The sequence below is a fragment of the Rhopilema esculentum genome, chromosome 14, assembly GCF_057945365.1.
Source record: "Rhopilema esculentum isolate cy_ngs chromosome 14, ASM5794536v1, whole genome shotgun sequence".
Taxonomy (NCBI): domain Eukaryota; kingdom Metazoa; phylum Cnidaria; class Scyphozoa; order Rhizostomeae; family Rhizostomatidae; genus Rhopilema; species Rhopilema esculentum.
In genome coordinates this window covers 389,289-521,444 of record NC_142828.1, presented here as the reverse complement: position 1 = coordinate 521,444, position 132,156 = coordinate 389,289, and the positions used below count along the sequence as shown (strand labels likewise).

Here is a 132,156-nt window from a genome sequence, read left to right as displayed (position 1 = left end):
TTGTGTAAGTATTGAAACTTTAAAATTAAAGTGCATTGCTAACGTCACTTTCTCAGTTATAACATCAAATGTAGAGCAACTCACCTTGTGTAAGTATTGAAACTTTAAAATTAAAGTGCATTGCTAACGTCACTTTCTCAGTTATAACATCAAATGTAGAGCAACTCACCTTGTGTAAGTATTGAAACTTTAAAATTAAAGTGCATTGCTAACGTCACTTTCTCAGTTATAACATCAAATGTAGAGCAACTCACCTTGTGTAAGTATTGAAACTTTAAAATTAAAGTGCATTGCTAACGTCACTTTCTCAGTTATAACATCAAATGTAGAGCAACTCACCTTGTGTAAGTATTGAAACTTTAAAATTAAAGTGCATTGCTAACGTCACTTTCTCAGTTATAACATCAAATGTAGAGCAACTCACCTTGTGTAAGTATTCAAACTTTAAAATTAAAGTGCACTGCTAACGTCACTTTCTCAGTTATAATTTTTTCATGAAAAAGAAGCTTTTAGCAGTTGCTTCGAATTTCAACATTTTTCGTTCTTCTTTCTTCAATAAAGTGACACTTTGTGGTCATCTTTCATGAATACCCAAAGAATCCTTTACAAAATTGCTTTGAAGCAATGCTTCAAAATTTTGCTGAATATTTGTCCTCAAAACAGGAAAACCATTCATTAAATATTCTTTTAACCAAAAGTCGAGGGAATGGCCAATGCATTTTCCCGCCATAACCTATCGTTTTCAAGTCCCTCCACTCGGCTTAGACCCGTGGTCACTGTGGGCCACCATCTTGATCTACCGTTTCCTTACTTTTGCGACCCCAGTTTACAAGTTCCAATGCAAAATACATCAAATTCAATAATACAGATATAAAACAAACGATAAGCACCAAAATTAAACCAAGAAAGAGAACATATGATACCTGTATGCGGGGCATTCCTAAAAGGAGGAGATCTCTCAGTAGATAGACTAATCGATGAGAGAGAACCCCTTATGTAAAAAAATCCATATTTCAACTTATCTATAATTCGAAAGGACGGGTTATGTGCAAGAGACCTAGAATGACCACAGTGACCCTAAGCCCACTCCAGGCAAAAAACGGTTTTGTACCCAGAACAGGCCCTAAAAGCAAGAGCCTACCAAAGCTACTCCAAAGTCAGCATGCTTTAAAGAGCTATGAGAATTACAGCCTTGGCTGAAAAATGCAACCAGAATTGTGAATTTAACTACAAATATTTAGTATTTACTTCAGAACAAATGGATTTTCGATAGCTGGCGAAAACTCAACTTTGAGGGGCATTGCTTGATGATGATAAAAATTTCGTTCCAGGACATTTGCACCTGTGTATCTGAAATTATACATTCATTCATTCATTCCAATGACCTTTTCAAAAAATATGGCCAGAGAAAACAATATAAACCTAAGTCAAAGTCCCGGAATAAAATTGAACCTTGCAGTGAAAAGCTTCTTAGTAAAATTACTTCCACTGATCATTTGGTGTCAAATGCTCTGAAATATATATATGAAACTTATTTGAAGCTTTGGCGTGGACGATTAATGTTGGGAGAAGCTGTTAATGAGAACTTCAAGAATGACCCTGAAATACGCCCTTTAAAAATTTTTAAAAAGAAGATAAGTTACGGTCTACTTTTAAAACGATTGTACCAGAAGTTTTGATATGTTCAACTTAAAAAAACAAACCATTAAGGCTTTAAACCAATTATTTACAAAATGTATATTTTAGTTTCAATAGAGATTCAATATATTTTTAAGAATATTAATTTTTCATTGATGACCAAATACCATAGTTAGATTATACTATTTACCTAACCAGGGAGACTAATGATTTACTGAGGTATTCATATTTTGGTGTTTGCTAATATATATCTGTTGTTTATAATTGGTTGTTGATGTGCTACCAAAAGTTGTTTTATGTTTTTAGCAAAACAAATTCAAGTTTTCCTTTCACTAAATGAACTGTATTGGGAGTGAGGGTAACGTGTAAAAAACCTTCAAATTACAAAAAAGGGCTTGAAAGCTCCTCATGCAAGCCATTCATTCCCCTTAACCTACATCGATTGGTTGTATGCAAGTGTAGTATCTATTCTTATTTCTTCGAGTATTTCATTTGTTTTCTTCTAACATTCTCAATTTATACTTTGCCTTTTTTTATACATGCATCATCAATAATTGCTGATGCGACCCGCAGTTACGATCAGATTTTACGATGAATGGTATTTCCAAACTCTTACTGTAGTCGTCCGTGTACCAGTAAGCAAAACCCTTACAATGAACTGGCATGAGAAGGCCAGTTTGCCGACAATTTCAAAATTTGCCGACTAGGCACCCCCCCCCCCCTTCCCTCCCCCTCAAGATGGCAAAATCTCTTGGTTTACGCAACATAATTTTCCTCACGGGAATTTTTTCTACAATGCATTGTGGGAAGTGCGGCAAAGAACGTAAATAATGTCTTTTTCTTAAAAAAAAGAAACTTCTATTTAAATCAAGTTTAAATTAAGTTTGTCGAATTATTTTTGTGGCATTTGAATCTTGCTTTATATGCTACAGTAATGGGCAGTGTAGCTAAAATTTGAAAGATTAAAAAGTAAATAATGCAAGGTGGTAGGATATCGACGAGAAACAGTTGAACCATAATCATCAATCATTTCTCTACATTTAAGGGCAAACAACTAAGGTATTTCAACATCAGGTATTTTACATGGATGTCAGCGGTTGCGATTCTCTGCCCGCAGAGGCAAAGATTCACTGGAAATAAAAAAGCATTCATAAGGCTAGCTACGGTCTGTTCGCTTCTAAAACAATACGCTGTACATACGAACAGATAATTACTTCGTCCATAAACTACTATGAACGGTTGTCATTTTGGAAGAACAGCGTCATTGTCAAGTTGAAGTTATATTTTTGGAAGCCCCCCTGTACTTGCAGATTTGACTCGATCTTCTCGCGGTACGTAACGCATTTCAAGGCCTTCGAATTCAGGGCCCGCCTTGCTGCAACCTGAAATTGTGTGTGAACGCGGCCTTCTTTCAATAGGAGCTGCGCTATCTAGGCAGGCGAGATCCTGGTGCGACTTAGCTGGACGTAGCCTTCCATTCAGGCACAAACTACTTTCACTGGTTGAATGCGTTAAACCATCTCTTGGGTTTATTCTTGTCGTGTGAATTGGAGAGAGAGCTTGCTTTTGCAAGGAAGCCTTTGAGCTAGGTTTACCTTGGTCATTCTGTTCGCTATTTCGGTCGCGACACTTTTCACGAAGACTTGAGGACGGATTAACTGACGCAGGTTCTGCAATCTCCGTCACAAAAACGACGGGGACAGAGTTTGTTTTCGAGTTTTTAAAACCTCCAGTGTTGGAGAGGCGAAACCCGTCACTTTGAGACGATGAAGGTCGTCCATCACCATAATTGATGATACTGCCTTCACTTTTATTCAGACTTTTTCCCACTTGTCTAGCCGAGCTAGACCTTAAAGATCCACTTTGAATGGCGTTTAGCCCTCTGTTCGAGCTGTCTGATAAAGTCCGGCTACAACGCCTTTCACCACGCTTGGGGTTTCTCCCTTTCCCGCCAATCACTGGAAATGACAATATTTCACCGTGACAGTCATCTAAACCATTCATCTTTATATTTCTGACGCAATCAAAGGAAAATTGTCTTTGCCCTAAAATTCTATTGCTTGATGATTTCATTTTTAAATCGAACATTTTCTTCTGAACCTTTTTCATTTCCCTGTCAATCTCGGCGGCCTGAACACTTCTCTCTCTGTTAATATGCTTCAAAGTTTTTTGGAAACACTGCCCTTGGTAAACATTTGATGCGTACAGATTGCCAACGTCCGAATGTTTTTTCAACAAATAAGACTCGTAAAAGGACTCTTCAGCAGGCGTTCTTTCGTGCTCTGTTACGTCGATGTGGACTGACTTCTTGAACTCCATCTTCTTCAGACAGTCGCCGGAATCTTTAATATCTAAAATCAAACGAAAACCTTAATGTTATTCTTTGACGGAATAATAACGCTCTACACAGTGAGAAAAGAGTTACTGTTTGCGAAAATCGGGAAATAGAATGCAAGGATTATGCAAAAAAGAAAATGCGGTTAAAACTTTCGCATCAAATTGGCTTCTGAGTATGAAGGTTGACAGCAGTGCAGGTCAGAGCAGCAATTTGACATTGTGAAAAGGATTTTTGAAGCACTGACCTTCAATATTGATGTTTCCGAAATTCCAACAGTTGATCAATTAACCCTACAAGTCTCTTGATTTCCTCAATAATCGAAATAGAAGGAAAACAACTAAACCTCTTTTATGCCATTCAGTGTATTCTGTATATACACATAAAAGTGTATTCTGATACCTGTTTCACAAGAACCCCGGGCTTGCAAGAATAAGAAAAGCCGTTCTCTCTCCAGAGGTTCTATCCTTTACAATAATAGTTGTTTAAGTTAGTTATTCTATCACAATGTATTTCCACCACTGAAAACACGAGAAAACTTTAGAGTTTAATTTTAAGGAGTACTTTCATTAACGCATAATGCTCCACCGGCACCTCAAAAAACAAACGTTTGATCACCCTTGAGACAGAGTTCTGGGCGAGGCTCCGAAGATGACGTAATTATACGAACGCAAGGCCAAAACACGTCCCACCGCCTATACAAAATTAACATCTTTCATCATAAAGACCTCTTAATCAATAAAGTCCCTAATGAATGAGAACAAGTAAGGAAATCTAAATAAACATTACAGCAAGTTAGGTGTAATAGTAAACAGTCAGATTTATGATACGGGAGGGTGTTTTAAATGAAACGTCGCGGAGCTTTCTGCGGAGTTGCGGAGCGATGTCAATATTTCTAGCGTTACATAAACTATAACTTTATCAGACAGCCAGAATAATGAGGCTATTCAATACAATTTGCAAGAAATTTGACAGTGAATTGATACACGAATATCAATGAGCAGGTTCTGTCATTCTACGGTTTTTGGAATAGAACCCCATGAACAGTAGAAATGACAGAAATGGAAAACAATCTTCTATGTCTAATCCGCGCGGTTTCACGTAAGTTTATTCACGATTTTCCCACCGTCCTGTTTTAAAACACAATTGGATTCCACAACCAAAAGTTCCCACCATCGAGCAGCAACCATTGATTCTGTAATACGATTCCTGGCGATAAGTGAATCATAATCACCTCTAACAATACACTATATAACAAAATTCGCTCGAGGTTTATCATGTTACCGACGTTTCCATCACCCCTTCGTTTATGCTCCTGTTACGTTTCAACATTATATGCCATCACACTTCTCTTCCATGGCACATCATAATTTCTCCATCAATACGGAGTTCGACCGTGAACGAAATCTGAAACTCGCATAAACGAGTCTTGTTTGAAAAAGAAATCATTGCGTTCGATAAAACATTGTATGTAGCCAACAATTTGAAAGAAACTTACGACAAAATTTCCAGTTTTATTCTTGGTTTCTTCTGCGACTGATTCTACATTGCTGCTATGGAACTCGTACAAATGCGCTGTTTACATTCGCCACATGCTTCTCTTTAATGGAAAACCCCCGAAGCGCCGATTTGACGTCTTAAATGTACATATTTTGCATTGGGATAACTATCCGCTTACAAAAGGCGTGAACGGTTTGTTTCGGTGGATACAAGGGACAGTATTGTGTGGACAAGCAGCGGCTTATTGACCAATAATGTATCTACTGAAGTCGGCTGGCTAACGGCTTAGCCAGAGCCGTGATCCATTAGCCCTTAGTGAATCTGCGAGTCGAAACAGCCATAACTTTATGTCTCTGAAGAAATGGGGAATTTAAGATTTCAATGAAAGAGTGAACAACCTTTTCATTGACATCATAAAATGAAATGCTAAACGTGCTTCTCAAGGAGAATCATTGCCACCGAGAAGAAGGACCAGCGAGGGGCAAATTGCCCAATGACCCTGAAGTCTACGGGGGGCATCGTAATAGAGCCGTAAATCTGTCATGTCAATTGGGGGGGGGGGATGGGGGAAGCAGAGCGAATGAATATAAAGTGTAAAGTGGGTCATGGCACCACAAAGCAATTTAGCAATTTATGGTATGTGTTATGAAACAGTTTGATGGGCAAACGATTTAGAAAAATAAGGATGTATCTAAGAACATAATCGGGCTCAAAACAAAAATGTTCTTAAAACAATAGAGGCTGACCAAAAATTATTGAATTCCAATAATAAAGTGTGTAGTCATTGCTTCTCTCAATATTAAATGCAAAAGTACTTCTTTATTGACGTGGTACTTTTACGCAAATTAATTTTACTTCTTGCCCTCTTTGTCTTTTGGCCTTGTTCCTAGCTACAGTTAAAAGCAAAACTCAGAATTTCTTTTTTGTGTCTATGCAATTTTCATGTCACTAAATGTGCAGTTAAAATTAAGGAGCTATTATGGAGGTCTTGGTACCGCAATTCGACTAACAGAGGTCCAAAAATTGGAACTTTAGGACCTAGGTTTTGAGTTAGGATTTCTATAAAAAGGCGTGTACTGAAAATATGCGTAATGTTGGTTTGTCGAGGTTTATGGCGACTTAAACGATTCTTTTCTAACAAGTTTTTTTAGATTCATTCAAGGGGTGACCGGTGGATAAGATATTTGGGGCTAATCCCCCCATGGGCATCGTCACCGATTCGACACCACTCTGCAAACATAAATAGCAGCCATCAACAATAGGCAACTTGTGCTTGACACCATGACAAAGTGGCTGAGGTTTGTTGCAACCACAGAAGAATTTAGCTTGGTTCTAACCCAGTTACCAGGGATTCCTTTCTTTCAAAGAAAATGACGATAATTTCTCGAAAAATCGTTTTGCTCCAGATTTTTGGGGGGTGCAGTCCCCTCGGCCCCTCGGGATTTACGGCCCTGCATCGTAAAGTAATGAATTCCATTTTAAGAATCGAATTCATCAAACTTAACAAAAGTAAGCCCAAAAACGATCCAAGCGATTACAAGAAAATGACTGCAAGAGAGGTTCTGGGTGCGTTTTAAAGCTTAGCTAAAGTGAAAAGGTTACAAGAATTTTCTGCCCGCGAAAGGGAGCCTCGCCGTTCACCTTTGCCCCAAGGGCCTCCCAAACCTTTCGGCAACCCTGAAGAGAACTAAACTTGAGCCAAAATTACTGACAGCATTTAACTTAGGCGATAGTTGAGATCTGAGAAACACATGAAGGTAAAACACAACCGTAGCAGGAAAGGAAAACAAGGAAAAATAAGGTTCTGTGAAATGAACATTGTTTAATTTGCAAGCAAAATTTATTTGTGAATGCATTAGATAGAAAGAATACAACGTTATATTAACATTAGTTTTTCTTTCACATTTGCGTTTGGTAATTTCAATATTGGGTATTATCGTGGATTCATACCGATGTTCGGGGAGTGGGGGATTCGATCGGGGGAGGGAGTCGATCAGGGGGAGTCGATCAGGGGGGAATCGATCGGGGGGAGTTGGGGAGGGAAGAGAATAACGCTAACTCTCACCATGGAACAATGAAAACATTCACGAGAAGATATGTGAAAACGTGTCCATATCCAATAAAATCTTTTTTGTACATTAAGTGCTTCACACTGAAATACACAGAAATCCTTTACATGGAATTATTTCAGCTAACTATGAAGAAGTTACTTTATCCATCAGCCCAAATTTGAACTTGAGTGAGACCATTATTCGTGCCTCTGGAAAGACGAGAAAGGGTCTAGGGCATTTAATACCCGTGAGCACAGAACCCTTGATATAAGGGAATATTGGCTTTTCACAGGAACATAATCCAAATAAAATAAGTTTGCTTCTCTCAGTTCAGTCACAGAAGAGATGCTAAAATCAAGTCTGAAGGTAAAGTAAACGATTTGGTTACAACAGAGCGTCAAGCGAAGTATTGTAAGCAAACGCTCGACTAAGCTTGCATCTTAAGCAGCTTGGATTATCTATGATTAAAGTTTGCCATGGAAGTTACTAATTTGCATGGCAAAACTTATCATTGATAACAAAATTATTTGAATCCGAAACCTGTCGGATAATACAAAGACGTTTTTAATCCAACATAATATTTTCTATTTATTATTTCGACTGCGTTGTTTGAATATTACTTTACATCAAAATCTCTCTGAAAAGCTGCCATAAAATTTGTCTCGTGGCATCCCTGTTTTTGAACAGTAAATATGAATAATATAAGCTTTACAACTTACATTATTCAATATACGACTTAGAAATAGCTTTAGCAAAGCAAATATACTGGCATTTATAAGTCAAATCATTTTAATGCATGCATTAGCACCCTGATAATATTAATAACCCAACACATCCGTCGCTACGAAGCTGTTCAATTTCCGGGTATAAAACTGACTAAATATGGCGAAAATCTTACCTTTCTTCTTTGGGCGGTCTCAAGTTTGTTTTCAGTTTAATGATTCTTCACGTAGTCTTTGAATAAGTAAATTATTGATATAACACTATCGTAAAAATAACTCTAAAACTGAACGTTAACTCCCCAAGCTCACACTGATATCTGAAATTCGCGTCAACATCCTTAAATAGTTATAATTTCTCTCTACTGTTAAACAAATTTATACAGCCCTTCATTGCCCAACTAGTACATACTATATACTATGAATGTATCAACATTACAACCCAAAACTGATATTAAATAAAACAGAAATAAATATACTTATTCTTATCTTTATCTTAGGTGAGAAACATCGTCAGGCATTTTCTTCTGAGGTATTAGCATCTTTCGTTCTCTTTGCATCTATTTCGTGTATCCTGTGTTAAAAAGAAAAACAATGCAAAACATCTTTTAAACCTTTTCACCTACTGAAACAGTTTAACAGAAAACATAATCAGTTTATTGAATGCATATTTGGCTCAAGATTCGAGAAAGATGAATTCCCCCTGTACTCTGGCTTTGCCTTAGAGGAAACCATTGTTCCAATAGATGAATCCAAAGATTTTTCAAATGTAAAAATAAAACAGCTGTCTCGTAATCTGATGATAACGATTTTAAACAATCTTTTGATGGTACAAAACTTGAAAATGGCTTTGAAAAAAAGCAAACATTTGAGTAAACTAAAGCTTTTCGTCTGACACTCTTCCGAGTTTAAAACGTCAGAACATAGATCGAAAACTCTACGCTAGGAATCTGAATCTAAAACGTTTGTATACACGCCAATGGTCTAACGCCAATGGTCTAAAACTCATCGTTTCTTACATTCTTTGACAATTTTCGACTGTGCTGCTTCATTTCTGACATTGACCAGCGGACACTAAAACAGACCACAGAAAACATGATAGGAATATTGGTGTGCTAATTAGGAAACGTTTTGCCGGCTTGGTGAAATTAGAAAAAACACATTCTTACTTTATCGGACTATTCTCTCTCTGAAACCGAAACATTTGTCTTAGGTAATGGTTTTGAGTTTTGTATCCCACCACAACGAATAAGCAGAGAGCAAATTTTTGCTGAATTTGACATTTTAAACGCTCAACTTGCCAGGCACGATTTTACACGTTCAAGTTCCGTCTAGTATTAGAAACCAAATTCATCCCCAAAGAGAACAGCCACCTCGGTCTTGCAGATCTAAAAGTACAACTAAAACCTGCGATTCTGCTATCGGGCAGCATTTACTGGAAATCCCAGATCGTGCAAACAATTATAATGGCGACATGTTTCAGATTATTGGTAAAGTCCGATCGTCGTTCCATCTAGTAGTTTTAGAATCTATCTACATTAGCACGAAAAACCGCTACTGTGTAGACAAAAGGAGTTCGTTTTCACCTTAGGACTCCATTGGTAACATTCTCCATAGGCAAGCGGCACTGATTGGTCAACCTCAACAGTCATGTGCTCGCGTTTCTGATTGGCCTATTTCGATCCACAACTGGGCATATATATTTCCTGGCGTAGAGTTTTCGGTCTATGTTCTGACGTTTTAAACTCTAAAGAGTGTCAGACTAAAGGTTAAGTTAACTCAAATGTTTGCTGATAAAGGTTTTATAGCTTCGATCCACAACTGGGCATATATATTTCCTGGCGTAGAGTTTTCGGTCTATGTTCTGACTTTTTAAACTCTAAAGAGTGTCAGACTAAAGGTTAAGTTTACTCAAATGTTTGCTGATAAAGGTTTTATAGCCTTTTAAGCAGGATCCCTACCATGAGCCAAACCCTATGCCTCACCCCGAACTCTGGAAAGTAGAAAGACATTGTCACCTGAAACTAGCTGGCAATCTTGCAGTGGACGGAATGCTCAAGCTCGCTTAAATTAGAAAGTACATTCTTCTTTTCAAAATATTTAAAATAACACCGCATTTAACCAAACAAATTCAAGGCTACAAACTAATTTTGAAGTCTTACATATTCCAAGAGTGACAATGCAGAAAAGAAGTTCCCATTATATTGCTGGAAAAGCTGGAACAGCACTCCCAAACTCCACAATGGATTACACAAAACTCATGTCACATGGGACAAATATCACTCACCGCATCATACAATCTTTGCATCTCCGTAAATCAGCAACTGAATACTTTGTAAGGGTTGCCATCTTCATTGGCCACTCAGGTGTGATCTTCAAGCAAATTCTTGCGCAAAGGACGGCAGCAGATGCAACCAAAGACGGAAGGAATTGAAGAAAAATATAGTCTGAAAAATTGAAAGAAATTCATATACTGCAATGGCGGTCATTTCAGCGGTCAAAGCTGCTTATTAGCTAAACAAGTAAGTACTTCATGCCACTAAACACATAAAAAGTTTAAAAAATTAGGAGACCACTAAACTGAAGTGGCAGGGACAGCATCAAAAGATCGAAAGACCTTGCTTCCACATTGGTCCCCTTACAAAGTTATTCAATGAAAAACTGTTTAAAATGCTTTTATTTTTAGATGATCATTAACATTTTAATTAGAGGTAGAAATATTTTCTTCCAGTCTTATGACTTTTAGCTAAAATGACTTTTTATATTATGCTTACATGTATTTAAGTTGCTCATGGATTTGGTACCTGTAGACAAGTATTATAGCTCGTGGATTTGGTACCTGTGAGAGGTTTTAGGCCTTAGATAGGTTAGGCCTGGTTCAAACGTCGCACTTCTCATGTGCCGAACCTAACTCTGTTTGGAGCGACACTTGAGCATGTTTAGCGCGACTCTCGTTTCAAACGTCGAACTTAATCATGTCGCGCCAAATGGGTTTTAGGATTGTTACATGAAGTATCTTGGTTAAGGCACGCAATCTTAAATATTTGTTTGAAACGCATGCGCCTTCCATGAAAGAAATGAATTTTGTAAAGGAAAGTAAATTAAATATAATTATGCATTGAGTTCGGTACATGACAAGCTCGACGCTTGAAACCGTGCCGTGCTGGAGCCGTGCAGCTCGGCAAGCTCTGCCGATCCAAACTAGTCTGCCGCTCCTAACTAAATCTGCCGTACCAAATTGATTCAAACGTCGCGCCCCTCATGTACTTAATTCTCGAGTTAGGTTCGGCACATGAGAAGTGCGACGTTTGAACCAGGCCTTAAACCCTTGAGTAAAGAGATGAACAGTCTGTCTTTCGATCTTCCCGTGGAAGAAACTGTATTTTTGGCTATAATCTATGCAAAAAGGCCTTGGAATCCCTGTCTCTTTCAAACACTGTTTGCCGTAGAGTCAAATATTATAGCTATCTGAAAGGAATCAATTGGACATCCAGAACCTCCAAGAATTGCAAATAAACATGATTTTTAAGGGGAGCAGGGGATACAGTATAAAATATTCAAAAATCAATGTGTGATGAAGGAAGACTTATGGCAGGCATTTCCATTCTTCGTGTGGAGTGAAAATCTAAATAACTTCTTAAAAATTAAATAACTTCTTAAAAAAAATCCCTGAAGAATTTCAAAACATTGGAAGATATCGTAAATCCTCCAATTAGGGTGGGGGCTTATTTGAGGGGGTTATTAGAGGAGGAGGGGCTTTTTCGAGGGGGGGGGGTCAGTTCGAGGATTTACGGCACAAATTCTTCAAATCTTTCATTTAGATGTCAATTGATTTTTTAAGCCTTTGCTCCTCAATTTTGTCATATAATTCAAATTCATTAAATGAGACACGTAAGCATAGTCAATCGAAAACAAACATTCACACTTAGAGCCAACTTACTAGAAAAAACCTACTGAAATTGGCAAATCATTGAAAAGCTTAATCTTTATTTAAGGATTTTGGCTTAACAAATATCTAGTCTAGCTGGGCACATAGCAAACTGATGCTTTAACTAAGAGATGTCGAAAGAAATTTAAAAATGAAATAAACATCATGGATCCAACACAGCAGCCCTGTGGAAGGTAACAACCTACTCCCGCCCCCCCCCCCTTGCTACTACAGCTTACTATAAAAGACCTAATAGGAACTCAGCTTAGTAAAACAATGAATAGAAGTCTATTCAGTGTATTTGTCAGTTTCTAGAAGCAGCAAAAATATACTCCTTTAGATCATTGAGGTGCTGTTCTCTAAGAATGTGGCCGTTTGAATATTTATCAACTTTTGAAGTAAGGTGTAAGGTCGATTATCTGCAATCTTACGAAAATAAGTTTAGTATTTAAACGTTTAAAGAATTTAAACAACTGGCTCAACCCAGGTTGTATCAACTTTTGTTTTATATGGAAAAACTGTCAATCACAAAGAGAACATTCTAGCATAAAAAGAACCTGTTTTTATAATAAGATGTCCTGAATAAAAAAGCTATTAGGCAATTACATTTTCATCACAGTTTCCTTTGCAACATCTTTAATAAAGAGTTTAGAATTCTGTCGATTACCTGCAGGGTGCAACAAACAGGTGCGGGTCCAGACTGAAATCTGACCTGCGCAAAGGTTATCATAAAGAGAAGCCATGCCCTATCGCGTGGGAACACCCAAAAGTATCACTTTTGCAGCAAAGTTGAATTACCTTAATCCCGATTGATTGATACATTATGGTCGACTTAATTAGTTACAAGTTCCTAGGCAGGGGTGAAGCAGTGATTGTCAACTTCGATTTCTTTGATTACATCAAACAATAGCATAAGTCAACTCTGATTCCTATTGGTTTGCTGTAACGCTGCAGAAGCAAGCTCAACTTCTGATTGGATAAATCAAATAGCTTTGCTAGTGCCAAAGATTGCAGAGGTGAATTACACCCTTATTGGCTTCAAAGGCGATTCCGTAGGTCAAGCAGGTGAAAAATTTGCTCTCAAAGGACAATGTAGTGTTCCCAATCTAAAAAAGTAGGCAATTTAAATGAACTACGATAGACAATTATCTTTTTTAATGCCTTCATTCATCCACCGTATGAGAGTATGAAAACTGTTACAAAGTTGTTCGCATAGTACCGAAAATTCCCTGATATGAAAAGCCCAAACATGACATTGACTCGAAAAGAAACTGAAAGATAAATAATATCGAGACCCCTTTAACCAGGCAGATATTGGGTTCAAAAGATGAATGTCACTTAAGTGCGAATTGGTCGTCCAATGGCAAAATCTTCGATTACTCTTTCGAGCAAAACGTTCATGACAGCATCGACGTCAAGTCTTATATCGCAATGAAAATTTAGCAGAGCTAACCCATTCAAGCACATTTTGCGACATAAAGTTTTTAAGGTATGTTTTTGCCCTCTTCAGTGTCAGGGAGAACGTTCACAAGAACAAGTCATAACTGGAATAGTTCCAAAGATGTTAAACGCCACCATTAAATTGGGAAAAGATGGCTCTACAATAATATTCTGCAGGAGAATTGGAAGGAGCATTTTTCCGATAAACTTGTCGTGATAATGTTCTTCGTTTGCCTGCTACGAGTTAAAACTGTTTGCCCGACCTGGGGTCACTAAGTCACGATACCTTAAAACGCTAACTGCCTCCTCATACCACGACTCATGCTTGGCTTCAACATTACACCGCATTTTTGAAGCATAACATGAAGAAAGGAGACCTTTTCCCTAGCCGCACCAGCATCATAAGAGGCAGTCTGGAGCTGCTTTATAAGGGCCTTGTGATCTCAAGGCAGCGGCATACAATAACAAGCGATATAACAAACTCGAATATCACTATATAGTGAAATATGTTCACAGTCTTGTCAGTTGAATCAGCATTCCAAGTATTGTCAACATTCTGCTTAATTGTTTCAAGAGTGGCAACAAAAGCTGATACAATTCTAGCATTATATCTAAGCCATCTATACGAGCTAGCCACCTTGTTCGACACATATCAATTAGGCGGGTGTGACGAGACTTTGGAACTAATTCTTAGATTTTGCTGGCAAGTAAGCCAGACCGTTTTGGAGAATGATTGAAGAAATCTGCTGCTGCTCGAACCTTCCTCCCAATATATGACCAAGTGTTTGCCCCTGTACTCAAAGTACATTATGTGTTCTTGATTTAGCTCGCCTGAGCAACTGAGGCGAGTGATTCATAGCTCACCTACAAAAATACAAACAACCAGGCCTGTTATTGGTTTATCTACTTCTAGGAGGTACAAACTTTTAGATATCCGAGCATAGTTCAGGCATTGCAACAAAACCCTAGAATAGCTTTGCAATAAATATGTATATTTTTCCTTCGATAGATGATAAAATTAGATACCAAACATAGAGGTTCACATAGACTTACCTTGCAAGGATACTTCAACAAAATACTTTGCATATTTCTCTAAATATGATCTTGCCTGCACCAAGCATACAATGTTTTCTCCTGCATGGAGGTTGTCAATAGACAAGCTTTCCATTGCATAAAAATCCAAAAAATTTGCAGCTGTTGGAAGAATCAATTTCCAGTTAAGACATTGGGAGATCTTTACTTCCATGGAAATGAACTCATGCATAAGAAACGATTCATTGCAAAATTTCTTCAAGATAGAAACTTTGGGTATGTTATCTTCACATTCTCCAATCTTTGCTGCAATATAAATATAAAGATTATATGCATATGAAGTTAACTTAACAGGCTATATTTATATAACAAGCATAATTCTAAACCAGAATGTGCCAATTTGAAAATACTTTGTTATGAAGGGAAACACAACCAGAACTTCACACTGTTCAAAACAGCTCTACAGAGTACACCTTCTTCAAATCCCCTTACTCGAAGGAATACAGTAGTACAAATTAATGAATTATCCCCAATATTCTAAATGCCAAGGTGGAGGGGGGGGGGGATTTGAAATTGAAACAGGTCTATAAACCTTTTTGGAATCTTCACAATCATATTTCCAGCACACTGCTTAAGTGATCAACCATCTAACAATATGTTAATGAAACCATAACAATTGGAAACTATTAACCCTAACATTGTCATCTCCTACTAATAGCTACATAAGCCTTAATTTACCCATTTTAAATGTGTACGAGTATTACTAAATTAGTAATACTAAATTATTCAAACCATAGCGCAGACTTGTATTTTTCCAGGGGGGGGGGTTAAAGAATTAACTGCAATTTATAATGGAGGGGGCTGATGGCAGAAGGTAGAAAGAGGACTAGCTGAGGGTTCTAAGGCAATTCTTTTTTACGCCAGGGGTTCTTAAGTAATTTGAGTGCCGAACCAGAAAAACATGTGGATTTTGTTCGTGGGCCACTGAGTTTTCAACAATAACATAGTCATCGTTTTGCCCCTACTGCTCTATTTTTAGATTAGGATGTTAATCTTTGTTAGGTCGACTTGAACCGCTTAAAGACAATCTGTCACGACGTTGATTAATTATAAGAACAAAGGGATTTTTTATTGTTTCCAGTACCCCTTTAATTTATCGCATTGTAAAAAATATGGCAGAGCGCTGGAATTGTGTTTAGGCTATTGTTCCAGCTATTGTTCTCATTAACCAATCCACAACAAGACAGATTGCCTTTAAGTCAAACCGAGGACCATGGATCTACGAAAATGTATTTTGAAGTGAGACCAAAATGTGATGACTGTGGATTTGCTTAGTCAAGGCTGAATTTTTAGTTATGTAGATCTAGGAATGGCCAGAAGCAGCATCTAAAATAGATTCTAACAGGAGAAAATCCAAGGCGATGATCTTAAGGAGCTCTTGTAACTAGGTTCAAAGTTTTTATGCTATTTTAATGTTGATATGAAAAAGTCTTGCAAAGGTCTTGCAAAGATATAGAATGATCTTAGTGTAGCTGGGAAAAATAATGTTTTTTACATTTTAATGAAAGCAAAATAAGATGTAGAAGAGAATTAACTAAAAACAAAGTTTAGCATAAAGCATTAACCTGTGCCCAAGTCCGCAAACAGGCCGGAGGTTAAGAATGGCTGTTCAACACAGTTTCTTTATCATTAACTATTTAATCTTGATTTAATCTCTTTGTGTGAAACTTGTGTGTGAAATTTTGTGTGAAACTAAGAATATGAAAAATTAGTCTATCAAATTGAAAGTCTAATCAAATTGATAGCCAACTTCTTTATTTCTGAGCCCCCCAAATTTTTGTCAGGAGGGGTGTAAGCCCTGGAGGCCCCCCCTAGGTCCGCGCTTATGATTCAAACTCTAATGAATACAAACAATACAACAAATCCAGGGAAATTAATAAATTTGTGTAAACCTTCTATAGCAGAAGCTGGAAACAACAAAAATTAAGTTAACAGTTGATATATTAAAATAGTGTTTTACAGTCTTTAGAAGGACGCTTGACTGACTTCACTTCGGGCCATCTGTGCTTTAAAAACTGGGCACCAATTGATACAAACGGGAAAAAAGATAATTTCGGATGCATATAACATGTTGTGAAAAGTTTTTAAGTACTAACAACTTGGTTTTTAGTCTAAGATCAAGATAAAAGAGAGGAAATTAAGAAACCTACTAGATAAGGGAAACAGATAAAAATAAAATTATGAAAAGGTTTTACCAGCTAATGACAGACAACACAAAGCAAGCATGTTCAACTGGGATTCCAAAAGAAGGTCGTACTTGTCCATAACGTGATCTAAATAACGGACAGCCAAATGAACCACTTCCTGCACTAGGCCTAGCTTTTCACCAATTACTGCTAGCCAGTTTACAAGAAATCTTCGGTAGCATATCTGCGGAGATCTCGAGCGATAAACAGGTAATTCAATTTCGCGTTTTTTCAAGGTTGAGTGGACATCTTGCGCAAGCTGTGTTTGCCACCATTTTTCAGTATCGAGCATCTTCTTAAACCTTGTTTGCCAATGTAGTTGTCGATACTAGTGGGTCTTTTATGCAAGCCCCATCGCGTGTTCGTTAGAGGTATCCACTCTACCTCACATTGGGAATAATAATTCCCCTTTCACACCTTTTCTTGCAAACCACGCTGTGAAATTAATTTAGATTTCGTGCGCAAGTCCCATCTCCAAGAGAGGCGACCTAGGAGTGAGGTTGATATCTAGATTGATAATGATAATAATAACAATAATGATATTAATAAAAATATATCGTGGTCCTTGATTATCATTAGAAAACAAGGAACGAGATACCGCCGGGGGGAGGGGGCCGGGGGTGCCTACTAAAAAACTTAGGTAGCATAAGTGGAATATTTTTTTGCAAAATATAGCTATTGTTACACTTATCCATAAGGGCTGCTCCCCCCCAAACAAAAAGTTGTACCTCGGTCTTTGCTAGAAAATCTGTGTGGAAAGAGAGGTTCACTTTGTCAAAACATTGCAAACCTGATTAAAAATATTATCCGTTCTTTTCTGCTTCTGAAACCAAAGAAATGACTACGTAGAAAACACTGCCACAGGAGAACAGATTGAATTTCGTACCATTTTATTTAATTTATGGCTCTTAACGATATGTTAACATAAATTCAAAAAGTTGCCCAGGACAATGAAAGAATCTAAAAGGTTTTCCAGTCCACAGTCACAGAATAGAAAAGTTCTATTCTATTCTGTGCCACAGTCTTTCTATTTTGACATCCCCCAGAGGGGTCACACAAAATTTTTGAATAAGAGGATGTCCGTCCGCATGTTTTAAAGTGGAGGGAGGGGGCAATGGAAGATTCGACAATCATAACAGAGGGTTTAAAAAAACTATGTTGTTTTCAAAGAAAGTGGGGGGCCATGCCCCCTTCGTCGGAGGCCCTGGTCATGCTATATGAATATCGATTCGTAAAATTTATATTTTGAAGTCGAGAGCCATATTAATTGCAGGGAACATAATCAACCGGGAAATTTGAAATCAAGAGTTCATAATATGTACGTAACCAACGGTGTTGTTTCGGTTTCGATTTCGAAGATACAGTCAGTTTTTTATTGGACACTGGTGACCCTGGTTTTCAGTCGGAAGAAGCTGGTTTATGACGCAGTTAATCGTGCTTCTGCGTAATTGTTGTTACCATTATCTGAAATCTCATCAAGTTGTTTTTAAGTTGTTTTAGCAACATAGCAAAAGAGGTGCTACTTGTAAAGACAAATGCTAGAAGGACAGGGAGTGGTAAAAAGGAACGGAGATCTTTGCACCCAGAGAATGAAAATTCCAGGTTAAACAAGGGCTTTACACTACACTAGGAGTTTAATTCGTTACCAATTGGAAACTTCTTAAACTTTACATCGACATGTTGTATAATCAAAAATCGTTTACCTCATTAATAATATATACAACTTTAGTTGGAATCAACACCTGAAGGCTCGTTACATCTTTATGCATAACAGTATTGAAGCGGTGGATTAACTTCCTAGAAGTAGGCGTGAGTTAAAAGGCATCTTTAAAGAAGGCAAGGGGTCTTTTAAGGTATTTCTACTGGTTGGAATTTAATGGAAAAAGCAAGAAGGCAGAAAGGTGGAGTATGCACAGAATGTAGTTAATTGAAACATATACAAGCAAAACAACACAAACGAACAGTAAAAGTATATCATCAAAATTAATTGTTAAGAAAAAAGGTTTGTACCAAAGGTCCCTGACAAGTTGGAAAGGGTCCAGTGGAGAACTTCCTCATGGTGTCAAAGGGTCTCAAGAGAGGAGATAGAAGAATTTGTGAAAAGGAGACCTATCCTGGCAAGTAACACTTGGTTTCAAGTTCGAGATACACAAAAGAGTTGTGGCGTCACAAAAGGTTAATTCAATTGTTTGGAGTATTCGTTACATTGGCAGCTTTTGGAAATACTTCGAGTTTTCAAGATAGTGTGTTGATATTGACGATATTCCGTAATTGCATTTGAATTTTGGATAACGATGTTGTAAATACTTTGTTACAATAGAAAGAATGCGAAAAATGTTCAACACGCAGTTTTACCATGTTACACGTCTTTAATTTATAAGAAACTGGTTTATAAGAAACTAGTACTAAGAGGAGCAAAAATTAAAGAAACTTTAGTACCAGGCTTAAGAAAAATTAGTAAGAGTAAGTCTTCAACTTTTAAAAAAAGAGTCCATAAGTTTTATTTTTGGGTCAATGAAATTCAGAATTTTTTTGGGTCTTGAATCAGGAGAAAAAGTTTAAAAAAGAGAAAAAATGCACACTTTATCACTTTTTGGGTCAATTTTTTAAGATATGAATAATTGGTTGGGTTGATGGTTTGTATTACAGCCTGAGCACCTCTACCCTAAATATATTTGAGTACTTATAACTGAATATTTTCTACTCAAAATGAACCATGTTGGTGTTTCTTGTCTTATTCAGAGCATACTCCACTTTTACAGTAAAAGCCGTGTGGCAGGTGTTGGCCCATTGTTGTAGTTTGAAAAGTCCATTTGAAGGAGAATTCATTTTGAAAAAGTCGTTTTGAAGAAAAATCATTTTGAAAAAGTCATTTTGAAGGAGAAGTCAATTTTGAAAAGTATTTTTGAAGGGAAAGGAAATTTTGAAACAGTCATTTTGAAGAAGTCAATTTTGAAAAAGACTTTTGAAGATAAGGAAATTTTGAAAAGGTTTTTGTGGGAGACACCAATGTCTACATATTACAGTGTCTATATTCAGCTTTATATAATCATAAAATAAAAACTTGCTGTATTTATTGTTGTTCATTCTCGTCCCATTGCAGTGTTTCTTATTTGCTACATTTTCACTGACTTTTCCCCACCAGAACTACTTGGAAACCCTCAAGCAGACTGCTGTTGTGATCTTTTCTTTATTGACAAATAATATGAGCCTCTAGTAATATTATTGCAATCTTGCTAGCCTGAATGAACATTGCCAAGCCAATGGTAAAGCCCCCCCCCCCCCACTTCTTTGAAAAACAAGAGCCTATTCACAAAACCTTTTGTTATGACTATTTAATTTGACCTTCACCCACTTTTGGAGTCAACTTTAATTGTCCCTGGTTCTATCAGTTAGCTGATATTTCTACACAAATTTGCTATACTTTATAATCTTTGATACAGTTCTGTCAAAGTGAAGGACAGACCTCAAATGTTCTTAAAAACACTAAAAAGTGGGTGTTGGGAGAGGTAAATATAAAATCCTTAAGGCTGTCTGTAGAAGACACATCAACAAAGCTTGTGCATGTTACCAATGATTCATTACTTTAGAACTACAAGACCATCTCCAAAATTCTAGAGTCTAATCAAGTTTTTGAAATTTGTCTCTAGCTGAAAAGAAATATTGCTAGAGCTGTAAAAAACTGGAGTTATACTTTTTATACAAATGAATGTTAAAGTTCCTCTTACATAAACTTTTTCAAATCAGTTTTCGTGACATTAAATTAAAATTTTATTCATTTGCTTTAATATCTCAGCTTGAGAGTTCTTGACAAAAGTGAAGGGCATGGCATTTAGAATTTGTATTTTTGTCTTCTTGCATTTTTATTATTGAAAAATGCAGGTTTGCAAAGCTAATTTGCATCTTGAAACATGAATTTTAATCAATAAAAAATGTTAAAATATCCAAAAAATCATGGATATTTGCCTTTGCTCTTGAAAATGTGCCCTTGTTTATGGTTTGGTAAAATTTGAAAGGAGGACAGAGAGGACACAATTTTCTTTTAGCAGATAAATGTGGAAATTTTGCTACAATAAACTACAGTCTGTCACTAAGCCTTTGGAACAAACTGTTACAAAAAACCAAATCTATCTGCTACCGGGATTGCTGTATCTAATGTGTATGACTGTGTTATAAGAAAAGCACATTAATTTTACAATAAACAATGCTGCCAACACCAAATGGCACCTGCCTTTACAAAAGTCCCTCTAGGTGATATCTAACTTGCTTAATTTAGGAAGGAAACTCAAACCTAAAACAAAATACCGAAAGTAGCCATTTATAACCTTCCTGAACATTTTTTCATGGTGCAATTAAATATACTGCAAGACTGCAAATTGCTCTAGCATGATCTTCCAAATACTACAATGTACTGGTAACTCCACTTATCAACAGACAAATGAAAGTCACAATAGTGTCATTTCTAGATGAAAACTTCTATGTTCATTAAAAACTATCTTGGCAATTCTTTATTCAATATCTCAAGTAAGATAGAATTGGCAAGGCTAGTTTCTCAGCTAATCTTACAAGGAACCATAATTTCTGTCATTTAAACAAAGGCGGCACTATATTCCAAGATGACTAAAATTCCACAATGTTATTTGATTACAATAAGAGAATAAAACCGCAGGTTCCTTTTGAGGTCGCCAAAAGAATAAACAGAGAGCTTTTGTCAAGGGTCAAACAATACAGAAGAAGCCTTCCATTCTTCCCGCACATTTTTACAAAAGGTCGCATATGTTTGATAAATAATTGCATTGTATATTGAGCTCTCAGGTTATGCTTTTGCGTTCTGCAACAACAAAGCGTATATGTCTGGATGGAAAGAAACTTCGAATTAAAAAATAGTAATTAAATTCGCTAAATATCTACCTATTTACATTAAATTCCCCCTAAATTATTTTGAATCAGTTATCGACTTTGCTTTGTCCTCGATTAACTTCAAAACATTCTCTCCCAGCTGTTTCGACCTGTGACGTTTGTACCATCCCCGTCCCCTGGTTCAAGACTGTTTTCTCTCCAATTTGGTTTCCAACATGAACTCTAGTCTCGACATTGTGCTGCTCGATCTTGTCTGACTTGTTTTGCGAATCGTTTTCTTTAAGATCACTGTCTCTAGGCGTCGTTTGTGTTTGCGTTTCCACAGTTCTTTGCTCAAGATTTGTCACAGCTGCAAAGCTAGGATGGGGCGATTGAATGACAGTCGGGCCAAACATCCCCCCACTAAAAGGCTGTCTTAGAATGTACGCCGGGGTGTGTACAGCTTGAACTCCGGTCATTCCGTGAACTGGTATTGCAACAGGTTGAAATATCGCCGTTGATGTGGCAGGAATCGGAACGGTGACATACGTTGGGTATGATGGGTTAACTGGACTGCCTAAAGAGCCCAAATTGGACACAAGAGGAGGCACTGGCGGGACCTGTCCAGGAGGCACGATAACTGACCCAGGAGTACCCGTAGTAAAAATAGTAGGCGAATATACTTGCTTCCCCGCCATAGTAGGTGTACTGACCTTCATATCCAACGATCCATCGTCTCTTGGTTTGCTTTCAAGATGACTTTGCCATGGAATCGGTGCAACAAACGAAGGCTTGCCAATATTTGTCATCATGGAAGGTGCACTGTACGTCCTCTTTCCTACGCCTTTTAATTTAGGCCGTCGTCTTGGCCTGTATTTGTACTCTGGGTGTTCGTTTTTATGGCGCCTATCCAATCTAGCTGCCTCTTCGACGTACGGTTGTTTATCGTCAACAGACAGCATTTTCCATAATTTACCCAGCATTTTACTCAACTCAGCATTATGTAAGTGTGGATACTGCTCCGCTAACTTTTTCCTTGCAGTTTGAGCCCATACCATAAAAGAGTTCATGGGTCTTTTGACTCGACTCGATTTCTGGTCTAGAAATCCTGACATGTTGTTGTTTGACATCGTTGGTAATGTGTTTGCGTCGTCTGTTTGCGATGATGTTGTTAGCCTGAGCAGTTCCTCGTCGGAGGCCATAACTGTCGCTGTTGGGGCAACATTGGCAATCGAAGGTAGTTTGTCATGTTGTGTATTGGCATCATATTGAGCATGTGGTTGATCTGCCGCCATTTTTGTCGCCGATCAGAGCACAATGTTCGACAATGAACAACTGGTGAAGAGGTGTTGTCGATTGTGTTTGCTTCTTTTATTCATTTGTTTCAATGCAACCTAAATTTGCATACTGATTGTCCCACGTTTTATTGTCCTCTAGTCCTATTCTTCAAATTTGCTTCACAATAGAATGTCAATCCTTATGTTAAAGATGTATTGTTCGAGTGTTATCGTTAAGCCAATCACATTTGAGCTAGGGTTTCTCAATTCAAATCATGTGACCGTTGGCATCCATAGTCTGCATAATAAGAGGTCGCCACGGTTTCTATTGTTTCAGGGAGCCAATCACCGCCGTCGTGATTATTTTGTTTTTCAATTCGTCAAGTGTTAACCAATGAAAAGACCTTTTGTCCTTCTCTGTCTGCTTTCCAGAGCCTTGCATAATTAACATAACGGCGCATTGTGGGCAAAACAATATGAATCTTTTTCATTGGTTCTTGCATGCCCAGCTGACAAAAGTTTTTCATAAGGGCGCCCGCACAGTTTCTTGAAACAACTCTTTTGCAGGCACCTGTTCTAGGCACCTGGGCAAAGAGATTTTGAAATATGGCCGACCAACTTTACCCCGAAAACATCTTCTGACATAAACAATTGTATCATGATCTGTGCTAGAAGATATACCAACTTTCATATTAAATCAAAGTTCTGGGGGGGGGGGGGCGGCGGAATATATTGAGGAGGCCATCTATAATTTTGCTACCTTCAAGGTGGCTAGGTAAATCAATAGTAAACAAGAGGGAGGGGGGCATGAGAATGTAAGTCAAAATCGAAAACGGTTAAAATTTTTAAACGGTAAAAACTATAAAAACTGAAAAAATATTTCTATTGAATGTTAAAACGGTTGCGGTACTTCAGTTATGAATCCACATCATTTTCACTTGATTCAGTGCTTGAACCTGACTTTTGAGCTTTTTCTGTCCGAAAAGCAGCAAGAATTGTTAGCTGCTTTCCCCCTGTCTCTTCTATGAAGAGCTTTCCTTTTTGCCTCTGCGGCACACCATCTTTCGCAATTGATCTTCTGCAAATAATTTTACATTTTCCTAGCAAAAACTTGAGGCCAGCTCTGTGCATTTGGCTGTTCAATGGACCAGACTGTGCTGTTGAAATATAGAATGTAAAATCTCCCTGCTCAAATTTCATCTTAACTTCTTTACTTTTGTCCCCTGGAAGCATGGCACTATTTAATGACAAGTAGCTTCTCTGCTCACGTTCAATTTTTCTTTTCTCGCTCTTTCTCTTATTTTCTATTGCACGGTGTTTCACTCTGGCATTGTCAAATTTGCTGCTGAGCACACTAGCTCCAGCCCTTTTTCAGCATGGCTTGGTTCAAGAAAACATCACCCTTAACTTTGATAAACTTCCCTTGCAAAAATGCATAACTCTTTTTTAGATTATGATAGAAAGATAATTTGTTTTCCACAGCTTAAGATTCATGTCTTTCTCAAAAAGGTTTCCTTCCAATGTTTGATTTCTGCCATGAAGATCTCAATTTTGTTCAATACATTTTCAAGGAACCGCAGATACTTTTCAGCTCGTATCTGGTCATTCACTGAAAGCTGCCCATGATCCCTTGCATATTTGTTTACATTCTGCCAGTTCCCATCTTTTGGCTCTGAAAACTGAGCCTCGTATGCATCAATTTTCTGTTGTAGTCTTTACCTCTATGCTATAGTGCGATGACATGCTGAATGAAGGCATCATGGCATCATTCTTCAAGTTACTCACACTAAATTCTACATGCTATTGACAGAGAATGTGTCGTCTTCCATGTTCTGCGGGGGGGGGGGGTGTAGGGGCTATGAGAAATTATTTTTGGATTTACGGGGGCTAACATTGTAGGTGGATGAATTTGAGGGGGCCAAGAAAATAACTGCACTATTCAAAAAATATCCTCCGCCCCACCCCCATCATTAATAACGACCGGTTCCTAATAACAAACTCATTATTTTAAGAAGAAAAGTAAACAGACAGCAGCATTTCATTGCTTCAATCCTGCAACATTAGAAAATTCGGTTCAGGGCGTGATGAATGAAAGGGTGTCCTAGGGGAAAATTCATATGGACCGCATCCTTAAATATTTCTAAGAAGTCTACAGTTCTTAAGACTGATTATCATTATTATCGTAACTTATTTAAAGTTGGCTTTTTAAATGGACTGACTTAAAAAAGCCAACTAATTAAGGCCGACTATTTTAACAAAGAAATATAATTTACGTTGGAAAATTGACAAATATAAAGTAAATTAATCTGAAACCCTAAATCTTTAATAAAATTTTGCACAATCTGCAGTTGCTTGAATCACCATTCCACTGATTTATTCTCCTTTAAGTATATTGTTGTACGGTACTACTGTTTTTCAAAAAGCTTGGGAGTGGAGACCATAAAATGCAGCCCCTATACTGAATACTTTCTGTACCATATGTTTTTGTCCTTACTTTCGGCAGTTGCAAATGATTTGTATTGCGCAAACTGTAATAGCTATTTTTTCTGCAAAAATATCCTTCACAAAAGTTGGGTTGTGGTTGTTCTTAGTTTTGAAAATCTTTAAGCAACTGTAGATTGCGTTGATGAGTCATCAGGGAGTTTTTTCAACTATTAACAAAGACGTTTTCACTATCCTTGTATACAATTCGCAATGCTCGTTCATAAATCTTATTTAACTTTGAATCGGTCCTTCTGTTATGAAACATCCAGATAACTACTGAGATAACGAACAATCAATCAAATTTCATCATCCATATTAGTCTCCATTTTCTGCAGGCTTTCACCACATTCTTCTGCGCTATAAGTGTACTGACTAGATTTTATCATCAAAACTGTATCCATAGTTTTTTATCAAAGAGAAAACAAAGAGCCAAAATAAACGGTTCATGCAGTAGTTGAAGTGATATTACAAAAGGGGTACCGCAAGAATCAGTTCTATGGCTGTTTCTATTCAATGTTTTCATTAGCGCTATTTGCCTCTTTGCAGATAATACTAACAGTTGTAACTATGCCGACGACACCAATATCTGCGCGTGCAGTTCAGATTTCAATACTATTATTAATAGATTAGAAATAGATAGTTCAACACTTGCGAAATGGTTTTCAGATAATTGCATGAAAGTTAGCGAAGATAAATGCTTATATTTGGTAATAAATGCAAGGACTCAGAAATTTCTTTCAACTCAACAACAACCTCAGGCTGCGGGGCTCAGGCTGGACCCAATCCTACCTTACATGCAAACAGGCTGGACCCAATCCTACCTTACAGTTGTTCCGATGAACATAGACATGGACTGATATAGCATTTCGAACTCCTCTGAACTAGTGTGATCTGGAGAGCAGAGAAAATCATTCTATTACTGCTAATTCTGCCGAGAGACAACTCGTCTTCAAAAATTTGTTTTAAAATTACAGGTTTTACCAGGGCTCCCGTAAGGATCTCATAAGAAACTCAAATTACTCAAACCGCTTAATAAATTAAAGCCAAGTTTCTAGGATACTTTTTAAGGATTCTCAACTAATGAAATTTTCAACGAAGGAGCCTAAATTTTTATGGCACTAGTTTACCACAATGCCAAAAGTAAACTTTTTATCACTGAATAAGTTAGGTCACTGAAAAAAATTATACAATTTTCAAAACTGCATCGTTAAAAAAATTACCTGCCTTGGAGAAATTCTGAAGAAAGTCGAAATAGCAAAAACATTTCCCATCCACAGAGAAAGCTGTTGCACGTCTGACTAAACTGACCCTAACGCTAGATCCGAGCGGTGACAGAACACACAATATCGTTAACTTCATTTTTTTGGTATTCTCCATCTGCGGTTAACCCAAAAAAGCTTTCAAAATTAACGTTGCCCATACATGGCAAGAATTGTTCTAATAAGTATTATTCCTGACTCCAATTCTATCAAAAGGGGCATTCTAGCAGTCATAAAATTTGAGTTTATTCGTTCCTTGTCAGCAATTTCGTCAATCTAGACTGAATAGCAGCAACGATGATTGCTCAAAGGACAACTATCAGCTGTGCGCTTCATTTCCAACTTTCATAGTATCTCTCCATATGTAATGGGATCACTTATGGTGCAACGAGGGAGGTGGATTAAATAGTACAAAGACTGAGTCCCATCCTCCTTCGCATTAAACGGTTACTGTGCTCTTGAAGGGCAACTCCTAGCACTTTGTATTTCAACTGGTAAATTACTACATACCTCTACTACAATATGAATTAAGAAATTCAGTGTCTGCTTTGCACTTCTTCATTTCAACGTACCTAAGGCTGGTCCTTTGACATGCAGCTCAATGCTGTACCATTTTCCTTACATAGGGCTGCCTTTTTGGGCGCTGATTGTAAGTGATCCACCTCAGCCTATCTTTGTCTTCTGCACAAGTTCCATTGGCAATTTGAAGCCGACCGTGGAGAGTAAATTATGTTAATTCTATTTCATATTGCTGACAAAGTATACTTGAAAAAATGTTCTCGTTGTCTCAAACCATTCTCCTGGGTGTTTCAAGACAATTCTTAGATGATAAAAGCCAGCAACTCTAATTTATTTCCCTTGTACCAACAGCAACCAGGATTTGATAAAAATGCATCTTCCCTCCTTGCCTTCTTGCTGGCCTCGGCCTCTTCTGCTGTGCAGCTAACTGGTTTTTTATTGGTAAAATTCTCTTTTTGAGGTACTGCAATAGAAGCATCCTGGAAGGCATTTTGATCATCTTTATTACTTGCTTCTGTGCTTAACAAATAACATACTTTTGCAGCTTCACCATCACATTCACTATCATCACCAGCACTGGCATTCGTCTTTACAACAGATTTTTGCAAACGTGACAAATAATCTTTCGAGATTTTATTTGAGTAGGCAAATTCTAAAATGGCTTTACTTGCCGTTGATTTTAAAAAGTTAAAACTCTCTTTGCATCGTTGCATATGACAACAAATTTTCAGTTTCCGCTAGCAATTTTGAAAATCTTTGTAGCTTTAGTTAAAATAAATGCAAACAAATGCATGGAATAAACACAAAGAAATTTGATTTGTCTATTTCCAAACTACATGGCATGCAACGATCATAATTTCACCCACTAGTTGCAATTAAAATTGCAATGAGATGACCCTTGGTGGCCTCCAAATTGATTATCGCTATAAAATTTGATCCACAAATTGTGCAACTCTGTAAAAGAGCTGCTTTGCAACTCAGTTGTCACAAAAGATTAGCTCGGTTTATCACCAGCAAAGAAAGCAGGTTATAATCAACTCATTTAGACAATGCCCAGGGCCTTTTTAAACTAACTAAATAGGGATGAGACACTATTGTCCTCCTCTTCATATAAACAAAAATTTGTTATGATTTGCCTCGGCAGCTAATTTCTGTTGAAAAGAATATGACTGTGTCATTTGAATTACTGCTCTCTTTTGTGGTTATTTTGTGGCAATGGAAGCCAGAAAAAAAACAAAAAAGTGATGATATAGCCTAACATCTAGTCTCGAATTACCCCTCTACTTATGATGACCTTTTTAATGATTGTTAGATCGGCTACAGTACACATGCATTAAATTTTAACACTTGGGGTGTTTAAAACTTTTCATACAGTATACAGTTGGCGGATTGCATTCACCAAGCACAGGGTATAGGTCTGTCGAACGTAGTCGTCAACGAAAGCACAAGCAGTCAACCAAATGGATGAATGAGCCAATACTTTCGAAAATGAAATCTCTATGTTGCTTTATTTTAATGTTAATTTGCTGTAAAATTGCTCAGCTAACATTAAATAAGGTTTACGGTGATGATGATCTTTTCTTACAAATCACTCACTCAGTTATCACCAATTATTACAAATGAAACAATCTATGTTAAAGACATCTTGAAGGGAAGCTTTCGTCTAGTTCTGAGATTTTGTTTTGATGATCCAAATGAAGAATTGGGTATGGGGGCAAAGAATGGAAAGCTGGAGAGCTGGAACGCTGGGGAGCTGGAACGCTGGAGAGCTGGAACGCTGGAGAGCTGGAACGCTGTAGAGCTGGAACGCTGGGGAGCTGGAAAAGTGACACTTGGCCAAAGGAAAAATAAGATGATTTTGCTTTCGAAATGAATATCATAAAATTCTCAATAGCAAAATTTCTTGCATTATTAGAGAGTAGCCTCAATCCACAATCAACCTTCTGATGCCACTGCCACAAAAATGACCAGCTCCACCTAATATTATAAGAGAATATCCTCACCCTTATGTAAGCGCTGGACGGCTGCATAAATTCAAATTCAGGCTTTCATTCTCATTTGGGAAAAAGGGGGCTCAGGCCCACGATTTATCGACAAGGTTACATCACGTTAAACATTCGTTAGTTATCCGACGAAAGCCCGAATTTTCCGACAAGAACGCTGATTGGGAGGGGGGCTGAGTCCCCCTCATGCGCCCCGTAATTTCCACCATCCCTGTCCAACATAATAAACGGGAAGAACCTTAGAATCTTTTGATGGAGAAAAATAAAATTTAGGGCTTAAACAAAAATAGAAGATTCTGGCATATCATAACTGAACTAAACTTTGGCGTTTTATAAGAAGTTTCATTGCACAATAATCTCTTTTATTCAAAAAAGTCATATCAGTAAAACTTTGCAATACGCAGTTGTAATATTGGCAATTGTTTGTCAAACAGCTGCTCCTTTTAATAATTCTTGCTAGAAAAGATAATTACTTTGCTGTCTTATCAAGTGCAGCAGGGGTGGCGCTAGAGACAAACATTCAAGATGCCGGAGTTTATATACAACGTACCGTATTCGAGCTATTTAACGCCCTCTTCCTAATTAACGCCCACCCTTAAACTAAAAATTTAATCTCCCAATACTCTTTTGTATGAGAATATTGTTTATAAGAATATTCAGGCACAGAATCATGCATTTTTTAAGAATATTATGAGAACATTGCTCAGCTTAGCTCGCGAATTTGTGCTTCATTTCGAGATATTTCGTTTTTTCAAAAAGCATTAATTCTGTTAGAGGGCAGCTTTTTTCTATAAAACCTTTTTGTAAAAAATAACAGATTTCAAAAGAAATAGCAATACCTTAAGGTCAAGTGAACCTAATCCAGGTCAAGTATCTCTGCTCGGTCCGCCTGTATTACAAACAGGGCCACCCAGTGGCGTTTCTAAGGGGGAGCTAGGGGGACCCGGGCCACCCAGAATTTTTTTCGGCCCCTTAATTTGCTCCCCCCTTACTTTTCTAAGAGGATTTTTGGTTATTGGTTAGTGTTTCCACCCATATGCTTTATACGTAGCTTTTGAAATGACGTTTAATTTTAAAACAATTTGTTCTTACTTGTAACAGATTATTTTTGTTGCTTATAAACGTTGTTGTTGATGAAAAGGACAAGCGTTTGCTGCAAGACTTTCCTTGCCTCTTCTGCAGGTGTCTTTTGCTTGATTTAAATAATATGAATTGCTCGAGAATTTTCTCTAAACTGCTGCATGCATTAATTCTTCACTAAATTTGTTGAAACAAGAAGATTTAGATCACCTTTAAAGTAAGGCGTTATTTTATAAATACATGGTGTCCGTACACTACTATCCCAGGATCTTCTGAGATGGCCCCCCCCCCCCAGTTTTCTCAGGCTAGAATCGCCCCTGGGGCCACCAAGAGATTTTGAAGGGCCGATTTGACGAAGTTTTTGCGACCACGCCCTTAAGATAAGCTTGAATAGATTGCCGAATATTGTCGGCAACCATGTTCTTGTAACCATGTAAAACGTGGTATGCCTGAAAATCTTTTTTAAAGCATACTTTTGTTACGTTTGCTTAATTCAATTATTAAAACGGAATCATTACTTTACGAGGCTTCCCTCCTCCTGATTTCAAGCATCAATCGAGAGTCACTCATTCCGCTCTTCATGTAGTCTTTTACAATGCATAGAGAACTAAATGATCATTTTCAGATGCGATGCGAGGAAGTGCTCACTGGAGCGACATGATGTCATGCAGATACGCTGTAAAGATGCCGAAAAAGAAGGATCATAAACCAGCCACGGAAATGTTAATGTGGATGTTAGATGTGATTCCGACCTTCTCTAAACTGGATGAAGTCCATCAAGTGCCGACGGTATTGGGAAAGCAAAAACAGATTGGCTGCCGATGGGGGGGGGGGGGGGCTAACTATTATGTTGGGACCGTCACTCATATTTGATTGCAAACTGAAGAATCGATTGCTATGCCTTATTCAATCTTGATTTAAAAGTTCTAAATAATTGTAATCATTATGAACAAAATTTCCTGCTCTGTTTCATAAAAATGGCTCAGCTTCCTCCTCTTTATGGCCGACGGCATTCCTTTCCTTTCTAAAATTACCATGTGATCCTTAGTTACGTTGTCAGAAGAGGAAATTCCAACCCACCCCAAGATGCACTAATTTCTTCAATAAGACTTGAATGCTCCGTAAAACAAGACTTTTTTTCATCACTGCGTGCGCAACTCAATGAAAAAGCGACAAGGAGACGGTTACTATATCATTTAACCTTACTAAACATCTTTTACGAACCAATTGATCCTTACATTTCATAATTTTTGCGAAACAATTCTATAATATCACAATATTCGCCGAATGTGATTCTTAATCATAAAATAGCAGTTTTGTCTCAGCATTTGGAAGAAAGTGTGCCAGTCGCAACAGTTGTTGGTGCACTCTGGCTGTCTCGCAGAATGTGATTCTTGGAAACAGTGTATACGATGTTCGCGTTCATATTACTTTCCCTTCTTGACTGTCCAAACAACTCAACCAGCGCTTTTCTGAAACGTTTTTGCAACAGGCTGTAAATGAATGGATTCACGGCACTTTTCAAATAAACTGTCCACTTCATAGACACGAGGAACACCGGCGAGAGGCTGAACACCGAGTTGTTTTTGCCAACCAGTTCCATTACCCGCAGCACTGAGTACGGCAAATGGCAAATGAGAAACGCACCGATTACAAACGAGATCTTGATCGCCGTCCTCGCTTCTCGCTGTCGGAAAGTTTCTTTGCGAAGCTTTCGATGTTCAGGGGCAAAAACGGAAATGACCGCGACCGCTATTCGTCTAGAATGGGATCGCGCGACCCGAAAAACAAAAAAATAAGTTACTAAGATGATGACAAGCGATAGTCCTATATTCAGTACGATTGATGTCCACATGTAGGCCAAGAAATTTGTCCCAGTCTGCACAGAGGGGAAGCCGCAGTAGCTATAACGCATGTTTACAACAAACCAAGTCTTGCACGCAGGTACAATCGCAAAAACTGAGGCCTGGATCCAAACGTAAACAGTCATTTGTACTGCATGGGTCACAGTCATGCGAGCTCTGTATGCTAAAGGCCTCATCACTGCGGCCCAGCGGTCAAGAGAAATGACTGCAAGCGTCAGAATAGACGCGAAACTGAACAGCGTTCCAAAGAGTCCATTCACCTGGCATAGAGCATTAGAGTGTAACCATTTCTCGTATAATACGATTTGGAGGGAAAATGGCATAACAAAGACAAGGTTAAGCAAGTCGATGATGGCAAGATTTCCAATGAACACACTTGCAATATGCTGGCGTATGGCTTTGTTCCGGCAAACAACTATTAAGACAAGCAAGTTCATTATAGAGCCAGCCAGTATTATCACACTCAGCACAACCGCGAAACTTGTGCGGGCTATCACATTCATGCTACAGTTTGAATCAAACCCAGATCTGTTTAACTAAGATGCATATGTCGTCAGAATGAGGTCAGGATACACCGGCAACGGCCTGCGAAAGGAAAAAGTATTCTGTCATGCCTCTTTTTATTAGAAAAATTAAGCTTTTTGGAAAAACACAGTAACAATAAGTGATGTTCCTCAATTGTCCGTTCAAAGCTCACTTTTGAGATGAAAATAGTTGAATGTGTTTTCTAATAAAACTGATAGTATGTCTGCTTAGGAAGATTCTTGGCCAATTTAGGTTGCTGTCCTCTACAAGCAGCGAATATAAACCGAGTTGAGGTTTGTTTTGCTGTAACTATATAGAATATCAATGAAAGGTTCTCCAAAAAGACTGACCTTGAAAAATCAAAAAGGTCAAATACACAACGGAAACGCCAAACTGGAACGGCATTTCTTTATCTACTGATAAGTACATTACACAGGTTTTCATTTGTTCACTTAGCCTGGTGTCACTACCGTCAAGGTTCACAAAAAAAGCTCTTAATAATGAAAGACAGTGTTTTGTGTTATCTCAAACACTGAGTGTTAAGTGTTTGAGATAACACGTAACTTGTGATGCAATTTAGTGCATTCTCTATACAGAAATTCACTAACAGCGGCATAAAACTCCTTTTTAGCTTCAGATATCTGAATGTTTTATGAGAGGGTAATCGATAGTTGCACGATAAAAGGCCCTTGAATTGAACATCGAGAAATTCTTGCTTTTGGAAGCGCTTTGCAACAGCCCATCGTCGGTTTACAGATGCAACAGAAACTTCAAAACCGCAATAAATCTATTCTCTTTTAGCTTTATCTTTAAACTTGCAACTTCCATTGATTCTTCAATTCAGTTTATCTTTTCACCGACAAGTAAAGGCACGTTGAAAATCCCCAAAGCTTTTGAAAGGGTTTTTACTGAACATTAAGCATTAATCACAATCCCAATACATTAGCTGGACTAACAAAGGGCGAAAAGTTAATGTGCAAACGCAAGAACTACTGCTAAACAATGAATATGTGCTAATTGCACAAGAAAGTCATAAATCGGCTTGACTGATTGGCGTACCGGACAAAAACGCTATCATCAAAAAACCAACCAAATAACATCAATAACTACAAATAATTTTTGTCTTTTACCTCAAAACTGATCAGGAAAAATGCAGTAAACGATTATTAACTAAGAATTAAGAAAGCTTAGCAGCACAAGTGATTTTAAGAACGTTTGGTCACTGACCGCCAATCGGAAGACTTTCACTGCATGGCAAAGGCTTAAAAATTTGAATTCAAACGGGAATCTTATGAAAACTGAAATGCGAAGAAAGACCAAATACACAAAGACCGTTGAAGTTGTATGATTTAACGATTGAAAATTTTGATTTTATGTGGAGTAAATAGGAGGGGTTGCTACGCGGAGAGTAATGCAACGCATATGGTTTTCGAGATGAGAAAGTCTAAGAACACAACGAAAATGTCTAAAAACCCTGCAGCAGTGTAGTGCTATAAAATTAACAAGGGGGTCTCTTGACAAAATGTTTCGAAAAACAATAGCAAAAGTAGAAATTGCCAATTTTCAGCATCAGCAAGTGGGGCTCAGCCCCCTGAGCCCCCTGAGCCCCCTAGCACTACACCCCTGCCTTGTAGCTAAAGTCAAACCTACAGATGAGTAATCCAATAAAGTGCAAACCCAAGTATTATGAAAAACGTATCACAGTTGAAACACCAGAATGGATTAGACGAAATTTGTTTAATCATCGAAATATTCAAATCACACAATAGATAGTATGAATTGAAATCTTACAGCGAAATCACGTTTGCACAGTTCCTTGCAATCAATTATCATGTACGTAAGCTTTTATTAAGCTTGTCAGGACCGTTTAGACTCGGTTGAAGGACAGAGTTATGAGCTAAAGCAAAAATTCTACCGATTTCAATAACAGCACTTAAGAAACTCCATGCAGTTAATTCTTAAAACCCTTCCGATTCCTAGACAAAGGTTTTAATTAGCAATCTTTGGTTACTTCTCCTATAGCAGAAATTATTCTGTTATAAAGTTTATTAAGACTGTCAAAGCTTTATGGAAAACACAACAATGAGCAGCAAAAAAGAAAGAACACTTACCAGAACACGAACGTCTCAGGCAATGCCATTTCTACCCCAGAAAAGAAGAATTGCCTCCATCTACGAATAAAAATACCAGTTTCGATAAATCTATGCTCATATAAAGGCACAAGTATTTTTAATTAATTTTATCTAAAGCCGTCTTTTCAGTTGCAGGTAGTGCGCTTCCCGCATTCTGAATAGGGAATCATGTGGACAAATATTGACTGATACCGGGGGTTTTGCAACTCCGAGTCGCTAGCCCTGCTTCTGCGCAGTTGCTAGGTTAACATGTCTTCTTCAATAACACAACTGGCTTTGTAAATAAAGCAATCGATAAAATGCAGAAGTCAGAAAATAGGGTCTCCTCTGCTGCCTGCTGTTTTGTACAGAACCATTTTTTATATAGAACCATTCAGTTAAGTAATTGCTCTTAAAAAACCTAGGTATTCCTTTTACCCTATTGAAGAGTTTTTATTTGTCTTTCAAGCCCGTTTTAACAATCTAATTTTTCCCACATACTAAGTGATGCATATTAAAAAAAAGAAAACTTAAAATGAAAAGAACTGGGTTTTGAAAATGGGTTGCTTTCAAAAGGGCTTGTTACTCATCCACTTAGTAAATGAAAGCAATAGTATGCAGTATCAACATAAAATACTTAATTTTTTGCCTGCAAATGCATTGCACTAACTTTAGAAAATAAAAAGCAAATCAGTTGCCCAATCGAAAGCCAACCAATTCAAATTAAAACCAATCGAGCTAGTTTGATCAAGATAGAAAGGGATGGAGGCAAAGGAAATTAGCAAAAGATCCCCAATCTTCATATTCGAATTTCTTAAAAATTCTACTGTACTGTAATCAATACCAAAAAATTTTGCGAATCTACTTAAATAAGCACCAGGCGTCTTTAAAATCTCATTTATGCTTTTGAAAGAAAGCAAAACAACAGCAAGATTACTCACACTTCCACTAAATTCATCAATTTTGTCTTCTATTCTCACGTTATAAAACTATCATTACAAATACAGGACGGCAGGTTGCTTTAGTTTGCTGCCGTTTCCCCATGATGTTGCAGTAGGAGAGTGGCTTTTAAAGGGAATTTGGTAAACACTCGGTCATAAAGCGAGGGACGGATTGCACTGTCTCAACAGAACAGGTGCTTCATTGATGAAAAAGATCGATAAATAATCAAACTTTTATAGTTTCGTTCAGCTTTCAGGGTGTTTTTATAACTGAAAGAAAATATGACAGAATATCCTAATCGAGACGGTCTGTGTTTTGTTTCAAGGTCAATAAATGTTTTCAAATTTTGTCATAACTTATGACTATTAATGCCTCGTTATTGGAAACTATAATCACAAGGAACAATATCTTTTATACAGGTTCTACATCTTTCCAAGATTTAATTAATTCTTAAAGCTGCCCTCTGCGCTTTAATGAAGAACGAGCAACATGCACATTGACAAGTATTGTTATAAAAAGTCTATTGATATAAAATAAAAGTCTGTGACAAGTATAATGTATAAAATTGTGCGAGGATGGGCCCTCGTTGATTTTTGCGTGGAACTTTTCTCCGATTAAAACACAAGACATATAAGTTGATTTAGATGTAAAGAGTCAGTTATGATAAGAATTAGGGTAACTGTCATGAAAATCAGAATTTTAAGCATATAACTTAACGCTCTTCATTTCTTTTCTTGCATTGAGAAGTTTCAGCTGTTTCTTAGATAGTTCTGCTTCGTGGAAGAGACCGAGAAGCCATTTTGGCCGGTTGTCGTTTTAAGAAGCTTTTACCTTCTACTTTTTGGTTTAAGCCAATCTAGCTGGCGATGGGTCGAAGCATTCTGTTCAACTATATTTTGCGAAGCATACTTCAATTTGTTGCTCTTTTCCAAGACCAGATAACAAACTTCCAAAAAAACCATTAGTGGCTGAATCCGCCATTGAATCTCTGAACAGTGTAAGAGCAGTGGAAGATATCACCTTGAATCGGCCAAATTGCGAGTTTTAAAAAAGGTTTAACAACAAAACGAGGGCAGTACCACACTATTGTTGCAGAAAAATTTCGCAGCCAAGGGGTGTAATAATAGGAAACATGGAAAATTGTTATCTTAATTCTTGCTTAAACCGTGAATAGACAAAAATACTATTCTAAATGCACCATTGCTTATACAAAAGTCCCGTTCTTTGCTTTGCTTTCTTCAACACAGTTGGGGTGATCCCTGCTCAGCAGGAACAAAACTAGAGTCATTCGGCTTCCCTTTGATCAACAAAAACAGGACAAATTGTGATCCTTGGAGAGCATCAAGGATAAGATCTTTGGAAGCTTTTCATCCAAACAAACAAAAATACATCTATATTTAACTCCGACGTACCCTATCGTTCCTTTCTGCAATGTTGCAATATAACCTGTCCATGATCTAGGGCCTTTGGTTTTTGGATTCTCAATGAAGCACTTGGTAGAGGGTCTAAGGAAATAGGGGTGTAGGTCCGAAAAAAAACCTACCGCCCCCCCCCATACTGGACTGGAAAGCTGGCATGTCCGAGACAGAGTGTCAATTTTCATGGATAGACAAAATCCGCCATAAGGAAGCCTGGACACAAGCCTAGTTTACGGTATGAGGAAGTCCTCGATATATGGGTGGGGGAGGCGGGCAAAAGATTCTTAGTCTGGAAAAATATCTTGAATGGAAAATAACAGAACTCTCTTACTTCACTCTTATCACAGCCCTCCTCCAAGAAAGCTTTCTTTCCAATGTGCATGGTAAAAGAGACTCCCTTTCTGAAAGTAGGCTTCTGATTTCAAAACAGAAACAAGCGACAGCTTCTATATCAATTCTCGACTCAGAACAGTATTCATTGATGTGCCGTTAGAAACTTCACTGGTGCTTCAATTTACAACGTTTCACACTTAAAAACATATAAAACTGGAAATAACATACTCACTTTGGAATAATGACCGTCCCATCCAGTTTCCAATCAGAAAAGATGGCAATTGTCACTCAGGCGCTGCGTAAACAAATAAAAGACCGAACGATCGATCAGCTTCCTCAATAACAACAGGTGCAAGTTCAGATTCAATCACAAAACTCGCATTAATCTACCGAAAACCAAACATATTACTCCTGCATTCAAGTAACACCAGTCGAACAGTTTACATTTGATTAAGGCGTACATTAAATATCAAGCCACCGGATTCGTTAAATCAAGCGGCTTTCTTTTGACAAGATTTGCGACCAACGTCTTTCAAGTGCAAGAGAGGCATTACCCTTCTCATTTGCTACTTTCAGAGACATTGTGATAACAATTGAAGTGCGCAAAATTAACTTTCATCCTAGAGGACATTTTGAGCTTTGCAAAAAGTCAATCTACATACAATGTTTGAAAGTCGATTGAGCAGTATTCCGGCAACGTTGACTTGCCATATTTCAAACAGCAACAACGACATCTGCTTATAAATAAAATATTCCGTTCTTTGCAATAAACAAATCTCGTCTTTATTGAATTGTCAACAATTAGGAGTACGGTCATGTTTAGTTTAAGATAGGCAGTGTACATATTTGTTTTCATGAACACAAATGCAAGACAATATGGAACTGACAGAAGCACGCTTATTTGCTGCCCACATGGCTAAGAACCATAAGTCCCTTCAGCAACGAAGAACTCGTCAGGGAACTGCAAAACAACAACATGAGGGACCAATTGTATTTTCCATAATTTCACAGTTGACTCCGCTTAAAGTCACTCTGCTGACTCCGCTTAAAGTCACACAACTTGTTACACTCACAAAAAATTTAGACCAAAATATGCAAAACTACTCAATTTAGCTCCACTTACAGTTACACTTTGTTTACAGTCACAAATTTTCAAGCAACATTTTGGGTTCTCCAGGGGGGTGGGGGTACTTGTTCCTGTGTTTACTTTGAAAAGACAACCAATGTTCCCGTGTTCTCATTGAAAAATAAAAAACGTTCCATGTTCCCAATAGAAAGACCGTAGTGTTGCAAAGAGAGTAATAATTTCACGGTAAGGGAACACACATTTTTCACACAACAAACACTACCGCTATCTTTTCTGTAAGGAACTCTATTGTTCATGCCAGCCAGCTCTGTAACGAACTCTATGCCAGTCTAAGCTATTCGGAATTTTTTATTTTGTTCATGTGACATACCAATGGCGTCATTTTGAATATGAACATGTCGCCAGTGTTGAAATTTTTGCATTCAAAAAGGAGTATTAGGCTATGCTATGGGACTGGTGGAATTGAACCTCATCGAACGATTTCGCAAATATATTTTTACTTTGATTATAGTTGATCATTATTTGATCACGGTTTTCATCAGGAAATACAAAGATAACTTTGCTTGAAATTTAGTTGTATTGTCCCAGCAACTTTGATGTCCACATAACGGTCTTCCAACAGTACGCCAAAATTTGAGAGGGTTAGGCCTGTGCAACAGTTCGTTCAGAGGTAATCCTTACTGTAACGGACCAATGCCTAAACGTAATTATTTTATGATAAAATTCCTTCTGTATTTTCCATTTTTTTTTCATTTCATAGAGAAAAGTTGAAAGTCGGAGTTAAAGTCTTTGCTTTAGTTAAAGTCTTATCTTAACTCTCGTGACATTGAAGAGATTCTCCTTTGTAGTGAAAACAAAGCAACAATTGATTTTTTCGCAGTCAAAACTGATAAACCTTAGAGGTTTTCTTTTCATGGATTAAATGGGTCTAGAAGTGAATAATTCTTCCACGATAGATGTTCCAGTCCATTTCTGGACAAACCACCTCCCTATGACATTATCCGAGTAACAAAATGAGAAGCTTTGAAACATTGTAGAATGCATGCTGGGAAAGGTTCCTCTGTTGATCAATAAGCATTTTCTCAATACCAACGTCATTGCAGAAGATGATAAAATGATATAAAGTGGCATGATCTCAGTTATTCTTTCCTTTGCATAAATAGACCATTTAGATTTTAACTTCCACTTGAGTATGCCTCGACATCAATTCAAAGTTTACCTTGACCGGCGCAATATTATGGAGAAAAATTCTTGAATTGAAAATGAATTGAATGCATTTCTGAGAAGACCAGCGTTCAAAGAATTTCACCCGTTGTGTGCTTGGCTACACCCTTTCGCGAGCAAATATCCATAACACCTGGCATCAAAATTAAGTGCATAGTGTCCTTTGGTTCGTGGATTCCATGATAATTCCTTTTTTTTCATGATAATTCCTTTTTTTTCATGAGAATTCTTTTTTTGCACATGTTGTGACAAACTTTCAATGGAATAGTCTACCTGCGGGCTTGGTTCAGTTTTCTAGAGTTTCTTTAGTTCCGTCAATCTGAAGCACGAGCTAAAGTTGATGCAGATTTTGATGGGTGACCTATCCTGTGAATAACGAGACAAACTTCCAGATGTTTAGCAAAGATGGTCACGAAAAAACATGGTAAACAGCATTTTCTTACTTTGTTGTTGCTTAATTATTCAACAATCCTTGAGAAATATCCATTCGCATTGCACGATACTGTTTTCTATCCCCGTAACGACTGTGTCTTTGCAGATTCGCAGTGTCTGCTGATTTACGGACGACACATGCATGCTACAGACCAGAGAGCAAGAAACGAAAACGTTTCATTTTTAATAGCTCTTATGGTGGCTGTGCATGAATAATGCACTATTAATAAAATAATTGTTATTGTACGATCTCACGATAAAAATCACGACAATCTTTATCTTTATCTTCTTGATTTTGGTTTAAGCTGCCTCAGGCCATCGACACAAATCTGCCGCGAAAGTCTTTTTTTTTAGCGAAAGGAAGGGCTAGGCCGAGTGTGAATAGCTAATGAATTGAGGTGTAGGTAGATGTGTAGGATTATTTAGCATTTGAGATATATCAAAGATATAAGATATATAAGAGTAAATTATTTATTCAGCAAGGATAGATCCTGAGAGGTCTAAAAAGTACGTTATTTGATTGCAAATAATTGTCTTGGACATTTTCAAAAACTGTGGAATAGGAGTGGGAGACATATACGGTAAAGTTATTGCATCGCCAGAAAACTGAGCGAAAGTCTTTGCAGATGATAACAAAAGCAATACGACATGCTCTGGTATAATGTAAATGGTTCTACCCAATACGCATCACCCCGAAACTCCGCTTGCAAACGAGACTTCAACTCTGGCACCAAGTTTCTGATACAATGACAATGCTGATACGAATGTCGTGACGGTCGCTACGATAGGGATGTTCATGCTATTTAATATATGCATATTCCACGTGAGTCAGCTCATCTGGTCGCAACTACTTTTGACACTTTTTAATTACAGGGAAAGAAGAATGGAGAGAAGAATAAGAGAAACCATGTGACCTGAAGGGTGCCTAGTTGTTTTGGAATGGACTTGGGCAATATTTGGATTGCAGAAATACCATACGACCTGACGAATGAAAAAGAAAAATTTGAACATGGAAGCACAAGTAGACATAAGATCTGTGCAACGGTGCAAAAACCCTTCCGGCGTAAGGTAAATGAAAGCCCTATTCGATATATGAAACCTTGCAGTCAAGACAATGCAAATGCTTTTAGACTATCATCTTTCGTCAGGCATGCCCTTGAACATGGCCTGTCATCGAATACTTTTAACGAAAACGCTCTCACTGTTCCCAAAATTATCAAGGTGCTAGTTTAGTGGTGCACTGTGAGACTCAACTTGATAACCAACATCTTTGTCTTACAGACGAGGAACACACAGATAGATGTTTATTTCTTCCCACTCTTTTTCCCTGGATTATATAATACCATACCCTGGTACCCTTTTTACTGTCGCACCGGTTGTACACATAGGCGAAACAAGTTCAGGTTCAGCAGTTTTTAATGACATCAAAAATCAATTTGCAAAAGTCAGACATAGATCACAGCCTGAACAGCACGCTGGGCAGCTGGCCTCCTCCAAGTTTGCTGACCATTATTAAATTCCACAAAAAAGTCTCAGTATCTAATGAAAGAAAATGAAAAGCGAGACTTTTTCATTACTCATGCACCAAAACCTTCAAGTTATTTCCGATACTGTTAACTGTTAGCTAACGATAATCAAATATGAGAGACGAACGGCTGGGAAAAAGTTCTGGAAAAGTCAAGTGTTTGTGGAAAATGCCTTCCTCAAGTAGAGTTAAACAAACTGAATTTAGAGAAAGCAGTTCCTTTGACAAACGATAACCCGCATCTGCCACTGCAGCGTAGCGTGTGTGAATTTGTTTAAACAGACACTGTATATCTATATGAATACCACAATAGCATTTTATCTAAACTTTATAACGGCGTAAGGGGGAACGATTCAGTTCGAGAGTTAGTGTCAGGTCTTTGCATCGTATCACCTTATTCTCTAACACTCATTATTGAGGCCCAAAACCGTCGACAAGGAGTCTTTATGCCAACAAAGGAATGCTCGTTTTAAATGCCTTGAAGAGGAAATAATTATATATTTCAAGGAATGGATTATGGATAAAAAATCGATAACAAATGGTCAGTTTTCGCATTTACAAGTTTATGTATTCAAGAAACGAAAATAGACTGATCATAAAACGTAAAAACAACCCTAACAAATTCAAAGGTACAGCAATCCGATTATAATATACTATTGTCGTAAAACAACCAACGTTATAAGATGGCCTTGATACTTTAAGATAAATCAGTGATTAAATGTTTTCAGAAACATAAATAGTAGGCGTATTTTAAAGCAATAACTGCACTGAAGTTAGCTCATTTTCTGAGGATATGGTTCCAGTTTTACTTTCGATGTAGGTACCACCGTCATATCAAGGCATTTCAACCCACTTTGAAGAGCAGATGGTTTATCAAAGACCCTGGCTTATCGCGTTCTGAAGGGTACTTCTTGCTCAAAGTAACATTTTAAAATGGAATGGGGAGTCGTTTAAACTATCTTTGCCAAACAAACAGGAACATTTCAGAAAAGCCAAGGCCTTGTATCACACCTCAGGCTACAAGTCTGTCACTGATGGAGCTATTTTCAAGGTATATACCAGCGTTTTAACCAGGACAATTACCTGCGCAAATAACTGTCCAACGAATTCTGGAACTTGACTACAGACATTCTTAAGACATTTTTTTACCTAGTATCTGACTCTGTTCTATTTGAACTCTCGTATAAATATTCATAAGTACACTGTCTTGATTCAAGAACAGATAATTGTTATTTTGATTATTATGCATACTTAGCTATATGTGTCCAGCGAGAAGTTGGTCTAAAATCGTGTATCTTTATCGCTGCAATACTTCAATAGAACCATCATCTTTGCCAAAAATGACAGTGTCTGCCATGCCAATGAATAAGCCAGTTTCCACTACACCTGAAGAAACAGAAGAAAACTCAGCGAATCAAAGTAGGTAGGTTCTAAATAATTTGAAAGGAAAAAGTCTAAAACCTTGTGCCAGTGATTCACAACAGATGACTGTAATGACTATTTAAAAATCAAAATTTCAGAGTGCTTACATATAAAGATACCACACAGCAGTTTTCAACAGTATGGAGTTGATTTTTACCTGGTATCATTTTAATATCTCTGTTCAGTTGGGACCAATCTTCAATCTAGCAAGATGAATTTATAAATATATTAATGACACGTAAATCGGTTGCCATTAAACGTTACCAAATATGAACTTTGATTTCACACAACGAAATCATACAAATCTTCCCTCGGTACACTTACTAGGAATATTCAACCTCGACTTTTGCTGAAAAACTATCTAGATATAAATAGAAATTGGGTGGCTACATCATGCAAAAAGACCTTTCTCTCTTGGGGCGTGGAGGAAAACTATCTAACAAAAAATATTGCATGAAATAAATCAACAAGAAACAGACAAAGGTTTTTATCAGAAACAATTAAAAATTGCAAGGGAATTCTATCCCTCGCAGTAACAACACAAAATATAATTTATTTTTATTCATTATTTTAGCGCGTAACTTCGGTAATCTTACTGGTAATGGGGCTTTGTTAATGTTAACGCTTCAATTACGCCTTTATACAGAATCTGCTCGCATGTATTTGGTCTAGGTATGGCACGGAATAGGAAAGAAGGTAAAATCTAATATCGTGTCATTTTTATTTTCCTGATAAAGGTTAAGAGAGGATACCCCAAAAAAATTTCTAAAAAATGGTACAGAGGATGCGAAGAATGTCTGCAAAGAATAAAAGAGGATGTCAGGAAAAAGTACATAGAAGTTCAATGCCACAACTGCTTGACCACAATTATAATTATATAAAAAGTTTTGGTGAAAAAATTCTGCCAGATCTGTAATTTCCTATATCACGATATTTTATACTTCGATGGGTTACATATAAACAGTATATTTAAAGTTATAAATACTATAGACGAGCTTGACGATTTTTCTCACCTCACCAAATTGAAAATCTATGATGAAATTCCCATTATCAGTCACCAGTGGACCCTGCATAAATAAACCATTGTAAAACATTACTTGAAAAACGGTAACTGTATAGAAATGACGACCTGCTACGTTTCGTATATTCAAATCAGAGTACTAATTAATACCGTCTACTGGCCTACTATCACAGAATTAACTATCACACTATCTAAGTGAAGTTGAGGATTTTTGGAAGAATATAAACGCAGATCGTCACGAAAAGAAACCAATGCAAATCAAAATCCAAAGTTTGCTGTCTTTTACAAAGAAAAATCAACAAAATACAAAATTTACAGTTTCTTAATCTTGCTTACTACTAAAGTTTTTTACACTTTTGGCCATCCTAGTATAGTACTAGCTTCTAATAAATAAGTTTAATCTAAAAAAGTGTACACCATTTCAACTTACGGGATCATTTTGAGAATACTGTAAACTAAAATGTTTCACTTTAGAGTCGGATTGAAGACCACAATTCGAGTCCATCTGCAATGTTTGTGCTCGGGATATTGAATCTTTAAAATATTAAGCGGAAATTTCATAAGGGATTTGACCGTGTTTAGAGATTGAGGGTGAAAGGTTTTCATGGAACGACTTTCGTGGTCTAGTCCCTTGTAAGTTCTCAAACAATATATTGCCATAAGATCCACAAAACAAGTAGAAACAAAAAAAAAGTGTTTCCATGCAAAAAGAATCGTAGTTATATGTCCAATATGAGGCCATATGTTGAACTGGTGTATTACGATAATGATAAAGCAATTCTTTGGCAAGGTTAGGACTTTCGATAAGGCCAAATAATGAAGAAAGTGAAGGTGACATCTGCTGGAGAGGAATTTCGATTTGGAACTTACTGCTTTGGCTTTGGCCATTCTCAGTGATGGTGTTAACCTCATCGACTTGAGTTTGTTAAGAACGGGTTGATATGCCATGGGAACCACTTCCAAAGGCACACCCTTTGTCCACTTTAGAAGAAAATTAGAGAAAATGATACATTTATGAGACAAAAAGAGACAATGATTCGTTGCTTCAAAAGTGAAACACATTGCCTTGGACGACTGTACAAGGCTCACAAATTGGGCTGTATGTAGAACCTAAAGACTATCGACCGTGAAGAGCCTAAATCCATGCTGCTCTAAAGTATGATAATACTCTTTTTTGTAATCGTAAATTTTTCATCCATAAAAACGTTGATGGTGTAGCTGTAATTCACCGAATTCGATGTAACACGTTGGTTAAATTTTGGTGAGGTGAGGTATGCTGTGAATCGCAGCCCAAACGCCAAAGGAAAACGATTATTGAATTGGAGGTTTTTTGTAGTTTTCGGTGGCAACCAAACGATCATGTGGGACGAAATCGCAGTGGAACAGATGAAGAAAAACTAAAAAGGTGTAATATGTTTTAAATAATACAAATTCATCAAACCTTAATGCAAACATTCGTCAAGGTACATATGACATACGATTTGAGCAACTATATCCCTGTTAAAATATTTATTTACCTTTCAATATAATCAGGCAAAATCATCCTTTTAGTTTCAAAAGAATTTCCATGGTATCATTTCTTAAACGAAACAAACTTTACCTTTTGGCCAAATTTTTCCGACTTCTTTCTGTCAAAAAAACATAAATATTTACAAAAACAGGTGCTGCTATTGTTTAGAATGGAACAAAAAAGTCAACAAAACTTCCGATGCATAAGAGTTTTGATTTCAATCTGACTTTTGTCATTATACTGAGAATACAAAATTATTTAAACACTGAGCTTTGAGTTAGGTGCAAGAAAAATATCACTTGCATGAAAATAATAAAATGCACAAAAAATAAAGAAAATACCTATTGTCGGCTATGACAACAAACTTCTTGGCACACGATGCAACAATTTTTTCCTGCGTCAAGCAGCCACTAAAAATAGAAATACCAAGAGTTCAAAATAAAAGCATTCAGCATTGTATCAAGCATTGTATCCAGCATTGTATCGTCTACATGAGCTCGCAAGAATAGAAGTTTAGAAAACGTCATCCAGATCGATTTGAACATAACATTTTACACAATTATTCATTAATACATTTATCAATAACCCACTGTAACTGTTTCATCTACTGTAAAAAAATTATCAGTGACATTACAAAAAACGTTGTTATCCGCAAACTACCAAAATTTCGAAGTATCGTGGAAATATACAAAGAACTTTTCACAGATTCAAACCAAGTTCTATTAAATACAGTTGCCACATCTTGTACACAATGAAGCCAGTGTTGTTAACCAAAATAGTACAACTTCAAATGTTCAATTTTCTTTAGCCAATGTCCTTACCCACCACCTTTAATGCAGTTTAGCATCGCATCGACCTCATCTGCTCCATCAATTGCGAGATCAAGCTGCAACAGACCAATTTAAAATATTCTAATAACTTAAAAGTATTGACAGACAACTCGCAGAAGACTATTTTAAAGGAATAAAAGCTGGCCCCGATGATTTGCCAAGTGCCTGCCATTTGGATGAACGATGAAATGTTCAAATACAAAGACATTAATTTCTGGTTGACAAAAATAAAACATGGCAGTATTTTAAAAAAGAAACTTTTTAATCAAATCGAAGCTGATTTATTACGGTTGAAGATCTCTCGTACATAAAAATATTTGGTCTTTTGGGTCATTTTAGGTCAAACGTTTGCCACTTTTTCTAAAGAAATTGCAAGTTTACACTCTAAGCGAAAAGTAATTTTTTAAACTTGTTTACTACAGTAGGTTCTCGCATAAAAGAAACCACTTTTTAAATTGAGGCCTCAGAACGTCTTTTATTTTAAGATACCTTTTTATAATCAGGGTTAGAGTTTCTTACACATTTTTTAAATAAGCAACTAAGCTTTAAGTGATGAACCGTGTTTGGTTCTGCTAAATTATGTTATTTATTATTGAAAGAAGCACAAAATAATTTATTTCCTCTGCAAAAGGTGTTTTAAATTTCTTATAAATGTGCACCTTATAAGTATAAAGTAGTTTTTAGGATACGGTGAGATACACTGTGGAGACAAGAGGTAGCATACAGTTGCTTATTGAAAAAAAGATTCAATGAACTGTTACAGTATTTTTCGGCACAGTACTTGTTTAAAAAAAAATCTTCAGTTTTAATAATTTTAATTCTGTTTGAGAACACTACATTGCATTAGAAAATTTAGCGGATTATTTTTTGGCATACAGGAAAAAAGTATGATGGATCTGAAAATAAGAAACAATTCAATTTCAGACCTAAAATTGTTTCTTATGAAAGGAGCCCTTTGGAAAGAATTTGAGGCTGGTTACTTATACAAGGGGGTTTCTTATATGCGGGAACCTACTGTATCACGACATCATTTAGAAAAACGTAAAAAAAGAATTTTTACACATCCTTCACTTACGAATTACAAAGGCCTATAGTGTGAATATTATGTGGCCCTTTGCTGGGTAGCAATGTGGCAATCCCAGGTCCTTTGCTTGACAAAATCAATTGGCTTACGGGTCCATAAAAATTCGAAACTAAGGTTGTAGTAATATTATACTTTCTTTCATTTGAAGTAGCCATAGAAAGGCTATAAAAACACAATACATTAGAACATTAACAAAAATTGTGGCTAAGATTCGCGGCGTCCTTTCCAACATTTAATTTTATTGATACGACCGGTGCTGAATTGCAATGGAACGTGTTAACGAGCACATAAATTTTTTTTTTCTTTTTTTTTCCTCATCAATGATTCAACATTTGGCGCTGTTTACATACCGAAAGGCCGCCGGTTCACACATGTTTAGAACAAAACTTGAAAAACTTGAATCTTATTTCGAGCACATAAATCGCATAGGTTTGCATCTGTTCGGCTCGCATCTTTTCAGATTGCATCTGTCTCTTAGAGAGATAATCATATTGCGTATATGAAGAGGAAATGGTTATTAATATATCTGAATCACATCCAAAGCAGATAGGGTATGAAATGCATTTCGTCTTCTAGATCATTTTTAGCAGCATTTACAAAATCAAATGCTTGTTTCAAGTACCTCATGCCGACCGGTTTAAACTTTCATTCGGTGATCTGATAAGCAAAGTTTCGTTTTGCTGTTCTTTTTGCTGTTCTGGGAGATAATTCTAAATCAAATAGCCTTTTTTCGGTTATATATTGATGACCGTTTGGATATTGTAAAAACGCGGAAGCTAAAATGGTTTGGGCACGTGACCAGGAAAAAAGAAGCCATCTGGAAGTCAATTATGCACGGGCAAGTAGAAGGTAGCAGAAAAGTAGAAAGACCCAAGAGAATTTGGAGCGATGATATTAGACAATGGACTGATCTTGGCTTAATGGAAGCACTGTGAAAAACTGAAGACAGAATGAGATGGTAGACGGATGTTTATACATGGGTGCACCAACGACGATATCCAAGCAAAACCAAGTTAATTTGAAAAGAGGATATTTTTCTATTCATAGCCCCTTTTCCATCGACAGGTTTCTTGTCAGTTTAATCCGATACCCACTATACGCTATATTAAATGATAAACCAGTGGTACACCATCACATTTGGTACTGAATTTGAGATAAACAGAATTGTCCTATCAAATATTTTTTAAGCTGCAGAAGACAACAATCCTTCTCCATAATATAATTGGTAGATTTTATCATCTTCTGTTCAAGATGCACGAGACTATCTTTCCTACTCATTCACCAAAAAGGTGTTAAAATTAAAGTAATGATGGAACCATCAGTACGTTAACTTTCCTCTACAATTCGCAAACTGAGTCACCAACCATTACTATAAAACAACACAAAGACAGTGATCAGTACTTTCATTCTGATGTACTTCACCACTGGCAACACCAGCCACAAGGCTATGAAGGGGGGGGGAGGGGTTGGCAAAACAAAACTTTTCAAGCCATGCCCTTTTTACCACCAGAAAACGCCCTTTTACCAACAGGGAAGGTCAATTTTACCTGAAAGGAATGCCCATGACTAACTTTTGGTTATGTAAAGGCAGTTTCAAAATCATTGGATTACATAACAAAAAACATATTGCCAAAATTAAATATTATCCCTCCCGGAACATTTTCTCATAAAATTTACACAAAACACAAAATTAATCCTGTCAAGAACTGGGGGATGGTGGGATGGATGTGTGGCTCTGTGTCAGACCAGTCTGGTCTGTATCCAGTAGATCCAGCAGAGTAAGCAAGTTGGCACTGCTGGTCTTTCAGCAATCCTTAAAAGTAATTTCCTACCAGCAGTCACATATGAAGATTTTCTTTGCATGATATCATTACCTGTACATTATCTCTTCAGTAAGTGTTCACAAGCAAATTATATTTTCAACAATAGAGCAGCATCTGGTTTAAGCCATATTTGAATTTCTCATCACATTTACCAGCATCAAGAATCAATTGCTAGCAACAAGCAGAATAAATAAGCAGAATAAATAAGCAGAGTCAATAGGCAGAATTTAAGCAACGCGTAGTTGTCATTTATGAAGCTATATACCATACCTCGGGGGACCTGTCAAGGTCACTCAGTGTTAAGCCAGCTTCAGTGATTAGCTGTCTAGCCTAAATAAAAAGGAATCAACAAAGAGTAGATTTACACAATATAAAGGAATAAATATTTGCAAAATATTTTTCATACAAGATTTTGCACACATTTCATGATGGCTTTTTGAGAGAACTATAAAAATTGTGTGAGGAATAGACTAAATTTGAGCTTCACAAAAAATGCAAAAAAGACTAAAAAGCATGCCTTATATGGCTTGATAGTTTCGACACAATATAACTTGAGAGGGTATTGCAAAGAAAAAAATTTAAACTTTTGTGAGAGCACATCAAAGTGTTGTCCATTAGAAACGCAAAAATATAGTCTTCTTAATTTGCAACTGCAAAAATATACTCCATGAACATTGAATTTGTATCTCTGGGCATGACAAGTATGCAAATAGCAATCACAGGAACAAGCTGTCACTGAAGCTTAAATTGATTGACTGATTGATGATTAACCATGATTGACTAGGAACATTTACCTGAAATGAGGTAGGTACACATTCAACTGTCAGTCCTTCTAGTTTCACTTTTTCAGCTAAAAAAATTAAGAGCAGAGAGAAGTGAGACAATTGTCAGTTTGAACAGAAAAAGTTTAATTTGAAAAGGTTTCTCAGATTAGAAATGAAATAATAAACAACTTTTTTACGACCCATGAGCACAGCATGTTTTCACATGGGTATGATGCCCCAAAGATGATCAACAAACAACATAAAAAAGAGACATCTCATTTTCAACGACTTGAGATAAATTATTGTATCAACAGAATTACAGATAAATTAAATTTTGTTTAAACATGAATACCTATGCGCTCTACAGCAAATACAATCGTTGAACCACTTCCAATACCAATTTTCTGATTATTCTGCAAAAGAAAGTTGTTGTTGTTGATACATAAAGTTGTTGTTGATCCATAAATTGAAACTGTCAATCTTATAATAGCCACAACTGAGACAAACAAAAAGGTTGTTTAGGGACCTTGTGAAACATCAAGACTCTATATTCTGCCAATAATGTTTTTTTAGAACCAGCAGAAGCCAAGGCACATTTTTTCAGGCACCTGCCTCTCAAAAAGTAGCAATATTGCTTGCCTCTGCAATTGCATTTTGTAAAGATTTTTTTCTATCAGAAACTTTATCTTGTTGCCCTGGGAATCATCTTTTAATTGCAGCATTCACCAATTAGGTAATTGCATGTCACAATATGCATGTTAAACAATAGAAACCTATCTGTGCCAGTTGGGTGTGATGAAAACCACTCCAAATCTGTGTTGCCATTGTTATCATAATGAAGTAATTTTTAGATTAAAAACAAGACAATAGTCTAGCTACGCTCTGTGTATAACTATTAGGAATTTATGTTTGGATGAAAATAATTCTAAGCTTCTTTGATGGGTGTCTATAACACTTGAAAGACAAAAGCTACATAATACTTTGGTACCGGAAAACTCAAAAATCATGTGGAAAAGCTGTAGCATAAATAGTACTATGAAAAATTTTGCTTTGAGACACACAATCAGCCATGCACTTGCTAAAATCTTTACGAGGAGGCCTGGTCAAAGTCAAAATAATATCTTCTCACAAGCATGCAGGCAAATTCAAAATATTGCAAAAGTCAAATAATTCATTACTTGGACAAAAATGAGGGTGCAAACATCCACAGGCATGGCACAGGTAGTTGTTTTCTATCAGGGGTGGCTGCGAGAGTTTTTAAAGTGCCATTAGAGAAAATTGTGGCATCAGAATGAGGCTGTCGCTGTTTTTATTTTCAACCATACCTTCTTCAATGGTTGTTTTCAACACTGCACTTGATTTTCTTGGCCACAAGTCAAAGATGCCTTTCCATTCTCTATTTTAACACTCTCTATCTCATAATCATAAAGAGAAAAGCAAAAAATCAGGGGGCCTATGGCCTCGATCAGAGGTATATATAAGCTCCAGGGCAACATGGCCCATTGTCAGACTTATAGTTTTGATTTCGACACTAATCCCAAAAAGATTGTAAAGTTGCAACATGTTTTTTAGTTCCAAATAAAATTCAGAGACATTTTTTCAAATTTTTACTAACTGATCTTCGACCTCATTGTAATACATCTACAGTTCCAAAGTCATGTCTACTCATTCAGTCTTTCAATTACGACTGTAGGCTTTGGCTTGAGGCATGCAGATAAATACCATCAGCTTACAGTGAAAAGGCCCTCTGTTCGGAGGAATCTTGCTATTAGAAGTGACCTGGCCAATAGCAAGTCTGCATATATGGGGTCTTTTACAACAGCATGATTGGCCACTTTATGTCACACAAGGAGACACAAAAAGAAAGTTGCTATTAGGATTAACAAACCTATTTAGCAAAATTTCAGGGCTGTGGCTGTAGTATTTGTTTGCAGCTGTCAGATGGATGCATCACAATAAGTGTCGCGACAGGCATACTTGAGAGGCTTTTTTTTGAAAGGATCAAATCAGTTCAAGAGTGGTGGCTTCTGCTCACTGTACCATGGCCATATCATGCCATATCATTGCAAAATGGCATGAAAACAGTTGGGTATCCAAATGAACTGTTTTCGTTGATGATTTTCAAGTGCTTATTTCATTTTAAAGACATATGACCAGTAGATAGATTATGAGAGCCTTTGCTGAAAAAATTTGCTAATAGACTAATAACGTTAATAACGCTCCCAGCCACCCCTGTTTATTATACTACACTGAGCCTTTTCAATTCTAAGACATCAAGCAATGCACCAGACCAGTGTTTCCACGCAATGTTATAAGCAAGTCATTTGCAGATTTTGCACAAAATCTAGTTCAGTATTGAATTTGAAAATTTTTCTTTTAAGTCAAACAAGCAAACATTTAGAGCAAACATCAAGTTAAAGTCAAGGCTAAAATTGTTGTGTAATTGATTCAACCGCAGGCTGCCTCACCTCAACATACATATCTACGGCACCAAAACCCGCCGATTTCTTAGGCCCGTCCATAACAGCAGTGCGAAGAAAAACTACTTTCGTTTGCTCCCTAATGAACAATGCAACTGGAGAGATCTTCTCCTTTATAACATCTACTATTCTTAGGCCAAGAAGCGAGCCAATACCAGCATACATCAGCAAAAGAAGGAATTATCTTCCAAACACAAATTGCGGTGTGGTGTGCACTGCAAAAGGTCAACGATAGTGACCATATAATGCCAAATGAAAGTGAAAACGAGGCAAGCAATGACTTCTTCCTTTCTTTCTACGAAATCTAACTTCTTCCTTTCTTCAATTCTACTTCTTCAGATCAAGTTCTCCATTCGACTCTATCTTCCATCAGTCCTGGCAAATCTTCTTCAAGGCATCCGGCATCATATGCAAGTTGGTCAATGTACGTTTTTGCTGTGTGGCCTCTTTGAGACTGTCTTTGAGAAGCGGTCTCCAAAGCAAGACATCGCTGACTACCTCTTCTTTACTGCGCCAAGCATGTCCAGCGAAGCGGAGTCTTCTTTCTCGTTGTTCCATTGACACTTTTGGAATGTCTCCATACAGCTGGGCTAGTGTTGGGTGGGTTTCCCAATCTATGTTTAGGATGGCCCGAAGCATTCTAGTGTATGGAGTTAATAGTTAATAGAAAGTTTAATCGAATCGCTTCAAGTCATCTGATAAGCTAGATTTCCAGATGCAACTTAGCTTTCCCTTTTCCTGAGTTTTATGTCTTTTTCAGTAGATTTAACAAGACTGCCGAGGTATACAAAATCATTAACAGGCTTGATTAAACTGCCATCTAAGGAATGGATTCTTGACATTGGTGGTGAAGGTGAGACCGATTGTCTTCGACAGTGCTTCCAAACATTTTAGCAGTTTTCCAGCCACTGTCTTTGAATCTGAGAGAATCTGAGGGTGAGATCATCAACGTAATCGACATGAGTAAAGTATTTGGCGGGATATCTTGACCAAGGTTTGGCTGAGAGTCTACTGCGACACGTAATAGGTAATCAAGGCATATAATAAATAAGTATGAAGCAGGGGCGGATTCAGGGTGTCGCACAGGTCACACGGAAGACCGTCAGATTTTCAGAATTCAGTTTTGGTCCTCAGTTATTAAGGCAATAGTGTTTACCACAATCTTTTATTTTCCTCCCTACAGATAATACATTTACCTCTCTTTACACAATAAACACAGGACCGAACTTGGTCGATCGCACACACAATGCTGCAAAGACCATCCTAGACCGTAAACAGTATGATTTTTAAGCATATCGCCCGTGCCGCACAAATATGCAGGGCTATTTGTTATGCAAATATTTTACCAAATCTCGCCAATCAAAATTCAAGTTTTCACATATTTGTGCTGCACGAAAAATCTGTAAACACTATGTTAGATTACTGTGCCACACAACTGCTGGCAACGGAAGGGAAGAAAGTGAATGAGGTTGGAAGTTGTAAAAGAGAAGAATCCCAATTTTCTTTATCTATAAGGAAGAGGTGCACAGGAAGTGTACACTTCGGAATCTCAAGATTTTGTTTCGACTGCGTGTTGGATTTGCTGGAAAGTTTGGAAAACCTTTTAAAAGGGAAAAATGTTTGACTGAAAAATTTGAACGTTTCAGGGCCCCAGTCCCGTCGCTACTCTCAAAACTATACTGCAAGGCCTGCAAACCTCGTTGGTGAGCCAACCTCCGCTCCTAAAGAGAAGGACATCCATTTGGGCGTTTCATCGATCAAAGTGTATCAGTCTTGCTTAGCGGGACAAATCGCAGTTAGAAAATATTCTAGACCAAAAATTATGATGGATTTCTTGAAAAAAGGAGAAATAATTCCTTTTATTTATAGTGGTTGAAATAATTAGGATTGTGAACTTTAGGGTTTTTGCCTTTAAAATTAGACCTAATTGCTCTGGTTCCGGGGGGCTGGGCCCCCATCATGGCTCCGCCCTTGACCACGTGGGAGGCCCCCTAGACCGCCTGCTGTATTAATGTTAGTATTAATGTGCGACCGTCAACTTTTATTAATGTGCGATCGTCAAAAAAGTCTGTGTCCCCATCAGGGCCCAGCAGGGGAGCGAACCATTGATCTAGTGTTTTTGCAAAGCATCATTATTGCCTTGATGTTCTTTTCTGGTATAGCATATGAGTCTAGGATTTCTGGCATTTTATCACGATGAATCGAATCAAACGCTTTTGGGAAATCTATGTGAAATCTAACTGACAGATTGGTTTTACCTAATTTATTTCCCAACATATATTGACACTTTTTTCAGTAAGATAATATTAATTTTTTTAAGACGTTCTGGGTGTTATATAGTTAACAGCAACCCTGTTGATAGATGAAATTCGATACAGTGTCGATCAAGGCAAACTGGTAGGCGCAACGTTTATAGATCTAAGCAAAGCCTTTGATACCATTATACTCATTTGATACCATTATGCCTTCGATACTTATTGATCTCAGCAAAACTACTTTAAACACTCCCTCAGTATGGTATCAATGAGGATGAATTTTTTTGGTTTACAGATTTTCTATTCCACGGTTCAAGAGCTGTAAGTTATGGTAAATCCTCATAAATGACAGCGGACATCCAAACAGAAGTACCTCAAGGCTCTATCTTGGTTTCTTTGCTATTTATGCTATTCTTCAATGATATCACTGATGTTTTTGAGGGTGTCAGGATATTCAAATATGCTGATGATACAGTGATCTACGTTGCTGATAAAGATTTGAAGGTCATCAAAACCAAGCTCACAAAAGAAATGGAGTCTATCTCTGATTTGTTTGATGAGAACGGTTTGATAATTAACTTGAAAAAGCAAGACGGAATCTTGTCTTTTTGGGACTTCGCAAAGAACTTCAAAGCAAAGTGAGACACTTGATGTAATGTAGCGAGGCTCTAAAATACTAAACAAAAAACAATACAAATATCTTTGTATTGAAATAGATAGTACACCAAATATGAATACCCACTTTGAAAAGTGTTTCAAACGAGCATCATCCAGATTGCTATTATTGGCAAAGATAATGGTCCATTATCTTTGCCAATAAAATGGATTCCCTTGATCTGACCTCTGCAAAGGCAGTGTATGACTCGATGATTCTACCAACCTTCACGTATTGCGGAGTACTGCTACTCAAGTTGACCTCAACTTAAGCAAAGAGACTCTCATCATTTCATGATTGCTGTTTGAAAATAATCAACGGAAACTCAGAAAATCCCACATCAATTTAATCAGTTGCCAATGCCGTAAAGACCAGGGCATGTAAACTTGTGCGTAAATGTTTGGACAATGATATAGCTGAGAACTTTCAAAGTTATTTCGAGCTACAGCAGCACAAGACACAAACGAGAGACAGCGAATGTTTAATTAGGCTTCCAGGCATCAAAACAGATTATGCTAGGAAGTCGTTCCATTTTATGGGTGTACAGCAGAACAACGAATTACCAATAGAAAAACCAAATCTTTTAAGCAATAAGATGGACTGTTAAAGAAGCATTTTAGTTGAAAATTGTGATACTATAAGCATGGATCTTTTAAATGTTGTAATTACTGCTAGGTTTTTTAAGAGTTCTTTATAGGTTTTTATCTTTCTTTTATTTTTGTTAGAGGACACATATTGACAACAGCATTTTTGTTGTTTAAATGTTCATCCTGTATAAAGATTCGTTATATTATTATTATTATATTTATAATTGAAATTAGTTGGCTTTATTTAGCTTTAGTATAGCTATAGATTGTTCCAACTTTAAATAAAGAAAGAATCACAGTTTGTTCAGAGGAGTTATACAAAAAAGTTATATCAAGCCATGTAGATGATCATCAGAAAACTTTTTTGCTTTTATGTGAGGTAGGATTGGGTCCAACCTCCCTTGAGCTTGATGTTGGGGTGAAAAAATGATGTTTCGAGAATGACGTTTGACTTTAGTCTTGATTCAAATGTATTTTTATGGGAGTTGCCCCCATTTCTGAAAGTCTTCAGGGCGTAGCAACGCAAAATTCCCTAGGGGCTACCCCCAAGAACACCGACCCGCTTTTCCTTGACAGGGCCTTCACATACAACCAGGCTTCGTCGTTGGCTAAACGACGATTCCCTATCTGTTTTGGCAGAAAACTTTGATATCCGAAGGTGCCCTTTCTGCAGTTCCTGCCCCCGCCGCATCATGAAGCTTCCGGTGCCTCTGCCCTGTGAAATAATAAATGCAGCACTGTAACAAATTTTGAGAATTTTCAATCCTGGGGCGTCATAGCTGGAGGCGGGGCCACATGGCATGTGCTTCGGAAGTTTTCTGGGAAATTTTGTATCAAGACATGTTCAAGAAATAGCATACAGTCCCTTTAGTAGTTCTCTCAAAAATCAAAATATAAGCAGAAAAATTAGTGCAGGCTGAGCAATGAAATCGAAAGTTTACAAAGAAAGTTATACTTCGTGTCGAAATTCATTCGCTCGGAATATCTTTAAATGCTAACAATATTTCCGCTGAAATATATCGTCCGAAATTTAAAAAGTTCAAGATCCGTCGCCTCCACTCACTGGACTAGAAAAGCACGAGATGGCCGAACTAGTTACGAGACTCCCTTAGGTCGTCTCGACCTGTGTTGTGTCTAGACGTCTGTCGTTGTTTTCGGAAGTAGCAAAATGGCTGAAGGCAAAGACAAGAAGGGCGACTATGAAGACTTTCGCCTGCAGTATGATGCCCAATACAACATTGATGCTACAAAAGGTCACAAAAATTGGATTGAGAAGGAACTTATCAGTGAAATTCATGACAAGTTTCAACAGTCAGCACATTATCGAGTTCTCTCTGTTGGGTCTGGATCAGGATGCCCAGATGGGGCCTTCCTGGAAATTCTGTCAAAGCTCGTCAAGGATCAGGGCCTAAAAAATCAATTGATTATTTACACAGTGGTTGAACCAGACCCAAAGGCTGTCGAAATTTGTAAGGCAGCTCTGGAGAGAGTCTCAAGGGATTTGAATATCAAGATTAGGTATGAAGTAGTGCCTTCTGAGAAGTATCTGCTGGAGCTCGAGGAAGAATTCGAACTGATCCTTTTTGTTCACGTCTTGTCTTGGCTAAAAGAGTACGAGAAGATACTGGAAAGATGCTTTGAAAGAATGACTGTTAAAGGAGGTACAGTTGCGGTAGTTGAACTTCACATGGAAACAGATGGTGGGGAAGGTGGCAGTGAATGTCACGAGGGCGATTGTGGGGGTAATGATGGCGAAGATGCAAAAGAAGGGCCTGGAGTTTGGTCCGTTGAAGTTGATGCGATTGCAGAAAAGCGTAAATGGAAGTTTAGGAAGTTTCCAAATCAGATAAGGATTGATCTCACTGAAATCTCAAAAGACACTGAAAAAGGGAAGAGGCAAGCCAAGTCATGGATGCACATGCGTGGGGAAGATGTTTCCAACCTGAATGAAAAGGAATATGCAAAGTGTAGAGATGACTTTTTAAAGAGTTTCAGCAGTGAAGAAATCAAAGGAGAGAAACAGTATTTCTATGCTTTGGATGAAATGGTCTATTTCTTGAAAAAGGAATGTTAAATAAGAAAGAACTGCAAACTCATTTATTAGCAATATGCAAATCAACACTATACACATAAACTCATAGCTATTTTTGATTCATTAATATTCACATTTATCATCTACTACACACAAATATGCAAAATAGCTCATTCATACATTTATGCATGCAAAAATGAATAAAATTTGAACACGAAATATCTATTTTTTGTCTTGCAATGAAGTTCTTTATTCAAGACATTTAAACTTACAACAAGGATAAAAGTTGTTCACACAGTGCATTTGAGACCCTTGGCGTAGGAAATATGATTATGGATACATTTTTGTGCAACATCATGCCACCACAGCTAAACTTTATTACTTCTTTTTTCAGCTCTGATTAAGTCCTATGTTTTGTGGAAACTTTTACAATTGGGTTTCTGTTGTTATAATCTCATTACCTGTTGGGTTATTTAAAGGGAGGGTATTACAAGTTGTATTTGGAGAGTTCATTGGTTATTCCAAGAACATGGAGCAAACTAAATGTATTTCACCAATATTGATAGAGAAAAAATGCAATTGTTGGAATTGAGAATTTACTTATAGCCAAGCATGACTATGAAACTACTTATATAGCTAAGCTTCTACAGAAATTTTCAGCTGACTATGAAAACTGAACATTACTGATGATCAATTTCAATGAAGACAGGTAGCTACCAGACAAACAAATGGGCAGACAAACCCAACCGAGTGAACAAATTATCTACAACATGAAGAATTGAGATGACCCACCTAGCTTGTAATCAAGACAATTGAAAAGCTATGATTATTGTCATCCATTGCATGCCTGGCTCAACCAGATCTACTCTCCACAATCTTTTTAAGGACACCATTTCATTAATTCCTATCCTAAATGAGCCTATATTATGTGTGCATCTAGCTTGTCTTTGCATCAATTACTTTATTATCTATGTGGCTATGCTTAACTGTTTGAATTAGAAGATGAATTCCTAAAGTGATAGTGACAGGGGTAGGTGGTAGTGGGGGACAAGGTGCGAGGATGGCTCAGTTGTTAGAGGCACTAACTACAGACCCAAGGGTCCGTGGTTTGAGTCCCTGGCATAACCAAACTTTCACCCAGAGTGGGGAGAATGGCCAGCTCTCTGTAATTCCAGACGCAGGAATCACAAGGTGTGGTCACATTGAGAGGATGGACCAGGACACTGCTCAATAAGCATAGCTTCTCAGTGTCCTAAACTACCTTCAGATGCTAGCTAGCAACAAGTACAAATACAAGAGGCCTGGGCCCCCATTTTTGTGCTTTACATTATACTAGTATACTCACTTCTTTATGTGAATAAAAAATTTTCAGCCCCCAATTTGAAAATCCTAACTACTTCCATGAATTGAACAAATTTTGCTTCGATGAAAGGGTCTATTTTTTGTTGTTTTGTTAGTTTTTGCTTTTTTATAGGTTGCCATTGTTTTGCAACAATTCATGACAAATCCGTTGGGTATTGATCCAAGAGCAAGTGATAAATTTTTGTGTAACAAGTGAATTGTTAAGTTTTGCAGCCAGTGATATATTATATAAGAAGAGCTCATACATCCATTTCGTTTTAAACATGATTATAAATGTTTACGACCAATAAGGAAAGGGTTTGAGTCGATCTCTTTCTTCCTCTCAAGTCATATAAATCTTGGCGTGTACCTTATGCTGAAAACCATTCCATTCTTTGATTTTAGATAAAATTGATCAATTTGAGTTCTGTGCATCGACTCTAATCTCTGCAACATGTTCATAAAAAGATCAGTTTCATTAAAAACTACTGGAAGTTATTCACAAAACTTACAGATCTCAACATCTTCACCTCCAATCTTCCATCCATATCCTGGTCAACAATTTCTTTCGTTCTTTCTTTTTTCGTATAACCATTACTATTTATTTGTCAACATTGACTGTCATCTTGAAATTTTCGGTAAAGCGGGCCAGCTCATCTAGCTGGATTTGCAGATTTGCAGAACTTAAATAAAGTCCTGGGGAGACCTGTCTAATAGCGTTATCCTTATCATGTAGAAGAGAGCAAAAAGAGGACTAAGCAGAGAGCCTTGCCTTACCCCTCTCAAACAATGAAGATTCGGCAACTTACTCATTGTCCGTAACACACGATTTATCTTCAGAATAGCATGATGGCATACTATTCAGAAAACTTACTTGCAGTCCATATGACTCCAAAATTTTTTTTAAGTGAATGGGTCTCCTTCGACAAGTCTTTTTTGTAAATATTGTACCGAATTGAAACGGAAATGTAATACAGTGCAGATATCAACATGGTGACTGGAGTGGCAAGACTTTTTTAAGCAAGGCCTTTTAAGCGAGGTTTCTTTACCCTACCTGTATGTGATAAGTATTGCGACTACTTCCTTATATATTTTACATCAATTTTCATTGGGTATTTATCTACAGATATATCAAAAGGTTTCTAAACAATAACAATAAGCTTTTGCATAGTGCGGTGTCTGTTTTAACTTTTATCAATTAAGTTTCAGAAATACCGATTGAAGATCAAACAATGCCATTGAATATGCTTGGGAAATTAAAACGTAGTTACATTCTTAAATGGAAAATTATGCTTTGTCACTAATGTCCACTGAAATTTCTGACTGTTTAGACACCCTTATATTCTTAAAAGACCTTTTTTAAAGCAATTATTCATTCTAGCCTTCTCATTCCTGAAAAACGCCGGTAACAATTATATCTTTCCGAAAAAAATGTCAACTTTAATGTTTAATTTTTTTCCAGTTACAAATGTATTAGTTACTCCAAGTTATACTGCTTCGCTGTGTTTCATTTTTAGGAAACAAAAAGCTGAGTATGATGCGAAACTGGCAGCATACACATGAAACATTTTCTAGCGTCCTTAAAGCAACAGAGAGCTCCAAAACAAAAGTTTCTTTACATGTAGGAATCATTACAGATTAAATGTTACAGAGATAACACATGGCATGTAAAAATACAGTTACTGGGCCTAGCTACCAGGAAGTATATCAGTAATGTTAAAAAAGAACCTCAACTGAGAAATACTTATTTCCACGAAACAACAAGGAAGTTAATTTCTTAAACCTGAAGTTCTTTACCCTTAGCTTTGAAGGTGGAGAAGGTGGAACACATAGCATGTAAAAATACAGTAACTGGGCCTTGCTACCAGGAAGTATATCAGTAACGTTAAAAAAGAACGTCAACTGAGAAATACTTATTTCCAAGAAATAACAACAAGGAAGTTTATTTCTTAAACCTGTAGTTCTTTACCCTTAGCTTTGAAGGTGGAGACTGGCAGTCCTTTTGATGAATATTTAACGTCCAGTAGCCTAGAGAGGCTTAATTATCACTACAAATCTACTAAAGACTCAGTTTTTCATCGTCCTCGTCTTCCTTTCTCTGCTATTCGTTCTAGAACGCGCTTGGCCTCGCACTGAGGGAAGTTGCTCATGTCGTAATACTGGGGAGCAATTTGAATCAACCTGTAACGTAAACGAGACAAATGTTTAAATCAAATCAAAGCAATCGCTACAGTTCCACCTGACTCATGTGCAAAGGGAAAATAGCATTTGATCGATAGATAGTTAAGTTTTAGATCCTTGCCAAAAGGAAACTGAAACAAGTTGGTTGCTATGCAAAATAAAGCAAAGAGTGGAACCTCTTTAAATTTTCGCACTGCACAAGAAGCTGTCAATTCGACTTGAAATTATTGACATCGCAACATAACCAACCGCAATTCAAACTCTATGTTATCTCTGTTTATTGTACGAATATTGGGTGAAGACTAACAAATAATTTTCTGCTTCAAATAAAAACAGGTTGCTCACCACTCTGGTTTGACATCAGTGCACGTCCTAATGTAGTTCTTTGTTGTCAGCACGAATTCATTGTAAACAACCCATTCAGGTTTATGATCCAAGCAAGTGGAAGGGTGCAGTTGAACAACCTGAACAAAGAGCTCGACCAAGGTTTAGCATTTTGAAGTCCAAAAGTTGACGTTGAATTACAAATAACATGGCTTAATATTTGTGCTTAGCATATCGATAGACTTTGGTACATTGCGCAAAGGATGCTTCATGTACATTCAAGCTTTAACTGTGCAGCCAAGACTCCTTATTTGCATGTGTCCATTAAAATATCTTAAGCCATAGTAGAAATATTTAAAACTGGTAATGAGTATATGAAGGTAAGGGAATTCAGTACCCTGGCTTTTGTAAAAGGAAAATTGCTACTAACATCCGTCTGGACGGACGCGTAACTAGGGGGGGGTTTCGTTTTTTATTCACTTCCTTTAGATGATTTTGACTGAGAGCATCTCGCAATCAACAAGATGACCAATTATGGCATTGACATGCATTGGTCATGTAAAATGCAACTTCAACAGTAAGATCCGTGTAGCTGCCCACCTCCTCCCCCTTTTAGGCTACTAACATATAAGAGATGAACGTAGAGTTCAACTACAACAGGAATCGGTACATCAGACCTGGCCGATCGTGCGCGTGCAAATTCCCACGCATCGCAAAATTTGTTCTCGTCAATACAGCGCCAATGCCAGATAATCGGTTTATGTTCTGTTCAAGCAAATAAAAACGTTCTTGCATGATTCATTCCTTACCTTAACTATTTTATTTTTTAAGATAAGGAATATCTTTCAAACGCATTTTGGTTCCAAACTTTATTTACCAATTTCCTTTCGCGCACCGCGTTCAGCAACAGCATACGAAATTTTTCATTTGTCTGGTAAAATACACACGGCCAGGCCTGGTACATTTTGCATCCAAAGCAAAAAATGACAGAAAAATGCATACCTGGTTGTCTTTAACAGTGAGATAGTGACCAGTCCTCTCCAGATGTGCCACCTTTTTAGGAGGTTGCGGAGGAGCAACAGTTCACATAGATCAATATCAATGCATCATGTAAAACGACACCAAATAATGATGGTTAAGTTCTTCTACAAAGAAACAAAACATTTACTCGCTGTTCGATTAGCATCTTCATTTGTTCAGATATAAAATTCTCCAAAATGCTACAGTCGAGTAAATGTTCTGTTTCTTGGTGAAATAATAATTAAAGTAAATAAACTACTGCTTGGCACCCCGACATCAATCGAAAGCTCATATTTACCATATAAGTATAACGTTTGCAAAACAGTCAACAAATATAACCACAACGACCAAATAATTAACCGTTTAAAATACTGGCGAAACACCAATGTCGGGGATCATTTAGAGCCAATTAAACAAAATATCAATGACATTTTTTGGAAAGATTGTTTAGGAAAAGCCCAGGATACAATTCTGTAGTGTATAGCATTTCACTCAAAACGTTTTTCAGGTACGGGACTAAAGTGGCTTCACGGTTTAATAAGGTAACCCGTTAAAAGCCATTAATTTGAGCAACCAAAAGAGCTAATACGTATTTTTCGCTGGAGGTCTCTAATAAAGTCTGGATATACCAATGTGCAATGTTTTACAGCCTTAAGATATCTGTGCAAAACTGATAAAATGTAACGAAGAAGTCGCCTGCTTAAATACCTGCATGAAAAATCCAGAAACTAATGCTTTGCGAATATTCAGGTAGTAGTCTCTGCTGTTGAAGTCCGTACTGATTCTTTTCAAGTCGAATCTGTCCATAATCCTGGCCAGTTGCTGTCGGACGTTATCGGCTGATTTCAGCGAACGGAAATTTAGGAAGTTGTCGTAACACCATTGAACGTCGTCATGATCTACGGAGAAACCGATGATTTCTATTCACTAGCAAAATAAAGACATTAAAAACACAAAGCATATAAATATCTTTGCGGAAGGATCTTTGGGATATTTTGCCTGCTTTTGTCTTTGCGAGGCCCCGGTAAAAAATGTTTTCTATAACGGGAAACAGGAACCAAGAAGTGAAAATAAAGTTGGAACAGATATTGTGCAAATTGTCACAGTGTACAAAATAATAATTTGCACACGACAAAATTAGACTAGTGTCAAAATGATACAGTTTTGATGTACCTAGACAAGCAGATAAAAGATAAGAAAAGGTAAACAAATAGTGCACAACGTTGACAACAATGTCAGAATCTGCAAACATAAAAGTCAAAAAGTGTGTTCTCTGTACAGAGGAAGCCGTTCACTATTTAGTGTTCTATTTCATGAAATTATTTCCTACGCTGCCAAAGTTTGTTCACTTTGGTATTCATTCTTCTGAAGTTTCTGGTATTCATGCTATGAGGAAGTAGCCAAAAGAATATGATACGAAATAGGGCCTACTTTGCTTAAATGCGTGGTATACATTGAGCAACGTGAGGTGGTCGCCATCGATGTGCGCGAACTTCATCTTGCAATCATCTGCGGCTTTCTTGGCTTCGTTTGGACGCATAAAAACCTGTTGGACTACGAGACAAAATGGAACAAATTAACAAACTACTTCGAATCATGATGTCCACTGAGATTGATGAAGCGATGGCAATTGGAGAAATAGATGATGAAGAGGTAAGAGGGGACAAAATTAACGGAGGACACGTAGTCAATTTGAGATCGATATTAAAAAGATTTCCGACATTAAAATCTCCGACAAATGGCCTTGTTATTAATTTTCCAGTCTTCTACCCGAATACCTGATTTTCACTGGGATCTTGAAGAAACAACAAAAAAGAGATTGGAAAAGAACTTTTAAATAAAATAATAAATTGGTTTATTCCCTTCATTTATGCTTGCAATCGAACAGGAAGTATCGTTTTTATTCTGAAGACAGTAATAAGAACTAAAATTTCGAGTGAAAAATTTTTTATTCTCCGTGGATTGTAGAACCAATTCTTAGGCGCAGAATGAGATCTGGATCAGACAAAACGTCTTGAAAAGGGTTATTCAGTTATTCCATGTTATGGGCGCAAAAATATATCCGAAATAAACTATCAACCTGAAAGCATGGCAACAATAGACAACGCCTCGTTGGAGCAGTTGAAGTCTGTGCTTGCGATGACCATCTTAGCAAGCTGGGGGTCGAGTGGGAACTCTGCCATCATTGAGCCGAGTTCCGTAAGATCTCCGCTATCATTCAAAGCCTTCAAATAATTCAGCAACTCCAAAGCTCGCATCAGGGTCTCTGGCGCTGTAGCAATAGAACAATAGCGTCAAAAAACTTCAAAGGCAAAAAACTTCGTCGCATTCGAAGATCAAACTAGCAATATATCAAACGTTCAATTCTTCTTAGAAAGCTCTAGATTTTCTAATTAAAACATCTGTTAAATTTTCAGAGCGGCTAATTTCCAAAGGGCTAGCCAGGATGATGACAATATAAAGACCAAACAATTGTGGCTTATTCACATAAATGGCATAATCGAGTACGCTTACTTGTTCTGTTCTCTCGAAATTTGTTCATATTCTAGTTTACATAATCTAAATTCAAACTAACAAGCAGGATGCAATGATCGCACTTTTGGCTTTTGAAATTGCCAACTTAACTATCACTTAATTATTAATATCTTGACCAAGCCATATCGTGGCCTTCATAAAATACTGTGTTATATAATTAAAATGGAAATGGAAATTCGAGTCTCCCCTTCATTTCTAATGTTTATTTAAAATCCAATAACAAAAAAACATGACAATGTGTTCGCTTAATTTCCTGTTTATTAGAAAGGGATTGATCAAAATTTAACATGACCCAACTAACCACAATTCTCCAACATCATATTTTTGAAAGAAACTAACTTTCGTAATGGATAACTAAAGCCTATCGACTTCAGCAAAGGAGGCCAGAGAAAGAGGGGCACATGAGGAATAAAGCATCTTTTCTTTTTAGAAAAAATAAGACCTTTTCATGATGTTATCGATTTGCCTTATGCACGGACCTGTTTTTGAATCACGCATTATATGTTTATGGATTGTTTTGACAAGATCCGTTTTGACAAGATCCGTTTTGAAAAGGTGAAAGTCACTTTCTGTAGCACCAGTCCACCCGCATTCTAGCACTTCGGCAAGTTCTACAGACAAGGTATACAACCAACATCATATGCACGGCATTATCAATAATCTCACCAACCAACTTGAATAATAAAAAAATAGACAATTTAAAAGCGGCGATGATCGTACCGGGGGGGTCCATAAAGTCGAAATGCACCAAGTCATCAATGCCAAGTTTCTTTAACTGTAACACAACTGTACCCAAATTGGATCGCAGAATCTCAGGGTATGTGTTATCTTGCATCTCATTCTTGTACGCTTTCTCAGTGTAAAGTCTGAAAAAATTAACATAGAAGCTGTTCTAAATCTAAAATATCTCTTTATAATTTCAAATGTTTCTCGCATGGTTTTCATACTGCCAGAGACATACGAGGGACAATTCACTCTTGAAATAGCGCACGACATTACCACCAAAACTAAAGGATTTCTACAGATATTCTGATAAAACAATAGGATTTTTACTAAAGATTTCCATAGAGTGATTTGCCCCCTCGGAGAGAGAGATAAGGGAAACCCGTTGATACATTTAAAAACACTTGGCATCATGATTGAGTAAACTGAACAGATCGACACAACATATTAAAGTCAAAATTGGTAAGTTGAAAAAAAGTTTTGCAATACTTTCAGACAAAAAGTGCAGATTAAAACCTAGGCAAAACAGAAGATCAAACGTCTTGAATTATAAATGGCAACCAACCTACTACTGATAAACATAATACCCGTGGGTATTGTGCAACAATTGATAAATTCCTGTGCGCATTACCTGAAGCATTTGCCAGGTCTTGTACGCCCAGCACGACCCGCTCTTTGTTGTGCACTTGCTTTGGAAATGGCAGATACCAGGAGAGACTCTACCCTGATTCTTGGATTATAAACCTATTTAAAATTGTACCATGATTAACAATCACACAATAGCAGTCACATTTGTTAAATTAGATTTCATCACACTACCCGCGTTTTAGTTCCAGTCTACATGTGAGGATTTTGCTATGAAATTTGAGTCTTTAATTTCCTCTATAATTTCTCATTGGAAAATTTTTGCTTGAGATTTGAAATAGGAAAGTGAACAATTGTATGTGAAAAACTGACTGGATCCTACAATAAATTGTCTATAATAATTGAAATAAAGTCAAAGAAGTGTGAGAAATAGAGAGGTGAAAGAATCTGAAAGCGGCAATAACGAAAATAGAGGCAGCGAAAATGAAAAACAGGGCGAAAACTTTGATTTGATTTGGTTCTCTTTGGTTTGATTTGGATACAAGCTAGGAGAATATAAAAATAAAGATTATTGTGTCAGTATAGGAGCGAATTTGTTTCAAAAGTAGATAGGATTGGGTAAAGATACAGCCAAAAGAAAGAGTTTACCTTCTGCTTTGAGAAGCCAGGATCAATTACAAAGACGACGCCATCGATTGTCAATGAAGTTTCTGCAATATTAGTTGAGACGACAACTTTCCTTCCAATCGCCCCATTTGCCTTATTTGGAGGCGGGGACTCAAATATCCTCTGCTGAAGGTTCGGCGGCAGAGTCGAATACAGAGGAATGCACTTCAGATCGCCCACTTCAGGACCAAGGTTTTCGATTTCTCGATTGATTCTTTTGCATGCCTCGTCAATTTCCTGACCATAAAGAAATGATAATATGATACATATGACAAACGAGGGGTTAAAGCTATTTCTATAAACATAACATGACATTCGTTGTTTGCTCATACTTAACCAAAATTCGAAGCTACAGATCGGTGTAAGCGCATTTTCTTGTAATTTTGCTTTAATTGTTCCTTTCATTTTCTTATCATATTCAGCAATCTATGCCTGATTTATGAATAACGAGTTTGATACTCAGAATCTGGTTTTTCGAAGTTTTTTATTTCATCTAAAGTAAAGCTCGTTTTTTTCAAAGAATTTCCACACCACTTTCCCATCAAGCATGAACCTGGCCTTATGTATATGAACTTATGTATAAAGGTGTACCTCTTGTCCAGTCAAAAAGAGAAGAACGTCGCCCTCCACCTCTTCGCACATGTGGATCTGAATGACAGTCCTGATTGCAGCTTCCAAATAGTCTCGTTCTGGCTCGGGGGTGTAAAATATTTCTACTGGATGTGTTCGGCCAGGGATGGTCATCAATGGCGCGTTGTCAAAGTAATCTTGAAATTTCCCAGCATCCAGTGTTGCAGACATGACAACAACCTTTAGATCCGGTCTTTGTTTTATCACCTGCAAGTCATACAGCAATACCAATACGGCATAGTTCAGGATACTGTTACGGCAATGGCATCATGTTCTACTCAACCTATCCCCACCGATATACAGTGAAAAGTATTCAGTAAAGTATACAGCAATTAATTGATGTTCTCCCTAGGGACTCTGGATCAACATTTCTTAACTTGGGAAAAAATTATTACAAAATCTCTGATGTCAGTTAGCAAATATGGGAGTTTTCGATACATCTCAGTTGGCTCTCAAAACGTTTAGAATACAAAACGAACTATCAATCAAACATATTATCAAGATGATCAAATTTCATGCAAGAATCTCTGTGATAATTTTTCACCACGGCTTATTGCGCATGGTTGAATTAGAGTTGACAACAATCTTTTTAGCTTCTAAGATTGTCGTTTTAGCCTATGTTTGATTCGTTATGGAATGTGTACATGATCACAATTCTTCGACTGCATCTTATTTCTAATTTGAAAATCTGATTTGCGTCTTAAAAAATTCTTTTTACCAAACGCTTGTGATTAAGAAACAGGGAAGCAGCTGGTGTTGCAGCCAGTTTGAAAAACAACGACAAACCTCTTTGATAAGTCCCATGAGAATGTCAGTGGCAAGAGTCCGCTCGTGGGCTTCGTCAAGCAGAATCACGCCATATCTGTCCAGAAGCGGATCAGTCATTGCCTCTCGCAGTAACATACCGTCAGTCATATACCTGTTCAACAATTTAAGCAGTAAGATACGATAGTTGCTATCGAAGAGTGACCAACAGAAACTACCTCAAAAACTATATATCGTAGAAAATGAGAAATTAATTCAGAAAAATACGTCAGCCTACTATACATCATTCCTTGAATTTTTTGCGTTTTGCTTTTTGGCTTTGGCTTAACATCCGTCGCTACCTGGTTTATGCTACATGAGCAGAAGGTGATCCAGCACTGTTTAGCAGAAAGTCAAATAAAAAAAATTAATAAAAAAGTAAAACAAAAGCTCCTTATTAGGTCACCCTGAAATCATCCAATTCATAACAAATTATACTTTGTATCAGCTTACTTCATGAGTGTTCTTGCACTTGAACAGTCTTCAAATCGAATGGAATATCCCACTTCTTGGCCAAGCACGACATCCATTTCGTCAGCAACACGCTGCGCAACACTCATTGCGGCTACTCTCCTTGGCTGAGTACAAGCCACGTGCTTCCGTCTGCCATAATTAACCAGCTCAAGACACCACTGTGGTATCTAGCGAAAGCAGTAATAAAGGGCTGGAAACCATTCTATCTTTAAGATATTCACATTTAAGCAAATACGACAGGCAGTCGTGACACCGAGGAAATGATATTCAACCCTGGTCGAATGATCAGTCCACTTTAATGGGCTTCTTTACAACAGTAGATGGCATAAAAACAACAGCGTGAAACTGTGATTATTTCTACAAACTTTAGAGTAGCTTAAAACCTGTCACCTTGTTTATATCGGTTTATATATAAACGCAATTGTTCCCATATTTGTTGTATGTCACATACTTCAATTATCTTGCATTTTTTCCTATTTAAACATTTCAATTTATATATCTTTGCAAACCGTTAACAAGCTCTGGGAAATGACGCTTTAAGACAGTACTAGGTGCTCTTGAATCAAACATTATTATTGGAGTACTACCCACCTGATCAAAATTATTTCAACAATCTATACAATTAGTGCATTTACCTGCGTAGTCTTTCCGCTGCCTGTTTCTCCTACAAGCACAATGACCTGATTTTTGAAAGCTGTGTCCATGAACTGTTTTCTGTACTCCCAAACAGGTAGTTGGAGCCTCTTTTTAAGAATTTCGTGGAACCTGTCGCTGTATGGTCGACCATTGTAAATGTTTACTTTCGGAACTTCTTCGGCCAAACTTGGCAGAATCGGGAATGGAGTTTGACTGTAACAGAAAAAAGCTACTACGATAATACTGGTGTATAAGTCGAGGCTTCAAGACCAAAACTAGGCTTTAAAAGCAGCCTTCCACTTACACACAGGGTTACAGAAAAAATCGTTCTAAATAGCACACAAAATTAAAAACTTTAAGAGTTGTCAATGTTTTGCATTTTATTGTGAGAACTGCATTATCCTGTGGTATTCTGCATAGCAATTGCATTCATTTCTGACGCAGAGATAAACAAAATTGACAGGATTGCACTCAGTCTATGTAAATGTAGTTTTTGAAAGTTTTTCTTGTGCATCTGAATTTGAAGTGATCCATTTTGTGCACTTTTTTGGACTACAACACATTAATGACATTTCCTTCACCTCTTTCAGGCAATTGAAAACCCACATCTTTCAGCCTTCTTTCTTCCTTTCCAGCTTTGTTCCTTCTCTTTCTACTTCTTTTACCTGCTTCTCCATCCCCAATATATCCAGTTAACTGCACTTTTATCATCAATAAAATAGAAATTCTGACATTGAGCGCTTTGGTTTCTTGTCCTTTTTGACAAAGTATTGTTGGTCAATCTACTCCCTACTTCTCGTTGTTGTAGCCCTTGACAGGCTGGTACCACTATGATTCTCTCATACCTTTCATATTTTTCGTCTTTCTTTCAACAAGCTTCCATGCAGCAGGATTGTGGATAGGTCTCATAAAATTGACTTACAACTTGTAAATCTGTTTTTCATCATTCAATTTCCATAGCATCCTTGCAAAGGAGATTACAGGGAAGTAAGACCCATATGACTGCAACTGCGTTGCAGGATAAAATTTACTGCTTAGCCTTGAGAAGTGAGATCTCTCAACAGGTCTTTGCCACCAAATCTGTCTTTCCTAGTCACCAACGTAGCCTTGACTGCCTTTCTTTCCTGAGATAGGCTTTGATTTTCCATTATTACGTTTTCCTGCTCTTTAAAATCAACTTAATCTAACTGTTCTTCACCATGAACTCAATCTAACTGGAATCAATCTAGAATAAGATACTCAAACAGAGGGACTTCTCTACTCAATTTATGTCTAGCTACTGAAAGAACTGCTCTTTTAAAATATTCCCTCCTTACAATCTTTCTTTTTGTCAATAAATTCTTGTTTCTGTTTTGATGGTTGAATAATATTGCTATTGTACTGTAGCTTAGTTAGTTTTTTGTATTAGTACATTAATGAAAAATTGTATGCAGAGAATTTAGATTACGAAACTGGAACTAACTGCACTTAACCATAAACTTGGTCTAACTGTTCTTCACTATCAGCTCTGCCGTACTATTTTCCACCATAAACCTGGCCTAACTGTCTTCACTATCAATTCGTTCTAATTGTTTTCTGCCATACACTTGGTCTAACTGTTCTTCACCATCAACCCGGTCTGACAGACATTTTGTCTTCATCCAATAATAAACGAGATCCTAAACTAAGAGACCCAAATTTTTTACAAATGCATTAGATCATTTTCAACAACAACATAAAGGTTTCAAATTGGAGCAAAAACAGTTTTGATGCCTTTTTTGTCACATCATAAAACATTTCTATTGGGTCCTTAAGCCTAATCTCATCAGAGACATTTCTCAGTGCGTGCTAGCCTCCGTTTGAAGCGCTCAAACTTGGCATGCGTACATTAGGAATGATCACGTCCGCTGCGATCAGTTTCATGTTTGCTCACAAATGTTTAAGAGTAGGTCTCATTTCTACTCCAAGGCAGGTTAAAAAATGTCTCTGATGAGATTAGGTATTACTCTAATATGAGCAAGCTTAAAAGGTGAAGTTATTTACTGAGTAACAGCAAACATTCTGTGAACTCTCTGCCAGACAGACAAGAGTGTGAATTGCATGCATGAAGTATGTTTTGTGGATGATTGGCCACATAGATGGTAATTCATTTATGACAAAGACCGGAGACCATGCACTCAATTTACTTCTTTTCATTAGAAGTAACCACAGAAGAAAAAGTATAAGTAATTCTGTAGCTGAGAAAAGCAGGCCTTTCCGGGAACAAAAAGCAAGTGAGCTAAAAAAAGACCCCTGCTGGTTTGGCTGCATGGGCTATTTAGCCCTTGCAGAATTTGTTGTTTATCTATTTATATTTGAGTATATACAAGCCAAAAGACAAATTATCTTGTCTACTTGTAAACATGATTTATGTTAAGAAGACAGTTCTGTGTGCATTACTACTCCTTAAAATGATAAAAGAGATATATATCTGGATTTCTTGCAAAATGGCAACGTTTTGTGTAGAAACACAGATATATTGAGTAGTATCCAATGAAACTCATCTTTATTTAAAAAGAAAAAGAGCAGGACAATGTTATTCAAAGAATAATGGGAGATTAAGTTGATTCGCATTAAAAGTTCAAGAAAGAATAACTGAAACACCCTTCTCTTCTATTAGAAATGAAGGCAGACTATGAGTACTATAGTTTTATAACGGATGATATAACGGATTTGTCTTAGGATGAAACTGGCAATGATTTTTAATGGAGAAATCGTTTAAGAAAGAAAGGATATCATACTCTTTGGGTGGGATGGGAGATGGCCTTCGTTGGGTCAAAAATGGTTTCAAAGACATAATGGAAACGTGAAAAAATGTGAAATCTCTTATAAATTGAGGAATAAAATTTTCAGAGTGTTAGCTTTTCAGTTCAGTTTGTGTTTTGTTTTAAAATGCTTGGGCATTCATAGATGTAATCCATGTTACCAGAAAACAGGGCATGAGACACGCCTGGACCCTCACTAACACCCCACCCCACTGGGTGGACGCATATGGCGGGACGAGTATAACAAGATTTGACAAAGCGTTTATCAAATTAGACAGTAATTTGTAAGGTATATCAGCTTTGATGTTTGAAATTGTCCTACGAATCAAAGTTTATTAAAATTTATTTTCTATCTAATTGCTCTCTTTTTTTATACTTTAATTATATTAATTGTAGTGTAATTTATTGCATTGTATTGTATGTGTGGAATTTTAAATAATGAAACTGAACTGAACTGAAAGTAATAGGCCTATACTCTTTAAAATGTTGTCATCAAGGGGAGGACGGTTAAATAAATGAAACTATGACAGACCTGCTTGTTGAATGGTCTTGGTAGTCTCTAACTTTCTTTGAATTCGACTGTCCATCAACGTCTATTCGTCTTTTCGACATTTTCTTGTTCTGTCACGAAGTAACTCAACTCCACGCTTGTTTTCTGTACACCATATTCAAGAGGGGAGATGATGCGCACAAGTGGCATGAAGACAAGGCATTCTGCACATGTGCTCCCACGCAGCGCCGTCACTGATCTTAAGAATCCATCACAACACACTAGGTAATGGTTTTGCATTACCTAGATGGAAATAAACAAGTTTTGAAAGAACCATTTAGACCGGCTATAGAGGGTTTTTTTTAAAATTTCATATATGAGAAAGACAAAAGTAAAAATCACGAGTCTTGTCAAGGTGAAGTAGCGTAGGATTCAGTCTCTGTTCCATGTGGAGGCACAACCAAGATGTTTTAATTTAATGGAGGATTGAGGGGATTTGTAGCCTGTGTTTTAGGACAGCTTGTTAATGTTAAAAATGAACATTAACAAATGTTAATAAATTTTCCTGTGTACTAAGAACAGTTTAATGGCACTTTTTATGTACCAAAATACCAGGTGTTTGTTGCCATTCTTAAACGGGATTGCTGCAGGAAGGCAACCAGTCGGAAATTCATTAAGGACTTTCAGAAACCTTTCAAGTTTCTTGAAGAAGAGACGTCCGAGTCGCCTGCCAATTTACTTAAGTGCACTTGGAGTAGCTGTTGGATTTGGGATACTAGCAACGTACAGGCCTACAGAATCGATGGAATACAGCGTAGTGAATAAAGTCATTTCTTGTGTTAAGGCCATTGTGCCAGAGGATGACGAGAATGACGATGAAATAGATAAAACTAATTTGAAAAAACGGAACAAGCTCTCAGCACAGTTTAATTTCATTGCTGATGCCGTCGAAAGTGCCACACCAGCTGTTGTATATATCCAGGTTTGTATTTTCAGTGCTCAGTTCAGTTCAGTTCATATATTTTAAAATTCCTTTACATACAATATCTTGATAAAAGCAACATACAATGACTACAAATTGCATAAACATACTAAGAATAATACACAAAAAATATTAATTTACATAAGATGTTGCATGCAGGGGGATTTCTTTAGGAGGAGCTCTCTCAATAGATAAACTAATCGAGGAGAGAGCACCCCCTTGAGAGAGTGCTCTCTCCACGATTAGGAGAGTGCTCTCCTCATTCTCTTAAAATAATGGCTTCAAACAGGCCTTGCTCTAAGTAAAATGAAGGTGCTCCATAAAAAGAGCCCCTTAGAAACTCTAGGCGCTCTATTTCGCACCTCTAAGTAGATTTCCTTGAGAGCATCCTGCGAGAGCTTTAGGAGGTCGAGAGCTTCATATCGAAAGCTTCGGAAGAATTTTAAATATGAAATTCAACGGTGATACCAGAAAGCACCATAATATGAAATAACAAAACATGCAACAAACACTATGTTAATATAATAGAAATATAATAGAACAAAGTCGCAAAATTGTTCAGATTTTTCTAGATATGTAAGTTGCCATCATTCGATGAGCTTTTATCAGTGTCAGTATCACTACTGTTATGTTCAGCTTCACATATTGCTTCATCAAAACGCATGGCTTTACATCAAACATTTAGCTTTGTTTCCTTTTTTCATGTTATCCATTCTATAAGAAACGCTAGAACATCTACTACTCGCAAAAGCAAATTAAAAATGAAAAGCAATGCGATAATTTGGACGGAAACGTGATCGCTGATTTGCACAGGCGATTTTAAGTTATTAAAAAAACAGAAAATAATATATACTTCAATAGAAATTTATGCCTTTTTCGAAAATCAGATAAATCTGCCGGAGAATACGCTTAGGCTTGATGGCCTGTGTCCTTGATGGTTATTAGAGGGTTTTCAAATTAAAAATGATATCGAAAACCCAACGTTGAATTTGCTGAATTTTTTCCCAAGGGGTAATCTTACGCAAATCATAATATTGCAGTCTGTTGGGAAGATTCAACAAATTCCAAAAATTTATTTTGCTCCGTGTTAATATTGTTTTTACGTTTTGAGGGGCTCTATAAATCACTCTCCAAGGCTTTATCTGGGTGCGCTCTAGGCGCGCGCGTTCAATCGAGCGCCTTTCCGGGCAAGGCCTGCTTCAAATCAAGTTTAGGCCTATGAAAATCTGATAGGACTTGAGCTTGCATTCCTTGATTTTTGCTCAAGGAAGCTCGTAACACAGCAATTTCTGTCTGGTAGCAGAAATGGACCTCAACCTAAACCTAACTTGAACAATTGGAGGGGATATAAATCGAAATGGTCAAAATTTGTTCTTATAGTTTTTTTAAAGATGGCTTATTGTAACAATGTTTAATTTAGCCGTTTCCTTGATTTAGTAAGAAAATTTTAAAAGATCTTTGCAAAAATTCTGCAAATTTAATCAAATTTTGGTCATATATATGGAAAACTTCACCAGCATATATATGAATATATAAGAAATGATAACTTCAGTAACATGTTTTTAGAGCTTTGGGTCATATGCTACCTAGAAATCCAATATTATCTTTTGCTTCTACAATTGGAGTTTAAAAATTACCTTCAACAAAGAATAAAGTTACAGACTAAAGTTATAAGAGCAACTGACTAAAGTTACGAACAGTTTCAATGGCAAACTGAAAGAGTTGAGAAGAATTCGTTATCTACCAATAAAAATCCAGGAAGAGATTCTCTTCAAAACAGTTGTTAGTGCAGCCACTTATTGTATAACAATATTAAACTGCAATATTGAATGCTGTTGATGCACTGCATGCTAGAGCGACAAAAATGATTCATAAAATAAAAGGTGCAAGATCTACGGAAGAAATCCTGATTAAAGCTGGATGGGAACTGATTAGCTACATCTATGGAACGAGGGTACTGATGTAGATGCATAGAATTTATTACAAAACATGGCCAAAATAAATTTATGAACAATTCAGTGAACGAAAAACAAATTTGCGAAAACCTCTTTAAGTTGAAATCATAAGATACAAGAAAGAAATTTGACGGAACTCATTTAAGTATAGAGGTGGAGTTCTTTGGAACTCAATTAACAATAACCTGAAGAGTGAAGAAAATATTACAACTTTCAAAAACAAGATAAAAGATTTCAAAAAGTACGTAAACCAGCATTCATTTGAAAAGGTGGCCTGTATTATTAATAATAAAAACAAAGATTTTAAGTACTTTTGACACTGTAAATACTGTTAACTATTTTAATCCCCTTTTTAGATTTTTTTTTTATAAAAAGATAATTGAGCTTATTTTTTGTTTGTAGCTGCTGGTCCACATCAAACGTTAGTTGCCTTTAGGTAAACCTGCATTACCAAATAATTAATGTATGTATGTATGAATGTTAGTAATAGATACTTAAAATATTTAGCGATTTTATAGGCACTCAAAGTCCAGCAGTTTTTACATGTTCAAGATAGCATAAAATGAGTTCCATACAGGCTAGAGAGTTAATTCTTTTGAATATTATTTGATCAGAAATTTAATGAAGTTTCAAGATGTGGGATTCTTTTCATCAAAAAAACAACTTATTTTTTTCCTATTTCCACCTCGGGGCTAAGTGTGCTGGGGGGAGTGTAATGAGTATCAACGGTACTTCACCGCTATCTGTCCCCTGTAAAGCAGCATTGGACTATAGCTTGTTTTCACAATCTGTGCCCCTATAATGTAGCTTCAAGACAAAGATCTACTAGGAAATAGACAGGGATGGCGAAACAACCAAGCGACAAATTCCAACATAACTGCAATTTTATTTCGATCTTCTGTAGGAATCTTGAACATTAGCTAACTTTGGGCATAAGGAATTATTTTACAAGTTTTGAGAAGTCCAGAATTTTATATGAATCTCTCTGATTATTACAATTGGCCGCTTTCAAGGGCAATTTATTAAAAAGGACACTCTGACCCTCTTGCCCCACCTATCACAGGACAACAGGAGCAGTTGAACTCCACGCCCCTTTCTCCGGCGTCCCTGGAAATAGAAAAAGGAGTTCAAAGGAATACTTATCAAAACGAAGCGACTATAAACACACAAGGTTACAGTATTCGCCCATATAATGGGTGTGTCCCACAACAGAAGGGTGTGGTTCCAATCCCAAAAGATTTGAGCTAGTGTCGCCAAAAATCCTAGATCCGGTCCTGATAATATGAATTATTGCTCCATTTATAACAGGTTCTGGTGTCTACAATAACAAGATCTTTGCTCGAGCCTTGTAAAAGACATTTTTCATGTCAGTGGCCCAGCACTTGCTTTAAAAATAAAAATAAAATCAACAGTGCTAAAAGTATTTTAAGGTACTTTGTTGTAAGGTAACATCAAATGAAAACAAAACTGTTATGATGATCTTTAATGCACTCCAAGAAAGATTATATATCCAGTATAGATGAATTCGTTTGTAAATTTTATGTACATCAGGAATGTCATAATGAATATTACTGCTGGATGATTGCAAATTTTTCTATCAAACCTCTTTTAAAAACACTTTATCTGTCCAGAAAATGTTCCAAGGGCTAATGTAGTATACAAATCAGGCCACACCAGAAATAAATTTGCAGGCAAGCAGTGGATCGAACTCCTTGTCATGTCAAGAGGTGCAATGGGGTGCTGTCTTTTTAGCATAAAAAGCAATTTTACACAAGAGTATACATTTTCTTTTTTTAAAGCTATTTTGCAAATAGAATAATAAAAGTTTGACAAGAAAGGACAAAAAAACAACACAAAACCGGGTTTTTTGAAATGCTATCAGAAGGGGATAACCGCAAAAATAGAGGTTTCTGAAAATGCACTGGATCAATATGAACAAAAACCGAAGCAGTGTGAACAGTCACAATCACAAAAACGGGAATCTTTTACATTGATTCTTCGACACCGATAGCAGTGTTTGCGCACAAAAACGAAAATTTTCCTCTCCACTTTTGTCCAAGAAAGAAAAAATTTCAACGGGTGCTACATATCCACAAAAACGGATAGAAACAAAAACAGAGTAGTGAAGGGTAAAAACCACAAAAAGAGCATTTTTACTGGGTTTTTATCAGCAGTTTGAACACACAAAAACATGGGTTTTTGAAAACTCTTCAAAACAAATTTACAAAAATAGAAACAGTGTGAACCGTTAAAACCAAAAAAAGCTATGTTTACTCATCCCGTTTCTGTGAGCACTGAGAACGCAAAAAAAACGAACATTTACTTGTCAATAGACAGATTAAAGTGAAAACGAAGAAATGTAAACGTGCTAGCTATCCAATCTGATATGCTTCATACTGTTTTCGTATTTTCAAATGAAAATGTGAGTCAAAACCAATCAGATACTTGTAAACGACTGAATCCGATATCAAAATAGAATTTTGCAGTGCAAAGGATTATAAAACAAATGCGAGATCCCCGCAGTAAAGCGCTCAGGTGCACTAAAAAGTTCTTGTGTAAATAGAGCCTCAAATCCAGATATAATTAAGACGGAAACGGTAACATGTAAACAGGCACAGGTTTTTTGTCAGATTGGGAAACAAAATATGATATGAAATGAAAATGCGACATAAAATTAAAATGCGATATGAAATCGTATAAACAGGGTCTCAGAATATTTCCTGCAAGGGTGGTAACTTACAGCCTTGACAAGGCATGCGATAAACCGCACTTCTTAGGGAAACAAGGCATGTGCCAAGGTGTGCGCGGGCGGTCATACATCTTTCCGAGGATGGCCTGATTCAAATGCTAAAAACCTAAAGTATTTCTTAACATTTTCAGTTGATTTGATTTTCCATTGCATTTTTCCATTGAGATGTGTTTGATTTAGCTTCCATATGTTCCTGTGTTTTGATATACTGGCTTGGTATCTTCTATGTCATTTTCCTGGGTTACAAAATGTGTTAACTGATGAAACATTTATTTTTCACAACGAACCCTTTTGCCCCCGAACAAAGACTGACATGGTTGGGTTTGTGTGAGTGGTGATGCGATCGCAGGTGATCACTCGCCTCAAACTAAAAGGCCTATTTGCTGCTTTTATAATTTGCATTTGTTGATTTTTTTCTTTGAATTTTTTTTGTAAACACAAAATCTTTGGGTGTGTGAGTGTGCACTTGAATTTAAGAATGCATTCCATATGTACAAGACGAGTTTTAGAATGCTCATTTAAAGAATGTTCATCAGTTTAATTGCCGCTACCTCCCTTGTTATCTCTATCTCTGTTCTTCTTCTATGTTTTCACTGGAAATGGTTTGCATAGTTTTGCTGCTGTAGCAAAGCTACAACAGTTTGAAGGACAATTGATGAAGATGATTATCCTGAATTGTTTGGCCAAATAGTTTTTCATCAAACTTTGGTAATGTTTTGGGGTTAGTAAACTGGCTTATCGGGAAGGAAAATGTGATGCAGAGAAGGGTCATAATACAGGGAAAATGTGAAACATACTACAGACTACACTACTAACAAAATCTACTATACAACAGTATAAGGAACGAGGCTCTATGGAACCTTTTTTTGATGAGATCCAGGTGATGCTTGGAAAACAAGGAGAGACATTTTTTTCCAACATGCCAATGCAACGCCTCAGATGGCAATTTTACCAAAACTTATTGCATTTCCATAAGCTTTGTTTTCTTTCTTTGCCTTGATAAATCTCTCACATTAATATTATACAAAATGTCTTGCTAGGAATTGAAAAAAAAACAAATGAGTTCCTAACCACAATGTCCCCCAAGCAGGCGAAAACAACTGGTAGAATGAGTTTATAAGGAATGGAAGAGATTTCTTGAGCATTCCAACAAAAAACTCTACACCTCAATTCTAAAACAACTTAGATGGTTATCAAAGTGAAATATAGACATGTAAACAGTATTTTCCATTTAAATTAAGTGGGGGAAAGTGGGGATATGCAAATGTTACCAAATTTTTTGTGCTAATGGAGGGTACTAACTTGCCATTGCAATTCATGTGTAGGTCATTTCAAACAAGTACAAAGGGAGATTTCTTGGTAAAGTTGGTCCAGTCAGCAGTGGCTCAGGGTTTGTTGTCACAAGAGATGGGATGATTTTGACCAATGCCCATGTTGTTGCTGATGCCATGACAGTGGAGGTAAAAATGCCAGATGGAAGGAAATTTGAAGGGGTTGTCATTGATATCGACCCAGTCACTGATCTGGCAGCAGTGCAGCTTGTCAATGCAGAAAATGTAAGGACCAATTCATTTTATAATGTGGTGATTTTAATTTCCTAGTGGTTATTTTTTCTAATTTTTAATGATAACCCTGTTTTTATAAGTACTACACAGTATGCAACAAGGACCGAGAGCGATGTTAAAGTAGACAACTGATCATTCTATACACCAATTCGACTTACGGTATTGCTTTGGAAATTTTCCCAAATTTCATTATTCAACTTTTTTAAGCTTAGATTTGGTTTTATTGGCATAATTTCAGGCTGGATACAATTTTTCATATTGTTTGTGCTTGTATTTTAGATTTTATGAAGGAACAAAGTTTGAAAATTTGTGAGGGATTTGACCGCAAAAATCAATCTGTGTGAAACTTTGCCCCCTAATTGCTAACCCTAATATAATTTTCATCATTAAGTCGTCATAAAATCAATATCGTGAGCAATACCATAATGAAAACTTTCAAGTAGACTGAAATCATTGCTCTCAATCCGAATCTGGGGTCAAAAATTTTGTACAATTTTGTATCCTATTATCAACATTTTGTATCCGATTATCAAAATTATCACAACAGTATACATTCATTTGTAACTGAGTTTGGGAATAAAATCCTTGCTAAAAATGGGATTCATCTAAAAGTTCATTTTACTTTACCAGTCAGAAGAGCCAATAATAAGCAAGGAAAACCCAACTACTTCCTTGATATTCAAATCGATTTGAACATAATTTCGATCCGTGATATAACTCAGTCTCTATCAGAAAAAATTTTCAAAGTATACTTAGATTGTAAATCAGATTTTTAAAGAATCTTTGCCTAAAACCAGGCATTGCGGGACCTTGTTGTTGCATTGGGTCTACAATCCCCTTCTAATAAAATCAGTTTACCACCTTTTTATCAGGTCAGTTGCCATATTATCTTAGTTATGTTCAACTAACATATCAATCAACTGTAAAATACTAAATCTTTTAGATTAAGTTCCCTTGCTTACAACTTGGAAACTCTTCAAGGCTTAGAGCTGGTGAATGGGTGGCTGCACTGGGAAGCCCATTAACTCTCAGCAACACGATCACTGCAGGCATTGTCAGCTCTTTGCACAGAGGTGGTGAAGAACTTGGCCTTCGTAACAGGGAAATGAAATACATCCAAACGGATGCAGCAATTAATGTGAGTAAATTAATTTGGGAATTGAATGTAGGATTTTTAATATTGAAAGCAAGAAAGATTAATCTTGATTCCTGAAAAGATTCATTTATCCTAAAATTATGATAAATAGCCTTTGAAACTATTTGCCTGCAAAGCATCGTCATGTGATGGTCTTGTGATGGTTTTTATTTTTTCACAAGAGTTCTCTCTCTTTTCTTCAAAGGTTGGCAATTCAGGTGGCCCTTTGGTTAATCTGGTAAGTTAATCATTTTGGGTCGTTAAATAAAACTCTTTATCTGATATTAACCGTTCAAGATCTGACATAAACATAAAGCAACCATTAATTGTTTTCATTAAAGGGACATGGTGGGTTTTTTATTTGTATGAAGTAGTGGCTTCTTCTTCATTATCAGTTCTATCAATGGTCGCCTGTATTAGACAAAAACATTGATATATATTATGATTTTTAAGAATAGATTTAAACCTGTTCATGATGTAATGATATAATCAGCGCGCGGGAATGCCACATGCTAACAATTACTCTAGTTTTGTGTTAGTCAGTAAAAATAATGAATAATCAAACTGGAAAACCATTCATTTTGGAAACCAAAGGAACTTTAGTAAACGTATTGAACCGGAAAGTAAAATGCAAGATAAACCAGGAGATGGCCTGGCTTTAGTAATTCTACAATAAACACCTTTTGGAAAGACAGTAGAAACTCCGTCCGTTTTGTCAGGAGGCGCAAAGAGCGCTGTTGCGATCTCTGTCAATGCACTCCCTTCTTTTCTGTTTCGCGCCGATCTAATCGCTGCTGGAAGTCCTCTTCCTGTCCAGTTTTGGTTTTGGATGTCTTTCTTCCCGACGTTGCTAAAATGAGGAACTAGCGGAAAGTGCGCGGAACTAGCGGAACGACCAAAAAATGATCCGTAAGATGCTATCGCATGCTCATTTTGGGCAGTAAATGAACTGTCTTATGCAATCCTTGAAATTGCTTCATGTTAGTCTTAATTAGTGTATTTTCACTATTGTAGAAACTAACATTAAATAATCTACAATACAATTATACAATACAATCGCAAAACCTGTTGTTCGCAGCAGAACATATTTTGCAAAAATCACTCCTTTGGTTATGATAGCAAGAGGTTGGCATTTTACAGTGTTTAATGGTGAACCTCTGATAAAGATTTGATCTTCTTGTTTGGGATAAAGATATATTGGAAAAATTGACAAATTCATTGTTATATTCATTGTCATAGGTTGTTGTCAACGCAGTGCCTCTGAAGCTCTACGTTTGTTCTTGTTTTCTTGTAGGATGGTGAGGTAGTTGGCATCAACTGTATAACGGTAATGGCAGCATCTGGTATTTCATTCGCAATACCGTCAGACACTGCAAGAGAGTTCTTAAGGCGTGCCAAAGAGCGTGTCAAGACTTTAAAAGGATCAGGGGGGTTGACGGCACCGAAAATTAAACCAAGAGAAAGGTTCTATATAGGTCAGGGTCACAATCTGTTTTACTTCATTAGTTTTTGTAACTTTTTGCTTCATTCTACATATCCTTTTTCAAATAAGATTGATGTAAAAAGCTTTCCTAGAGAATAAACTGTCCTACCTTTCCCCTAAAGTTTGCGAAGTTTAAGTAGAAAACGTCTCTTATTTACGTCATTCTTGCATCTTACGTCATTCTTGCATCTTACGTCATTCTTGCATCTTACGTCATTCTTGCATTTTACGTCATTCTTGCATCTTCATCATTCTTTTATCTTATTTCATTTTTGCATCTTAAATCGCTCTTGCATCTTATATCAGTCTTGTATATTAAGTCGTTCTTGCATCTTACGTAACCTTTGTATCTTATGCAATTTCTTGAAACATCTTTAATCATTCTTGCCTACAACAGGCATATCAATGCTGACGCTGACACCAGCTATAGCAGAGGAATTACGGCAACGCAGCTCAAGGTACTCAAATGTTGAAGGCGGAGTATTCATTGCAAGCGTCGCGAGAGGATCGCCGGCAGATAGGTATGTCTTTGTGTTGTTATCTTCAAACCTGGCTCGTATTGGAGTTTTAAGCGATATGCACATAAAACCTTGAAGGAGCATGCGAGTATACTCTTCCCTCCTATCCTATCGTTCAAGGGCGTTTCCACCCATAGAAAATTCATCTTGCTTTTTGTTTGGTACCACCTTTCGCATACTTGCAAGCGACAAATTAAATTTGTAGTTTCCAGATTGAATGACAACGTTCTAAACAATTATGCCATCTCCGTTTGTAGAGCTGGTTTACGAACTGGTGACGTCATTGTGTCGATGAAAGGCAAGACGCTGCAGAATTCGCAGGAAATCTACGATGCCGTAAACAATGGAGAAAAATTTGAACTTGAAATTTTAAGAGGATCCTCCACGTTTAAAATTCATGTCAAGCCTGAAGTTGCTGGGAAGCTTTAAAGGATGTCTGTAAATGTATTTTGATAAATTGAAGTTTAGATTATTTGACAAATTGTTGATGAGAGCCAAATTGTTATTTCTTTTCTCAAAAGCATTCGTATGATTGCCTGAAAAATGACAGCAATAAGATATGATGAGCGTTGAGATAATATAGCTGGTTACCACTTGAACTAGGCCTGCTAAGATCAAAGAGGTCTGGGCGCTGAAATGGTACCCAATTGTAACAAGATAGCGTATCTGATTGAATTGTACTGCTACAGCTTTCCCTAGATCTTGTATTGCTTTGCAAAAAGATTAGTTCTAGTCAAATGCCTTTGGAACATTAGTGTGCAACTGAGTCAATTTTCTAGTCTGTTCTTACTGCACTTGATAATCTAAAGAAAGATTACCTATTGTGGCCAGTTCACTTGGTGAAATATAACTGGTGTGAAGGCAATTCGCCATTAGCCGACAACAAGAATCGTCAGTATTTCTCTGCATTGCATGGAGCCATTGCTAAACCAGTGAACATTTCGTATCTCATCTAACCCATTTGTTCTCAAATAGCCCTCGACAGTCGACAACTCCCTTCAATAGATGTCCTTTGAATAAAAATTCAAAAGATTGAAAAAGAAAGATTGAAAAAAATTAAGGACAGGAGACTGCTTTCTTTTGCCCATTGTTAACTTTTAAGGAGCTGTTTACATGAGCCAGTTAACTCAGAAGGAACTTTTTATGTGCGATCTCGGTTTCAATAGCATGTTCTGTGTTTAACAAACTTTTGATTTTACGAAAAACGGGCTAGACTGGTTAGCCGGAACCCCGCCTTCTGCCTACCGGGTTAGCCTTGCAAAGCGGGCTGAAATTGAAAGTTTTTCCTTATGTAATCGATTTGGTCTGCCTGCAGGCTAAATTTTAACAGGCTGGCTCGTGCATGACTAATTGAAATGGCGGAGAAACCGAAGACCGCTGCATCAAAGATTAAACTAAGAATGTAAATAAAATAAAAGATGTTTTAAGATTGAAGTGAACTGAGGATATAGTCAAGGCTGCAAGTACTTTTCAAATACAAGTGCATGATGGGATAGAGTAACTGATTACAATGCAGATACAACCATACGAAGCAGTGAGGACGAACCAAGCCATGAAGCTGAAGATCATAGATAGCATCAATATAAAGCAACTAGCAAGGATGTTTTACAAAGCCTTCATTATTAAAGTAACTTCCTGCTTCTTGGCAATGCATAAATGTTCCCCCTTTGCATCACATGTCGACCTGCACTCAGATTTCAGAAACTCGAGCACTTTAACCCCCTCCTTCGATTTCCTGGGGTCCTCATTGCTGTGCAGAAGAAACTTGATCAGTGCCCCACCCACCGGATTGTCGTCTTGAAAAATTTCTGTTATCTCCACATTTAAAGGTGCAGTAAAACGATCATAGGTTATACCAAGCTCCTTCTGTAACTCGGTGAGAATCTCATTTGTAGGGGTGAGCCCTCGTGACGTTTGTCCCATTAGCTGCACGTACATCCTGAAAGCCTTTTGTGTAGTTGAGTTTTCTTCCTCTTTAACAGTAAGAACTACCCCTTGATCTTCTAACAATAGGTTGTATGACTGCCTTAGTGCCAATCTTTCGTCTACGTAGTAGAGAGAGTTTATGAATGTTATCAAGTGGTATTTTTGAGGCTCTTCGATGCCCTGTTGCCTTGCCACAAAATCTTGGAACATTGCTGTTTCCCAGACGAACTTGACATTGCCACAATAGTCTTCGGTTGACTGTGCCTTTCTCTGAAACTCCTGGACTGATACAGAATTGGGCTCGACAACTGTCCAAGACATGGTTGTTCCTGGATACTGGGACTTTATTTCTTTCAGGATAGCATCTATAAGAAGCAAATCGAACGAACCATTTCCAGATCCCACTGAAAGAACTTTGAACTCATGCAAATCCCTGTCTTCAAGATTCAGCTTCGGAATCAATACTGGCATCAACTGATCACGAATCCAAGCTTTGTTTTGGTTGTCAAATCCACGATGCCACACTTTAATTATATCGTTATAACTTTGATAACTGTTGAAAAAGTCCGTGTACTCTTGCGATAACGGCATGTCTCCAATATGCTCCAAAGTTTACTCGTTGCAGCGCTGAGGCACTTTTCTGTGGCTGAGATATCAAGAGTCGAAATACAAGTTAATCCTACCAAGGCCACACGATACCATTCAAATGCCATTCAATGCGTCCTATTCATAGAGATCTCTATGGTCAATGTCTGGGAAACAGCATGCAAATTACTGGAAAAACCAGACCCTATGACCCTAGGACCCCTATGACCCCTAGGACCCTATGACCATTAACTACGAAGCACCAAAAAGGACCCTTAACTACTTCATGATTTACCGCTCCCCCAGAGCCATGCCTTTTAATGCCATTATGTTGACGGTGGTGAAGAAAGCAAACATTTAGTAAACTAAAGCTTCTGGTCTGACACTCTTCATAGTTTAAAACGTGAGAACATAGATCGAAAACTCTACGCTAGGAAATATATATACCCAGTTGTGGATCGAGATAGGCCAATCAGAAACACGAGCACATGACTGTTGAGGTTGACCAATCAGTGCCGCTTGCCTATTGAGAATGTTACCAATGGAGTCCTAAGATGAAAACGAACTCCTTTTTTCTACACAGTAGCGGTTTTTTCGTGCTTATGTAGATAGATTCTAAAACTGCTAGATGGAACGACGATCGGGCTTTACCAATAATCTGAAACATGTCGCCATTATGGTTTTTTGCACAATCTGGGTTTTCCAGTAATATTGCCCGATAGCAGAATCGCAGGTTTAAGTTGTAATTTTAGATCTGCAAGAAAACAGCCACCTCGGTCTATAGTGGCTGTATCTATATTTGCCACGCCCACTTTGCCAATCGCATCAAAGCACCACGCCCAAATTTTATTAAGAAATTTAGATCTGTAAAAATTTCTAATTTTAGGCCCTGGTTTGTTACCGAACAGTGCACAGTACAAAGTTTGTTCTTTATGCAATATATTTTTTCGGAACTTGTGCACCAAACGAAAACGAATTTCTAGCAAGGATAAAACTGCTGCTTTAAAGTGTTTACCGTCACAGTTGGATTAACCCCACTGGGGAGGGTGTAGAATTCAATACTTGATGCTGAAGAAAGAACTTTTTTATGTTGGTGTTCGAGGTTTTGTTGCTTACAATTTTTAGAACTTCTTAATTTAGAACAGCATAAATATCTCTCAACATGCAAAATTATATTCAACTGTGACGATGAAAGATTGCAAGTTTGCAAACGGATTGTTGTTATTCTGGCCTGGTTCATAAAGTTATCAACTAAGACCAAAGCCTGAGCTCATATGACAATGTCTCAGCCAATTTGTAACACATTCAACAAATTTTGTACATTGAGAGGTATTCATAATGCTCTTTTAGGAGTTATAGTCAAAATTAAAAAATCTAAAAGTCAATTTTGGTGACGTCACATCGAGTTTCTGAGTCAAATTGGGGCTAGCTATTTTTGGGCAGGTGAGCAGAGGCAAAGGTGCTTGATGTGAACGCTTTTCTCATGATAAGAGATGCTGATCTGTAAACTGATACTGATTATCATACTGATTTTTGTCAAGGATTCTTTTCAAATAGGCTTCGAATATGCCAGAATTTTGCAAAATCTTTCAGCAACTGCCAAAAGGTTTTTGAAATTTCAGGATTTCTTTTCCAGATTTTAAGATTTCTTTTCAAGAATTCAAGATCCTTGACAGCTTTCTTGATCTTGTAGGTCTAGAAGCACCGTTAAAACAAGCGATGCTGCCATCGGCCAACATCTTTTAGATATCCCAAATCGTCTGAAATTGACCAGCGGATACTAAAACATACCACGAAAAAAACAATAGGAATATTGGTATGCTAGTAAGGAAATCTATGAAGGTCTCGAGGGCAGTTGGCTTTTTAAGGCATTGCCATGTCTTTTCTCCCTAAAGAAACATTGCAAACTTTTTACACAGGTATTGTGGAGTCCCACTTTCGATACTGCTGTTAGCTGTTCTGTCTGGAGCTGCGCCGGTTTAACTCAAGTTAATCAGCTACAAAAATTCAAAACCGTATGGCTATGATAATAACGAATAGCAGCTTTGATGCTCCAAGCAAACCTCTCATTAAAGGGCTGGGTGGAAGACCGTTGTGGAACTTGTTTATGATGAATCTAAGACAATGGTCTTTAAGCCCCTGAATGAACTGGTTCCACAATACAGGGGCGGCGCCAATAAATTCAAAGTGGGGCTCGAGTTGATAACGTTATTAAACTAAGAAAACAACTTTTGAAAAACGCACTGAAATGCTTCACGATATTCTATGCCTATGATTTTATGGGTCACTTGTAATGCTAGCGGTACACTGGAAGGCCGGCGAGTGGTTGTCGCAGGCACTAGGTATAACCACAGAGGAGGCTTCCTTGCGAGCGAAGCAAACAGAAAATTTTTGCTACCACGCCCTCTAGACTAGCGTAAAAAACATTTCACACTGTTACTTGCGGTCCTTTTTGCAAATATTTTGTATTTTTAAGGCATGGTTTTTTACGTTTGATTAATTCCAGTCTTAAAATGGAATTCATTACTTCATCGGGCACCATAGACCCCGGCTTATTCCTTTGAAATAAAGCAATACTGTAAAGGGATTTATCGCACTATTTTTTCTTCTATTCTCTTAAAAACACTTTTTTGCAAAAAAAGTGAGGGGGTTGCCGCCTATGCAATACCTGTGCGACCTTTTCACCTGAAATTCGTCCTGGTCATTATACAGCCTTCGGGATACGGTGACCGGCCTGAGGCTACCGATGAAAAGTTTCTCTTATAGAGGTGCAAAAGTATGGAATAGCCTGTCCGCCGAGTCAAAGCAGGCTGCCTTTCTGAATAGTTTCAAGAATGGTCGTGGTTTGATCGTACTAAGTGTCTGTGAGTTCATATTTGGAATTGAAATTGAATAGAATGCAAAAAATTCTACTTCCGTACTGTCATATAAACCTCCCATAATTTTCATTCAGGGTTCGTTTGATCAAATGAAAGAAAATTTACAGTTTGTTACAAAATATAAAAAAGACCCTTTTTCTTATCAAAATTTTCATCAAATAGCTTTCAATTGAAGTAGAATACGCAAATGTAAATGCAGAATTTCAATTTTTGTTCACTTTAAATAGAAACACTTTTCTACATTAAAACCTAAATACACCAAATCAAATTCAAAACCTAAAATTAGCACCGTCAATCCATCATATAAGAGATGCCAGTTGCGATTCAACAGTCAAACGAGACATGTTATGAAAAGTGAGATAAGAGGTATGAATATCCTATTCGCAATATCGTATCCAAAATGAAGAGTATGTTAAGAAAACAATCTGATTTCGTTAAAAGAAGCGATAGAGAGTTAGAAAAGCCAATCCACCTTGAAAAGCCTAAAAAGAACGCTTCAGCAGTTACAGTAAAAGCTTTAGGTTGCTTCAAGAACTATGGGATTTGCTGAGCGTTATCAACGGTCATACTGTCTGGTATTTAAAAAAGTACCTTCCCTGCCCTGCAGCAGACTCAAATAGATACCTGCTGCTACTCTTTGGTGAAATAGAATTACTAGGTTGTATCCATATCAAGATGATTCTATGAAGTAGCTTAGGTTTCGTTCATAGCCTTCTCTCGATTGCTCGGCAAAAGGTTACTGTCTACTTTTCTTGATAACAGTAAATTTAAAAGAACTCATTAAACCCTGGACAGGAAATAGTGAGATTTAACGGTATGGTTCAGCCCTTCTAACGTGTCCTGCAAAGCACAAAATTTGCTACAGTCCAACTGAACTTTCGGGAAATCATGATCTTCTCAACACAACGCCAACTGACCTGGTTCGCAATATTTGCACCACTTTAACCCATTCGAGCCAAAGAACGTCTTGGCCAATCAAAACCTGATCTGTTGTGCCTGTTTTGGGTCCATCTCCATTGGGCAGTAAGGACACTTCAACCTTGAAGCAAAAAACGATCTAATGGAATCATTACACAAGAAACAAAGCTGTTTTCAATAAACAATCTAATTTAGCTGATTGATTCTATGTTTACATCAAAAGATAAAATCCTAAACTCACAGATACCTTAGCTACGTCAATTTGTCACTCCTTCAAACCCTCCACACACGATAAATTTCCCTCTGGGATGCAAAATAAAATTCTTGGATACAGACCGGCCTGAAATTGTCCATGGAAGATGCAGTCTTCACGAAATGTATGTTTTATGAGTATATGTTCTATCGGCTATATAGTCATGCTGCATAGCGGGAAGGTAACAACGACCGATCAGCGGTATACAAAAATCCCACAGGGGCGTACAAAATAGGTCATTTCCTCGCCGGAATGGAAACATTCTACACAACATTAACTAGCAGACATATATAAGGAAAAATCATTAAAGAGACGGTGATTTTGACAGAGCAAAAAATTATTAGCTGCAGAATGAGCACATCAATCTGAAACATACTTTTGCAGGGATAAACTACTATATACGAAGCAGCTAAGAAGAAGATTACAACTTACTTGTTTCCGGTTACCAGTTTATTGAGGGCGTCTTTAGAGATTGCATGGCCACAAACCAGTCTCATTGGAGGGTTGGTACGGCCGCATTGCTGACGTAATATCGGGCAAGCGAATATTGAATGGAAACGATAGTCATTCTCCAGTTCAATTTCAACCTAGAATAAAACAAATCAAGACATTGCTTTTGCCAACAAATAATTGCATCAGCTCATCAAAATGGAAAGGTTGCTCGTTTGTATTATTAATAAGGCTCCATTCTATGAAAAGAGCCCTTGAAACAGGCAATCTGTTAAGAAGGCACCCTGCCTCTAATCAGAAAAATGGTAAAGCTCTTTATACTTAGGGGTAACAGTGAAAATGGTTACACTTCATGGCGTGCATTCCGTAGGCTTGAGGCGCATTGTTGGTTAATGGTTGCAAAACAAAAGAAAAAAAATTGTCTTGATACAAAAAATGAAAATACCGGTAATTCCTCCTTGGAACTCCACACTCCAGTGCACTGTCGCTGTCTCATTACTTGCTTTATTTGAAGGAGGGTAGGAAGAGCAATACAGCCGGTGGTGACGCTGCGCAGAAGAAGTCAAGTTAGGATTTTTAAAATCATACATATAAAGAGGCATTTGAAGATGGGCAGCACAAAGAATTCAAGGCTTTTTCAAGATCCTGCACCGAATAGGAGGACTTGAAAAAATAGCCATAATCATATATAAAATAATACATCTTATTACTTGATGTTTCGTCACGGTTCAAATACAGGCGAGGGTGTCTTCAGATAAAGGGGTTGATTCTTTATTCCGCAAAAATAATCGTTTCTTTCGAAATAGCTATTTATGATCAGTTTGATATCTCTTAGAAAACAATCAGTCAATACTCCCAAATGAGCAATTTCATGATTTCGACAGGTTCCATTAACTACACTTCAATTTTGCTTCCACGGACCAAATATGACAAAAACAATTTCCAGTGACAAAAAGCAACTGGAAATGCTATACTGATTTTAATAAATTTGTGTATGTTTAGTTTTACTCGATTACACTGCTCCTTGCAGAACAATCTTTTCTTTCAGCTTTTTCGGCGTTGTTTTTTCAAATTTAACTATAAAAGGAAACACTTTGGAATGTCTTTCATAGGGACATGTGTCTACCACATCTGGCAAACGTTTCGTCTCAAATTATTTGAAACATTGTGCACGCACCTGTACCTGACAGAATGGGTTTTATTCTAAAAAAAGTTTTCTATTGACAACTGGCTACATTACGACAAGAAATGAAAATAATATATAGATGTTATTCATCGATAGATATTTTTAAAAGACGACGAACTATTTTCAAGACCCCAACATTGATCCGAGACCAGTAAAAAACACCCCTAATTAAACTACTTCAAAGTGCTTATTTCCCTTGGAATTAATGCGCAGGAAAAGCATTTGGCATCAACTATAGCCAAAGTGCATCTGGCATCAACTATAGCCAAAGTGCGTTTGGCATCAACTATAGCCAAAGTGCATTTGGCATCAACTATAGCCAAAGTGCGTTTGGCATCAACTATAGCCAAAGTGCGTTTGGCATCAACTAGAGAAAAAAGTGGGTTTGTCATCTACTAGAGCTTAATCAAGGGTAAGAGCCTGCAGTCATTAAAGTCATTATTTTCAAAATCCATGGTCATGTGATGCCGTCTGGTTTTTTGCCAATTTTCAGTTAGATGCATGACATCTTTTAAAAAAATAGGTACAACAATGCACCTGAATTGGTTAAGGTACGTCCTACTAGATGTGTAAGGAGAATGAGTCACTGTGTTTTTGAAAGACGTACTGGTTTAGTAAAAATATTAATGGCCGTGTCTTACTGGTTTAGTAAAAATATTAAATGGCCGTGTCTTACTGGTTTAGTAAAAATATTAAATGGCCGTGTCTTCAGAATGATGAAAAATAAATTTTAGACATACCTTTATGACGGTTAAAACACTGAATTTACAAACACTGATCAGATTCTATTAGTAAAGTAAAGTTCTATAATTTCTTCTTCTGAATAAGTTTTCCTTTTCTAAACCAGTTCGAAACCCAAAGTGCATACAACACTCTAGGCTTTTCGTCCCCCAAACTCAGAATTCCTTTAATGCACTAAAGCATCTATTTAGTTTTAAATGGTGCAAAAATAACTTAAACTATTATATTTACAATTTCTATCTAATATCCCTTTAATAAAACAAAAAACTATTTATGATTAAGAATTTGAAGTGGAAAATAAATAGATAGTAAATAGTAGATGGAAGCACTAAAGCAAGGACTTTACAATGATGTTTAAGAAGTCAAACAGAAGTCGCTTTGCCGATAACTCAATTCAACCACCTTGCATCAATATAGTTACCTCGACTGTTTCTTTTCATTGCCACTACGACTTTGTGTTAAACCATCAACTAAAAGGCATTAACTTCTACAATCATCGACTTGATTTTATATCGAAAAAGGAGAACGCTTTATTACCTGACTTCAAGAGGACTGCTGATGGAGAGACCAAGAAGTGTGCATGCATCTCGGGCAAGAATGTCATTGATTTCTAGCCAATTTACCGGATCCAGCAAATCCGAGTATGGAGAATTCTCCAATCCAATCCTCATGAAAGCAAAGCAGCCCATTAGTCGCTGAATTTCTGAAAGAAATTAAAAGGATAAAAGGTTTCTACTCAATGAAGCATGAATGACTGAAAAATATCAGAATAGATTGGCTCAGCCTTGCTTCTTCTCAAGTTTTGTTTACTATTCATTTTCCTTTCCTCTTTGCTTCCTGGCTATCTTTTGGCTAGATTCCTCTTTTTCCTTCTGTTGCGCCTATTTTCTGATATAGTTCTAGATCACTGGTTCTAAAGGTGTGAGATGGCTCTAAAATGTCCGCATCAAATCATAGGGGTCCTGGCATAGGGGTTTTGGTTTTCCATGATGCTAAAATCTTCCGGATCTTTTTAGGGGTGACATGGTTATGACAGCTCACAAGTTCTTGCGAGTTGTCATGGTTATGACAGCTCACGAGATGCCGGGCTATCCTTAGATTGTATTGTCGTTTTTTGTTGTTGGTGGTTCTACCGTACGAAGTCAAACCTGTACTATATTTTCAGGTACTATATTTTCAGGCACTATATTTTAGGTACTATATTTTAGGTACGAATGTACACCCGTCCGCCAATTTTTAGATCCCTGGTCATAAACAAGGCGCCAATCAAATGAGCCATTCTTCCTCTCGCTATCTTTCGATCTGCATCTGGATATAAATTTCAGCTTACGCTTAGCAATTATCCAAGCCTTTTTGCACTGAGGACGAAACGCACCAAGTAACGTAAACGCACGTAACGTAAACGCACGTAACGTAAACGCACGTAAGGAAGCTATGTTCTCGCTTTTTTGCGTTATCTTCAAATCTTTTAAATGGGCTGATTATTATTATGCCTGGGTAAAATCTAAAGCAGGAATATGATGTAACGGACAGCTTGAAACGAAGCGTGTCTCATCCCTAAGGACCTCTAATACTTTGGTAAATTCATGTTAAAAGTCAGCTAATGATTTCAAAATCATAATACTTTTTTGCCCTGTTTACTGTAAACATGTATCTGTAAACATTTATTGGTAAATCTATAAATCTTCCATGCTGTGTACAACTGCAGTATTTATGTAAACCATTAAAAGCTTTGCAACAACGTAATGCAATGCTGCTATAACCAAAAATGCTGCTATTTTACATGGAAAAAACAAAAGCACAAAATCTTGCCTATACTAAGCTATACAAAGACATTAAACACAGATACCTTTTATTTGAGTAGTAAATCGTGAAAAATTTTTCGAATATTCCAGAGCCTCTCTCCACTGTCCCTCTTTCACCAAATCTATAAATTTCAGTCTATGCAACTTAAATTCAAGAGAGCTGTTTTTTGATTGGAGCTCATCCCTTTTCAGTTGAACCCACCTTTGATGGAAAAAGAACAAATTTACACGGGGTACCTTGCAAAATATGGAGAAATAAAAGACCTAATACACGTTTGTCTCTTGTCTCGTTTATCATTTTCAGTCACTTTCGCTCTTTTCTCACATATGTAGCTAGGCCAAAGGCATGGAATAAAAATAAAAATGGTAGGCTTAACTATTTTATCAGAAGAGAGTTGCTTTCAAGATTTTTCAGACAGCTATCAAATATTTGATAATATTGCAAAAGGGAGGGGAAAATTTAGAGGGAGAGAAATCTTTTGTAGGTGTCTAAATAATTTTGACCACGGCTTTAACCGAAATTTTCAAATTATCACTCCTTTATAGAAATCACGAACTAATAGTCGTTACCAATGACAGGACTTTATGATTATAAGTGGCCTTTTATACCTGAGTGCAGGTTCCACGTTATGATTTTTGCATTCTTCTAAAATCCGGTTAAGTTCCAAAAAAGGTTCTTTTTGCTTTTCATCAAGTGTCAGATTGGCTTCCTGATGTAAAATAATAAGATGTTAGAAACTAAGGAATAAATCCTACAGATAATGTGGCAATGGATGTTAAAAATGTTTAAACTGATGTCACTCATTTCTGTGTAAAAACCCTCTCCAAGTGCCAATGCAATGAGTTACAGCAATTGGGTACTAATAACAACATACTATCTTAAGTCTAAAGTCACGATGAGAGAAAAAGAATAAATAATCTGATCTTGAATCGAGTATTATTCACTCTCCGCAGAAGTAAAAAAGAACAACAAATTTTTGGCATTCAAAAAGCATAGTAGCCCATAAATTGTAAAAGAGGACTTTGCACATGCAGTCTGCATCACTGTGCAATCTTACCTGTATCAACATGTCAGCCACATCAACATGGCCTTGCCGTAATAAATGCTCACTTATTGCTTCATTTAGTAAAACTGCTTCATTCCCTGAAAATATTCCTTCTTGTGTTGTGCCAGTAAAATCAGATACGAAGTTCTAAGATAAGAAAAAACATTTTGTTTTAATTCATCAACATACATTTTAGAAGTTAAAAAAGAAAAAAAACATAAGGTTGTATAACAAAGTCCAAACGACAATGACGATTTGTTATAATTAAACCTGTAACAACTAACTAGAAGTCAATTTGTTTTCAAGCTGAAGAGCTAGCAGATACTCAAAGTTTGCCTTTATGCCCAGGAAAGATTCAATATCCTGCTGATAGTAATATTATTGATATGGGATTCATATTGTGAAAATATTATCAGACGAAAAAACAGAAAACATTTTACCCTGTCAATTGCTTTTCCAACTTTTGAAACACTGCTGTGGATCTCTTTGTGTTCTGTTGCAATTTTTTGAGTTGCATCCTTAATTTTTTTGCCACATGCAGAAATTATATGTGCCTGGAGAGGGCTCAACTGTGTGCCGGGTGGAGCTGAAATGCAACTGAAGTCTATGAGACAATCTATTTTAAGTCACAATTCGCAATACACAAGATACGTAAAAGCAAATATGATAGTGATTCACAACTCATTCATCATCAGTCACTGTCTTCCATAAAGAGTTGGTTATAATCATGCCATCTAAAACTATCTTCAGGCAACTTATGGGCTTACCAAATGCTTCTTTCTTTTTTTTGCTTTTGCTTCCCCTATATCATACCCTTAAGAACAAGCCAAGAAATTCCTCTCATATAATGGCCAGCAAATCTCACTTTTCTTTTCATCATTTCCTTTTTATATATGAATTAATCTAAAACCCGTTTTACATTGGTACTGCCTTTTTTTACATGAATTTATCATCCTCCCAACCAAAATTTTCTGATGACCTGTATTTTCAAAACCTTTTCTATTGCTTGTTTCTTGGTTCAATATATTTTTAGGGTTCTTCTGCAAAATAAACTAATAGGACGGAAAAATGATTGAATACTAAACAGATATGATCCTAACTTTGATTTGATTAACAAGAATAATCTACAGGTTAACATATTTTGACGATTCACAGTGTGCAACAATTTACTTTAAAAGTTCATTAAGCTTCATACACATGGGTGTAGCACTCACTGTCAGAGCATTTACAGCAATTTAACACAAGGCTGTTAGATGGAAAGAAGGGCATTTCATTTACATAAATACAAAACTCTCCTGAACTATTGGATTCTTTATTTGACAAAGAAAATTTAAAAAAGTATATGTTACAACAATTTCATTGCAAACATAACTTCCAAAGTTTAAAAGGAAAAATATATAAAATCATTTGCAGCTGAGTTAATAATATATAAAAAAGTATGGTGGGAATCTCTAGCAGGATTATTTTCAAAGACAAAACAACAACAAAAAACCTAATCTTTTATACGAGCTGAAAACTCATAAAACTGAAAATACCTGTTTATCAAAACAACTTTACTATTATATCTGCCAAAGTTGAATAATAACCTATAAATTTAATAATAACTTAACTTGGAATGACACAAAGAAATGCTTTTAAAGCACTGCATACAACAAACCACAGCTGAGCTTTGAGAAGTCAACTAATGCTTGATTCCCCAGTTTTGATATATTTAATGTACACAAATAGACACATATAAGTAGAACTCTCAAGAAAAAACAGAACATTTTGATAACCAATTAAGTTTTTTGGAACCGAAAATTTGAAGATTGCATGAAATAGCAGAAGAATAGCATAATCTGCAGAGTATTAACATTGGAAGTGATCAAAAGTAAGCAGAAAATTGATATCTAGGTGTGGATGGGTAGTAACACAAGAAGAAGAAATATGAGCTTGATTGATTGTGTTGTTCTTTCATCAATCAGCAGCTGCTAACCTCTCACCTAGTTGAAGGTGCAAAGAAAGGACACTCAAGGTGTTCTTTTGATCATCAAGAACTTCTTACACCTGTAAATTTAAGAGCTGGATGCAACAAATGTTTCAGGGCACCTTCAACTAGGTGAGAGGTTAACAGCCACTGTTTGGTAAAAAACAAAACAACCAATCAAACCATAATCGAATCAGCTATAAGATACACTGTCATCAAAGGAAGCCCTGTCTAAAATTAAAAAAATCATAGTACTTAAAGATGAAGTAACTAACAATTATTTTAAAAGCATTAAGAATTATCAAGATCCTTATCTTGTAATAAATCCACCTCAAGGTTACGTATGGCAAACGTTTTCTGGATGAAAACGTCAATTTTTCGTTTTTTTTTAACATTTTAGTAGCCGAACTTTCAAGGCACACAATGATACAATGTTTGAAACTAGCAGGAATTTCAAAAACGGAAAAAACCGATGCAAACAGAGGTTTCCATAATTTCTTTATCAAAGTTTTGGGTTGAGGTCTGAAAATCTCTTGACCTGTTAAGTCGATTATCCTTGTTTGCAGCTGTGGTCGCAGGCCTCATTTATAATAAATAGTTACAATCACATGGTACATCCATGTATCCCATGTATGGCTTTGTTTATCTAAACTGTCAAAAACGTTTACCGTAACCTTAAAGACTCATTGCTAACAATGAGCCATTGCGCTACGCAAGCATCCCATAATGCATTTTCAGACAGTCTGAAATCAATTATGGTTAATCCGCAGAAGTTTACTGCCACTGTTTGGATTGTTGCCTGGATAATTTGCCACCCTCGCAAAGGCTCATCGTTAGCAATGAGTCTTTAATACAATTACGACAAGTTTAGTCTATAAAGTGTTCCTATAAAGCTTTTCATTCTAACTTTTGGTATCCACAAGTGTATATCATTATATATCTGTATGCTTTTCCATGTTCTAATTTTGTAAAAAAGTTATGGAAGACATCAGGACATCCACTCTTAATAGACATCCACTCTTAATATGATGAACTTTTTTAATTGCAATTTAAAGGCATATTGAAAAATTGGGAGTAAAGATTGCAATAGATATTATTCAGAAGACAGCACTGCTTGGCTCAGCTATGAATTTGCGAAAAGTTTTATCTCTTTAGAGGTCACAAAAAGAAACTTTGAGACCCTTGGTGGCTTGTTGTCGCCCGCTTTCAAAGAATAACATATCAGAATATTCCAGAGATATTTATCTGTGATGGACATTAGGGACAATAATAATAATGTTGTTAACTTTATAGAAAGATTGATGACCAACTGGAAAATACAACTGACATCATGTGGGTTTGTAAATATTTGCAGAGGAATATTCCAAGGAGACAGCCTATCACCACTGTTATTCGTCATTTGCATGATACCCCTTACCGAAGTCCTCAGAAAAGTCAAAATGGGATATACATTGGATGGTGTTAAGATCAATCACCTGTTGTTCATGGACAACTTGAAGTTGTTCCAAAAAACGAGAATGAAATTGACAGTCTAACATATACTGTCAACCTTATTAGTCAAGATATAGGAATGGAATTTGGGATAAAAAAGTGTGGTGTTGTGACCTTAAGAAGGGGAAAATTAACAGGAAGTGCAGGGATTCAACTTGTCAATGGGGAAAAGATTAAGGAGGTTGGTGAATAAGGGTATAAGTATCTGGGAATAACAGAGCTAGATAGAATAAAAGAAGAGGAGATGATTAAAATATTTCAAATAGAATATTTCAGAAGGGTTAGACTTGTCATGCAGTCGAACCTCAATGGAAGGAATAAGATTAAAGCAACAAATACCTGGGCAATCTCCCTGATGAGTTATGGGGCAGGAATAATTAAATGGAGAAAAGACGAGCTAGAAAGTATGGACAGAAGAACCAGGAAATTAATGACAATGAATAAAGAACTTCATCCTAGAAGCGATGTAGCAAGAATTTAAGTTAGCAGGAAAAAGGGTGGTAGGGGGCTGATAAGTTTTGAAAATTGTATTTAAAATGAGACAAACAACCTGGCTTGGTATGTTAAGCATGCTAGAGGCAATCTTATGTCAAAAGTGAGAGACCTTGGGACAATGGATACTGAGGAGGCAGTAGCACCAAATGAACATAAAAATGAGGCAAAAAGGCACTTGGAGAAACGATGTAGGCTCTTAGTCATTTACGAAATAGGCTCTTAGTCAAAGAACTTGATTTCTTAGTCGAAGAAAATGCTGTTTAGCTGTCATAGGAATATCAACTGGCACATTATCTTCTTTTGCAAGCAATTTTGACTTGGGCGGGGGATGCCTAGTATCTCAACCTCTGTTTAAATACAATAAACAAGTTCAGTGAAATTATTATTTAGTCACACTCGCAGCTCCCATCAACCAAGATTTCCTCTTGAATTCATATATCTGCACCCAAAGCAGGTTGCAGGATCGCTTTTACTGCTGTCTTCACCATATTTCGTTTGTCTTTTGGCTATTGGTTCAACCCCCCCAGCCCCACCCCCATGTTGCGATTTTATTTGTAATTGTAAAAATAAAAACTTTGAAGAAATGGTATCAGTTTTCAAACAAAGTCGACTCCTTTTTTCACAAGCTTAGAGGTTCTTTCAATGTTTCGAGGCATGCTGGTTCGAAGATATCATGGCATAAAAATAAATTTTATGTGGACATCAGCGTCCTAGCAGACATGTTGCTAGGATTTTCTAGCTTCTTTATACTTATTAATGAAATGCCTGACAATTTTTTGCCTTTTCACTGCGGACTATTTTCAATAAAACACAAAACTTCATTTGTACTTTCACTGTTGCGGTGAAAGCCTTTACAACGGCATTGTTAACATGTCACTTGTGACGTCAACCAAGAATTTTAACATTTGGTGATAATCTTGTTTCCGCTTCGGGAAATTCCCGAGTCCTGGCTGTGATGTAATTGACGGATAAAAGTGCAAATATCAGAAAAACGGCGAATCTAAGAAGAAAACTTTTTCTAGATTTGAAGTCAGCAACAAATTTTGCATCGAATAAGCCAAAGATATTTTTGTGCGTCAGTTCTCCTTTAAGGAAGGGAGATCTGAAAGGGTGCACTGAAGCATTAGTGTGGAGTGAACAGGAGCAGGCACTGCGCACTAATTATACCAAGCACTACATTGATAAAACAAGTGATACACCTTTATGTAGATGTGCGGTGACAAGGGAGAAACAGTTAGTCATCTGGTGAGTGAATGTGCTATAACTGGCACAAACAGAATATAAAAGACGACATGACAATATGGCAAGGTATATTCATTGGTTGTTAGCCGAAAAGTGCGGATTTGAAAGAGCCACAAGATGGTATGAACAGAAACTGGAAGGAGTTTTAGAGAATCACAATTTAAGATACTGTTGGATTTTATGATTCAATGTGATAGAGTTGTTGAAGCAAGAAGGCCGGACATTGTTGTTGTTGACAAGAAAAAAAACATGTGAAGATAATCGATGTTGCCATTCCTGGTGATAATAGGGTAAAAGGTGAAGAACAAGAAAAAATTGAGAAGTATCAACCATTAAAGGAGCAAATCGGAAATCTGTGGAATATGAAGAAGGTGACAGTCATCCCTGTTGTGATTGGGGCATTAGGATGTATATCAGATTGTTTTGAAGAGCACATGGAAAAGATCAGAATTGATGTAAAGTTACAAGTGATACAAAAGACAGCACTGCTAGGAACAGCAGGGACGAAAACAAGTTGCTAATTTTGGGGGGGCGTGGAAGTATGAAAATTCCAACTTTAAGTGATAAATTTTTCATTCGACCAGTAGATCTGTTGTACCTACCAAATTGATATTTGTAAATAGCCCGAAAACCATAGTTCTATTTTCTTTATAATTACCAAATCTTTACTCAATAATTAGCCTAAAGCATAAAAGCCTAAATCTCTAAATTTTGATTAACATGAAACAAACATTAAACATACTGTAAGAAGTAAAGCAACATTTAAGCAAAACCAGTATTAGATATACTTAATGATTAGTAGTATTCTTTCAGATCAATTGATCAATTTTATCTAAAATACATTTTTTCACGATATAGAAGCACCAAGAATTTGGGCCTTTAAACTTTTCAGAGGGCCAAATGCCTTTTCATTCTTTACAATTGAAATGATGATTTGAGAACAAACTTGTGCATATGCCTGATTCGAAAGATGAAATACTCTTCTTTGATCAAATACTTCTACTGCAGTTTTTGCAATGTGTTCTTGCTCCACAGCAGTTTTGTCATAGGAATTTATGATAAGGACTCAAGGACATTAACAAATAACAGGGGAGTTTAGCATAAACTCGTTTTTTATAAGAAGCGTTGAGAATTTTTAGTACTGAAAGATTCTTAATCTTTTATTGAATTAACTACTCGTAGTTTCTAAAAAAATTCCCACTCTAATATTTTCTGATCAATGCGGGTATTATTATTCCAAACTGTAAGTTTCAAGTTTCTTATCCGTAAGTTCACCTTGCCTGTTCGTAATTTGATTCAACTCCCGTCAGAAAGAAAGAAAAAGAAAACGGGGCAAGTGTGCAATTTGGATCCAGTGGAGACGGGATTCACAATAGAAAACGATTGGATGGGTCAGCATCAGCCTGTGAATTTTAATGTTTAGAATTTTTATATTTAAAATAAAAAAACTTCTTAAAATATAAAATTCACAAGTTTGGTCTTAAGAAAAAAATTCGAAGTCAACCGTTACGTTTTCCAACTGTAACTGGATTTTCCAAACTTTGGGGGGGCGTTACGCCCCCCACGCCCCCCTATTATTTACGTGCCTGAGGAACAGCCAGGATTTTGAGACAGATATTGTCTATTTAATTAACTTGAGATGACAGAATGGGACCTTTGTCAGCTTGTTTGTTTGTAGTTTAAATTAACTGTCTTGTTTCTAACACATATCTGATTTAGAATGAAATTAATACAGCCATAGTGGGCCGGAGCCGTCGCTCTCATGCAAATGGTACCCCTCATGTCAAATATGTACCTGACGTGTCGAATTTTCAAACGCGAAAAAAAATATAAAGATACCAATAAAACCAACAGATGATGATATTCATGTATTCGGCAACTCTTCTTTATCCGTTTTAACTTAATATCGGGGTTATTGCCGATCGTTTTCTGTCAATATTCAGTAAAGTAAACCAACCACTATAGGCCCGGTGAACACAAAACAAAGCTCCCACGACTAAGTGTCGAGTCTTGTTCAGAAAGGCAGGGGATTCCCTGTGTATCAGCAATGATTGCTGGGGGGTACGGTCAAAAATTAATCGAATTCATCTTCAAACACGTAATTCGAAGAAACGAAAACACTCAATGAAACGACATGTGCTACAAAGAATACAAAGTATCATCAAATACGTGTGTAATAAGATTGGTACCACAAAATAAATCAGAATCTAGCTTTTTTCGCTCCGCCACCAAGAGACGGTAGAGACTTAGTCTCTGGAAGGGTCGGCTCCGTGTACCCCTCCTGTCGAATTTTGGAAAACTTGCCAAAATGCGCCGCTTCTCAAGTTTAGATGAAATCTAATATCAAATAAGTGTGTAATAAGATTGGTAACACATTATCTTGATCAAAATAAATCAGAATCTAGCTTTTTTCGCTCCGCCACCAAGAGACGGTAGAGACTTGGTCTCTGGAAGGGTCGGCTCCGTGTACCCCTCCTGTCGAATTTTGGAAAACTTGCCAAAATGCGCCGCTTCTCAAGTTTAGATGAAATCTAATATCAAATAAGTGTGTAATAAGATTGGTAACACATTATCTTGATCAAAATAAATCAGAATCTAGCTTTTTTCGCTCCGCCACCAAGAGACGGTAGAGACTTAGTCTCTGGAAGGGTCGGCTCCGTGTACCCCTCCTGTCGAATTTTGGAAAACTTGCCAAAATGCGCCGCTTCTCAAGTTTAGATGAAATCTAATATCAAATAAGTGTGTAATAAGATTGGTACCACATTATCTTGATCAAAATAAATCAGAATCTAGCTTTTTTCGCTCCGCCACCAAGAGACGGTAGAGACTTGGTCTCTGGAAGGGTCGGCTCCGTGTACCCCTCCTGTCGAATTTTGGAAAACTTGCCAAAATGCGCCGCTTCTCAAGTTTAGATGAAATCTAATATCAAATAAGTGTGTAATAAGATTGGTAACACATTATCTTGATCAAAATAAATCAGAATCTAGCTTTTTTCGCTCCGCCACCAAGAGACGGTAGAGACTTAGTCTCTGGAAGGGTCGGCTCCGTGTACCCCTCCTGTCGAATTTTGGAAAACTTGCCAAAATGCGCCGCTTCTCAAGTTTAGATGAAATCTAATATCAAATAAGTGTGTAATAAGATTGGTACCACATTATCTTGATCAAAATAAATCAGAATCTAGCTTTTTTCGCTCCGCCACCAAGAGACGGTAGAGACTTAGTCTCTGGAAGGGTCGGCTCCGTGTACCCCTCCTGTCGAATTTTGGAAAACTTGCCAAAATGCGCCGCTTCTCAAGTTTAGATGAAATCTAATATCAAATAAGTGTGTAATAAGATTGGTACCACATTATCTTGATCAAAATAAATCAGAATCTAGCTTTTTTCGCTCCGCCACCAAGAGACGGTAGAGACTTAGTCTCTGGAAGGGTCGGCTCCGTGTACCCCTCCTGTCGAATTTTGGAAAACTTGCCAAAATGCGCCGCTTCTCAAGTTTAGATGAAATCTAATATCAAATAAGTGTGTAATAAGATTGGTACCACATTATCTTGATCAAAATAAATCAGAATCTAGCTTTTTTCGCTCCGCCACCAAGAGACGGTAGAGACTTGGTCTCTGGAAGGGTCGGCTCCGTGTACCCCTCCTGTCGAATTTTGGAAAACTTGCCAAAATGCGCCGCTTCTCAAGTTTAGATGAAATCTAATATCAAATAAGTGTGTAATAAGATTGGTAACACATTATCTTGATCAAAATAAATCAGAATCTAGCTTTTTTCGCTCCGCCACCAAGAGACGGTAGAGACTTAGTCTCTGGAAGGGTCGGCTCCGTGTACCCCTCCTGTCGAATTTTGGAAAACTTGCCAAAATGCGCCGCTTCTCAAGTTTAGATGAAATCTAATATCAAATAAGTGTGTAATAAGATTGGTACCACATTATCTTGATCAAAATAAATCAGAATCTAGCTTTTTTCGCTCCGCCACCAAGAGACGGTAGAGACTTAGTCTCTGGAAGGGTCGGCTCCGTGTACCCCTCCTGTCGAATTTTGGAAAACTTGCCAAAATGCGCCGCTTCTCAAGTTTAGATGAAATCTAATATCAAATAAGTGTGTAATAAGATTGGTACCACATTATCTTGATCAAAATAAATCAGAATCTAGCTTTTTTCGCTCCGCCACCAAGAGACGGTAGAGACTTAGTCTCTGGAAGGGTCGGCTCCGTGTACCCCTCCTGTCGAATTTTGGAAAACTTGCCAAAATGCGCCGTTTCTGAAGTTTAGATGAAATTTAATGTCAAATACGCGTGTAATAAGATTGGTACCACATTATCTTGATCAAAATAATTCGCGATTCATTTTCACAATTTCCTGATTGTAAATTGTTGTTGCGTAAAAATTTCTATACCTAAATGTCTTCGAATATACGATGCTTTGGTCGATTTGTACAGGTAATTATAGTTGCGTAATTTAGATTTTGATCTATGCAGCGCAGGCTGATATCTTTGATAGTGATATTTACTTTGGTTGCTAGGTTATTTGTTAAGTCTACTTTTTCGGGTGTGTTCTTGATAGGTGTCTTTTTATTCTTAAATTGGTGACGATATCCCATTGCTCATATCTGGTCTTGCGCAATTAGCAATAAAGTTCCTCCTTAAACTTCAGTGCTAGTGCATTTTCCCTTCCTTCTGCTTGAGGAACGACAATGAGTACACAGGTTTTAGCTAAAGATTGTAATTATCTCGCGTTGCGGTGTGGCAGTGCATCAAAGGAATGGGTCCCTAAAGGAGAAGACTTTAAAGGTACAGGATGGCGTGCCCCCGCCTCGAAGTGGCCGGAAGGTCTGAGCGGCAAGCAGAACAGGTTTTTGCTACCAAAGAAGGGCTTCAATACCGATACCGTAAGTAAACTTTTTAATTGATCTACTTACCGTTTTGAAAAAATTACAGTGTGTAGTTTGTTTTTTAATGTTAGACTTTCGTTGTAGACGCGAAGCTTATGTACAAATCTGTCAGTCAGGTTATTAGCATTCTAGGCAGATACTGGTTCCTATTTTCGCCTTTTCCCCCTTTCCATAATCTATTTCCGAAAATTAAATTCTGGACAACTATACAGTAAACGATAAAAACACGAGTATAAAAATGTTATGTAAACGTATACTCCCATTTGGCAGTTGCGCAGAGAGAGAGAAAACGGAAAAGCAGGGACAGACAGGAAACAGGTGAGAAGAATTCTAGGAGTTGTAGTCAAATAAAGGGTCTTGATGCCCGTCTACACAATCATACATTTGTTGTAACATCACCATGCATATGAATGAAAATGTTTGCAAACGAATTTTCGGTCGTGTAGAAACTATTGCGAACAAACTCGGCCATGCCTAGCATGTGTGAAAAGTTTCAATTTTCAATATGCATGCCAATTCTTACAAACAAATGTTGTTTTAGCAGTTACCAAATTGAAAGGGGCTGCAGGGTCATGCATTATTTTGTATTTCATGCTCATCGTCAATTTGTACTGCAAGTTGCTTTCGAATAGTACCACGAATTGTACTTTCGATGTCTTTAAGCATCTGATATTTAAGGTAAGGTCCACTCTTTTCGAAATCCATTATTTTACACTTTTCCTTATCGAATTTTCTTTCCTTGATACGGCTGAAAGTTGCATGTAAATGTTCAAGAGTGACGGACCTTTATACCTGAAATCCGACTGAATGTTTATTTTGTTATTAAACATCCTTGAAATTAATTCGTTGTTCATCGCATTGAAAAAAAATCTCCCGCATAAACCTCTGTTATCCAACAATTTCTATACATATAGTTTTATATGTTGATAAATTTATTTTTTATCGAAGGAAAACAGCGATTCTCCTTTGGGCGAGATATCTTGCGGAGGTATGTACAGTCTCCAATTGTGGCTCCATGACGCAAAAACGTAACATATCACAAGTTAATACTTCTCCCTCATCGATATTGTATTTAAGCTAACAGTTTACTTTAGCTAACAGTTACATTATTAAATTGTCAAATTTTTAACTTTAAGATGCAGAAAGAGTAGATGCTGCGTCTGGGGGTGGTCGATTGGCATCCGTCGATGGAAAAAAGGTATGACCAAATTCATGTTCATTTGAAATGTTTGAATCCAGGTTGGTATATTTACGTTTCAAACTAAGCAGCAAGCATTTTTGGCCATTTACTTAAGCGATATCTTTACTATTCACATAGTTAATTTTTCGGTTCAAAGCAGATTTTATCCAGCAAATTCTTCGACTTAAAGAAATGTTGCTCCTTTTTGTTTTACTTAGAGAAAGAAATGTGTTGAAGGCCGCAAGAGGTTACAGGAGGTGCTGGAGGAGAAGGCATGGCTGCGGAAGGCAACGTTCCTCTCTAGGCGTCCAGTAGGCTCGGAAGATCTTGATGTAGGGGTGATTAAAAGGTTTATTGATTGTATTTGCGAGTCGTCCGATGATCACGTCATCGATTCCCTTCATCTCCCAGTGTCTAGCCTGAAATTTCTTGTAGGGAACCGTTGGCTTTCAAGTGATATTTTGAACCACTACATCGGGTTACTGAATAGGTCTTCTGATGATACCCATTGTATCTACTTTAATGACGTAATTTTGAGCGACCCCGAAGCTTTTGCAAGAACTTTCAGGCGAGATACTCGCTTAAAAAGCCTCGAGAAGATAATTTGCTGCTTGAACGTTGGACAACGGTTTGGTAAAACGTTTATTGGCGGAGAAAGATACGGCGGTAAAATGAATCCTGCTGGATGCCATTTTACCGTCTGTGTCTACTACATAGAAAGTAGGATTTTATATTACGGGGATTCTCTCGCTTGGGACATTCCAGATGATCTGCCCTCTTTACTTGAGAAATGTTTGAGAAGGGTTGGGTTAATTGATGACACCCCGATCTCCGTTAAATCCATGCACGCAGTAAATGCATCATCTGACCCAATTAATGGCCACAAATGCTCTCGTAAGTGCTGGTCATATTTCCCCTTGCAAAAAGATGGCAATAGTTGTGGGGTTTCAACTATTATAATTATGTGTCTTGCGGCTTTAGACGACGAAAAATTCATGTCTCTTAAAGCTGCGTCGGCTACCGAAACTAAATGTGTTGGGTTCCGCTACTTAAAAAACATCTCGTATTATAACGACTATTTACGAGCCGTCCTTATTACGTGGATCATGGGAAACAAAATTGATTTAAAAATTTGCTCTGTAGGAAATGTAATCAGCGATGATCAGGTATTTTCAAACAAGACAGAAATTAGGGATGAAAAGGCAAAACAACCTGCTTCATTTAACCGTGCAGATAGTGAGCGAGATGTAAGTATAGGCTCTGTCGAAGAGTCGGAAGATAAATCACAAACGTCTGAATCATTAGAATTATTATTAGAGTCGTCTTGCTCAGATAATTGTGAACTAAATCAAAATATGGAGCTTGACGAAATAAGTGAAGCATTTGAGGAGAGTAAATGTTCTACACGTACCCGAAGCCTGCCCTCCATTCTTACAAAAAATGACAGTCTAGATCCATCGGCATTTTCTGTAACTTGCACTGAGGGTGGATTACGAAGGTGCAACGATACTGTACATCATCTCCATTGCATTTTATGTCCCAATTCAACGAAATTTGATTTCCAGTCCCTAATAAACCGTCATGTGTGTCACGTGCATTTGAATGAGTCTCGCATTGTCACATATGGTGATAAGACCATCCTTCCTTGCAAAAAACTAGATAGAAACCAACCAAAAGCTAAGGCAGGCAAAATGCATTATCACTGCACAGAATGTTCTGCAACTATAGAGAGGAAATGCAGATTTCAAAGTCATTTAGAAAAACATTTTCGATCTTCAAAAAAAATTCTTCCCCTTAAAAAAGATGATTTTGGTTTGAAGAAACTATCATCTAAAAAGGACAAACAGGTGTTAGAAGAGAAAACCGTTGTTTCTAGAAGACAACTAAACATTGAGCGCGTAGAATGTGATATTTGCAAAAGAAAGGTTACCAAAAAGAATATGAATCGCCATTATAAAAGGTGGCATAACCAAGAATATACATACACTGCAGTTTGTTGTGATAAACACGAAGGCTTGTACATGGTTAAAAAGTCATCACATGGGGGTGTGGGTTATCCTTTACATGTACAAAAATTACTTAGAAGTGGGTTAATCGATTGTGAAGATGAGAGGTGTCGAGAAGAGATGGCGACTGCTGCGCGGTCAGGCATGAACGGAAGGGAATGCAGTCATTTGCTGCTAGTTAATAATGCATTCTATCCAAAACCGTTTACATTGAATGAAGGCAAGCTATTTGAATTGGCCTCCAGTGGAAAGTATAGAATTTTGTCCGAGGAAACAGTTAACACATGCATTGAGTTAAAACACGGTTGTGATTTTTATAACCATCCATTAGTAGTTGCTTGGAAGGACCAAAATCATATTCATTTGTCGGTCTATAACAGCAAGTATATGCACATACCGATACGCTCTCGATGTATAGTTTCTTACAACAGTCTATCTGGTCGTCTAAACTGTAAGTGCAAAAACCCAAAATACTTTTGCGTTCACAAAGCTGTTGCCTTATGGTATTTGCATGAGCGAAACGAACTAAGAGAGTTGGACGAAGAAATTCCTAAACCGGTACAGGCAGTTGAAGTTGAAGAGGTAGGCAGTAGTATGACAGAACAAAAGCCCCCAAGTGTTCTTTATCCACCAGATTCAGAAGATGTGCTTAAAAGAATGATGGAATACGCAAGTGAAAATAAATTAATTCCCTTCCCTTTACCAACCGACTTGGTACATCTTCCCCGGAAAGATCTGCCGAGATCACTTAAGCCAGTAGAGTCAGCATGCCATTTATGTCTTGGAAAACTTGGTGAACCAATAAGAATAACTAGAAATGCCAGGATACTGACCTTGTCTGGCTACTTAGAATCGATTGAGACATTCTTTGTTAAATGCGACACCTGTAGCATGTTTTATAGGTACCAGGAATACAATGATGGTATCCATAATTTTGATGATGTTTTTCTGATTGAGTTAGACTTTTGCAATCTTCTGCGTGAATGTCTAAAAAATCACTTAGCCATAGGCAAAATATGTGCTGTGGCAGAGGCTGTATTGAAGACCAAGATTGATAGCAACCTCATTTTGAATTCCTATTTGCATTTTGAATGCCTTAGCGAACGTAGTTACGAGTTTAACTGCGTGATATGTGGTTTTTACCCCCATATCTTGATCGCCGATGTTAATCGTAAAGTTGCATTTAAGTATACCCCTCCTACAGAAAATGATTTTAATGAAGATGGTTCGGATGAAGTCGATTCACAAAAATTTTGGGATGACGTTGCAATGGAGATGATGAGCAGGGGGTATCGTTCAAGAAAACTAGAGTCTCTAAAAGTGGGTCCGAATCTGTCATATTGGGCACCTTTTATAGGTAAACAGAGTAGGATAGCAAATGTAATTTATAATTCCGAGCACCTTAAAGTTCATAGGGATGATGAAAATGTTGAGGTGGAATGTAGAGAGATGTCCGAAGAGCGATTGCTGGAAACACTGTTTGAGAGCTCATCCAAGGACGTAAGATTGCTTGCAAGAAAATTAGGTGTGTCCTCAAAAGGAACGAAACTCGATATTATAAATCGCATCAAGACCGGTCTTGGTAAGAACAACGTTAAATTTAACAAAATTTTTCGGAAAATGTTTGGATTTTCTGGTGGTTGGTTGACAGTAGCATGTCGTCACGGAATAATTTACGCACTCAAATTCTTGCTTCGCTCTGAAAGTCCAAGAGACTATATAGATATTTTGCGCGGACTGAAACACAGGCCAAATATATTTATAAATGACATGGCCCACATTGTTGCTGCATTTGGCAACAGAAATTTTGACGGTTTCTTTTCACCAAACGAAGGCCGTGCTGCAGAGGCTACTGAGGAGAACGTTCAAATGGCGAATGAAGGAGCCCTGCAGCTATCCTTTCCTTGGATTAATTCATCAGCAAAGCAAGGAAATGATGCAGATGCTAACTGTCATCCAATCACCGGTAGTGCGCACCATTTGGCCCTTTTTGACCGACTTCATGAGAGAAACAGCTCTAATGAAGTTGAGGCACTGCGAAGAATAGCTTGTATTAATGAGCTCTGTGGTCAAATTAATAGTCAAGTTGCAGAACAAATTCACGGCTCATTCAACCTAAACAGATACTTTCTCAATAAAATGTCTCCATCTAATCATATATTTATGTTCCGTTCAATCATTGATTTGACAAACGAAGCCAGGAACCGGCAAGTTATTTCTGAAATGGAAAAAAGAACAAGACTTGTTGCTAAATACGACAAATTTGGTCGTGCAATTCTTGCCCATTCGAGAGAAGAGGACCAATTTGATAACGATCATAGCTCAGAAGAATCCGTTGACAGATCCTTCGTTGGGATAACATCTATAGATCCAATCCCATGCTTTGACGAAGTTTCATTTTCTAAGGCAGACCAATAACAAAACCCGACTATGAAGAATTTGTCAACGGATTTGTCCAGGACGGCATACGCCGGAATCTTTCTTCATCTCCAAACAAAAGTTTTGAAAACCAGCTAAAAAATAGGTGTCCGCAAAATATCAATATCTCTATAACAAGTGATATCGAGCCTGAAGATACAGAGGGGCCTATTGATGATCTTTTCCCATTAGACGTCGAGGAACCCCTTGATTTTGACAATACTATTGTATTATCTGATGATGACCTTGACTGCGGTAAAGTTATTGATAGTCATAACGTGGTTCTAGATTCGGCAGCGAATATTCGCTCGTTTGATACCTCCCCAAGTATCAATAATATTGAAGAACCAGGGGCTAATAGTGCAAAAGTTGACGAATGTGAAATTAATCTAAATGAAATTGAATCGGGTTTACCCCTGACTTGCTCTGTCATTAATGCTGCAATGGATATCTTGCGCCATCAGTTTCCTAGTCTAGAGGGATTGAACCCCATTTGTAATCTTAATAATATGTGGGGCAGCGGCAGAAGTTTCGTCCAAATTATTCCCTTCAATGATTTAGGGGATGGATGCATTGAATGGGGTACCCTGTCAAATGTCTTGTCGTCTAGAACTATTTTATTGTATGACAGTCTTGTAAGAAATCATTTGTCCAAAAACAAAAGAGAATGTAAATACGATATTTCTGTAGAGGGTTATGCTGCAAGACTTAGACATCCAAAGAAAGATAGCTTCGAAATTCACGTTGCAGATACCACGTCATCATTAAAAAATGCAGACAGCGGAATAGCTGCTATATTTTATGCACTCAGTCTTTGCAGGAAACTTGACCCACAGGTAATCTATTACAACTACAAAACTTTAAGACAGGAACTCTTCAAAGCGCTAAACAGAAATAGTTTCGAAGGGGTACAGTTTGCAGGCTCGCCCCGGGAACCCTCTGGTACGAAGTTTGTCATAAAACCAGTTCTGTATTGTCATTGCAACTTACCTGACTTGAAGACGAAAATGATATGCTGTGAAAAATGCAAAGCCTGGTATCACAATGATTGTGAGTCAGATATTAATTCTTCGCCGTGGCTTTGCAAGAAATGCAAGCATGGTCCAAAAATAATCACAGTGCATGATAGCGACGAAAATGACAATTTGTCCTTACAAGAACGGTCTCGCGGTAAAATGAAGATCCGCAGGGGAGTCAAGGGTGGGATTAAGAAGAAAAGGGAAGGAAAAATAAAAAAAAAGGCTTTATTCAAAGAACTTCTTGCCAAGGTTCAGTTACGCTCCTTAGATGAAAGCTCTCAATCAAGTGATAGCAATTTTTGAAAAGAAGAACCGATTTTTCTTCTAGATAGGCGGATGAAAGTTAGTTTAAATCTATATCAAGCGTAAAATGTACACGTCCTACAAACCTTCGTTACTAGAATGTCAAGACGCACAGAGGCCTGTTTCCGTTGCACATTAGCGCGCATAGATTTGAACTAAACAATGTATATCGAATCTCAGATTATCTTACCCAGTAGAAACATTTGATGTCCCTAAGAAATAAGCTGGCTTATATCAATAGCCCGTATACAAACGCTTCTATCGTTACAAGTATTTATAAATGCGACTATGAATCAGATATTCTAAGCTTAATTAGGATTATTATGTATAATTTATACCCAATCTTAATGACTCTTGATTAAAGATACTGCAAAATTCTTACTGTAAATAACGTTTTCGACATACGTGTAAGTGGTCTTTAGTAGTCGCTGAAATTCCTGTATGCTAACAAAACATTAGAACATTGGGAAAATCAATCTTTCTGCCTATAACCTGCTTATAATTCCGATAACACACTTATTTGATATTAGATTTCATCTAAACTTGAGAAGCGGCGCATTTTGGCAAGTTTTCCAAAATTCGACAGGAGGGGTACACGGAGCCGACCCTTCCAGAGACTAAGTCTCTACCGTCTCTTGGTGGCGGAGCGAAAAAAGCTAGATTCTGATTTATTTTGATCAAGATAATGTGGTACCAATCTTATTACACACTTATTTGATATTAGATTTCATCTAAACTTGAGAAGCGGCGCATTTTGGCAAGTTTTCCAAAATTCGACAGGAGGGGTACACGGAGCCGACCCTTCCAGAGACTAAGTCTCTACCGTCTCTTGGTGGCGGAGCGAAAAAAGCTAGATTCTGATTTATTTTGATCAAGATAATGTGGTACCAATCTTATTACACACTTATTTGATATTAGATTTCATCTAAACTTGAGAAGCGGCGCATTTTGGCAAGTTTTCCAAAATTCGACAGGAGGGGTACACGGAGCCGACCCTTCCAGAGACTAAGTCTCTACCGTCTCTTGGTGGCGGAGCGAAAAAAGCTAGATTCTGATTTATTTTGATCAAGATAATGTGGTACCAATCTTATTACACACTTATTTGATATTAGATTTCATCTAAACTTGAGAAGCGGCGCATTTTGGCAAGTTTTCCAAAATTCGACAGGAGGGGTACACGGAGCCGACCCTTCCAGAGACCAAGTCTCTACCGTCTCTTGGTGGCGGAGCGAAAAAAGCTAGATTCTGATTTATTTTGATCAAGATAATGTGGTACCAATCTTATTACACACTTATTTGATATTAGATTTCATCTAAACTTGAGAAGCGGCGCATTTTGGCAAGTTTTCCAAAATTCGACAGGAGGGGTACACGGAGCCGACCCTTCCAGAGACTAAGTCTCTACCGTCTCTTGGTGGCGGAGCGAAAAAAGCTAGATTCTGATTTATTTTGATCAAGATAATGTGGTACCAATCTTATTACACACTTATTTGATATTAGATTTCATCTAAACTTGAGAAGCGGCGCATTTTGGCAAGTTTTCCAAAATTCGACAGGAGGGGTACACGGAGCCGACCCTTCCAGAGACCAAGTCTCTACCGTCTCTTGGTGGCGGAGCGAAAAAAGCTAGATTCTGATTTATTTTGATCAAGATAATGTGGTACCAATCTTATTACACACTTATTTGATATTAGATTTCATCTAAACTTGAGAAGCGGCGCATTTTGGCAAGTTTTCCAAAATTCGACAGGAGGGGTACACGGAGCCGACCCTTCCAGAGACTAAGTCTCTACCGTCTCTTGGTGGCGGAGCGAAAAAAGCTAGATTCTGATTTATTTTGTGGTACCAATCTTATTACACACGTATTTGATGATACTTTGTATTCTTTGTAGCACATGTCGTTTCATTGAGTGTTTTCGTTTCTTCGAATTACGTGTTTGAAGATGAATTCGATTAATTTTTGACCGTACCCCCCAGCAATCATTGCTGATACACAGGGAATCCCCTGCCTTTCTGAACAAGACTCGACACTTAGTCGTGGGAGCTTTGTTTTGTGTTCACCGGGCCTATAGTGGTTGGTTTACTTTACTGAATATTGACAGAAAACGATCGGCAATAACCCCGATATTAAGTTAAAACGGATAAAGAAGAGTTGCCGAATACATGAATATCATCATCTGTTGGTTTTATTGGTATCTTTATATTTTTTTTCGCGTTTGAAAATTCGACACGTCAGGTACATATTTGACATGAGGGGTACCATTTGCATGAGAGCGACGGCTCCGGCCCAACATCGCTCAATTAATAAATGATATTACAATCATGGAGTAAATTTTGAATCATTTTCCAATTTTGCGGGTCTCACTTTTAGTAAGTGGTGTTGTTAAGCATAAAGTAGTAGAGCATTGTACTTAGGATTGTCTGGGAAATTAATTAAACAGAAGCTGAAGCGTTTTTAAACATAGTCATAGTGCTTGTTTGAAAACGAACTGTTCGGTTTGATTAAAACAAGAAATTCAAAGTAAAAACATACAAACCTCCATCCAAACCATTCTTTGTAGACTGGATGTGTTTTATCAGATCATCTAATTTCTCTAAGTTACCCCTAAACTGATCAAACCGTCCTAATAATTTATCGAGCTCACGCTCAACTGAGTTGCAGGCGTCCATTTTGACTTGGGCTTTCACTCCCAGGCCCTCTACGTCACTCCAAAACACTGTTCCACAATACCTAGCATTTATTGAATTGGATTTATCTCACCACGGTCCTTTTAGTCCGTAAACAACATTTAGCTTTTGTATTGTATTTTGAATTTCATAGAAATGAGAAGCTTGAAGATTCAGCAGAGATAAATTCTACAACGTACATAGCAAAAGAGTCACTCCAAATGAGACTTTCACTCTCAATCTCAAATCACGGTCAAATCCCCTAAAAACTTTAAACTTAATTTCGCCATAAAATCTGTTTCACATTAGAAAAACTTAGATGTAGACTAAAATTTGGGTCTCCAGTCCGAATTAGATGTCAAATAAGGTTCTCAGAAAGGGATACCTTCTCTGTAAAAGAAATTTCTTCTGACAATAGGGGTCCTTTTTCTGTCTAAAGGGAAAATGTTTCTTACGACAGAGCACTTAGAAAAACGTATCTTTTCCGACAAAAAGACACATCTTCTGGGATACTTTTTCTTAGGCAATTCTTTAGTTTCTGGAGAAAGCAAGCAACCTTTCATCTAAAACTTTGACTCTTCAGCTTCTAATAAAAAAATTGATGTTCCACTTCCCTTCACGTTAAGAGTGTTTGCATCAAGTGACTGAATTTGAAAAAAAATTGACTTGTATCTTTTCTCTAGTTTTGCATGTTGTTGAATCTTCCTTTGGGAAATTTGTCAACAAGAAGAATCAGAAAATACGAAAAAGATGATAATACGAGGTATTTTTCAACTTCTTTTCAACTATCTCGTTTCGTTGCAATAGGTACTATATAAAATAATTGGAACTTTATATTTCCAGTCAAAACCGTCGTAATAATTCTAGAAAAACAGAACTCGTGCCCTTACTTCAAAAAGATACGTTTGTTAGGCAATCACGTCTGCTAAATGCACATTGTTAGTTAAATGTTTTTTGAAGTAGCAATTTTATGTTCTTCGAAAATATGTTCTTTATCAAGCACTTACAAGGAATGGCTGAGTCCTCCTCTAAAAATTCCATTATATATATATTATAAAAGTAAGTAACATATACGCAATAATATAAAAGTAGCTTTATATTTAACAATGAAACTGTTTGATGATGATTAATTATTATGTGCAAAAACTGAAGAAGTACAAACCGTTGCCAATGACCTTAACCGTGACGTAAACCGAGTAACAACATGGCAAAGGTCTCCAGTTACCCTGCCATTTGCTGGAGATGCATCTTATGCAGGAACGAATCGGAATATTGCGAATGTACTTACTTTCACTATGATCTAATTGAGGCTTCAAGCTCTGGGCTTTGCGCGGTTTCTCTCGCATTTAGGGCCTATTTATATGGAGAAAATCATCCCACCTTCCAGCCTGTGAGCTAAGAGGTGAGATCCCACTTTTCAATAGAATCCTTTGTGTTATTCGTCTTTCGTTTATATGGAAAATAAGCTAGTCCGGCTAAGTGAGATCCCACTGCATGGGAGGTGGGATCTCACTGAAGTGGGATGAATTTTTTCCATATAAACGTTGGAAGGTGGTATGAAGCTGGAAGATGGGAGGAAATGTTCATATGAACGCGATCAAATTTTGTCCCACTTGTCAGCAAACAAGCTGGAAGGCGGGATAGAATCTGCATGTAAACATTCGATTATTTCATCCCACCTGCAAGATTATGGGCTGAGGGGTGGGATAAATTTGCTCATATAAACAGGCTCTTAGGAGCCTTAACCAAAGCCAATCTGTCAAAAAGATACTTGAATAAAAATCAAAAGGGTACCACAGAATTTGGGCTTCATTTCCGGTGTATTCAAAGACGGACAACATTTTGTGCTACTTCTAAAATTTCGCAAGAACGACTGCAACAAATCCGTTTCGTTGTTCGGTAGATCTGGGTTCTTTTAAAAAGTTGCATGTAGTTTTGCAAAATATTTTACACTGTACATCGAGTAGGCAAAAGAAACAAAACATAGATAAAGCATATAAAAAACTATCGTACTAACACGTTTTTCCTCGTATTAAAGATGTCACATTATCAACTGTTAGCAAATAATTTCAATCTTCTCCCTACAAACGGCTTACAAAACTTAAGACTCGATTTGCTTTAAATTATGAAACGGTAGTGTGGTTGGACAAAGCCTCGAACCCATAAAAGTCCTTTCTGTAATCGAAAATTGAAAGAGGTTTTCCTACTGACGACAAATTCTGCTCTGGTTTTTGGATAAAAATGTCTTTTCATTTATAAACACTGAATACTGAATCAAGTTAACAATTTTGAAAATTTTGAACATCTATTTATGATTCAAGTGTTCACAAGTTTAAGACCGTGTAAGGAATATGGTGAAAAACGGCAAATAGAAAAAATAGACATTTTACTGCAGGTCCCTGTAAGTAACAGAAAGATTAATTGAGCAGAAATATTAACTGAAAAATGGATTCTACAGCTAAACACAGTGATTTAGCCAACTCACATAACACTCATTCTTTTCCCTATTTCTATAGAAATGAAATGCTTGAAAATGTGCTAGTTTACCCCAAATAATCAACTATTTCTTAGGGAGCTGTGTCAATATTTGTGGCGATTTTCAATGGAAAGCTAAGACTTCGGATCCAAGCAGGAAAATGAAGCTTAACAAGTGGTAAAGTGCTCTCAAGCAACCAACAGAAACTTGTGCTTAATTACGCCCACGACAAAAGCGGCTAAGAAATTGTAATACTTGTTATGCTATCTAAAAAAATCTTCCAGATTTTCCACAATTCGTTCAAATTTTGTGAAATCTATCACCATAACTGTTCGGTATGTGTCCATGGCAGCATCTCCCAAGGCCCATTGGCCTCCAACAGCAAACCCAGTTGCATTAGTTACTGAATAGCTGAGTGAAAATGAAGATTCCTGAAAAATAAGAATCGCCATACCAACATCAAGAACGTTTCGATAAAAACTGCTAAATAGAAAGGAAAAGAGAATCATCAACATAACAGCAGCAACAGATTACATATACGAGCAGGTGGTAGACAACTTATGCAAGAGACGGGTTCCAAAAATGAACAGGACGAGCCTCACCATGACAATGCAGTACTTTAAACTTAAAACTATAAGTCAAAACTGCATCGTGTAAACGGGACTTGCGTCTTAAATCAATTGCCCTTGCAATGACTCGTGAAAATTTCTGTTTTCCTGCGACAGTGCATTAAGGACTAACACTATTAGCCAATCAACTAAGAAGAGTGAGTCACATGCCTCGAATATCTAGGGTCATAAATGGGAAGCTTCAATGATTGCGATTTTGATTATTTGTTGTGCTCGTGGATTTTCAAAGCAAAAAAGATTCTTAAAACTGATTGAACTAGCAAAGGAAGAGTATTTTTTGTGAGATATAACTTCGGAAGTCTACCAGAATAAGGATCCGAGAAAAGAAACTTCAAGCAGCTGAGAAAAGAGTGGTAAAATTGTTGTGAAGTTTAGGCATGTCCTCTCGCGAATAATTAGGAAAAGTATAGTGGCACGTGATATGTGCAAGGTCACAGGTTAACCTCGTATAGGAAACAATGCATAAACGTGATGGGTCATAGGCCAAGGTCATCAAGGTGTCACCATCACCAAGGTCATCAACAAGGTCATCACAGAAACACACATATAGGCTTAACGAACTATAGTTAGTTGAAGCTAGGAAGCTTCAGGAGAAAGGTCGCAGTGTAAAGGGACGGCCACTTTCTGGCGTAGGCAATTGGAGTGGTAGAAAGTAACTCGCGCAGATATGTCAAATAATCGTATACATAAAAGGTAAAATGCAAACGAAGGTGTCTTCGTTGTCTTTGTCCTGGGAATCAAGAGAGAACAGCTTTTTCTCTCTTACAACAAATTTTTAATATCCTTTGCCCCAAAATCTCAATATTACACATACTCCATACTTTCATTTCTAACTTTCATTCATGTTGTTAATGGCAAATTTCCCTCCTAATAATTTTACAATATTTTGCCAACATGCTTCCCATAATTTTGCATGTTTATTCAAATGGTACCCATCATTCCGCATAAATTTAAAAAAGTGATACCCATAATTCTGCACTTTTCAGGAAAAGGTGCACGTCCACGTACCTCAAAACCTATTAAGGTACCCCCCAGAGCATTCGCCGCTATAAAGCTGAAAAATTTTTCCACAACGATCAAACCAGTTCGTATAACGAGTTACTTTCTAAGTCGATAAATGCACGATGAGGGTTGCTTACCAAAGAACCCCTTGCACTGAAATATTCAAAACAGTGAAACAGCAAACCCACCTTCTATGGAGAATATATTCAAATGCGGTCTCAAAATTATTAATTAAGCAATCCCAATAACTTAGCTCACGCTAGGCCAAAACAAACAACATTTGGGCCCAACAGTCTGATGTCTATTGGGCCATAGATTTGAAATAGTCTAGCAAACGAGGTGAAATCCGCGAAAAATTTGAGAGTTTTTTAACAATCAAATAAAAGCAGCTTGATTAGCGTTCTGATTTAGTTTTTATCAGCGTAATTATGCATATTACATTTTATTTATTTGCTTAGATTCGACATGGTTAGTTAATATTTTATATATGTGTAGATGCGTATATTTTATTAGCTAAAAAGGTTATCCAAAAAGCCTTGAAAACAGAACCATTTGCGTCATTACGACACCTGAGCAGAAAGATCATTGGCCAAACAAAACCTTACAAATAGAGAGTCTAATGTCGTTTGACAGCTCTGCCAAGACTTACCAATTGTAGACAGATTTTGTACTGAAAATCTTTTGTTTCAGATTCAAAATTTCAAAATATTTACTTGTAAATTTAGTTTCAGATTCCAAATTTCAAGCTACAGCACAAGATCTTCAGAAAATATAGAGATTCAGTACAATTTTGAATATTCAAAGAAGTGATTCTCATACGATGCTCATAGTGTTTAGGATGGAATTTCCATAAATTGAAGATGCAATAAAAATCCCAGTTAGTCCATAACTTTATGATTAATTAGCACACAAAAGTAACAACCACAGCAAAATTTTAGATGACTAGTTCCAAGCAAGTTAAATATTGTCTGGAAGCATGATGCAGCTTGTTTAAACCTTTATGTTCTCAAATGAGGCCTGATTTGTCTTTTAAATGCTATACCACATAAAATGCCTTTGATTTTCAGATCTTGCACTATGCGGTGTTTCAATAGCTAACAAGCCAACTGACAATGTAATGTCAATGTTATTTAGGGTCCTCAATGAAGCTATCAAAAATAGGTAGGGAACATCCAAGACTCAAAATATGCTGAAAAACAATAACTGAAACAGAGCAGCTCCTTAGATGAAAAATGCGAAACAAGAAAAGTCACCTTATAAAAGAGCTCATCTTCTTCGTTGATGAATTGTAACTGCTCTGCAACTTTCTTTTCAGCCTTCAATTTTTTACGTTCTTTTTTCGATGCACTTGATGATGGTCCGTTTTCTGTTGTGTTAATGAGTGGAAGCTCCTTCGCACTAGCCACCTTGACGGACTTGGCAATATAGAGAATATGGTCTACCTCGGTTATGCATCCCTGCACACAGAGATAAGAGCATTGTTTATGCATTTATCGTGAATTCTAGACCACTACATTACCATAGCTCGAAGTCTCAATTCTTGGTAGTGATCATTTAGCCAGCCGTTATATTTAGAAGGGTTTTTGAAACAATTCATAACTTGAAAGTTTGAAATATAACATAAAATTCTTCCATTTGGTGATGAATTTGACTTTGAATCAGCAACTTGCTTAATTCGTTCTGCAGAGTTGAAAGTTTTGAATATGCTACGAATCTAAAAAATAGTCGATTTCGCAGGGCATTAAGAAGAATTTTTTGCAGAGCAGGAACTTAGGCTCTGAAGTTCGTAAAGAGCCCGTTTAGGAATTCTGAAATAGATATTCGCGATGATCTTCCCTTCCTGACATTGCATTCAAGCTAACGAAAAATGCAACAATGATTGATGCATATGTTTAGTGTAAGTTTGAGTCCACATAAAGCAACTTAAGTTGTAAATCTTTTCGTGACAGGTACAGGGCAGGGTGGGAGGGGTAGGGGTAGCTGAAGCTAAGCTTAAGTCAAGATAAGAATTTTTTACCGTTGTTTTTATTACTTTTTAAAAAAGTGTACGAAAAAGGAGAACAAATTGTTTAGATATCGATATTGTTTGGTTTATTTAGTAACTTATTTACGTCGATGTGCAATCAGAAACGAAAGGTCACAATTTCTTTTCCCAACATCTGTCATTTGAGTTTTAGCAAGACACCTCCCCTCCTCGATTTTTCCTAATAAACAATAATCAGTGTTTTTTGAGAACCGTCGAATTGTCTATCCTAAGCGGTATAGTATTTTGCTTGATTTTGGCCTGGGAGATGCTTTTTTAGCCCTTCTACAAGTTGCAATTTCAAAAATTTTCTTTTGGTTCGGACCAAACCATGGTGGGTCCTCCTATCTTACTAAACTTGATACTTACGCCCCCAGGTTCAGAATTGTGGCGTCGCCCCTATCATGTAGCCGAAAAACACATGCACTTTCCCCCCTCCCTCCCCCCATGAGATGTAAGCTTTATTGCAAAGAAAAATTAAATTTGAAATCACGTTGATCAATGAATATTTCATCGGCATTTAAGTTTTAAATTTGTTTTTTTGCTTATAAATTTATCCTTGGTAAAGTAAAATGTACATTGGTAAAGCTTTGATTAGCATCCTATAGACATAACTGCCCTAATATGCCCTTTAATTTAGAATACCAGTATTGTCTTCAAGAATCACACAACTGCGCATTCTTTATTCTCTGACACAGAAAATCGTGACATTGAGCAGGCGCAATGTTGATAAATAAGATAAAAACCTGTATAGAGACTTCTTAACGCGAAGTGAACATGAAATGTTTTCTAGTGAACAAAAGATCCCGAAAAAGGTTCCAATCTTCCCTACATGCGCAGCAGCAAAACCCGCCTACTGTTGTGCAAATCCTTTTGTTTTAAAAACTGCAAATTTCGCCTTTTCGTCACAGCGGTTCAGCCCCTTTTCATCAAAAAGTTGACTGCGCATAGACAACAATAGTGTGGAACTCTTCCCACGTTATAAATATTTCACCCGCAATAATTTATCCGCTACAATATCCTTTAAGATATTACACGCCCATTGTATACAGGTTCTCTGGCCTTAATTACATCAAAATAATATTGTGTACAGTACGATTGAAGGGGAGCAGGTCATTGTTACAGCAACGAATCCCCTCTCCTATCCTCTTCCTTGTTTACATACATACAGGAGGTTCCTTGGAAAAGCAGAAGCAATTTCTTTCTTAAGTTGTTGATCAACTGCAGAGCCCACCAAAAATACACTTAGCATAAAAAACATGCCACAGCATACTTTTCAGCATTTGGCGAGTTTCTTTAGAGGCCAAGAACGGCTAAACAATCCGAGAAATGAGAAATAAATTCAAGTTGGTTTTTGAAATTCAAAAGAGAGAGACTGCTGAACAGCTGACATGAACAGACGGTTGTAGAAACAGTTTATATAGAGAATTCTTGGTTGAAAGGGGAGGTTCTTCTGCCGCAAGCAAATTTCATACTGTGAAATAAATTGATAAGGTGGCTAAATTTAGCTTCCATTGTCACAAATTTTCGCATTTTGTCGTTGAGGTCACGAAGATTTGATCAGAGCAAATTATCGAAAGATCAGAGCAAATGAAGCCAAATGTCTCTATATTTTCTTAAAAATATTCACAAAGTCACGATTCTATACTTTAAAATAATTTGTTAACTATCGGAATTTATTTTGAAAATTTTGTCGTCTGGTTTAATTATAAAGGAAAAGAACTAACCTGCTTTTTTGCTTCTTTTATCTCAGAGCTGGGAAGAAAGAAGAACAAACGTTTGCTATCAAAAAAGTTGTTAAGGAAAGCTTGAAGATTTTGGCATGCAATGCCAGTCGTGTTGTATAAATTTACTGTTTACTAGAATTTCTATAATATTTCGGGACATTTTGTTTGACTGTGTATGGTTTCTGTGATGCTAAAATAGTTTTTCTTGTTAGGGCCACGCTTTACGGATTGTGCGTTTATGGCGATAAAAATGTATTAGCATATCATCAAAAATGTCCTATTAAAGTGAAAATTTAAAAGACGAATGATTGCAAACGCGCTTTTAAATGTCAAAAAAGGCTCAAGCGCAAATGTGACAATATTTGACCTGACAACGTATGGGTAAATTGATGCGAACAAACAATTTCAAAAAATTTCGTTCAATCTGTTACTTAAAGATTGTATTGGAATTAGTTGAGTCTTAGCTGGATAAAAATGAAGGACACGCAAGAGGTTTAGCCAAATCAGGAAGTCTACCTCAGCGACTGTAGCATCGGTACAGAAACCTCTCCAGGTATGTTGATGAATCTTTCGTTGAGAAGCAAGGAAACATTGCATTCTAGCAATTCAGAAAACTCGCTTAATTGTTTCTTCGGTGACTGCTTCAATTTTTCTTTGAGGAATATAATGAGCTCTTTGGCCATGTTTTCTCTCTAAAGTTGTTAAAAAATGAAACCAAATGCATCAACATAAAAACTTAACAAAAGCGGATGCAAACATGCAAGGCATCGATACAGGAAATAATAAGCAGGAATTGGACTTGGAAATGAGAACTAGGTTTTATACTGCTTTAATCATTTAAGGTACTTGAAAGCCTTGCAAAGGACGGAGAAACATCTTCCGTGCCCGCAAAGAAAAGTTAAAAGCTAAGGCAAAAAACAGAAAATTGGATTCTCTCTATTAGCACATTTGAATTTTGCAATTTCAGCAGTGTTAACACATTATAAGACGGTAGAATTGATGTTAAAATTCTTTCAGCATTTCAAAATTTCTTTCAGACCCCTCTTGCTTTAGTATTCGCCCACTACCCTTAAGAGCATATAAACGAGTTTAAAAGTCTTAAACATACACGGACGAAAACTATTCAGGTCATAAAACTACGGTCATTTCTAGTAAATTGAAGAGAATGCCATGAAAGTGCAAGTCAATTTTTGAAGAAGTGGCCTTGTTTCTAATCCCTGTCAGGGAAACTAGAACGATAACGAAATTTAGGATGAACTAATAAAGAAATTTACATTTAGTCGAAAACCAGTACAAACCTCTTTGTCAGCATTCAGGTCGATGAGTGAACAAAGTCCATACACAGTACCTTCTTCATCTTCAACGACCTAAAGATGAAACAGACTCTAAGATGAAACGAAAACTTCAATACGTAATTTATTAATTTGGGACAAAGACTAAAATACCATGCGAATAAGTTCCGTATAAACTTTCTTGAGCAACAAAGCACTTATGAACTGGGTTTTTTAAAAGAACACCAAAGAGCAAGTTGATAAAATGAAAAAAGCGACGTAAGAATATGCTATGCATCAGTTGAAAAATTAAAATAAATAATTAGTTCACTTTTTCACTTTGATCACTTTTTCTAATGCTATAAATCGTGCTACTAAAATGACATGAATAATTATTATTCATTGGTATCAGAAATAACATATAGTTTGTATGTTGTAAAAAAATTAAGTTGAAATAAGACAATCTTAAGAACACCCGAGCATTAAAATCATCTAAAAATTAAGAATATCCTGCATTAAAATCATCTATAAATTAAGAACATAGTTTTTATAAAAAACAGCTTAAAAGTGAACAACACAATTACTTTACCAATGATGCCCAACTATATCATAATGGTAAAAATTTTCATTATAGTTTGAAAATATGCCGCACCATTTTTGTCAATTTATTATTTCTATAGTGAAGATCAATATTATTATTTTATGATACCCTTTTCAAGCTTGTCTGGTACCTTTCACTGCATTATGTCTTTGAAAATTTCCTGGCAAATATTGACAACAAACATTTAAATCCAAAATTTGCAATATGCATGCAAAGAATCAGACAACTTTCTAACGAGATTCAAGTTTTTAACTCTCAACCCATTCCTGAAATACCCTATCAGAATAGATACAATATTAACAGCAAAACTTTTGTTTATGCTTGCAAACTTTTGCTCACAAAATAGCTCCTATGATACCAGAAATTAGAAGGCCTTAATTTTTCTTCTTTTTCACCTTAAATACAGTAAAGAAATAAATTTCATTTGGAACAAGTTTTAAGGACTTTCTTGACACACCGTTTAAAGGGACTACAATGTAAGGATAATAAATGAATATTTTTACCAAGATCCTATTGATATTTTTGGCACTATGCGTCACAAATGTTCATGACTCCATCATTTTTACATTCAAGCCTTCCTAAATTGAATTCAACTTTCTGAACATGCATTTCGACTTCTGACCATTGCATATAAGTGGTCAGGTTTTGTTAACATCAAACTGCGATGCAAGACTTGTTTTAGAAGACAGGCTTTTAAAAGATATGCATACTGATATCTTAGAATTTATTGTGATGGCACCTTGAAGCATCGAGTCAATCATTTAAAAAGATTTATAACATTGGTATGGCTGCCAATTAAAATCCTCAGGGGAAACAAAAATAAATAGTTCAAAGAAAGCAGGGAAAACCGAAAACAAGAAGTACTTTTTGTCCTCAAAATATAAACATTGTGACTAGGAAAGAAGAAATACATTTTTACATATTTTGGCTACATATTTTTTATCAGGTATTAATGTTATTTTGGCTTGTTTATAAAGTTTATCACAGAGACAAAATTACAGTGATTTGGTTGGGGAAGCATCTGTACTCATATGACCATTTCTTAGCCAATATATAACAAATTTATCTGATTTGGAAACTTTGGAGATATCTGAGTTTATGGTAAATAGCTCTGTTGCGGTGACTGCATAGCAATAAAGGGCTTAGCAAGGGCTTTTTTGTAGTGAAAATCCTAGAATATTAATTGTCTTAGTTTAACATTTCAATACCTAGGCTGACAATTAAAAGTTGGAAGGATCTTGAATGCTTGCAAGAGATGCTGTTTCTGAAGTCACCATTGCTTGTCTCATAATAAAATACTGTCTGAAAACTCTACCGGCTTAATTATTTGAGCACCTGGCTTGCCAAAACATGTTTTTTAATCTGAGTTCTGCATTTATTGTAAATGAAAATGTAATGACATCTAATTGTGTAATATTTTGCAGAGTGCATATAACAAAATATAATTTACCAGCTTTTGTAGAGATGTAGTGACCTTAGATGTCTTACCTTCAATGTACTTCCGATACTGGTTTGAGACACAATCACATCAGCCATCTTAGTGAGGTTTACAGGTAAAGTAACCATCAACTGAAAACAATTTAAGGAAAATTTAACAACTTTGCTATATAACCCATTTGAGCAGGACCAACAAACTAGGATCCTGGGGCCATGGTCCTCAATTTTCTTAAGAACAAAATGATTTTTTTGTAAAAGGTAAAAAGAAATGTAGTCTACTATTCTATAAGTTCTTTGCTTAATATTCTCTTAAACATTTCCTAAGCTTAATGGTCCTAACCACTTAGACATGAGAATTTTAAGTTGTGTTTAATTTATAGTTGAGTTGTGCATTAAAAGTTACTTTGTACAAGTAGCAGATTCTCAAAAAATTAATCTCAACTATAAACCATTGGAAAATGTTTGGAATGCTTGCTGGGCTTAGTATAAAGATGGAGAAACTTGCTTCAGAATATCTGTGCCGAAGCCATTTGATAGAGTTTTATATTTTCTGTGGCCTAGACTATCACAAGGTCTATTTGTTAACATAGAAAACTCTCAAAACATTACAGAAATAGAGAATGCCTGCTGTTGAGTGAAAGGAACTTCTAGCAAGATAATCTTTGAGAATTCAAGAAATGAAGAATCAGCATATTTGTTCTTCAAAGTATTACCAAAAAGGTTTAAAGTCTGATTTTATTGACAATCCTGTCCCAGCTGGAGAAGAAACTGTATTATAAAAACTAAAACTGTAAAACTGTAAGAATATCTTGTGGTAGCAGGAGATTCAAATAGGGATAAACCATACTACCTTTTCTGGCCAAAAGAACTATCCAGCTATTTACTTCGAAGTTCTAGAGGCAATTATAATAAATCAATGTTTGAGAATTGTTTAAATCTAGAGTCATCCCTTTCTATTTTCTATTTTGTTGACATAGTTATTATATTTAATTGTTAAATTGTGTCTGATCTATTTCTCTTCTCCAGCATATTTTGTCTCCTTATTTACTGTACTATTTGATAATTCCCTGCACTAAAAAGGTTATTCCAAAACTCTGCAAAACCTTTATTATTTTAGGTAAATACTGAAATAGATAAAACTTCTGGACAAAATGAAGAAAAATAGCTTGAACATATTGCCTCAGATTTTCCTTGGTCATAACAACCAAGTTCAGATGCAGTTTCTAGCCATCCTTAGAGCACCATATTTTAAAAAAGATTTTCTTGCCACCATCACCAACCATTGTGACAGCCTTTGCTAACCCCTTCATCAACAATAAATACCTTCTGGGCCCTTCATTTTCAAATACGTTTCGCCAGCTCTGAAGGGAGACTAGGAGAGCTAACAAACATGTAAATTCATAACATTCGATCATGCTTTTTCATATCACAATATACTTGTCTTACTAATGAATATCCCCTTCTTTGGCCTTACCTGTTGTAACAGCATTTTGATGCCATGGAAATCTTGTGCTGTGATGGCTTTTCCTTCAAATTCTAAACCAATCTCCTGTTCAAATTAAGAGGACATTCTTGTTATTTTCGAGTTCTAAGAGAAAGAAAATTTCAAAATCGTCAAATATCCTAACCGGCTCATTCTTAATCTTACATTGGCGTTTTTTCGATCTAAAGTTGGATTAAGCTGAACCTGGTAATTTACTATTTGCTACAGTATTATTGCGAGCTTAAAGAATAGTGCGACAGCTCAACGTTTTAATATTGACACATGTATCTAGGTAATTTAAAAATGTAAGTAAACAAAACAATAACAATTTGATTACCCGATTTTCTGATTCATCCTCTTCCTCCGAAATTGTTGATTCATCTGAGCTGCTTTTTTCACTACTTTGAGAACTTTCGTCCTCTTCGGTTTTCTTTTTTTTCTCACTAGGCTCATCACTCTTTATTCCAAAGCCAACTTTGTGTTTGGAAGCCATTTTTACACCAATGTGTTCTTGATTGCAGCCTCGAGCACACACGCCAAAATTCTCAGATGAGGCTATGCTCTCTATCACTGCTCTCAACACTGAATTACTTTTGTTGAAAGAACTGCCAAAGATGCCAACTTGCCCCATTTAGTTTCTCACGAAATTCATTATTAACTTGAAGCTTTAAAAACATGTCTGGCGCCCCTTTTCTTAAACTTGTGCGCCCCTTTAGAAGAATGAGAATCTGGTGAAAAAGGTTCTAAGACCTATAGGTTAATTTACTTCAAGAATTACCAGTTAGCTTGTTAAATCCAAAACTGGATCATGTTTTGCTAAAAAAATGCCTCTTTCGAAGACAATTAAAGTTATCCATAAAGTTGTGCTCTCTAACTCAAACAGTGTTCAATTTCTTGCGCTTAAAAGTTGTCCAATCTTCATGCTATTAATCAAACCAAATAGAACTATGGTGCATAATTATGATAGAATTTACAACATCGACTGAGAACCAAGGATCATCCCAGACCCATTTTCCGGATATCTCTGGAATGTCATACAGTCAAACCTCTAATAGCGACCACCTCCGATTAGCGGCCACCTCCCAATAGCGGGCAAAGACCTTCAGTCCCAAACATTTGTGAACGATTTTAGTAAGCCTCCGAATTACGCCCACTTCTCATTAACGGCCGCTAGGCCTTGGATCTTAAAGAGGCCGCAATTAGAGGTTCGACTGTAGTTGCAAAACATTTTCTGCCACCAACCATAGTGGCCGCCTTCGCCAAACTATGCATAATCAATCTTACCTTTCTTAACGATGACGTACTATTGAATTTCAGGTGCATTCATTTCAAGTACTGTCTAACTATATAGCCATATTCCAACTGAAAATGAAACCAAAAGCAGCAAATTTTTTGGGCCTCTACATACATCGATACTACGTACTTTAAGAGTCGTAAAGCTCCAGAGATCTTCTTTGTATACCTTTAACATTGCTTTTCTTTTTTAGGTTATCAGCAATCATTAAACTTATTTTGATCCACAACTGGGTACATATATTTCCTAGCCTAGAGTTTTCGATCTAATGTTATGATATTTTATACTCCGAAAAGTGTCAGACGAAAGCTTTGGTGGCATGCATCAATTCATTTCCTTTTTTTTAAAGCCATTTTTAAAATGATAGAATGCCAATTGCTTATAGGGGCTTGTTGAACTTAATTGCCCATACCATTGCTCTGTCTAAGGCTCATGGGGGATCTCTACGCAACAAACTCTAGACAAATTGCAAAGTAAGGCCATTCGAACAAAATAAATAGAGCATGCGATGAGCCAGCTGAACCTTTACTTAAAGTATCACACCTGCCTATACTAGTATTTTTGATATGATCAAACAGGAAGCCAAAAGCATGGTAAATAAAGCATTGAATGTCATCTTCTATAGCGAATAAAACTTCACGCAACTCTGATTTGAATTTAAGACATCCGAAAAAGCATGGACAAAACTGCTTCGTCTACAATGGGACAACAATTTGGAACTCTTCACCTAGAGAAAAATTCCTTCAGGACATTTAGCTTATTCCACAGAAAACTATAAGGCATACTTGCAGAAATTTCTTTTGGCTTACTGATTACCGATGTATAATATATATATGTAATAAGTTTCATTTTTTACAGAAAAGTACAATTAACATTTTCTACACTCTTTTTTATAAGAACCAGCAAGTTTAAGTTCATGCTGACTGTTCTTAATTTTTTCGAAAATCTGAGGCTGGATTGCTCTTAATTTGTTCTTTATTTAATAGGGTGTAAGCTAGCTTTTTCGCTCTAGGGAGGTAGTCAGGTCTTGTTTGCTGACAAAGTGAGCGAGACAGCCTTCATTTACCGATGCATTATGCACTCCCACACGGCTAAAAATCCTTGATTTTGAGAGAAAACGTTGTTCAAAAATGCATTTTGCAGAAGCTCAGCCTCAGCTTGTTCTTAATTTGTTCTTTAATTAACAGGATGAAGCAGTGCGATTACTGGCTTTTTCGCTCTAGGGAGGTTGTCAGGCCTCAATTGCCAACAAAGTGAGTGAGTTCCTTCATTTTCTGACAGGTTTGAATATTCAACAAAAAAGCACACACACATTGCTAAAAATCCTTGATTATGAGATAAAAGATTGTTCAAAATTGCATTTTGCAGAAGCTCAGCCTCAGCTTGTTCTTAATTTGTTCTTAACTTTTGACCAATTTTAAGGCTCATGTTCTTATAAAATATCAATCTTCAGTTTTCGGTATGGCCCGTTGTAAAACAGACCTGACTAGTCAGTTGAACAAATACTTAAAATGAGCGAATTGAAAGGCCTACCTGATGGGGCTTCAGGCAGAAAACAATTTCCGAGCTACTCTCAAAGTACCTTGCTGTTCTAGAAATGCTTGTATTTATAGTAGCTAATGCCAATTGTTGCCCAAGACGTGATGCGAGTTCAGTACTTCGATCGCGTCTTATTCATAACATCGAACCATCTAGACTTCGGCGGAAGAATCCTGACATTAATAGATGCAAAAACACAGAAACCTACAAAACAAAAACTAGAAACATTTATATAATGTCAACCATACACAGATGGCCAGGTTATATTTCCGATCGAAAGAAGAAGAATATGGTCAATTTAATCAAAGAAAGGCAATCTATCAGGAATTATTTATGGTGGTCAGTAGATGGATTCTTGAAAAATTGTCATTACAAGTGCAACAATAACCACACAGTAGACATTCCGCAGAAAGGTCTGAAGAAACTAGAGAATATTCATAAAAATCTTGGGATACAAATGGAAGAGCAGACACATAAGAATATTTCAAGCAGGGATTAAAATAAAAAGTGAAATTATGATTGGCATTTGATGTGAAACCCTTCCCTCCCAGTATAGTATTGTTTGATCACGGGTGTAGTGCTATCGAAATAACAAGAGGGGCTCTTGCGGAAAAAGCTGCGAAAAATAATAGCAAAAGTATAAATTGGCTACTTTTCGACATTAACAAGGGGGCTCAGCCCCCTTGAGCCCCCTTGAGCCCCCTAGCACTACATTCCTGCGCTTGATATAAAAAATTGAGTTATCCAAAGACCACCAATTAGACATAAAGAAAATACGATAGTTTTAATAATGCAACGCCCCATATCCAAACCGAATTAGATTGCAGAAACGTAGGTTATTGAATTGGAAGTGAAGACGCAAGATAGAAGCTACTGAATGGCTCTTTTGAGGAAAAAAAACTTTGAGGGATGAGGTAACATCATTTTGGTAATTTATTTTAGAAAGCAATACCAAATGCAAAATAATAATTAAGAAATAGCTATGAGCTAGAAACAACGAACTGTTGTCATCTGTGCGCAGTACACGGAACCGAGGCTGTGTGATAAAATGTGACACGTTTCAATCGTAGAGAATGACTACGATGAAGTTATTCTGACACAGAACTGGTTGCTTGTAGCTTGCAGTTGATGAAGAAACACGTCTAGGTTGCCATAAATTTAGCAGTGTAAAATTAAGCTCATGGCAGTAATTTAACTTCCAGAAAATAAGTTCAAAAAATAAGTTATAATAGATACGATAGACGATTTCCAAGTACCTACAAATGATATCTTTTGTCAATTATTGCATGCAGAAATTTTGTCTTTACGGCCTTGCTCTAATATCAATTATGTTGGAAAGCCTTACTTTCATAAAA

General features: G+C 37.0%; 9 protein-coding genes across 17 annotated transcripts; 1 reads left to right on the top strand and 8 right to left on the bottom strand.

Annotated features, from left to right (window-relative positions):
- Positions 1 to 2,646: 2,646 nt before the first annotated feature.
- On the bottom strand, positions 2,647 to 21,619 carry LOC135696163 (cyclin-J). 3 transcript variants are annotated; one of them, XR_016144571.1, is made up of 5 exons: positions 16,899 to 21,619; positions 14,665 to 14,949; positions 10,531 to 10,690; positions 5,472 to 8,817; positions 2,647 to 3,989 (listed from the first exon to the last, which is right to left on the bottom strand). XR_016144571.1 is itself a non-coding variant. In XM_089112382.1 (5 exons), exons 1-4 carry the CDS (start codon positions 17,179 to 17,181, stop codon positions 8,757 to 8,759), a joined length of 789 nt encoding a protein of 262 aa, XP_088968508.1. In that variant the 5' UTR covers positions 17,182 to 21,619; the 3' UTR covers positions 2,647 to 3,989; positions 8,723 to 8,756. The 3 variants fall into 3 exon arrangements, 2 of the variants coding, with proteins under 2 accessions (XP_088968508.1, XP_065071517.2); XM_089112382.1 differs by having other exon boundaries at positions 8,723 to 8,817; XM_065215445.2 differs by lacking the exons at positions 10,531 to 10,690; positions 14,665 to 14,949; positions 16,899 to 21,619 and having other exon boundaries at positions 5,472 to 5,996.
- A 146-nt stretch (positions 21,620 to 21,765) lies between these two features.
- Positions 21,766 to 23,093, bottom strand: LOC148958502 (uncharacterized). The gene has a single exon (XM_089112378.1). It carries the CDS (start codon positions 23,021 to 23,023, stop codon positions 21,836 to 21,838), a length of 1,188 nt encoding a protein of 395 aa, XP_088968504.1. The 5' UTR covers positions 23,024 to 23,093; the 3' UTR covers positions 21,766 to 21,835.
- Positions 23,094 to 31,467: 8,374 nt separating this feature from the next.
- LOC135696326 (G protein-coupled receptor 26) lies at positions 31,468 to 42,200 on the bottom strand. 4 transcript variants are annotated; one of them, XM_089112380.1, is made up of 3 exons: positions 37,773 to 42,200; positions 34,852 to 34,911; positions 31,468 to 32,800 (listed from the first exon to the last, which is right to left on the bottom strand). In XM_089112380.1, exon 3 carries the CDS (start codon positions 32,716 to 32,718, stop codon positions 31,672 to 31,674), a length of 1,047 nt encoding a protein of 348 aa, XP_088968506.1. In that variant the 5' UTR covers positions 32,719 to 32,800; positions 34,852 to 34,911; positions 37,773 to 42,200; the 3' UTR covers positions 31,468 to 31,671. The 4 variants fall into 4 exon arrangements, with proteins under 4 accessions (XP_088968506.1, XP_065071767.2, XP_088968507.1 ...); XM_065215695.2 differs by having other exon boundaries at positions 37,777 to 42,200; XM_089112381.1 differs by lacking the exon at positions 37,773 to 42,200 and adding an exon at positions 37,543 to 37,756.
- Positions 42,201 to 42,434: 234 nt separating this feature from the next.
- LOC135696167 (ribose-5-phosphate isomerase-like) lies at positions 42,435 to 53,266 on the bottom strand. 2 transcript variants are annotated; one of them, XM_065215455.2, is made up of 11 exons: positions 52,735 to 53,080; positions 50,619 to 50,679; positions 50,297 to 50,352; positions 49,773 to 49,832; positions 46,587 to 46,651; positions 46,107 to 46,175; positions 45,856 to 45,883; positions 45,126 to 45,236; positions 44,248 to 44,301; positions 43,392 to 43,437; positions 42,435 to 43,198 (listed from the first exon to the last, which is right to left on the bottom strand). In XM_065215455.2, the coding sequence occupies exons 1-11, from the start codon at positions 52,909 to 52,911 to the stop codon at positions 43,110 to 43,112; spliced, it is 816 nt and encodes a 271-aa protein (XP_065071527.1). In that variant the 5' UTR covers positions 52,912 to 53,080; the 3' UTR covers positions 42,435 to 43,109. The 2 variants fall into 2 exon arrangements, with proteins under 2 accessions (XP_065071527.1, XP_065071530.1); XM_065215458.2 differs by lacking the exons at positions 42,435 to 43,198; positions 43,392 to 43,437; positions 44,248 to 44,301 and adding an exon at positions 44,320 to 44,789 and having other exon boundaries at positions 52,735 to 53,266.
- A 7,885-nt stretch (positions 53,267 to 61,151) lies between these two features.
- Positions 61,152 to 73,669, bottom strand: LOC135695980 (putative pre-mRNA-splicing factor ATP-dependent RNA helicase PRP1). 3 transcript variants are annotated; one of them, XM_065215222.2, is made up of 14 exons: positions 73,510 to 73,669; positions 70,194 to 70,407; positions 69,538 to 69,725; positions 69,067 to 69,199; positions 68,242 to 68,487; positions 67,633 to 67,887; positions 67,031 to 67,143; positions 66,397 to 66,542; positions 65,222 to 65,413; positions 64,573 to 64,695; positions 63,850 to 64,040; positions 63,124 to 63,174; positions 62,143 to 62,261; positions 61,152 to 61,797 (listed from the first exon to the last, which is right to left on the bottom strand). In XM_065215222.2, exons 1-14 carry the CDS (start codon positions 73,587 to 73,589, stop codon positions 61,692 to 61,694), a joined length of 2,157 nt encoding a protein of 718 aa, XP_065071294.1. In that variant the 5' UTR covers positions 73,590 to 73,669; the 3' UTR covers positions 61,152 to 61,691. The 3 variants fall into 3 exon arrangements, 2 of the variants coding, with proteins under 2 accessions (XP_065071294.1, XP_065071295.1); XR_010517320.2 differs by lacking the exon at positions 61,152 to 61,797 and having other exon boundaries at positions 62,163 to 62,261; positions 63,124 to 63,266; XM_065215223.2 differs by lacking the exons at positions 61,152 to 61,797; positions 62,143 to 62,261 and having other exon boundaries at positions 63,032 to 63,266.
- Positions 73,670 to 73,828: 159 nt separating this feature from the next.
- LOC135695982 (serine protease HTRA2, mitochondrial) lies at positions 73,829 to 84,353 on the top strand. Its single transcript, XM_065215224.2, has 7 exons — positions 73,829 to 74,449; positions 80,479 to 80,709; positions 81,662 to 81,856; positions 82,059 to 82,091; positions 83,148 to 83,328; positions 83,734 to 83,857; positions 84,112 to 84,353. The coding sequence occupies exons 1-7, from the start codon at positions 74,054 to 74,056 to the stop codon at positions 84,281 to 84,283; spliced, it is 1,332 nt and encodes a 443-aa protein (XP_065071296.2). The 5' UTR covers positions 73,829 to 74,053; the 3' UTR covers positions 84,284 to 84,353.
- A 958-nt stretch (positions 84,354 to 85,311) lies between these two features.
- On the bottom strand, positions 85,312 to 86,547 carry LOC135695983 (histamine N-methyltransferase). Its single transcript, XM_065215225.2, has one exon. It carries the CDS (start codon positions 86,369 to 86,371, stop codon positions 85,460 to 85,462), a length of 912 nt encoding a protein of 303 aa, XP_065071297.2. The 5' UTR covers positions 86,372 to 86,547; the 3' UTR covers positions 85,312 to 85,459.
- A 2,887-nt stretch (positions 86,548 to 89,434) lies between these two features.
- Positions 89,435 to 115,378, bottom strand: LOC135696031 (E3 ubiquitin-protein ligase RMND5A). The gene is made up of 9 exons (XM_089112376.1): positions 115,190 to 115,378; positions 96,084 to 96,229; positions 95,656 to 95,790; positions 95,207 to 95,307; positions 94,642 to 94,799; positions 93,330 to 93,495; positions 91,311 to 91,413; positions 90,848 to 91,002; positions 89,435 to 90,283 (listed from the first exon to the last, which is right to left on the bottom strand). Exons 1-9 carry the CDS (start codon positions 115,320 to 115,322, stop codon positions 90,220 to 90,222), a joined length of 1,161 nt encoding a protein of 386 aa, XP_088968502.1. The 5' UTR covers positions 115,323 to 115,378; the 3' UTR covers positions 89,435 to 90,219.
- Positions 115,379 to 117,307: 1,929 nt separating this feature from the next.
- LOC135696032 (protein BCCIP homolog) lies at positions 117,308 to 128,508 on the bottom strand. The gene is made up of 8 exons (XM_065215296.2): positions 128,306 to 128,508; positions 127,960 to 128,034; positions 126,537 to 126,617; positions 124,475 to 124,543; positions 123,693 to 123,868; positions 123,177 to 123,204; positions 120,680 to 120,883; positions 117,308 to 118,226 (listed from the first exon to the last, which is right to left on the bottom strand). Exons 1-8 carry the CDS (start codon positions 128,459 to 128,461, stop codon positions 118,059 to 118,061), a joined length of 957 nt encoding a protein of 318 aa, XP_065071368.1. The 5' UTR covers positions 128,462 to 128,508; the 3' UTR covers positions 117,308 to 118,058.
- Between the last annotated feature and the right edge of the window lie 3,648 nt (positions 128,509 to 132,156).

What these genes read in the sequence shown, in the direction of transcription:
- LOC135696163 (XM_065215445.2), bottom strand. Translation starts at nt 3,957, where the DNA reads ATGGAGTTCAAGAAGTCAGTCCACATCGACGTAACAGAGCACGAAAGA.
- LOC148958502 (XM_089112378.1), bottom strand. Translation starts at nt 23,023, where the DNA reads ATGGCGGCAGATCAACCACATGCTCAATATGATGCCAATACACAACAT.
- LOC135696326 (XM_089112380.1), bottom strand. Translation starts at nt 32,718, where the DNA reads ATGAATGTGATAGCCCGCACAAGTTTCGCGGTTGTGCTGAGTGTGATA.
- LOC135696167 (XM_065215455.2), bottom strand. Translation starts at nt 52,911, where the DNA reads ATGTATGCTGGTATTGGCTCGCTTCTTGGCCTAAGAATAGTAGATGTT. An exon ending in GTGTACCTACCTCATTTCAG is followed by an intron (nt 49,833 to 50,296) that starts GTAAATGTTCCT and finishes CTTTTTATTTAG; the next exon opens with GCTAGACAGCTAATCACTGA. An exon ending in AGATATTAAAATGATACCAG is followed by an intron (nt 43,199 to 43,391) that starts GTAAAAATCAAC and finishes CTGTTTCTTCAG; the next exon opens with GTGTAGTGGAAACTGGCTTA.
- LOC135695980 (XM_065215222.2), bottom strand. Translation starts at nt 73,589, where the DNA reads ATGTCGAAAAGACGAATAGACGTTGATGGACAGTCGAATTCAAAGAAA. An exon ending in ATACCACGCATTTAAGCAAA is followed by an intron (nt 64,041 to 64,572) that starts GTAGGCCCTATT and finishes GTTTCTCCGTAG; the next exon opens with ATCATGACGACGTTCAATGG. An exon ending in TTTCTGGATTTTTCATGCAG is followed by an intron (nt 63,175 to 63,849) that starts GTATTTAAGCAG and finishes CCTCCTAAAAAG; the next exon opens with GTGGCACATCTGGAGAGGAC.
- LOC135695982 (XM_065215224.2), top strand. Translation starts at nt 74,054, where the DNA reads ATGGCACTTTTTATGTACCAAAATACCAGGTGTTTGTTGCCATTCTTA. An exon ending in CAGCTGTTGTATATATCCAG is followed by an intron (nt 74,450 to 80,478) that starts GTTTGTATTTTC and finishes ATTCATGTGTAG; the next exon opens with GTCATTTCAAACAAGTACAA. An exon ending in AAGAGAAAGGTTCTATATAG is followed by an intron (nt 83,329 to 83,733) that starts GTCAGGGTCACA and finishes TGCCTACAACAG; the next exon opens with GCATATCAATGCTGACGCTG.
- LOC135695983 (XM_065215225.2), bottom strand. Translation starts at nt 86,371, where the DNA reads ATGCCGTTATCGCAAGAGTACACGGACTTTTTCAACAGTTATCAAAGT.
- LOC135696031 (XM_089112376.1), bottom strand. Translation starts at nt 115,322, where the DNA reads ATGGACGCCTGCAACTCAGTTGAGCGTGAGCTCGATAAATTATTAGGA. An exon ending in AAAGAATGGTTTGGATGGAG is followed by an intron (nt 96,230 to 115,189) that starts GTTTGTATGTTT and finishes GTTGCATTTCAG; the next exon opens with CTCCACCCGGCACACAGTTG. An exon ending in TTGGAAAAGCAATTGACAGG is followed by an intron (nt 95,791 to 96,083) that starts GTAAAATGTTTT and finishes TTCTTATCTTAG; the next exon opens with AACTTCGTATCTGATTTTAC.
- LOC135696032 (XM_065215296.2), bottom strand. Translation starts at nt 128,461, where the DNA reads ATGGCTTCCAAACACAAAGTTGGCTTTGGAATAAAGAGTGATGAGCCT. An exon ending in CCGATGCTACAGTCGCTGAG is followed by an intron (nt 123,205 to 123,692) that starts GTAGACTTCCTG and finishes CTTTCTTCCCAG; the next exon opens with CTCTGAGATAAAAGAAGCAA. An exon ending in TAAAAGAAGCAAAAAAGCAG is followed by an intron (nt 120,884 to 123,176) that starts GTTAGTTCTTTT and finishes CTCTGTGTGCAG; the next exon opens with GGATGCATAACCGAGGTAGA.